Source organism: Pelophylax lessonae, assembly GCF_965119305.1.
Source record: "Pelophylax lessonae genome assembly, chromosome: 10".
NCBI classification, from domain to species: domain Eukaryota; kingdom Metazoa; phylum Chordata; class Amphibia; order Anura; family Ranidae; genus Pelophylax; species Pelophylax lessonae.
Window position 1 is genome coordinate 110,953,973 of NC_138777.1, and position 144,179 is coordinate 111,098,151.

General features: G+C 46.0%; 2 protein-coding genes across 2 annotated transcripts; one reads left to right on the forward strand and one right to left on the reverse strand.

Annotated features, from left to right (window-relative positions):
• Nucleotides 1–214: 214 nt before the first annotated feature.
• Nucleotides 215–62,467, reverse strand: CNEP1R1 (CTD nuclear envelope phosphatase 1 regulatory subunit 1). The gene is made up of 6 exons (XM_082269708.1): nucleotides 62,351–62,467; nucleotides 50,680–50,751; nucleotides 30,864–30,937; nucleotides 28,946–29,055; nucleotides 4,663–4,717; nucleotides 215–292 (listed from the first exon to the last, which is right to left on the reverse strand). The coding sequence occupies exons 1-6, from the start codon at nucleotides 62,373–62,375 to the stop codon at nucleotides 251–253; spliced, it is 378 nt and encodes a 125-aa protein (XP_082125834.1). The 5' UTR covers nucleotides 62,376–62,467; the 3' UTR covers nucleotides 215–250.
• Nucleotides 62,468–62,560: 93 nt separating this feature from the next.
• On the forward strand, nucleotides 62,561–116,736 carry TIPRL (TOR signaling pathway regulator). Its single transcript, XM_082269767.1, has 2 exons — nucleotides 62,561–62,684; nucleotides 115,865–116,736. Exon 2 carries the CDS (start codon nucleotides 115,884–115,886, stop codon nucleotides 116,706–116,708), a length of 825 nt encoding a protein of 274 aa, XP_082125893.1. The 5' UTR covers nucleotides 62,561–62,684; nucleotides 115,865–115,883; the 3' UTR covers nucleotides 116,709–116,736.
• The last annotated feature ends 27,443 nt before the right edge of the window (nucleotides 116,737–144,179 follow it).

Here is a 144,179-nt window from a genome sequence, read left to right on the forward strand (position 1 = left end):
TTGGTACACTTGGGATGTTTTCACAAAAAAAAAAAAAAGTGAAATGATTACATGAAATGATGAACTAGAATTGCAGTCTTTAAGTAAAAAAACATTCAACATCTTCGCAGTAAATATTCCAAGAGTTTCTGTTTCCATGTCTTGATGTTCCTTTTCAGTAGTAGCTTGTCTTACACAAGACCCGATTAATGAAAAACTGAAAATATTGTCCATGAATCCACTACTACCTTGAAATATTGCAAGAAAAATGTCACTGGACATGCGGTCTTGGTTTAAGAATTAATTTCCCCGTCTGCAAAGACAGAACAAACATAAATATAAGTACAAGTGTAATATGTGTTAACTACTTCTGGATTGGAAGATTTTACCCCCTTAATGACCAGGCCATTTTTTTCAATCGGCACTGTTACTTTCACTGATTGCGCAGTTGTGACACTGTACCCAAATACAATTGATTGATTTTTCTCCCCACAAATAGAGCTTTCTTTTGGTGGTATTTGATCACCTGTGCGATTTTTATTTTTTGCGCTATAAACAAAAAAAGGGCGACAATTCTGAAAAAAAAAAAAAATATATTTTTCACTTTCTGCTATAGAACATTCCCAATAAAAAAAAAAAAAAAAAAAGTAATAATCTAATTTTTTCATCGTCTTAGGCCAATTGTATACATATTTTTAGTAAAAAAAGAAAAAAAAAATCCCAATAAGCGGATTTTGATTGGTTTGCACAAAAGTTATCGCGTCTACAAACTAGGGAAAAGATTTGTCATTTGTCGGCGATCAGCGATTTTTAGCGGGGCTGCAACATTGCGGGGGACAGATCGGACCCCTAATTGACATTTTTTAGGGACCAGTGACATTACTACAATAATCAATGCTAAAAATATGAATTGTTACTGTAATAATGACACTGGCAGGGAAGGGGTTAACTCATGGGCAATCAAAGGGTTAAATGCATGACTAGGGGGTGTTTTCTAACTGTGAGGGGGATGGGTTTGTGGAATCAACACAGAGACCTGCGATCCTAAATAGGAGGATCACAAGTGCTCTGTACTGACCTCTGAGAGAACAATGGTCTGCTGTGTTTACAACAGCAGACCGCTGTTCTCTCTCCACGGGGAGTGATCGTGGGTGCCCTGCAGTATTTATGCAGCGGGCAGTCAGCAAGCGGTTAAAGTTGTTCTAAAGCTTTATTCTATGCATTAAAGTGTTACTAAACCCACAAAAGCAAAATTAGTCTGTATATGCTTGTGTGGAACCTAAGAGGTTAATCCTTTGCATTGTGTAAAAAGGCTGTTTGATCCTGTATTCTCTGATCCTCCCCTTCTTTTACTGTCATCAATCCATCTGCTGATAGAACAGAGCCTTGGGGGCACTCTGCACATGCTCAGCTTGGTGTGTATTCCTAGAGATTTTTTTTTAGGGGAGGGTGCATGTGATTAGCACAGGACCAATCAGAACTGTCCAGACAGTTTAAAGGACAGTCAGAAGAGAATGAAAACTCCTCCTACAAGCTTTAACCATTGCTCAGCCGGACACTGATAGAAGTCACAAGACTGCTATATACTGCTGTTTAGGAAAGGTATTTAGCAGTTTAAATTTTCCAAAATAATTGCATTCCCGTGTACTGTGGGAGACCAGATATAGTGAATGCAGGGTCCTAGGTTTAGAAACGCCTTAAGGTAAAAAACCTTGCAATCCCAACACCCATTGTCCACTCATAATTTCTCGCCAATTACACCACTGTGGCTCAACCCCTCTCTCAAACAATTCTTTTTGGCCCCTGGACCCAAATATATGGGTATCTCAAGGGATAAAATACCTTAGCCAAATTTGTACAGGGGGTGTTCTTCTGACTTTTGATTCCCTTAAAGAGAGCTACTCTCTTCCTAACTCATACCTTTTCCGTTACCTCCAGCATTTCAGTTGCAATTTTGCAATCAACCAATATCTTTTACATTATCAGGGATTGAGTCCCTACTGAGAGAGGAAACCCTAGAAAAACACAAAGGTCTTGATAAGCTTCTGTCCTGTTGGCACCTGGAGATCCCGGAGCTGGACTCAGAGGACTGGGAGGATATTTGGGAATATCCCATGCAGCAACTGGTTTTCGGCCAGGGACAGGTTAATTAAATTTAAAATTCTTCACAGATTCTGCCTTACTCATCAAAGATTACATAGATTTTCCCCTTACACTCATCTACATGTTGGCGCGTTCAGAAGACCCTGCCATGTTTTACATTAATTTAGATTAGTAACATACACTGTTAACCTGAATACAGGTGCATAAAAAGATTGCAATGCTCAACCGCAGCAAACTGAAGACGCACTAGCAGCGCTAGAATAAAGTGCAACCCAAATCACTGGGGAATACAGTCAATAAAAGTTCATGCACAGTGCCCGAATGACCTCCAGAAATGGCAGTCCAAAGCAAGCAGGTATCCTTAGACGTTCACCACACAGGACCCTTCACCTTAAGGTAATAAACTCACCAGATACCAGGTCAAAGAAAGCCCAACACACATGCCGATCGCCAGCTGAGAAAGGACCATCCGACCTCCACTGTAAAAAGGGAACCGACCTCCACCAGACAAGCTCCTGACTGGTCTCGGATATAGCCGTATGTGTGGTGATCTCAAATACGTCCCAAACGGTCAAAGGAGGTGCATGTGGAAATAACAATTTGGGGAAATAAAGAGGTTTCGGCCAAACAATACTGCTCTATGAGACCTTGTTATATCCACATGCACCTCCTTTGACCGTTTGGGACGTATTTGAGATCACCACACATACGGCTATATCCGAGACCAGTCAGGAGCTTGTCTGGTGGAGGTCGGTTCCCTTTTTACAGTGGAGGTCGGATGGTCCTTTCTCAGCTGGCGATCGGCATGTGTGTTGGACTTTCTTTGACCTGGTATCTGGTGAGTTTATTACCTTAAGGGTGAACACCGTGGTGAGGTGAAGGGTCCTGTGTGGTGAACGTCTAAGGATACCTGCTTGCTTTGGACTGCCATTTCTGGAGGTCATTCGGGCACTGTGCATGAACTTTTATTGACTGTATTCCCCAGTGATTTGGGTTGCACTTTATTCTAGCGCTGCTAGTGCGTCTTCAGTTTGCTGCGGTTGAGCATTGCAATCTTTTTATGTGTTGATATAGGTTTTTATATTGTCATTTTAAAACATTTACTCAAGCGCCGGGTGAGCAGGTTTTTTAGTCCCCCGGTTTTATCCATACTTGCTCCTCTTTATATACACTGTTAACCACTTAAGCCCCGGAAGATTTTACCCCCTTCCTGACCAGGGTTTTTTTTGCGATTTTTTACTGCGTGACTTTAACGGACAATTGCGTGGTCGTGCGACGATGTACCTAAACGAATTTTACATCCTTTTTTTCCCACAAACAGAGCTTTCTTTTGGTGGTATTTGATCACCTGTGCGATTTTTACTTTTTGTGCTATAAACAAAAAAAGAGCGTAAATTTTGCAAAAATAACAATATTTTTCACATTTTTTTATATGAAATTCCCCCCCAAAAAAATGTAAAAATCAAAATTTTTTAATATTTTTGGCCAATTTGTTTTCTGCTACATATGTTTGGTAAAAAAAAAATAGCAAAAAGCGTATTTTGATTGGTTTGCGCAAAAGTTATTGCGTTTACTAACTAAGGGAAAGATTTCGGTCATTTTTGGTGTTTTTTTTTTTTTAACGCGTAATGGCGGCGATCTGCGATTTTTTTGCGGTACTGCGACATTGCGGTGGACAGATCGGACCCTTGACTGACATTTTTGACACTTTTGGGGTTACCAGTGACATTACTGCAGTAATCAGTGCTATACATATGCACTGTTACTGCAAAATGACACTGGCAGGGAAGGGGTTAACTTTATTGGGGAGGGAGGGGTTAAGTGTGTCCCTAGGGGCGTGCTTTTTACTGTGATTGGCTGTGGCTACTAGTGTAGGAACAGTGATCAACGGTCCTACATAGTAGAACCGTATGATCACTGTTTCTACACAGGGGAGAATGACAGGCGGCTTGTTTACATCAGCCGCCTGACTTTCTCCCTCTGCACCGACGATTGGCGAGTGACCGGCGGACATCGGGTCCGCCGGTCACACGCACTGTCTTCCCTGTGAACGAGCCGCTATTGGCTCACAAGGAAGTGACAGGCAAGTGACGTAGATCTACGTCACTTTGCCTGGCCGGGGCTGACCGCCGCAGTAAATAGTCGTGCGGCGGTCGGCTACCGGTTAAAGGAATTTCTCAACCTCAGTTTCCATAAGCTTCTGTACTGCTTTCAACACATAAAATAGTAACCCAGAGGGGTTCTCACATAACCCACACTTGTAAGCAAAATATAGCGGAGAACAGCAGAAGGATCTGAGCACTTCTAGCTTTCTCGTTTTAAGCATAACTGAACAAGTGAAACTAGAAGCCAGTTCGTTGACTGGTTGAAAGACAGAAGCCATGTACAGAGCCAGATTCTGGCTGCTCTAGTTTTCATAAATTTCCCTCCTTGTATGTGAATAATTGTATGCTGTTAAACATGCTGGTATAAAATGCAAGCAGTTAAAAGCCAAAAGTCTCTTCTAGAGACAAAAAGGCTTCTTTAAGGATAAATAAAATACTACTAACTAAAATAATAGGCAAAGCATGTAATACTTACATCGTCACATGACATGTTATACTCGGCTAGCACAGTTCGACATCTTGCTGCTATTCTGAACCACTGGGTTAAGAAAAATCTGAAATGTAAATAATGGGATTTTTGACTTACCGTAAAATCCATTTCTCCTATGTTCATTGACGGACACAGCTCCTGATCTTCTTAACCATTGGGACGTCCCAAAGCAGTGTTAAACATGAGGAGTGGGAACAGCGAAAAATTAATTTCCAAGGCTAACTATAGCCAACCAGGTAAACAGGGGCTCAACCAAAACAACAATACACCCTTAAAGGGGACCAGATCCTCTAAACAGCAGCCTGTAAAAACCTTGCGGCCAAAGGAAGCATCCGCAGATGCCAACACATTCACTTTATAGAACTTTGTGAAAGTGTGCACCGACAACCAGGTGGCCGCCTTGCAAACCTGTGTTACTGACGCCTGATGATGGAAGGCCCAGGAGGCACTGAGTGGCCGAGTAGAGTGCGCCATAGCAGGGAAAGGAGGAACCTGACCCATGATGGAATAGGCGTGGATCACCGTCTGTCTAAACAATCTAGTAATGGTCGCAGAAGAAGCGGACAACCCTTTCCAAGGCCCATTCGGGAGCACAAATAGTGAGTCAGACTTCCTAAAAGACTCCGTAGCTGCCAGGTACACCCTAGTTGCCCAGACCACATCCAAGGCATGCAAGGCAATTTCCTTAAGATGATAATCAAAAAACAGCACTCGCAAAAAATGGCACATAATTTATCCTTCAAGGAAGAAAAATGATATAGAAAGGGGTCTTAAAACAATTTGAGAAAAGGAAAGACATCGTCATCAGGTCAGCTGATAAGGGGGGGAACTTGTTGTTTTAAATAAAAATTATTATTTGGAAGAACTTGATAGATTGGTCGGTGACAAAGATACCTATGAAGAACTAAAAAGGCAATCCCACTAAAGTATAAGGCCAAACTCACCAGATTGATAAAATGGGCATCAAGAAGAAATATTAAATAAAAAGAAAGTAGGTATTTATTAACTGATGCACCTAGGGTCCTGGTAATTTATCAGTTGCCCAAAATTCATAAAGATAAAAATAAGCCCCCTGGGAGACCCAAAATCAGTGGGTGGACTCATTATTTTCAAGATTGGGTGAGTACTTGGTTTGTTTCTTACAGCCTTTGGTTCAACAAGGACCTTCCTACCTCAAAGGTAACAAACATCTTATGGAGATATTAAATGAGGTAGATGCTAATGATGATGATATCCTGGTCGGTATAGACATTAATGATGAGATCCTGGTCGGTATCTCTCTACACTAATATTCAACATCATGCCCTGGAGGCAGCAAAATGGGCCCTGGACAGTACTGAAATCAAACAAAAAACTAAGATTTCCTCCTATAGGCACTAGACTTAGCCATGAGCCACAACTTTTTTTGGCATGAAAAAAAGTTCTTTAGACAAAAAAAAAAGGGAGTGGCGATGGGAGCCAAATATGCTCCATCAAGTGCCAACATTTTTATGAATAAATGGGAGGATGAAGCAATTATTTCCAATAGACCTTCTGAACTTATGATAAACAGAAGGTATATAGACAGACTACATTTTTATCGTCTGGAGGGGCTCCCAAGATTCCTTATTAGGGTTTTTGACCGGGATTGGTAATAACCAATATGGGATCTCCTTCTCAGAAACCTTTGGGTCACAGTCCTTAAATTTTCTGGACCGGATGATATTTAAGCACAATAGTAAACTACTCACCCACACGTATTTCAAGGATGTGGATAGAAATGGCTACATCCCTCTTGGGAGTTGCCATCATCCCAGATGGTTGAGTTCTGTACCCAAAAGTCAAATGCTTAGTAAGAAGTAAGAAGGAACTGTAATTTGGATTAGGATTATGACCAACAGGCCAACATGCTGAAGAAAAATGTTACAAAACTAGAGGAGTTACTGACCATAAAGGATTTGATCAGAGAGGTGGATAGAAAGAGTTTGTTTAGAGGTAAAACAAATGGTAACACCAATGATTATGGCATGGCGTTCATGACAGGTTTCACACACCAATATAAACAATTTGAGAAGATCATTAGAAAACATTGGTCCCTGCTTTTAAAAGATGAGGTTTTAAATACCATTTTACCTGCCAAACCCAAATGTATTTATACTAAGCCAAGAACACTGCGAACGAGGTTGGCATATGTCAGCAATCCCCCTGTTAAGACATGTACTTTTTTAGACCAAGTTGGTTTTTTTAGTTGCGGGAAATGTATTATGTGTAGAATGTCAAAATATAGGATGAGGAAAACGAGTGAATTTAGCTCACACTCTCAAGGTGGGTCATACACCATAAACAAGTTTATCACATGTGGGTCCACACATGTGACATATCTGCTCTGGTGCCCGTGTGGGCTCCAATATGTTGGGAAGACCACAAAGGAGTTGAGAATCAGGTTAAGAGAGCATGTGAACAATATCAGAAAAGGGTTTCGATATCACAGCTTGTCCAACCACTTTCGTTTGTTCCATAACCGTGACCCAAGTGGTTTGACCTTCTGTATCAAAAAAGTAGAAGCCCACTGGAGGGGAGGGAATCTGAAAAAATCCATCTCCCAAAACGAAACAAAGTGGACATCCTTTAGATATCAACATTGATTTAGATTTAAATTTTTTTCTCTCCAACTGGTAGTTTTAGTAAATTTTAGGTCAATATTTTATCCACTTGCACTTATCTACATTTTATATCTTTTTCATATACATTTATATCTCTTTATTTTTTCATCCTTTTTGTTTCTCATTTTCATTTTTATTTTCATTTGATTTTTATTTATTTTTTACATTATTTCTATTTATTTTTTTTAAGTTTTTATACATTATTTTTATATACATTTTTATTTTTTCATATTTATTTATTTCTATTTTTCATTATTATTTTTTTTCATTATTATTTATTTCATTATCATTTATTTTTAGTTCATACATCATTTCATGTCACATTAATATATATAACAATAATTTTCCACTCATATTCATTTTGATTTCCATTTGTTAAATATCAAAAATAGGTTTTAGTGATTTTAAATAAGGTGGTTTATGCCGTTTTTAAAGATATTCAATTTGTAAGGTGTTTGTATGCCAATATCCTTGTCATATGTCTATTCAGATTGTAAACAGGAAATGAGGCATTTTTGTCAATGCAATTAAGGCTAGTTTCTGCTATTGGAGCTCCGAATTAGGGGTTGTTCCCAGGAGCAGTATAAAAACATCAGGTCTGATGCGGAAGTGATGTCTGATGACGCCTGAGTAGGCGGACAAAACGCGTCGACGCACTCCCGGTCAAGACTAACCAACAATGTCACTTCCTGTATCCGTGGAACGCACGCCGGCTACGTTCCAGGAGGCTGTTCTACATGGATCTGAAGACTGCTTTCTTTTATGCATGCGTTTATAAATCTTTACTGTGTAAGTACATCACTTAATAACTAATATATTGCTTATAAACGGACCTCACTATGTCAGCTATTCTGTCCTTTTGAGCTGCTTAGAGGAAGCCATACATAAGAATTTCATGGGGATCGTTTGGAGGAGTCCTAGGTCAGAGATTTTTTACTAAAGCTCTTCTGACCTGTTAAGGTCCATCGTTTCTGGTGAGTGTGGTCCCAGAGGGGATCTGGAAACCTTTTGCACCTGATTGCGGATGGACTTTAACACCTGCACATATCAGCACTTCAGCACTTTTTTTGCACATCCTATTGGACTATTTTTTAGCACTTTATACACATTTTTGCACAGTTTATTGTTTTATCTGTATATAACATGAGATTTCTTAACACAATTGTTTTTGTGTACAGGTGCACACATTATCATTGCACTTTATCACCATTGCACTTTGTTTATGTGTCTATATATGTTTTAATACCGGTATACATATATATTTCAATACTGGTGTGTATATATATATATTTTTTTTGAGAGTTTTTATCGGTTACATTTTCTGCAAGCGCTGTTTTTTGATCATCATCTTTTCTGAGTTTTTACTTAGTGAACAGCAGCTGCAAGAATCTTTTCACTTTACCATTTTTCATAGTAATCACTTTATAATCACTCTCACTTTAGTGCAGGTTTAATTATTCAGTCATCAATTTCCTTTAGATGTTTTGGCCTGGGATACAGGGAAGGCAACACAATGTCTTAATTCAAATGAAAATTAGACACAAGCTTTGGAAGGAATGATAGACAAGGAAGAAGAACCAACTTATCTCTGTGAACCAAGTAGGGTGAGCGACAGGATAACGCCGCCTATTCCAACACCCTGCGCACACAGGCAATAGCCACCAAGAAGGCCACCTTCTAGGATAGCATAAGTAGGGGAATCTCCCGAAGATTTTTAAAAAGGAGGTTTCTGGAGGACAGAGCACCAAATTCAGGGTCCCAAGACGGCAACGGAGACTGCACTGGAGGGGCCAAGTGCCAACCTCCCTCAAGAAAAGGAAGTATGCACAAGAAGTATGTGGCCAAGGACCGTTGAAACAAGACCACTAAGGCCGACACCAGACCCTTAACAGTACTCAAGGCCAGTTTCTGCTCAACTCCCTGTTGAAGGAAGGTCAAAATCCGAGACACTGAGAAAGCGCAAGGATGAACCTCAAGAGACTCACACCACGCAATGTACGACTTCCACGTATGATGGTAGAGCTTCCTAGAAGTAGATTTCCTAACTTTTACAGCGTTGGAATCACTGACTCTGACAAACATCTATCCATCAGCACCTGGCGTTCAACAGCCAAACCTTCGGACAGCAGATCCTCCCTGAGAGGAAGCTTTCATGGAACGTCAGCGACCAGCCGCACCAGATCGGCCTACTAAGCCTGGTAAGGCCAGTTCGTAGCCACTAAAGATGATTAGAATTCCTTCTGCCTAGATCCTGCGTAGAAGTCTTGGCAGAGGCTTGAGAGGAAGAAAGGCATAAATCAGATGACACTGACCCCGCGGGGCCACCGGCGCATCTGTGGCGTTGGCCAGAGGATCCCGTGACTGTGCCACAAACCACTGACCCTTTATGTTGAGCCGAGACGCCAACAGATCCACCTCGGGGATGCCCCACCGAAAGACACAACTGACGAAACCGCTCCAGATGAAGGGACCACACCCCTTGGTCCAACACCTGCCGACTGAGGTAATCCGCATGCCAGTTTTCCTCCCCGGGAAGGTGTACGGCAGGGAGGGCTGGAACAAACTGTTCTGCCCATCTTACAGTGCTGGCTACCTCCAGAGCTGCCAGGACACTTCTTGTGCCCCCCTGGTGATTGACGTAAGCCACGGCCGTGGCATTGTCAGATTGAATGCGCACTGGACATCCCTTAAGACGATCCGCCCAATGGTCCAGGCACAGTCTGATTGCTCAGAGTTCCAAGACATTGATCAGTAGTCTGGACTCTTCAGTGTCCAGATACCCTGAGCAGAATTTTTGCAGAGGACACCTCCCCAGCCGGACAGGCTGGCATACGTGGTGACCACTGTCCAATACAAGGGGAGGAAGATTTGCCCATCCCAAGCGCCAGAAAACGAAGCCACCACTTCAGGGACTCCTTTGTTCCCCGGCTCAGCTGGGTCTGATTGTCCAGAGACTGCAGAGTCTTGTCCCATTTGGCCAGTATCTCCCTTTGCAGGAACCTCATATGGAACTGTGCAAACGGAACTGCCTCATAAAACGGTAGACACCATTAGACACGCCGAAGGACCACTGCCAAAACCGAGCCGAGCAACTAGGGGAGCCGCATCCAAAAAAGAGGCATCACAGATAAATTGCAGCCCCTGAACCAGCTGGTTCGCCAGCTCAGCAAAGGCAGGGGGGAGCTGTTCTCCCTCTAGGTCATGGCGTAAAAGCTTAGCCCACTCAGTCAGAGTTGGCAACACCAGGGCAATGGTGAATACCGGCCTTAAAGGACAGGTCCAGGCAGGATGGGGGGCCCTGGCAGGAGCCCCCACCAGGTACAACCCCCTCCCCCCCACACAGCCGATTGTCCAGTTGCCCGCGGCACACTCCCCCACCCCCATCTCCAGCATAGCGCCCTGCCCCCTCCCCAGGAGGTGGACCAGACCACCCACACAGCGCCAGCATAAGTGGAGAGGGGGGGATGGGGGGACAGATGAAGGTGGGTGCCTGATGGGAAGGAGGAGAACCCAGGGGGCCGACCGTCTCAAGGAGGGGCCCAAGTCCAACCCAAAACCCTCCAGGGGGAGAGAGGGGACAGCTGCTCACCATACCAGGAACCAGGCGGGCACCGCTCCAGACAGAACCCCTCGCCATTGAAATGGGGGGGCTGTTGGCCAGGAGGAATGCTGCGACTCGAGCCAAGACCCAGTCGTATACAACCTTGCGAGGTGTTTAACTTGCCTACCAGCCCTGTCTGGTAGGGCTATGTCCCGGCCTACCTAGCCCAGAGATGAGGTCTGCGCACGTTCGCTGGCCAGACTAGGGTAACCACTGGATCTAGATTATCCAGCCCGTCGCCCAGTCTGGCAGTTGACTGTAGATCTCACAGGAAAAAAATTTCTATCTAAAAAGAAAAAAATGCCAAGACCAGAGATCCCAGCAAGAAACTAGGTCATTACTCCTCACTAGGCAGAGTACCTATAGCAGAGAGAGGGAGTATATCCCCTGGGACTGCCCATAGGCGTAGCCAGACTTTTTCTGCCTAGTGTCCTGCTGTAGGAGGCAGTATAACCCAATGGTTAAGAAGATCAGGAGCTGTGTCCATCAATGAACGAAAGAGAAAAGGCTTTTTATTATTGCATTTTGGGATTTCTCAAAACCTGCACTGTGACTTATATGTGAAGAAATTTAGATGGCGGTTGGGATTTGGTTTATGTCTTTATCAATAATGGCCATACACAATCCCAGTTATTTTTCATGGAAAAGAAAAAAAAAAAATGTACATAGTTTTCCATAGCTGTATTTTTCAGGGAAAAGGAACAGTGTGATGGACTTTTTTCACATGGCCCTTCAACCTGAGAAAATCCAGCCAGTAGCACATTTACTTCCCTAGGGTGACAATGCTCACTGAACTGTATCTAAGGGGAGCAGCACTGTCACCCTAGCACAGGTAGTGTTAACCCCACAGAAAACCTCCCCTTCTTTTCATGTTTTGTAGTGAACAGCGGTGAACTGGGAAGGACTACATTGCTTGAGAGGGCACTACAGAATGCACAGGACAGCACTGGATTTCTGCCAAGACCAACAATCAGTTTTTTTAATCTATCAAACATATTTAACATAACGCTTTCAATGGTCTATTTAATAGGACAGAAGGGAGCAAGAAAAGTTAACTCAGAAGCTATACTAAATGAGGTTAGTTAACTGCTGATAACTTAAAGCAGTGTTCCAGCAGAGGAAAAAACAATTAAAAGTCAGCAACTGAAAATACTGTAGCGGCTTACTTTTAATATATAGACACCTACCTGTCCAGGGAGCCCGCGATGACGGCACCCCAGCTGATTTTTGGATAGGCTGCCATCATTCACTGTAAGGGAAACCGGCAGTGAAGCCTTTAGGTTTGGTTCCCTATTACGCATGTGCGAAGTGCGCTGCACTTTCTAATTGGCCCGGTGGCGGGGGAAGGAGGAGGGGGCAGAACTCTTGAGGGAAGCCACCGCCTCCTGGAAGTGGGGAAGTGTACCTGTCAAAAACAGGTACCCGTTCCCCCCTGAAAGGTGCCAAATGTGGCACCGGAGGGGGGAGGAAGAATTAGATCAGCAGAAGCTTTGGTTGAAATTCTGCTATAAACTGGAACTGTAGTAAGAAAACTAAGTCCTGCTAGATCACTTCAGGCTGGCCCCTTTTGTACACCATTAAAAATAAGTGTCTATACTGTTTAAAATCCAGTAATACACTGTCTCACCCTGCTCTGCAAATGCTGTTGTTCTCGGTTTTTAGGCACTGCTGAGGTTTTAAAAGCCAATCTGCTGACAGTCATAAAGTGGAATTTAACCCTCCTATCCTTTACAGCCAAGGAGGCTGCTTCTATTTGATCTGCAACTGCCATGGTGCTGCACGCGAGATTATTTTTTGATAGTATTGAGGACACAGTCAAATGTGACAGTTATCAATCCCGGATTCCAGGAATGCAACTTTTTTTTTTTTAAACCATTAAATCGATGGGTTTAGTTCTGCTTTATGATTTACTGCTGTTCAGGGGCTCAGGGCTTCAGCAAAATGGCAGCCTCTGGCAAGAAGAAACAGAAACAATGTTGGAGGCCATTTACAGCACACACCAATTTTGGTAGCATAGTTATGAATGTGGAATGTATGTTCCCTGATAAAGAACATTAGTTTGTATCAAGTTGTTAAAGGTAAAGTTTCACTTTATGGATCTGGCTGCATCTAGCATAGGTCGGTAATTATTAGCTTCAAAAGAAAAAAGGCAGAGGCTCAGCTCTACACAGATCAATTTCCAAATGACCTGCCAGGAGAAGCGAGACCATCCTTACCTATATTGAGAGGGATGTAACCCTGTTACAATGCTAAACCAGTATGGCAGCCATTCTGAAAAGGGCAAACAAATAGCAGCATACCATATTATCAGACACTTTATAACTGAAGTATGAACCAGAAAATAATTCGAATAATGTGTGAATTACTATAAGCTGGATACTAGCTCAGTGTACAATATGGTTGGTTTCCTGGCTCAGTGTCATGCCATCCCACCGCGGGTCAACTCCGCCCCCTTGACCCCTCATAGGAAATTCCTGAATAGCAGTATAAAAAGGCAGGCAAGGCAGTACCTGGTGCAGGTGTTCTAATTTTGTCCTCGCTCCGAAAATGTTCCTGATTTTTGTTTGTAGATGTCCCTGCCGGTGGTCCCGCGGAATATCCTATGGTTGGGGGTAAATCCCCCTGAAATCGGACACTCCTGGTGCCGGAGTATGGCAGTGGCATAAATTGCTGTAAACTGTTTTTTCCTACCCTCTATGGTGGCGATCCTGGCCTCTAGCTCTCTCTCCCTGCTTTATATTTTCTTGGATATTGCTGCTTTCACCTGCTAAGAGCCATACTGCACCCTCATCCCAGATTGTGTGGTGTTGTGTCCTTCCCCAATTTTCCTTCCTAAAGTCTCGTCCGATTTCCATTTTACTTGGGAATCAGTCCTCCTAGCTTTCTCACCTTCTCCACCGGGCTTGGAGGAGCCTGAATGGTCCCCAGTCTACACATGAAGTCTTTCCTTCAAATGTAGACAGAGCTGTTCCGGAAGATGGATGCTCTCTTTGTATTCCCAATGGGGCCTCGGATGGGCATGCCGCCCCCCCCCCCCCCCCCAAGTGTCATCTCTTCATGGATAGTAAAGTCCATCCAAACCACATATTCCCTTAAAGGCCCCCCCCCCCCCTCAGGAGATCCGAGCACACTCCGCAAGGGCAGTCTCATTGTTGTGGGCAGCTTGGTCCAAGGTGCCGGCAGACGTGGTCTATAAAGCAGCAAGTTGAAAGTCGCCTAATACCTTCATAAAGCACTATAAGCTGGACGTGGTCTCATCCTGATACGCTCAGATGGGAGCTTCAGTATTGTCTACGGCTCTGTCAAGTTATTAAAAATGTTGTTTTTGAAGAAGAACCTGGTGTCTTTGGCTTTGCTTTTTTGTCCCTCCCTGAGTTTGATGCTGAGCCAGAAAATTGGAAAAAATTGTTGCCAATACTTAGCGTAATTTTCCTTTCCTGGCTCTGCGTCATGCCAGCACATTGCCCTCCCTGGTCGTCGCGAGCTCTTTAACCACTTGCCGACCGCTCACGTTGAGCCTACTGCGGCAAAGTGGCGACGTAGACCTACGTCGCTGGACTCCTCCCCTTGTGGGCGGCGCGTGCGTGCCGCCGGAGGTTCGCTCCCGCTGTATTCAGTCACAGCGGGAGTCGGGCCAGGGGAGGAACGGCGGTGATCACCGCCGCTCTTCCCCGATCGTCGGTGATCGAGTGTGGAGATCCGCCCGCTTGTGTAAACAAAGCGGGCGGATCTCCTAAGTGACAGGCAGGGACAGATTGCAGGATTCAGGATAACTGAACCTGCGATCTGTGCCTGTGTCACACAGTCCCCTCCCCCCACATACGTCAGTAAGCACCAGGCATACATTAACCCCTTGATCACCAATAAAAGTTAACCCCTTCCCTGCCAGTGTCATTTTTACATTAACAGTGCATATTTATAGCACTGATTACTGTAGTAATGTCACTGGTACCCCCAAAAGTGTAAAAAATGTCAGTCAAGGGTCCGATCTGTCCACCGCAATGTCGCAGTCCCGCAAAAAAAAAAAAAAAATCAATCAATCAAAATACGCTTATTGTGATTTTTTTACGAAAAATATGTAGCAGAAAACAAATTGGCCTAAAATGTTAAAAAATTTTGATTTTTACATTATTTTTTGGGGGAATTTCATATAAAAAAAATGTAAAAAATATTGTTATTTTTTCAAAATGGTCGCTCTTTTTTGTTTAAAACGCAGAAAGTAAAAATCGCACAGGTGATCAAATACCACTAAAAGAAAGCTCTGTTTGTGGGGTATTAATTTGGGTACATCATCGCACGACCGCGCAATTGTCCATTAAAGTAACGCAGTGCCGAATCGCAAAATATGGCCTGGTCAAGAATGGGGTAAAATCTTCTGGTCTTAAAGGGGTTAAAAATACGCTCATTGAGAATTTTTTTGTCAGACATGTAGCTAAATACATTATGGCCTAAATATATGACAAAAATTGAATATATTGGATATTTAACTGTCAAAGTAGAAAAATATTGTTATTTTTTAAAAATTGTTGCATTTTTTTATTAATATCGCAAAAAATGAAAAGCGCAGAGGTGATCAAATACCACCAAAAGAAAGCTCTGTTTGTGGGAAAAAAAGGACGTAAATTTAGTTTGGGTACGGCGTTACATGACCGCGCAATTGTCAGTTAAAGTTGCACAGTGCCGAATCGCAAAAAGTGGCCTGGACGTAAAGCAGGAAAATCCTCCGGTGGTAAAGTGGTTAAAGAAAACATGCACCAGGTACTGCCTGCCTTTTATACTGCTATTCAGAAATGTCCTATGGGGTGGTCGAGGGGGCAGAGTTGACCTGCGGTGGGATGGCATGACGTAAAGACAAAAAAGGAAAATTACGGTAAGTATTGGCAACAATTTTCCATTATTTGCTCCTCCATCCTGCAGCTGATTGCCTTAGGGGGCTCACAATTTGGCCACCTATTCTTGAAAGTTCTGCTTAGATATTTTTATTCCATGCAGTGGAAAGGATCCTAAAACAATGTTTGCACAGCCTGCACTTGCACTGGGAGCACTTTGAACGTTGCAGCAGATTATTACTTACCGTTTCTAAGAGAAAAATAAATAAATCAAGCCAAATTATGACTTACCTACAGTATATTTTGCTGCAGTTTCACAAAATGATTACTATACACATGCCTCCGTCACTGTAACTTGAAGTATAGCTAACCTCCCCCCTCCCCCCAAAAGAAATATATTGCAACTTGCCAGTTCTCAAATGAGATGGCACATTTAATCTTTAAGGATAGTTTACAGACAGGTATGGTGCCAGCTGATTGGAAAAAAGCCAACGTGGTACCAATATTTAAAAAGGGGCCGAGATATATCCCGGGTAACTATAGGCCGGTCAGCCTAACATCAGTAGTCTGCAAAATTTTGGAGGGGATGATAAGGGACCACATACAAGACTTTAGTAATGAAAACGGTATTATAAGTAGTAATCAGCATGGATTCATGAAAAATCGTTCATGCCAAACCAATCTATTAACCTTCTACGATGAAGTGAGCTGCCACTTAGATAAAGGTAAGCCTGTGGATGTGGTGTATCTGGACTTTGCAAAGGCCTTTGACACCGTTCCCCACAAACGCTTACTGTACAAACTAAGGAAGGTAGGTATGGATCATAAGGTGAGTACCTGGATTAGGCTTGTGACGGTATCAGATTCTCATGCTGCGATTAATTGATTAAGGTTTTGCCACGGTATACGGTATTATCACGGTATTCTATTATTAAATTTAAATTATTAAATTTCCACCTCACTTCAATTTCATTGCTGAATTTAGGGGCTTTGGTTCACTTATGCACATTATTATATAGTCAGTCAGTACAGACTCTGTGAACCAGGCCTAAAATAGGTCATCAAGCAGTGTCTGGCCTAACTGGTGATAACTGGTCCTGGCGCTCGGCTCCGATCCGATGGCCTGGTCATTAAGAGGGCAAATCCTTGTGGTCAAGAAGTGGTTAAACCTGAAGAAGGTGTTGTTTATAAATTACTTTACTATTGCTTTAGGCCTGGTTCACATGTATGCGGGTTGGCGGTTCACATGTATTCGGGTTGGCGGTTCACATGTATGCGGGTTGGCGGCCCACATTTGCACAGGCATAGCAGGCCATTGATTTGAACGGGCTGCTATGCCCTCATTTTCGGCAGAAAAAAGGTGCATGCAGCATTTTTTTAACCACTTTACAACCGGAGGATTTTGCTGTCTTACGTCCAGACCACTTTTTGTGCTTCGGCACTGTGCGACTTTAACTGACAATTGTGCGGTCATGCAATGTGGTACCCAAACAAAATTTACGTCCTTTTTTTCCCACAAACAGAGCTTTCTTTTGGTGGTATTTGATCACCTCTGCGCTTTTTATTTTTTGCGATATTAATAAAAAAAGAGCGAAAATTTTGCAAAAAAATGAAATTTTCAACTTTGTCTTTTAAAAAATATCCAATATACTCAATTTATGTCATATTTTTTGGCCAAAATATATTTAGCTACATGTCTTTGACAAAAAAAAATTCAATGAGCGTATTTTTATTGGTTTGCGCAAAAGTTATAGCGTCTACAAACTATGGTGTAAATACTGAAATTTTACGCAGCTTTAATTTCTGACTGCCTATCTCAATTCATGAAGTGCTAAAATGGCAGGGCAGTACAAGACCCCCCCAAATTACCACTTTTTGGAAAGTAGACATCCTAAGGAATGTTCTGAGATGCATGTTGAGCTCATTGAATATTTAATTTTTTTGTCACAGGTGTTTGAAAAATGAATAAAAAAAAAAAAATTTTTTTTTTTAACACAAAGTTGTCACTAAAAGATAAATTTCTCACACATGCCATGGGTATATGTGTAATTACACCCCAAAATATATTCTGCTGCTTCTCCTGAGTACAGGGATACCACATATGTGAGACTTTTTGGGAGCCTAGCTGTGTACGGGACCCCGAAAATCAATCTCCATCTTTAGGTTTTCTAATGGCGTAAATTGCTGATTTTACTCCTCACTACCCATCACAGTTTCGGAGGCCCTGAAATTTCAAGATAGCACAAAACCCCCCAAATGACCCCATTTTGCAAAGTAGACACCCCAAGCTATTTGCTGAGAGGCATGGTGAGTCCATGGAATATTTTATATTTTGCCACAAGTTTTGGGAAAATTACAATTTTTTTTTTTTTTTTAACACAAAGTTGTCACTAAAAGATAAATTTCTCACACATGACATGGGTATATGTGGAATGACACCCCAAAATACATTCTGCCGCTTCTCCTCAGTATGGGGATACCCCATGTGTGAGACTTTTTGGGAGCCTAGCTGTGTACGGGACCCCGAAAATGAATCTCCATCTTTAGGTTTTCTAATGGCGTAAATTGTTGATTTCACTCCTGACTACCCATCACAGTTTCGGAGGCCCTGAAATTTCAACATAGCACAAAACCCCCCCAAATGACCCCATTTTGCAAAGTAGACACCCCAAGCTATTTGCTGAGAGGCATGGTGAGTCCATGGAATATTTTATATTTTGCCACAAGTTCCGGGAAATATATTATTATTATTTTTTTTTTGTTTTTTTACACAAAGTTGTCACTAAATGATATATTGCTCACACATGCCATGGGTATATGTGAAATGACACCCCAAAATACATTCTGCTGCTTCTCCTGAGTACAGGGATACCACATGTGTGAGACTTTTTTGCAGTCTAGCCGAGTACAGGTCCTCGAAAGCCAACCCCCACTTTCAGGCTTTCCAAGGGCGTAAATTGTTGATTTCACTCCTGACTACCTATCACAGTTTCGGAGGCCATGAAATGCCAAGACAGCACAACCCCCCTCCAAATGACCCCTTTTCGGAAAGTAGACACCCTAAGCTATTTGCAGAGAGGCATGTTGGGTGTTTTGCAGATCTCACTTTTTGTCACAAAGTTTTGGAATTTGAAAAAAGAGGAAAAAAAATGCATTTTCCTGTTTTTTCTTCATTTTCCAAAAAAAATGAGAGATGCAAAATACTCACCATGCCTCTCAGCAAATAGATTAGAGTGTCTACTTTGCAAAATGAGGTCATTTTGGGGGGTTTTGTGCCATCTTGGCGTTTCATGGCCTTCAAAAGTGTGATAGGTAGTAAGGAGTGAGATCAACAATTTACGCCCTTAGAAAGCCTGAAGGTGGGGAGTGGTTTTCCGGGTCCTGTACGCGGCTAGACTGCAAAAAAGTCTCACACATGGGGTATCCTTGTACTCAGGAGAAGCAGCAGAATGTATTTTGGGGTGTCATTTCACATATACCCATGGCATGTGTGAGCATTATATCATTTACTGACAACTTTGTGTAAAAAAAAAAAAAAAAAAAAAAAATAATAATTTTCCTGAAACTTGTGGCAAAATATAAAATATTCCATGGACTCATCATGCCTCTCATCTAATAGCTTGGAGTGTCTACTTTGCAAAATGGGGTCATTTGGGGGGGTTTTGTGCCATTTTGGCATTTCATGGCCTTCAAAAGTGTGATAGGTAGTAAGGAGTGAGATCAACAATTTACGCCCTTAGAAAGCCTGAAGGTGGGGAGTGGTTTTCCGGGTCCTGTACGCGGCTAGACTGCAAAAAAGTCTCACACATGGGGTATCCTTGTACTCAGGAGAAGCAGCAGAATGTATTTTGGGGTGTCATTTCACATATACCCATGGCTTGTGTGAGCATTATATCATTTACTGACAACTTTGTGTAAAAAAAAAAAAAAAAAAAAAAATAATAATTTTCCTGAAACTTGTGGCAAAATATAACATATTCCATGGACTCATCATGCCTCTCATCTAATAGCTTGGAGTGTCTACTTTGCAAAATGGGGTCATTTGGGGGGGTTTTGTGCCATTTTGGCATTTCATGGCCTTCAAAAGTGTGATAGGTAGTAAGGAGTGAGATCAACAATTTACGCCCTTAGAAAGCCAGAAGGTGCGGATTGGTTTTCCGGGTCCTGTATGCGGCTAGACTGACAAAAAGTCTCACACATGGGGTATCCCTGTACTCCGGAGAAGCAGCAGAATGTATTTTGGGGTGTCATTTCACATATACCCATGGCATGCGTGAGCAATATATTATTTAGTGACAACTTTGTGTAAAAAAAAACAAAAAAAAAAACAAATTGTCATTTTCCTGAAACTTAGGGCAAAATATAAAATACTCCATGGACTCAATATGCCTCTCAGCAAATAGCTTTGGGTGTCTACTTTCCAAAAAGGGGTAATTTGGGGGGTGTTTGAACAGTCCTGGCATTTTATGCTCAATTTTAGCAACACATCACCCACTCTTCTAACCACTTGAAAACCAAGCCTTTTCTGTGAGTTTTTGTTTACATGAAAAAATATTTTTTTTTCACAAGAAAATTACTTTGAACCCCCAAACATTATATATTTTTTTAAAGCAGAGGCCCTACAGAACAAAATGGTGGATGTTGCAATTTTTTTTGTTACACGGTATTTGCGCACACATTTTCCAAACGCAATTTTTGCGTAAAAAAACACTTTTTTTATTTTTAATGCAGAAATACACTATATAATTCCAAATTGTTTGGTAAAATTTAAAAGATGATCTTATGCCGAGTTCATAGACGCCTAACATGACATGCTTTAAAAATTGCGCACGCCCGTGCCGCGGCAACAAACTACGTACGGTTTTAAAAGCCTTTAAAAGTCTTTACAGGTTACCACTTTGGACTTACAGAGGAGGTCTACCACAACAATTACTGCCCTCGACCTGGCGTTCACGGCGATACCTCACATGCATGCTGAAATTGCGGTTTACATATGACACTAGACCAACGCTTGTGCGCGCATTTGCGCGCAAGCACGGGGGGACAGGGGGGCTTGATTTTTTTTTTTGTTTTTTTTTTTTTTTAATTTGCTTTCTTATGTTATTTTGACACCTTTTCTTTCATTTTTTTTTCTTTAATCATTTTTATTGTTATCACGGTGAATTTAAATTTCCTCTATGATAGCAATCTGTAGTGACAGGTACTCTTTTTAAAAAAAATTGGGGTCTTTTATACTCTAGATCTTTCCTCTGACCTTAACGCATCTGACCATACCAAAATTGGTGTGATAAAATACTTTCCCAATTTCCCAATGGCGCTGTTTATTTCTGGCGAAACAGAAGTTATGAAATGCTCGTAGCCTCCGGCATCTTAGGCCATAGAGATGATTGGAGCCATTCTCATCTCCAATCAGCTCTATGGTTAGATAATTGAACCACCGGCTGCACTCTCGGGTTAACCGGTGGGACAGGAGAGCCCGAGAAAAACCGTGGAAGGCAGCGGAAGGCGGCAGGAGGGGGGGGGGGGGAGTCCCCTCCCACTGCATGTAAAAGCAGTCTAGCGGCCAATTATCCGCTAGGATTGCTTTTACATGTAAGCCGACCGCTTGCTGTAAAAAACGATACCAAGATGATGCCTAAATCTGCAGGCATCATCCTGGTATAACCACTCAAAGTCCAGCAACGTACCAGTACATTGCTGGTCTTTGTTTGGCATATAGGTTTTTTTTTTTTCATGCAGCCTGTGGGCTGAACGAAAAAAAAGAGAACCTATCAGAAATCAGCACAGGAATAATGCGTAGTATTACTCATCATTAACCGCCCAAACAACCACCCACTGAATTTAATGATGGGTATACACGGCGCTATCCACGTATACCAAAATAGGATTTTAACTGCAGTGCTGAAATCAGAAAATCACCACAGCTGCTATCAGCAAAGGTATCCATGTATGCTGAGCGCAAACACTGTTTGTGTCAGAATATATGAAATCAATGCGTGGTAGCCGACGAGTACCTGCAAGAGAAACAGGTCACAAAAGAATGAAAAACAAACAAAGTACATTAAAAGTACATAGGAAGTGTAGAAGAACATAAAAAATGACTGAGACGACAACTATTTTTGGCTTTTATGTATTTTTTTTTTTTTCTTCAAACGTCGAGTTCCAGGTTCCAGGTTCGGGTCTCTCAAAATGACGATAGCCATCGAACATCTTTTGAGACCCTGTGTAAATGTGCCCTAAACTGTGCCGTGCTGTACCCTATGCTAATAATCCACTAGTGTGTGGTAGCGACGGAAACAGTCACCGTGGCAAAGACCAGGTCGGTCAGGACAGTCGGGACAATAATTCCGGGTGTCACGCCTAAATCCGCGCTTGCTGCAGACACGGCATCTTTTTTGGGGGTATCGTTTGGTATGGGTACTCGGGAGGTATTGCGGAAAATGCCTCTCATGCAGCCGCCTCACTGCATCTGGTTGGGGAAGTTGGGCAGGAGCACCAGCTGAATACACAAGGGCTCTGATTATCTCTTCTTGGAATTGAAAGAAGGATAATGTTCCAGCAGAAGCTTTGTATAAGACAAAAGCGTTGTAAACAGCCAATTGAAATAGGTATACAGACACTTTTTTGTACCAGCGTCTGGCCTTACGGGCAATTAAGTACGGTCCCATCATCTGGTCGTTGAAGTCCACCCCTCCCATTTTACGGTTATAGTCGTGGACACAGAGGGGTTTCTCAACAACAACACCGGTGACCGTAGTAATTTGGACTGCCGTGTCTGGGTGAATGGAGGACAGCACGTAAACGTTTCGTTTGTCCCTCCACTTCACTGCAAGCAATTCCTCGCACCTCAAGCAGGCTCTCTCCCCCGAGCTCAGTGGGGCATTCACTAGCCGTTGGGGGAAGCCCCGGCGATTAGATCGCACGGTGCCACAAGCGCCAATTTGCAATTGATAGAGGTGTCTAAAAAGTGGCACGCTTGAATAGAAATTGTCCACGTACAAGTGGTACCCCTTTCCGAATAAGGGTGACACCAAGTCCCAAACTATCTTGCCGCTGCTCCCTATGTAGCCTGGGTAGTCGGGGGGCTCCACAGTGCTATCTTTTCCCTCATAGACACGGAAATTAACTGTATAGCCTGTGGCCCTGTCACAAAGCTTATACAACTTGACCCCGTATCTGGCACGCTTGCTGGGGAGGTACTGTTTGATAGCAAGGCGACCAGTAAACTTAATCAGGGACTCGTCAACGCAGACATCTTGTTGGGGGGTAAACAAGGCTGCGAACCGCTGATTGAAGTGGTCTATGAGGGGCCGAATTTTGTGGAGCCGATCATATTCAGGGTCTCCCCGAGGACGACAGAGTTCATTGTCGTTGAAATGCATGAACCGAAATATTTGTTGGTATCGAGCCCTGGACATAGCAGCAGAGAACACGTACATTTGATGAATTGGGTCAGTGGACCAATATAACCGCAATTCATTCTTTCTTGTAATGCCCGTGTTGAAGGAAAGGCCCAGAAAGGTTTTAAACTCCTGAATCGTAATAGGATTCCAGGCGAATGGTCTGGCAAGGGGTGAATTTGGGTTGGCGGCGATGAATTGTTGAGTGTACAAATTTGATTGGTCCACAATAGATCTGAAAAGATCTTCAGTGAAAAACAGCTCAAAAAAGTTTATGGGATTAAAACCAGCTGTTTCCACTTGGATTCTGGGTTGGGCGGTGAATGGGGGAAGTACTGGCGCTGTGGAATCTGTGGGCTGCCAATTAGGATATGCCAGCGCTTCAGGGAGGACACTATGGGCTCTACGGGCCTGTCTTCGGATACGCGGTGGCTGCGGGCCACTACTCGTGCTAGCCACCGCACCAGCTTCAACTGCACTCAGGTGACTCGCCACGTCACCAGGTGATACTGCAGTGCTGGTTGAAGGTCCAGGGTGTACTAGGCCGCTCGTGCTTGCCAGTTCACGAGAAGTGTGAGCGGCACTAGTACTGGCACTCTGCTGCATACCAGAAACCTCCAGTTCTTGCAAGTCAACAACTCCAGAATGGGGTCGGGTACGCCTGACCCTAGCAGGGACCCCTCTGTCGGAGCTATCTGTCAGGGAGCCGCTGCTGTCATCTGGTTCGTATATTGACCCTGATTCTGACAGTGAGGCTTCCCCATCGCTCTCACTTGACATGGCCATTATACTGTATATAGCATCATCACTGAACGAACGTTTTGTCATTTTGGTAGCTAAATTTACTCGTACAGTGATGCGACTACTAGGTAATAAAAGCACCTGGTTGTCGAGGACTATTTGGTCGCTACAAAGAAAAACTGCTAGTGCTAACAGAGATCAGGCCTGACTCTGCTAACGCAGCGGTTTTGTGTGATTTGTGTTTTTTGGAAGTGTCAGTAATCTATTGATTACTACACTTGCCTGGGTAAGGTGGGCTGGGCAGGGGGGCTAAACGCAGGTGCTAGCAGGAATCAGTGCTGATTGTGCAAACACTGCGTTTGGGGAACACTAAATTATGAGGACGCTAGTATAGTTCTGATCAGATCAGATATTGATCTGTTCAAACACTATACTAGTAACGGTGGTGTGTGTGTGTTAGTGTACTTGACTCTAACTGACGCTAAGTAACGGTGGTGTAGTGGGACCCTGACGCTAACTAGCTAGCCTAAGTTGTGTCACCCGTGACGCTAATACAGTGATCGGTAATCACTGTATATAGTGAACACTGTGACAGGGAAGTGAAGGGGTTAAACTGGGGGAGATCAAGGGGTTAAACCTTTATAGAGGATAGATGGCGGGTGGCCTAAACCTATTCGGGCCTAGCGCAAGCGCAAATTAGGGTCACCAGTGACACTAAATACAGTGATCAGTAGTTATCTGATATACTGTATATATTAGTGCACTGATTTATATGGAGTGAAGGGGTTAACTGGGGAAGATCAAGCGGTTAAAAGTTTATTAGGGAATAGGTGGCGGGTGCCCTAACCCTATATGGGCTTAGCGCAAGCGCAAATTAGGGTCACTAGTGACACTAAATACAGTGATCAGTATTTACCTATATACTGTATTTAGTGCACAGAGTAATAGGTAGTGAAGGGGTTAACTGGGGCTGATCAAGGGGTAAAAACTTTATTAGGGGATAGGTGGCGGGTACCCTAACCCTATTTGGGCCTAACGCAGGCGCAAACTACGCTCACAAGTGACACTTATACAGTGATCAGTAAAATATCTGTATACCACTGTATATAGTGTTCACTGTGAGGGGTTTTGGGGGTGATCAGGGGGTGATCAGAGGTGATGAAGGGGTTAAATGTACCTATGTGAGGTGTGTCAGTGTAGTGTTGGTGGAACTCACGTTTTTGGTGTGTCTCTGTCTCTCTCCTGGAACCGAAAGGACTCCAGGAAGGACAGTGACATCACTTCCCCTGTCTGTGTTTACATTACACAGACAGGGGACAGATTGCCATTGGTGGGGACCGATCTACAGACACTGACCAAAAATCATTGGTCAGTATCTGATGACTGATCGGTTCCCTACCGAATGACATCGGGATCGGGACCCGCGGCGCGCGGGAGCGCGCTCTGGAGCCGTGATCGCGCATCACGTTAATACTACGTGGCTGAGCGGTATCGTGCCGCTCTGCCGCAGTAGTATTACCGTGAGCGGTATTAAAGTGGTTAAAATTCAGTGGCCTTGAAATCCATCCTGCTTTTGCACCATGCGACTAACTTGCAGTTCCTGCTCTGGCAAGCTTTCTGCATTTTTTGTATACGTGGGCACGGCATTTAAAAACAGTTTGCGTGTGCAGCAACGGCAGGTAAGTCGCATGGTGCAAAAGAAGGATGGGTTTCATGGCCACTGCATTTTTTTAAATTCTGCATGCACCTTTTTTCAGCTGAAAACGCAGGCATAGCAGCTCAAGCCCATTCACATCAATTGGCTGCTATGCCTGTGCAAATGTGGGCCCCCAACCCGCATACATGTGAACCAGGCCTAAAGCAATAGTAAAGTCATTAATTGGTTAAACCTGCAGGAGGACCGGTGTTTTTATCTATTAATGACTTTACTATTGCTTTAGGCCTGGTTCACATGTATGCGGGTTGGGGGCCCACATGGGCTGCTATGCCTGTGAAAATGTGGGCCCCCAACCCGCATACATGTGAACCAGGCCTAAAGCAATAGTAAAGTCATTAATAGATAAAAACACCGGTCCTCCTGCAGGTTTAACCAATTAATGACTTTACTATTGCTTTAGGCCTGGTTCACATGTATGCGGGTTGGGGGCCCACATTTGCACAGGCATAGCAGCCCATTGATGTGAATGGGCTTGAGCTGCTATGCCTGCGTTTTCAGCTGAAAAAAGGTGCATGCAGAATTTAAAAAAATGCAGTGGCCATGAAATCCATCCTTCTTTTGCACCATGCGACTTACCTGCCGTTGCTGCACACGCAAACTGTTTTTAAATGCCGTGCCCACATATACAAAAAATGCAGAAAGCTTGCCAGAGCAGGAACTGCAGGTTAGTCGCATGGTGCAAAAGCAGGATGGATTTCAAGGCCACTGAATTTAAAAAAAAATGCTGCATGCACCTTTTTTCTGCGGAAAATGAGGGCTTAGCAGCCCGTTCAAATCAATGGGCTGCTATGCCTGTGCAAATGTGGGCCGCCAACCCGCATACATGTGAACCGCCAACCCGCATACATGTGAACCAGGCCTAAAGCAATAGTAAAGTCATTAATAGATAAAAACACCGGTCCTCCTGCAGGTTTAACCACTTCTGGATCGCAAGGATTTGCCCCTTTAAAGACCAGGCCATCGGATCAGAGCGCCAGGACCAGTCATCACCAGGTAGGCCAGACACTGCTTGATGGCTATATAATAATGTAATGTGGGCTGCTATGCGTGTGTGTGTATATGTATGTATATGTGTATATATATATATATATATATATATATATATATATATATATATTAGAGCTGCACGATTCTGGCCAAAATGAGAATCACGATTTTTTAGCTTGGAATAAAGATCACGATTCTCTCACGATTCTCTGTGTAACAAAAAAAAAAAAAATTGGGATAACTTTACTGTTACGTTTTTTTTTTTTTTTTATTCATTAAAGTCTATTAATTGCGTTTGAAAGACTGCTGCGCAAATACAGTGTGACATAAAATATTACAACAATCGCCATTTTTTTCTGTAGGGTCTCTGCTAAAAAAATATATAAAATGTTTGGGGGTTCTAAGTACTTTTCTAGCAAAAAAAAAAAAAACTGATTTTAACTTGCAAGCAACAAGTGTCAGAAAAAGATCCAGTCTTTAAGAGGTTAAACTTCCTTTCTCCCTGGCAGAGGGAAGGAAAAGATACAAATGTAATCATTTTTGTTTATAGTTACTGGGAGATGCTGAAAGGCTTAGCTGTGTGAGTGAATGAGTCATCCAGCTCACTATAATGTATCAATTCACAAGTCAGACCCAGGAGCAGAGAAACTCGGTATTTTAAAAATGCCACAATAACAATACCGTGGCTATGCAATACCGCGATATATCGAATTACCGAAAACCGGCATATGTCTAACCTGGATAGAGAACTGGCTCCAGGGGAGAGTCCAGAGGGTGGTGATTAATGGGGAGTACTCTGATTGGGCGGGTGTGGAAAGTGGGGTCCCCCAGGGTTCTGTCCTGGGACCAATCCTGTTTAATTTATTCATAAATGATCTAGAGGAGGGGATATCGAGTACAATCTCAGTATTTGCAGATGATACTAAATTAGGCATGCCAATATCTTCTATGCAGGATGTGGAAATCTTGCAAGCAGACCTGAACAAAATAACGGGGTGGGCAACTACATGGCAGATGAGATTTAATGTAGAAAAATGTAAAGTAATGCACTTGGGGGCCAGTAACCAGAAAGCAAGCTACTCACTTGGGGGGGAACCTCTGGGTGAGTCTAGGATGGAAAGGGACCTGGGGGTACTGGTAGACAACAGGCTTGGAAGTGGCATGCAATGCCAAGCCGCTGCAAGCAAAGCCAACAGAATACTGGGTTGTATAAAAAAGGGGATTCACTCAAGAAATAAAGAGATTATTCTTCCACTCTACAAAACTCTGGTCCGGCCACATCTGGAGTATGCTGTCCAGTTCTGGGCACCGGTCCTCAGGAAGGATGTGCTGGAACTGGAGAAAGTCCAGAGAAGGGCAACAAAAATAATTAGGGGAATGGAGGACATCAGCTATGAGGAAAGACTACAAGCACTGAACTTATTCTCTCTGGAGAAGAGACGATTGAGGGGGGATATGATATCAATGTACAAATACTGTACTGGTGACCCGAGCATAAGGAACAAACTATTCAGAGTAAGGGAATACAATAAGACACGTGGCCACTCACTAAAACTTGAGGAAAGGCGGTTTAACCTTAAAGTGCGTAAGGGGTTCTTCACTGTAAGAGCGGTAAGGATGTGGAATTCTCTTCCGCAAGCAGTCGTATCAGCGGGGAGCCTTGATAGTTTCAAAAAACTATTGGATGGACACCTTAAAGACCACAACATACAGGGGTATACAATGTACGGTTAAAAGCAAACACACACACACATCATAGGTTGAACTGGATGGACTTGTGTCTTTTTTCAGCCTCACTAACTATGTAACTATGTAACATTTTTTGCAGGCTTCTCCCCTTTATTTTCACTTAGTAATACTGTGAATAACACACTTCCTGTCCATGGATAGCTACGCTTTCTCCTCTATTGTATTTATGTAGGGAACCATGGCTGCCACCCAGAGCAGACTTCAAACATGTCAGTCTTTGCTGGTCTTCATTACATGGATCCTCCTGGGACAAGTAATATTTAAGAAACAAGAATATTCTTTTTGCTGTCTGCGTAGCTCACAGTAAGTAAAAAGGACACTATTTCTGGCAAGATCAACAGGTCTTTTCTCTAGAACAGCTAAGAAATAGGGAGAGGGTGCCATGTCCAACAAAGGTATTTTCTTTACTTGCAGATTATGTTCTTAGCCTGAAAAATGTAAACAAATGCATCCACCGCATCTATGGATGGGAAAACTTCAGTTTGGGTTTAGTTATCCTTTAATAATGCTAGTGAATGTCATTTATCTTTCATTATTTGCAATAGCAGTTTGCCAAGCAAAATATTTTAAGGACAGTGGCAAACAGATTAATAAAAGGATACATTGATGGTGCCACAACTCTCTTGTGGATCCCAGCGAAAAAGAGTCCTATTAAAGTTATGCAGCTAATTGTAAAGAAGGGGTGGTTCCACAGCGATGTGAAGAATGACACCTGTTAAGGATACAGCAGTAAGAATAAACAAGAAAGATTACAAATAATGTTATGGGTAATGCTTTCATCAATGTATCAGTACTCTTAAAATTTTACCACATTCCAGCCAATGACATTTTGTCACGCTATGCCGATTTAATTATGATTGTTATATAGTGGTTTGCCCAGGGGTGCATTTCTACACACTGCAAACAAGCTTTCCAAATACACTACTGCCAACAATCTGTGCCAAGGGTAGAGAATACATATCCATTCTAGTGTTTCAAAATAAAACAAATAAGACATTTTGAGCTTCCGCAGAAAAGAGTTACCAAATTTTATATTAAAATATGAAAAAAAATTCACATATAGTAAAAATATGGGGCATTTAAAACCACATTTGGTTCAAACAACTTGTATGAAGCCAGCGGCAAAGTCAGGATTTTCAGCCATATCAAGCTACCCACATGCTTTAACAAGACATTCTAGCCTAAAGTCAAGCTACTGTATATTTTGTATATACTTTATACATTGAGGGTTTGGGTGACTGATATAGATTAGGCATGGTGTCCTCCAATACATTTCCTAAAGTATCTGAATGTTAGAGGAGAGCAGGGAAAGCTCCCATGTCTGTTTGCACTTATATACAGTGTTGGATGAAAACTCTAAAAAAATGCTTTCTGGTCTGTAAGAACTGTAGAGTAGAATCCTGGTACTCAATACAGGCGGTCCCCGGGTTACAAACATCCAACTTACAAAGGACTCCTACTTACAAACGGAAGGAGACAACAGGAAGTGAGGGTAAATCTACCCCTAGGAAGGGAAATTCACTCCTGTAAGAGTCACCATGGGAAAAAGGTGCCTCCACTGAAGCTTTATCACCAACCCTGGTTTCCACAACAACCCAAAATGTTCAAAATCCAATAGTCATAGGGGGGAGAAAGTGAGGTGAAATCTTCTGAACAGGGGCGCAGACAGCAAAAAAAAAAAAAAGTTACAGGAGTGTTAACCCTTCCCTATGCTATCCAAAAAATGTAAACATTTTTTGGCTGGAGCTACACTTAAACAATTTACATGTTTCGACTTACAAACAAATTCAACTTAAGAACAAGCCTACAGTTCCTATCTTGTTTGTAACCTGGGGACCGCTTGTATTGTGTTGAATTAACCAGGGAACTGTGAAGGAGTGGGAGCAGCTGGCTCAGGCTCTCATCTGTGAGCTGAGAGGTTGAACCAGCTGCCTGCAGACCCTGGATCGGCTCTGTGAAGTCAGCGACAGTGGGCTTAAGCCCACTGTTGACAATGTGTGTCATAGAAGTGCAGAAATAAGTGAACACCTGTGATCCAAATGAGAAGTACACAAAAGCTTTGGCCATACTTCTCTTTACAATCTCTAGCAAAATTTGCATTACCTAAATATAAGGATTACACATTTTTGATTAACAAGTACCTGCTTCCACTTCCTCAATTCTGGCCTAGGCGAGGATGACATCAGTTTAGCCCTCCCTCCCCTGGGCCTTTAGCCTCCTGGGACACGTCACACGTCACAGAAGGTTGCAGGAACAGTCTCAGAGCACCACGCAATCTCACAAATGCGCAGTGGGCAGCAGGCTGTGAGACATCAGATAGTCCCAACTGGCTCTCGCATTCAAAATGGCCGCACCGGGAGTCCAAAGCCTGGTGAAGAATGTGCTCCAGTGAAGACAGCGTCTGGATTCCATGGCCTGGTAAAGTACCCATTTGTAGCTGCTGACTTTTATTTTTTAGGAACACAAGTGAAGTTCCAGTGCAAAAAATACAAATAGCATTTTAGAAGAAAAAAGCAATACCTTCTGTGTTTCTGGGTCTATTAACCAATTCCATGCGCCGGTTGCAGTACAAACAGAAACCACAATAAGAATCACTAAAAAAGGAAAAAAGTTAAGTTATTAATACCAAAACTTACATTCCAGAAACAGACATGACAGTACAAACCTATGTCTAGGTCATCTGGATAGGCAAATAGATGAACTTTTAAGTATATCGGTTGTTAAGACAATAGTATATAAACCAACATAACATTAGTAGAAAAAAGCACTGGTGTAATGCCCTTCTGTTGTCAATCTACAGCATCCAGATACAAACAGAGACCCTAAAACCAAAACAGTTTTTGAGAAGGTTGAGAAGGGATGGCATCTCATATATGGTGGCAGTGTCCTAAGGGGCGGTGTTTTAGGATTAGAGCGTATAGGTTTATTTATACCCTCACCAAAGTTAAAAGAGTTTGTAAACCTCCGATTTTTTTTTTTTTTAAAACGAACACCTGAAAGAAAAACACATAATGAGCTAGTATGCATTGCATACTAGCTCATTATGAAATACTTACCTAAGAACGAAGCCCAAGCAGTGCCGACCACTTACCTGTCCATGGGCAACATGTTCTGTTGCCCTTCTTCCGGGTTTGCGGCCTTCGGCCATCTGATTGGCTGGAGCCGCGATGACGTTACGCCGACAGTAACGGCACGGGGCTCTGAAGGAACGGCACGAGCGGCCGTTCCTTCAGAGCGCATGCGCCAGTGATGTCACTGGCTGCATGCAAAGTAAATATCTCCTAAACGGTGCATGTTTAGGAGATATTTACAGTACCTATAGGTAAGCCTTAATATAGGCTTACCTATAGGTACAAGTTGTAGAGGAGGGTTTACTTCCTCTTTAATCTCACAAAGTCATGCTTTTCTGGGATACAAGGTGGAGACAACCTCGAGGAATGAGAGGTGTCTCAGCACCTTTATGTTTGTATATGCAAAAATAACTATTGCTAGGTTTTGGAAGTTGGCTATCCTACCTTTGGAACAGCTCAAGCTTAAAGTGTTTGTTACCCCAACGTTTCCCATTCCTGATATGTGTCTGCTGTACTATGTACATATACAGTGGGGATCGAAAGTTTGGGTTCCCCAGGTAAAAATTTGTTTTAATGTGCATAAAGCAGCCAAGGAAAGATGGAAAAAATCTCCAAAAGGCATCAAATTACAGATTAGACATTCTTATAATATGTTAACAAAAGTTAGATTTTATTTCCATCATTGACACTTTCAAAATTACAGAAAACAAAAAAATGGCGTCTGCAAAAGTTTGGGCTCCCTGCAGAATTTATAGCATGCACTGCCCCCTTTGCAAGGCTGAGACCTGCCAGTGTCATGGATTGTTCTCAATCATCGTCTGGGAAGACCAGGTGATGTCAATCTCAAAGGTTTTAAATGCCCAGACTCATCTGACCTTGCCCCAACAATCAGCACCATGGGATCTTCTAAGCAGTTGTCTAGAAAACTGAAACTAAAAATTGTTGACGCTCACAAAGCTGGAGAAGGCTATAAGAAGATAGCAAAGCGTTTTCAGATGTCAATATCCTCTGTTCGTAATGGAATTAAGAAATGGCAGTCATCAGGAACAGTGGAAGTTAAAGCAAGATCTGGAAGACCAGAAAAATATCAGAGAACAGCTCGCAGGATTGTGAGAAAAACAATTCAAAACCCACGTTTGACTGCACGATCCCTCCAGAAAGATCTGGCCAGACACTGGAGTTGTGGTACACTATTCCACTATAAAGAGATACTTGTACAAATATGGTCTTCATGGAAGAGTCATCAGAAGAAAACCTCTTCTATGTCCTCACCACAAAAATCAGCGTTTGAACTTTGCAAATGAACATATAGACAAGCCTGATGCATTTTGGAAACAAGATCTGTGGACCGATGAGGTTAAAATTTAACTTTTTGGCCGGAATGAGCAAAGGTACGTTTGGAGAAGAAGGGGCACAGAATTTAATGAAAAGAACCTCTGTCCAACTGTTAAGCATGGGGGTGGATCAATCATGCTTTGGGGTTGTATTGCAGCCAGTGGCACAGGGAACATCTGACGAGTAGAAGGAAAAATGGATTCAATAAAATTTCAGCAAATTTTGGATGGTAACTTGATGCCATATGTGAAAAAGCTTCTACGAATGGATAATGATCCTAAACACACCTCAAAATCCACGGGGGATTACATCAAGAGGCGTAAACTGAAGGTTTTGCCATGGCCCTCACAATCTCCTGACCTCAACATAATTGAAAATCTATGGATAGACCTTAACCACTTTACCACCGGAGGATTTTGCTGTCTTCCGTCCAGGCCACTTTTTGTGATTCGGCGCTGTGCGACTTCAACTGACAATTGCGCGGTCGTGCGACGCCGTACCCAAACGAAATTTACGTCCTTTTTTTCCCACAAACAGAGCTTTCTTTTGGTGGTATTTGATCACCTGTGCGATTTTTACTTTTTGCGCTATAAACAAAAAAAGAGCGTTTATTTTGAAAAAATAACAATATTTTTAACATTTTTTTATATGAAATTCCCCCCAAAAAAGATGTAAAAACCAATTTTTTTTTTAAATTTTTGGCCAATTTGTTTTGTGCTACATATGTTTGGTAAAAAAAATCGCAATAAGCGTATTTTGATTGGTTTGCGCAAAAGTTATTGCGTTTACTAACAAAGGGAAAGATTTCTGTCATTTTTGGTGTTTTTTTTTTAACGCGTAATGGCGGCGATCTGCGATTTTTTTTGCGGGACTGCGACATTGTGGCGGACAGATCGGACCCTTGACTGACATTTTTGACACTTTTGGGGGTACCAGTGACATTACTACAGTAATCAGTGCTATAAATATGCACTGTTACTGTAAAATTACACTGGCAGGGAAGGGGTTAATTTTATTGGAGAGGGAGGGGTTAATGTATGCCTGGTGCTTACTGACGTGTAGGGGGGGAGGTGACTGAGTGACACAGGGACAGATCGGATGTCCAGCTATGCTGAACAGTCCGATCTGTCACTCCCTGTCACTATGGAGATCCGCCCGCTTTGTTTACACACAGCGGGCGGATCTCCAGACTCGATCCCCGACGATCGGGTAAGAGCAGCGGCGATCGCCGCTGCTCCTCCCCTGGCCCGACTCCCGCTGTGAATGAAAACAGCGGGAGCGAGCCTCCGGCGGCGCGCAAGCGCCGCCCAGAAGGGGGAGTGTCTGACGACGTAGTACTACGTCGTCAGACGATAACGAGCCACTCTGCCGCAGTAATATTACTGTGAGCAGAGGTAAAGTGGTTAAAAGAGCAGTGCATGACAGACAGCCCAGAAATCTCAAAGAACTGGAAGACTTTAGTAAGGAAGAATGGGATACCTCAAACAAGAATTGAAAGACTCTTGGCTGGCTACAAAAAGCGTTTACAAGCTGTGATACTTGCCAAAGGGGGCAGTACAAGATATTAACTCTGCAGGGTGCACAAACTTTTGCAGACGCCATTGTTTTGTTTTCTGTTATTTTGAAAGTGTAAATGATGGTAATAAAATCTTACTTTTGTTGACATATAAGAATGTCTAATCTGTAATTTGATGCCTTTTGGAGATTTTTCCATCTTTCCTTGGCTTCTTTATGCACATTAATACAAATTTTTACCTGTGGTGCCCAAACTTTCGATCCCCACTGTACATATATGGAAAAGTATTCTGTTCTCTTTGTATTGCTTCCTTTGTGTAAAATCCCTGGTGTTTCTGCCAGTCTGCTTTCCTATTAAAACCTGAAATTAAGCAGGAAAGCACACCGTTGTCAGTTCTCTAGCTGTGCTGGGTGCTCAGCCTGCTCTCCTCCAATGATCAGACTTGTCTTGACACATGCATCCTACAAGGTTTAGGAGCGTGTCTATGAGAATATTTGACCATGCTTTCAGAAGCACATTTGTGAGGCCAGGCACTGATGTGGACGAGAAGGCCTGGATCGCAGTCCCTACTCTAATTCATCCTAAAGGTGTTCTATCGGTTGGAGGTCAGGACTCTGTGCAGTCCAGTCAAGTTCCTCCACCCCAAACTCGCTCATCTATGTCTTCATGGACCTTGCTTTGTGCACTGGTCCAAATCATTTGTTGGAGGGGGGATTATGGTGTGGGGTTGTTTTTCAGGGGTTGGGCTTGGCCCCTTAGTTCCAGTGAAGGGAACTCTTAAGGCGTCACCATACCAAAACATTTTCGACAATTTCATGCTCCCAACTTTGCGGGAACAATTTTGGGATGCCCCTTACTGTTCCAGCATAACAAGGTCCATAAAGACACGGATGAGCAAGTTTGGGGTGGAAGAACTTAACTGGCCTGCACAGAGACCTGACCTCAACCCGACAGAACACCTTTGGAATGAATTAGAGCGGAGACTGGAAGCCAGGCCTTATCTTTTCACATCAGTGCCTAACCTCACAAATGCCCTTCTGGAAGAATGGTCAAACATTCCCACAGACACACTCCTAAACCTTGTGGACAGCCTTCCCAGATAAATTGAAGCTGTTATAGCCGCAAAAGGTGGGCCAACTCAATATTGAACCCTACAGACTAAGATTGGGATGCCATTAAAGTTCATTTGTGTGTGGGGGGGGCGTGGCCTGATGGCGGACGAAGCAGCACACTAGTCTCTGAGCTCCTCGCTTCCTCTTCCAATCCTGTTGCCAATCCTGCACTATTTGGCCTCTCATCGCCTCCATTTGACTCCTCGGGACCCCGGGACTGTGCTGCCCACCTAATATGGTGAAGATCGGCCTTCACAAAGTGGCTAAGTCATCCAGTGCGATGGACCTGTCCCTCCTCGGCCGGTGCGGCCCCTCTGCCTTCACCTAGCTTGCAGGAAAAAAATTTTCTCCTCCACAGCCCCAGGACTCCCTGACCACCCTCGCTCGCCTGCCTGCGAGGAGGACACTTTATTGCAGCTGGATGGACAAGGTGAGCCTGCCATATCTCATGCTGAACCCACGCTGGGTCAGATCATGTCAGCTATTTTTTCCATGCTTTTCATAATTTCTACTCTAGGGGGGTCTCAGTCCTCATTGCCAAGTCTCTCCCGGCGGAGGTGCTTCGCTTGCGGACGGATTTGTCCTTATGTCTATACAGATTAGACTCTTTGTCCTCAATTTAATTAACTTATACGTTTCCCCACTCCGTTTTCAGCTGACATTCTTAATAGAGTCACCTCATATGTCCCTGATTTCCCAGTGGGCCCCGTCCTCTATGTGGGTGACTATAATGTAGTTATTGACCCTGCTATGGACCGCTTGCGGGGAGAGGGGCGAGTTTTCCAGTCCTTTTTGGATTGAATCCAAGTGTACGATCTGGTTGATGTGTGGCGTTGGAAGCATCCCAATATTGACAATATATGTATCATTCTGATTCTTTTAAAGTTATGTCTCGCATTGATATGATTTTTGCTCCCCCCACTACACTCCCGCTCATCACTGGGGCATCTATCCTTCCATGAGGGGTTTCGGATCATGCCCCAACGATGGTTGAACTGTCTTTACTTCCAGCTTCTGGCCCCTAGCTGAGGCGCCTTAATGCCCATTGGTTGAATGACCCCACGGTCCTCGGTGCCTGTACCAAGGGTGTCTCAGAGTATTGGGCTACTAGCCTACACACTGCGGACTCCCTTATCACTTGGGAGGCGTTCAAGCCCTCTGCCCGAGATACCTTTATGTCCATTACAGGCATCCTTAGGAAGAATAATAAGGTTGAGACTGCCTTGCTTCGGGCTGAAGCTGCCTATACTGATCGACCTTCTCCGCATACTCATACTCAATGGCTCCATGCCCGCAGGAGTTATGAACTTCAACTGTTGCATCTTACGCAGAAACGTATGTTATACACTTCCCAATAGTTATTATATGCTGGCCTACCTGGCGCGCCCGGAGCACTCCCCCACCTCTTTTCCGAGAATTTGCCTTTCTCCGACCGAGGTGTTGGACGCTCCTCAGGCTATTATGGATGCTTTTATCTCTTTTTTTGCTGACCTCTATACATCCACTGCCCACTATGATGATGACTCCTTGTCTGCATATCTGACTGATATTACTCTCCCTTCCCTGACTGGACAGTATAGTGAGGAACTGGACGCCCCCCTTATGATGGAGGAAATAGAATTTGCCATTGGACAGATGCCACAACGCAAGACCCCTAGCCCGGACGGGTTTCCTTCAGAGTGGTATCATTCCTTTAAACACATCCTCAGCCCCCACCTCCTGCACACCTTTGAGGCAGCTCTGGAGGCGGGCGTGCTCCCCCCCTCTATGCGGGAGGCCCTAATTGTTCTCCTCCTTAAACCCCGTAAGGATCCCCTAGAGTGTGACTCCTATGGGCCCATCTCCTTGATTAATGTAGATATGAAGATACTTGCTAAAGTGCTTGCCAACGGCATAAATAAGATCATCCCCTCTCTGGTCCAGGACGACCAGGGCGGATTTATCCCGGGCCGCTCAACTCGCATAAATACCTGTAGAATCTTCCAAAATTTGCAATATCCCCATCCCAACTCTTCTCACCCGAGTGATTGTTTCCCTGGACACCTGTAAAGCATTTGATAGCGTAGAGTGTCCTTATTTGTTTTGAGAACTGCAGTTGTTTGGGTTTGGTCCCCGGCTGATCGCCTGGATTTGGCTCCTGTACACCGACCCTGTTGCTAGGGTCAGGGTGAATGCCTCGGTCTCTCCGAAGTTCTCCATCTCCAGGGGTACAAGGCAGGGAATCTCTTTATCCCCGCTTTTGTTTGCATTGGCCATTGACCATACGTATTAGATCTGCCTTGGATATCCATAGCCTGGTTGTTGGTACTATAGAAGAAAGGATATCCCTCTATACTGAAGGGAGAAAACGCTGCTCCAGGTGTGTGATGGTAGCTTAGAGGTGGAATATCCCATAGAGTGCTAGCCCTGGCCCGCCTCCTTGGAAAACTTGTAAGGAAAGAAACGGCTACACATCCAGGAATTCCAATTGCCTTTCATTTCCAAAGTGATGACACCAAAGACACCAACATAGTGTCACGTAGATGTGTTTCACACATACATCTTGTGCTTAATCATTACCAATTATTATTACTAATGATGAAGTACAAGATATATGTGTGAAACGCGTCTACGTGACCCTATGTTGGTGTCTTCGGTGTCATCACTTTGGAAATTAAAGGCAATTGGAATTCTTGGATGTGCGGCCGTTTCTTTTCTTACAAGGATATCCCTCTATGCTGACGATACACTCTTCTATTTGGCAGATTCCTCTGGCTCCTTGCGCACCCTTCTAAGGGAGATGGAGGATTTCGGCAGATTCTCAGGCTTTCGTATTAATTGGTCAAAATCTAACCTTTTTCCACTGAACTACGGGGCTGAACAGGTGATCTACCCAGGTTCCCAGCTTCAAGTAGCACGCTCCTTCGGCTATCTGGGTTTCATTGTTCAATTACCTCTACACTCCTATGTGACTAATAACCTATGTACCCTTATTCAGCTTCTCCAGCAACGCACTACTCAATGGATGGATCTTCCATTGAACCTGGTGGGTCGGGTCAATATGATCAAAATGATTTTCCTCCCAAAACTTCTGTATGTCTTGGCCAATGCTCCCTACGAGGTCCTTAAGTCCCTGTTCAGGCGAATTAACTTGCTCCTACTGTCGTTTTTGTGGCATAAAAGATCTCCCAGAATAACAGTGGAAACCTTAAAGTTACCCACCCAATGGGCCGGCCTAGCCTTTCCTAGTTTCTATCATTACTACCTAGCATGTCAGTTGGTGGTGGTTCATGATTGGCTGCAACCCTCCACGCACAACGCCTGCACTACAACAGAGGCAGCCATTGTGACCTCTCTTGAATCCCTTTACAACATTGTCTATTGTAGACAGGTCCCACCTGGCCCAGACGCCTTCATGCTCCAGACTACTTTATCCCTCTTTAGATTAGTGGTCCGGTTCTTCTCCACAGGCACCTGGACCACTTGCCCTAACAGTCCTCTTTGGTGCAACCCTGAGCTCCCTGAATTTCCCACATTCCCAGTTTTGGATTGATAGGGGTGTTAAGTACCTCAACCATTTATATACTGCCCAGGGATTTAAATCTTTCCAGCAACTCCAAGGGGAATTCAGACTTCCCTCTTCATCCTGGTTCTACTATCTCCAGGTCAGGCATGCCTTGTGGGCTCAATTTGCCTCCCTTTGGACTCCTCTGTGTATGACTGCCTTGGAGAAACTGCTCAGGGACCCTGGCACTACTAAATACATTTCCCAATACTACTCCTTTCTGATGGTGGACTCTAAACCCAGATTTGCGAAGGCGCAGGCACGCTGGACAGACTTGGGCATTGACCTTAGTGAGGATGATTGGACAGAATTTTCTACTACTTACACTAAGGCCGTTCTGGCCTCACTGACCGCCTGATTCAGCTCAAGGTGTTTCATCACAGTCATCTCACCCCTAGCCGGCAGCATAAGTTGGGCTTGCGTCCCACCCAGTGGTGTATTTAGGTTTTGTGCTGCCCTAGGCCTGACTAAACTTGTGCACCCCCTAATTTACATATGACCCACCCATTCCTGTAAAGGCCACGCCCTTTACTGTTTACGACCCGCTCTGTCATCTGTGAACCACAGACCACAAGTCTATCAGTGCCCATCAGCGTAGCCTCATCAGTTCCCACACGTTCAGCCTCATTACTGCCCATCAGTGCAGCCTCTTCACTGACCACTTTATGGGGGTGCCAGACCGATTTGCCAGAGACTCTGCCCTCTGGCCCAATTCACCCCAGAAGACTTGCACTATATTAAAAGTGTAGCGCAAGCCGGCGGAGACCCTTTTCGTGTGGGAACCGGGAGGAGGCTGTTTTTTTTTTTGTGCAGGGTGCAGCTTTTTTGCTGCCCCCCTGCAAAGTGCCGCCCTAGGCCTGGGCCTTGTTGGCCTAGGCCAAGATACAGCACTGGTCCCACCCCTGAATGTTTTCGGGTTGTGGGATGACGGACAATTTTTTACACTGTTTCTGGTCCTGTCCATTGGTTTCTAAGTTTTGGTCTGATGTTGATTCCTTTATATCCACAGTTCTTGGTATCCCTAACAGCCTTCATCCTAAAAATTGCTTTCTGGGCGTGTTTGGAAACCTGTTGGTTTCCAGACACACAAAACGACTACTTTGCATCCTGTATTTTTATGCTAGGAAGGCAATACTCCTGAGTTGGCCTACTGTTGCCACTTGGCTTCAGTTGATTAATGGCTGTCTTCCTCTCTATAAAGTTACCTTTGATCTGAGAGGACGTCCGCTTTTATTTGAGAAAATTTGGAGTGGCTGGATTTCCAGTCCCCTCACTTTGACACCTCTGAGTTTGGAGGAACAGGGTTCTGAGCTTCTCCTGATTGCCTCTGATACTCCCCACTAAAGTGATAGTGATGGTTATTATGCTGTATATGACTGCTTGTGGTACTTTGCCTATGATTAGTCCTTTCTATGCCGTACTGATGTCCTTTCTCCTGTACAGGATGTGACGGGGGACAGGGTGACCTGGGAGCTCCAGCGCTGGTGATTGTATTGTTTAGTCGCTTGTGACTGTGTTTTTGCTGTTTTGTATTGTTGGCGTTTTTGTTTGCAAAACCTAATAAAAGTATCTTTAAAAACAATAAATAAATAAAAGTAAATTTGTGTGTAAAGGCAGGTGTCCCAATACTTTTGGTAATATAGTGTATAGTGGGGCATGCTCTACTAAGTTGTTAAAAACCCTCAGGCAAAACACATAATCCACCACCTAGCCAAAGTGGTCTGTTTTTGAATGCAGTGTTAGAAAGAAAGAATTGTGTTCCACAAAGTTTGAGGGCTTGTATCAACAAATTAAGTATGTCTAATACTGTCTTGCTTTTAAGTGCTTTACAGAAAAAAAAATGCATATGCGCAAATTCTCAGTCACCTTTAGTAAAAAATATCACTAAATTTTAAGCTGACCAAATTATACACAAGTCTCACCTTTTCCAGTAAAGATGAAGCCCCTCTAACTACCAGTTCACAAGCCTCACTATAGATCAATACGGCTTACGATCACCATTTAGTACCAAATAAGAGGTTATCAAGGTGGGAAAAAGTAAAATCCTTATTAAAGGCATTAAGGTTCTAAAGGGCTGCCTTTGTCCCCTCTGGAACTTCCTTTTGTTTTCCCAGCTAGAGGCCAAAATTAATAAAAATACCTAAATGAATCAGTGGGGGACATGTGCAATATGAAAAACGAGATGAGCAGGACCATGTCAGAGGAAGGATAACTGGATTGGCCAGGAAGTTCAGTATTATCGCAGGTGGGCTGAACACAGGAGGAGTGGGAGGATTTTTTGAAATGACAACTTCTCTAACGGAGTGCTTTCATACTAAAGCCCCATACACACACGCAGATCGTCGTCATACAAATGTTCGTTTTTTTCTCCCCGGGATGTCGGTGTCTGTTGAAAAGTGCAAAGACAGCACAAGGACAGCACAAGAATTTTGTCCGCAGACTTCAGCTGACTGCAGAAGTGATGTCATGTAATGGTTAACTTTCCCTGTGTTTTTTATTTTCTGAGCATGCCCAGTCTTGCAAATCTGCGGTCTGTCGGCTGATTTCTGTACTGACAGGCGAACAATCGTCCGTTCTGGTGTCTGCAGACAAAAATTTTCATGTTTGCAAGAAAGACTCTTGTCCGCGGATTGTGTGCAGACATCTGTCGGAGGCACCATACTAACACGCGTACAATCGGCAGATCTTTCGTCCGCCGACGTTTGTATGACGACGATCTGCGTGTGTGTACGGGGCTTTAAAGCTGAAGTTGTCCTTCAAGCCCTTGTCTACCAAGGTACAACTCTAAGGCCTCATGCACATGGGGCATTAGAAAAAACGTGCTGCAAAGCTAGTTCTGACTCCGGGGAAAAAGCATCTGTAAAAACGTGCTTTTAGTAGCTTTTTCCATTTGCGTTATTGCACGTTCGGCCACGTTGCTTTTAGCAGCGTTTTTTCTGTCTCCATTTAAAATCAATGGTTCCCTATGGGAGCCTATTGATTTAAATGGAAGGCGCATCGCTGATCCGACTTGCGGTGCGACTTGCGGTCTGAGAATCTTGAAGGGGAACTCCACGCCAAAATGGGAAAAAAAAAACACTGCATGCCGTTCCCCCCATATCCACACCAGATCCTTATCAGAGCATGCAGCCCGGTAGGGCAGGAAGGGGGAGGGGACGAGCGAGTGGCCCCACCCCCCCACCATACCAGGCCACATGCCCTCAACATGGGGGGTGTTGGTGCTTTGGGGCAGGGGGAGCTCTGGACCCCACCCCAAAGCACCTTGCCCCCATGTTGATGAGGACAAGGGCCTCATCCCCCACAACCCTGGCCGGTGGTTGTGAGGGTCTGCGGGCAGGGTGCTTATCGGTATCTGGAAGCCCCCTTTAACAAGGGAGGCCCCCCCAGATCCCGAACCCCCTCCCTATGTGAATGGGTAGGGGTACACTGTACCCCTACCCATTTATCCCATAAAAGGCAGTGTATGTAAATAACGACAGGAGACATTTTGGAAAGTTTATTAAACATCTTCATCCGGTCTTCTCCCCCTCGGCTCTTCTGGTCTTCTGCCCTCGGCTCTTCTGGTCTTCTGCCCTCGGCTCTTCTGGTCTTCTGCCCTCGGCTCTTCTTTTTTCTCCGGTCCTCCTCCGACGATTTCTCCAGTGATTATGCCGGTCTCTGCAGCTTGTTATATAGCCAGTGTGGGCGTGGCCGCCCGGTGACGTCATCAGGAGACCCCGCTCCTTGATGGGACAGATTACGTCATCTGTGACGTCATCTGTGCATCAAGGGGCGGGGTCTCCTGATGACGTCACCGGGCGACCACACCCACAATGGCTATATAACAAGCTGCAGAGACCGGCATAATCACCGGAGACATCGTCAGAGGAGGACCAGAGAAAGAAGAAGAGCCGAGGGCAAAAGAGCAGAAGAGCGGACAGCAAAAGAGCAGAAGACCAGAAGAGCGGAGGGGGAGAAGACCAGAAGAGCGGAGGGGAGAAGACCAGAGTGGAGAAGACCGGATGAAGATGTTTTGAAAAGTTTATTAAACATCTTCATCCGGTCTTCTCATCTTCTCCCCCTCCGCTCTTCTGCCCTCAGCTCTTCTTCTTTCTCCGGTGATTATGCCGGTCTCTGCAGCTTGTTATATAGCCATTGTGGGCGTGGCCACCTGGTGACGTCATCAGGAGACCCTGCCCTTTGATAGCACAGATGACTTCATCTGTGCCATCAAGGAGCGGGGTCTCCTGATGACGTCACCGGACGGCCACGCCCACAATGGCTATATAACAAGCTGCAGAGACCGGAGACCGGCATAATCACCAGAGACATCGTCGGAGGACCGGAGAAAAAAGAATAGCCGAGGGCAAAAGAGCAGAAGAGCGGACAGCAAAAGAGCAGAAGACCAGAAGAGCGGAGGGGGAGAAGACCAGAGTGGAGAAGACCGGATGAAGAGGTTTAATAAACTTTCCAAAACGTCTCCTGTCGTTATTTACATACACTGCCTTTTATGGGGTGAATGGGTAGGGGTACAGTGTACCCCATACCCATTCACATAGGGAGGGGGTTCGGGATCTTGGGGGCCCCCCTTGTTAAAGGGGGCTTCCAGATACCGATAAGCCCCCTGCCCGCAGAACCCCACAACCACCGGCCAGGGTTGTGGGGATGTGGCCCTTGTCCTCATCAACATGGGGGTAAGGTGCTTTGGGGTGGGGGGTGCAGAGCTCCCCCTGCCCCAAAGCACCAACACCCCCCATGTTGAGGGCATGTGGCCTGGTATGGTTGGGGGGTGGGTCGCTCGCTCGTCCCCTCCCCCTTCCTGCCCTGCCGGGCTGCATGCTCGGATAAGGATCTGGTGTGGACTTGGGGGAAACCCCACGCAGGTTTTTCTCTGGTGTGGGGCTACCCTCTAAATCCACACCAGACTCGAAGGGCCTGGCTTGGAACCTGGGGGGGGGCCACGCGGTTTTTTTCCCCATTTTGGCGTTCCCCCTCAAGATTCTCAGACCGCAAGTCGGATCATCCTGATCCGACTTGCGATGCGCCTTCCATTCAAATCAATAGGCTCCCATAGGGAACCATTGATTTGAACATAAAAAAAAAAAAAAAACGGCCTAACGCTGTTTAAGCAACGTTATTCAGCCTTTAGTAGTGTCAGACGTTTTTGCAGCTGTAACGCTGGTCCTCAGAACGCGCAGGCCGTTGGTTCTTCTTGCAGCTTAAAAACGCCTATGCCACTTACAGCTCAAAAACGTCTGGGTGTGCATGAGGCCATAGAATAACATGAAGGGGCGATTTTAAGCTGCAAAAAAAAAAAAAAACGCCTGACGCTCCTAACAGCAGCTGTAAAAAGGCCCTGTGTGCATGAGGCCTAAATGCCCTGGTATTCAAGAGGTTAAACTATATGTGAGCCCTCACCTTGTAAAACAATCCATTTAGTTTAAAATATAAATTAAAAGCAAAACGTGTGTGCGTGTAGATCACTACACACACTATTTCACAAAAGTGAGTACACCCCTCACATCACATTTTTGTAAATATTTTATTATATCTTTTCACGTGACAACACTGAGTGCCGGTTCACATTTGTGCGATGCGGGAACGCTGAGAATATACAGCGTGATCCCGCATCGCATCCACACCTCTGGCAGTTCAAACTGCCATATGCAATACGCAGGGGGTGTCAATAAAAAGTTAACGACACCCCCAGTTGCGATTGCATATCGCAGTGCGATCTGCAAGTTCGCACAGAATCGGATCGCACTAGTGTGAACCACTATGCTATGCGATCCGATTCTGCTGCGGATACAAAAAGCCTCATGTGCGAGTTTATTGCTGATGCGATGCAAATTCAGCCATACAAAGTGTATGGCTGAAATTTGCACCGCACATGAGATCGCATGTAATTTAGGAGCAGTGCAGTCCGAATTACATGCGATCTCCGTGATCGCACTAATGTGAACCGGGGGCTGAAGAAATGACACTTTGCTACAATGTAAAGTAGTGAGTGTACAGCTTGTATAAGTGTAAAATTTGCTGTCCCATCAAAATAACTCAACACACAGCCATTAATGTCTGAACCGCAGGCAAGAAAAGTGAGTACACCCCTAAGTGAAAATGTCCAAATTGGGCCCAATTAGCTATTTTCCCTTCCCGGTGTCATTTGACTCGTTAGTGTTACAAGGTCTCCGGTGTAAATGAGGAGCAGGTGCGTTAAATTTGACGTTATTGCTCTCACTCTCTCATACTGGTCACTGTAAGTTCAACATGGCACCTCATGGCAGAGAAATCTGAGGATCTGAAAAAAAGAATTGTTGCTCTACATGAAGATGGCCTAGGCTGTAACAAGATTGCCAAGAACCTAAAACTGAACAGCAGCACGGTGGCCAAGACCATACAGCGGTTTAACAAGACAGGTTCCACTCAGAACAGGCCTCGCCATGGTCAACCAAAGAAGTTGAGTGCACGTGCTCAGCGTCATATCCAGAGGTTGTCTTTTGGAAAAGGACATAGGAGTGCTGCCAGCATTGCTGCAGAGGTTTAAGGGGTGGGGTGGGGGGGTCAGCCTGTCAGTGCTCAGACCATACGCCACACACTGCACCAAATTGGTCTGCATGGCTGCCGTCCCAGAAGGAAGCCTCTTCTAAAGAAGATGCACAAGAAAGCCCGCAATCAGTTTGCTAAAGACAAGCAGACTAAGAATATGGATTACTGAACCATGTCCTGTGGTTTCATGAGACCAAGATAAACTTTTTTGGTTCAGATGGTGTCAAGCGTGTGTGGTGACAACAAGGTGAGGAGTACAAAGACAAGTGTGTCTTGCCTATAGTGAAGCATGGTGGTGGGAGTGTCATGGTCTGGGGCTGCATGAGTGCTGCCGGAACTGGGGAGCTACAGTTCATTGAGGGAGCCATGAATGCCAACATGTACTGTGACATACTGAAGCAGAGCATGATCCCCTCCCTTTGGAGACTGGGCCACAGGGCAAAATTCCAACATGATAACGACCCCAAACACACCTCCAAGACAACCACTGCCTTGCTAAAGAAGCTGAGGGTAAAGGTGATGGACTGCCCAAGCATGTCTCCAGACCTAAACCCTATTGATCATCTGTGGGGCATCCTCAAATGGAAGGTGGAGGAGAGCAAGGTCTCTAACATCCACCAGCTCTGTGATGTCGTCATGGAGGAGTGGAAGAGGACACCAGTGGCAACCTGTTAAGCTCTGGTGAACTCCATGCCCAAGAGGGTGAAGGCAGTGCTGGAAAAATAATGGTAGCCACACAAAATTTGGACACTTTGGGCCCAATTTGGATATTTTCACTTAGGGGTGTACTCACTTTTGTTGCCAGCAGTTTTGGACATTAATGGCTGTGTGTTGAGTTATTTTGAGGGGACAGCAAATTTACACTGTTATACAAGTTGTACACTCACTACTTTACATTGTAGCAAAGTGTCATTTCTTCAGTGTTGTCACACGAAAACATATAATAAAATATTTACAAAAGTGTGAGGGGTGTAATCACTTTTGTGGGATACTGTGTGTGTGTATACATATATATAAATATATAAACACATACAAAACACATTATAGATGCCTTTTCCCCCCCTGTTTTACAGCTGCAAGAAAAAGTATATGAACCCTTTGGAATGCTATGGATTTCTGCACAAATTAGTCATAAAATGTAATCTGATCATCATCTAAGTCACCACAATAGACAATCACAGTCTGTTTAAACTAATAACACACAAATAATGAAATGTTGCCATGTTTTTATTGAACACACCATGCAAACATTCACAGTGCAGGTGGAAAAAGTATGTGAACCCCTAGACTAATGACTTCTCTAAGAGCTAATTGGAGTGAGACGTCAGCCAACTGGAGTCCAATCAATGAGATGAGATTGAAGGTGTTGGTTACAGCTGCCCTGCCCTATAAAAAAACACACACCAGTTCTGGGTTTGCTTTTCACAAGAAGCATTGCCTGATGTGAATGATGCCTCGCACAAAAGAGCTCTCAGAAGAACTACGATTAAGAATTGTTGACTTGCATAAAGCTGGAAAGGGTTATAAAAGTATCTCCAAAAGCCTTGCTGTTCATCAGTCCACAGTAAGACAAAATTGTCTATAAATGGAGAAAGTTCAGCACTGCTGCTACTCTCCCTAGGAGTGGCCGTCCTGTAAAGATGACTGCAAGAGCACAGCGCAGAATGCTCAAGAAGAATCCTAGAGTGTCAGCTAAAGACTTACAAAAGTCACTGGCAAATGCTAACATCCCTGTTAGCGAATCTACAATACGTAAAACACTAAACAAGAATGGATTTCATGGGAGGATACCACAGAGGAAGCCACTGCTGTCCAAACAAAACATTGCTGCACGTTTGCAGTTTGCACAAGAGCACCTGGATGTTCCACAGCAGTACTGGCAAAATATTCTGTGGACAGATGAAACCAAAGTTGAGTTGTTTAGAAGAAACACACAACACTATGTGTGGCAAAAAAGAGGCACAGCACACTAACATCAAAACCTCATCCCAACTGTAAAGTATGGTGGTGGGGGCATCATGGTTTGGGGCTGCTTAGCTGCGTCAGGGTCTGGACGGATTGCTATCATCGAAGGAAAAATGAATTCCCAAGTTTATCAAGACATTTTGCAGGAGAACTTAAAGCGGAGTTCCGGGCACAGAAGTCATTTTTTAATAAACATACCCCCGGGACAGTCAGGGCTAGCACATTCCACAATGGCTAGCCTCTGATCTGTCCCGGTTCGCACTTACCTTTTAGAAGAAATACTTACTTATAAAATTTCTTCCACAGCGTTTCCATCTCTCTTGTGGGCAGCTGAAGCCGGCGCGGTCCTCTTCTGTGTCTTCTTCCACGTCTTCTTGTCCCAGAATGCGCCTGCACCGGCCCCTCTCGTCACTTCCGGTGCGTCGCCCGGAAGTGACGAGCGGGGCCGGTGCCGTCGCATTGATTCCTGGGAGCGATGACGTTCAGCTCCCAGGAATCATAGCGAGACAGGAAGTGATGGGGTGAGCCGCGGCGCCGAGGGAGGAAGTACTCTGAGGTGAGTATTTACGATCTTCAATTAAAAGGTGAGTAAACAAAAAAAAAAAAAAAAAAAAAAACTATCCAATTCCTTTTCAGGTAATGTCGAACTAGCGGAGGGGCACAAAAAAAAAAATATTGTTTTTGTGCCCCGGAACTCCGCTTTAAGGCCATCTGTCTACCAGCTGAAGCTCAACAGAAGATGGGTGTTGCAACAGGATAATGACCCAAAGCATAGAAGTAAATCAACAACAGAATGGCTTAAACAGAAGAAAATACGCCTTCTGAAGTGGCCCAGTCAGAGACCTGACCTCAAGCCAATTGAGATGCTGTGGCATGACCATAAGAAAGCGATTCACACCAGACATCCCAAGAATATTGCTAAACTGAAACAGTTCTGTAAAGAGGAATGGTCAAGAATTTCTCCTGACCGTTGTGCACGTCTGATCTGCAACTACAGGAAACGTTTGGTTGAAGTTATTGCTGCCAAAGGAGGTTCAACCAGTAATTAAATCCAAGGGTTCACATACTTTTTCCACCTGCACTGTGAATGTTTACATTGTGTGTTCAATAAAAACATGGCAACATTTCATTCTTTGTGTGTTATTAGTTTAAGCAGACTGTGATTGTCTATTGTTGTGACTTAGATGATGATCAGATCACATTTTATGACCAATTGGTGCAGAAATCCATATCATTCCAAAGGGTTCACATACTTTTTCATGCAGCTGTATAAGTGAACACATACCCTCTAAGCTCCTCATGCAGCCGAGAACAGAAAGCTGGGGGGAGGAGAAGCCGCAGCACACTAAACTTCCCAGTGAATGGCTGTGCAAAGTAGGTGTGTCAGCATAAGTCTGATCATTGCAGGAGAGCACACATTCCCAGCACAGCTAGAGAACTGACCACTGTGTGTTCTCCTGCCAAGTGTGGTCAGGTTTTATTAGGAAAGCAGAGGGACTGGCAGGAACACCAGAGATTTTACACAAAGGAAAATGAAGCAATACAAAGAGAACATGATACTTTTTCATACATGATACAGCAGGCACATATCGGGAACATGACATTTTTTGCTTACATACCCTTTAAAGTAAGCTCAGGGCTGCAGCTGCAGCCATGAACTTAGTATTACTTCCTTAAAGTGGAGTTACACCAGTTTTTGGGTTAAAGTCAGCAGCTACAAAAAGTGTAGCTGCTGACTTTTAATAAACACACACTCATTTGTCCCATGGTCCAGTGATGCGGCTGGCGGGAGCCTCGGTTCTCTCCCTCTTCTCCCCACGGCGCTAGCATCAGTACTGTGAGCACCCAGCTATGACAGCTTGCGGCTTCACATCTGGGTGCGAACTGCACATGCGCAAGTCGCGCTGCGCATCCAGAGTGGACGGGCAATCTTCTGGGACCTGTGATGTGTCCAAGAAGATTGCAGGGAGGGAGGGGGACAGGAGAAGTAGGATCGGGTACCTGTCAAATCTAGGTACCCGCTCCCCCCCCCCCCAAAAATGACATGCCAACGGGGGGGGGGGGGTCAGTAGGCCTTAAAGCGGAAGTTCCACTTTTGAGTGGAATTCCGCTTTAAGCCAGCAAAGGGCTTTCAGGTAAAAGTGATCACTTTTATGGGGCTCTATTTACTGACAGAATTCCATCTTTTATATTGTACTAAACAATTGGGTACAATATTTTGTTTGTTTGTTTGCACTAAAATTCATTTCAGTGTATTTTTCCCAGAAAACAGGAGTTTGATAAATAGTTGCGCAACTATCATGCAATATACAAATTTGCAACTGCCACTATTTTATTCTCAAATGTCTCTGCTTTCAGAAAATACTTGATTGTTTGGAGGGTGTTAAATAATTTCTAGAAAATTATTTAGATTTTAACATGTGTGGGAAAAAAATGAAAAAATTGTTCCTGTAGCAAGTGGTTAACTACTTCATGACCGGCTCATAGTAAAAAATGTCATTACTTTGACGTTAAATACCAGTGGTATGACAGCAGCTGGCTTCCATAACCCCAGTTATTTTTTTCTATGGCTGATTCTATGTAAGATACAAAGTGGTCCACCAGATCTCTCAAAAAGGAGGACCTGTCTTCCTTATTCCTATTACAAGGGATGTTTACATTCCTTGTAAAAGGAATAAAAGCGATCAAAAAATAAAGGAACAGTGTTTAAAAAAAAAAAAAAAAAAAAAAGCGCCTCATCCCTCCCTGCGTTTGCGCGCAAAAGCCAATGCATACTCAAGTCGTGTAAGCATATGTAAACAGTGTTCAAAGCACATATGTGAGGAATCACTGTGAACCTTAGAGCAAGAGCAATAATTCTTGACCTCCTCTGTAACTCTAAACAGGTAACCTGTAAAAATGTTTAAAGTGTCGTCTATGGAGATTTTTAAGCACCGTAATTTGTCGCCATTCCATGAGCATGCGCAATTTTAAAGCATCTATTTACATGGCATAACATTACCTATCACATTATACAAAAAAATTGACGTAAATATTGTTTCGTTTTTGTAAAAAAAAATTGTCTGAAAGACCGCTGCGCAAATACTGCGTGAAATAAAATATTGCACTGATCGCCATTTTATTCTCTAGGGTCTCAGCTAAAAATATACATATGATGTTTGGGTGTACTAAATAATTTTCTAGCAAAAAATACTGATTTAAACAAAAAAGTTCCAGAAAAGTCCTGGTCTTCAAGGGGTAAAAATAAACAGAAAATAAAGCAGCTTACTTCTCCAGCGTCCAGTTGCTGGCTGTAAACATGAAACATATTCAGTAAGTCTTCTCTCAAAAGCTTTTAGATCTAAAAAGAAAAAAAAAATTATATTATATTAAGCATCTAAAACAGAAAAGTATACAATCTGTTTATGTTACAAAAATGGTTAACAGCAAATTAAAAAAATGGTTGTCTAAGGCTTCGTTCACATGTGGGCAATGATTTCCGGATCGCGGGCAGAATCGCAGTGATTCTGGCCGCGATCTGCTACGCCCACATGTGAACGTAGCCTAAGTTGAATGTTTACCCACTTAAGCCCGGAAGATTTTACCCCCTTCCTGACCAGGGCCTATTTTGCGATTCGACAATTGCGCGGTCGTGCGACACTGTACCTTAACGAATTGGATGTCCTTTTTTTTCCCCACCAACAGAGCTTTCTTTTGGTGGTATTTGATCGCCTGTGTGATTTTTTGATCATACGCTATAAACAAAAAAAAGATTTTGCAAAAATAACAATATTTTTCAAAAATGAAATTCCCCCCAAAAAAATGTAAAAATCTAAATTTTTTACATTTTAGGCCAATTTGTTTTATGCTACATATTTTTGGTAAAAAAATAAATAAATAAAAAATTGCAAAAAGCGTATTTTGATTGGTTTGCGCAAAAGTAATTGCGTTTACTAACTAAGGGAAAGATTTTTGTCATTTTTGTTGTTTTTTTTTTTAACGCGTAATGGCAGCGATCTGCGATTTTTTTGCGGGACTGCGACATTGCGGCGGACAGATCGGACCCTTGACTGACATTTTTGGGGTTACCAGTGACATTACTACAGTAATCAGTGCTATACATATGCACTGTTACTGTAAAAATGACACTGGCAGTGAAGGGGTTAACTTTTTTTGAGAGGGAGGGGTTGTGTGTGTCCCTAGGGGCGTGCTTCTAACTGTGATTGGTTGTGGCTTGAGGTGTAAGAACATTGATCAACGGTCCTACATAGTAGAACCGTATGATCACTATTCTTACACAGGGGAGAATGACAGGCGGCTTTGTTTACATAAGACGCCTGCCTTTCTCCCTGTGTAACGGACGATCGGGTCCGCCGGGCACACGCGCGGGGGGGGGGGGTCCATGACCGAGCGGGAGCGCGCATCCGGCTGCGCGCACGCGCTCGCTCCCCAGAGCCTCACAGGCTAGTGACGTACCCCTACGTCACTTTGCCTGTGAGGGGCTGACCGCCACAGTATATGTACTTGGGGCGACCGGCAAGTGGTTAAGGCCCCTTTCACATATGCGGATCTTTCATTTCCTCAGTTTAGTCACGTCAAAATGGATGAAGTATTCATCAGTTTTTTCATCCGTGCTCATCAGTGTTTTTTACATTCACTACCAATGCAAAAAACAGATGAAAAACTGCCCATTTGTCAGTTTACATCCGTTTTTTGTCCAATCTGTTTTTTTTTTAAACGGAAGAAAAATAGAGATTTGATCAGTTTAAAAAAAACGGATGATGACAGATGTAAATTGATGTGAATCATGATCATCCATTTACATCTATTTTTAAGAGATGTATTGAGGTCTGTTTTTTTATCCGTCAACAGATGGATAATAAAAACAGACAAACGGACAGCATGTGTGAAAGGGGCCGAAGTCTGTTAAGTCTGTTTAGGTTTGTGAACTGTTTTACCTTGAAAAATATTTATCAGTTTCGCATTTAAATGCAAGATTGTACCCATATGATAATTTTATCATTATTCTCACACAAATAGAGCTTTCCTTTGATGGTATTTATTTAGCACGGGGATTTAAAATTTTTGCTTTACAAAAATAAAAAACAGAAAATTTAAAAAAAAAAAAAAAAAACAAGGTTTTCATAAATTTAGGCCAAAATGTATTCTGCTCCATTTCTTTGGTACAAATAACCCAAATCAGTGTATATTATTTAGTCTGTAGGAAAGTTATATAGAGTCCATAAACTAGGTATGTACTGTATATCTGCAAATCTATCAGTCCTGATGTACTGACTGCCCATCTCATTTCTTGAGGCCCAAAAATGCCAGGACAGTACAAATATCCCCCAAAAGACCCCTTTTTGGAAATAGACAGTGAAAGGTATTTAGTAAGAGGCATGGTGAGTATTTTGAAGTTGTAATTTGTTTGTCACAATTTTTTTCGAAAATAAACTTTTTTAATTTTTTTTTTTACATACTGTCAGAAGTGCAGTGCAGCGTTATCATATAACTTAATAATAAATATATACATATTTCTCTTTTTTAACACTTGAACCAGAGCAATACAGTGTTACCATAGTAACAGTGTAATACTCTGGGGAAGTGATCAGGATTTTTTTTTTTTTTTTACACATATTGACTGTTTAGAACAGTAAATTTAATTGGTATAAACAACCATTTTGCTGAATGAAATTGGTTCACTTAGTATGTTTTCTTGTGATGAACAATGTACAATTTAACCAGTCTATAAATAGCAGCACTTCCTACTACTCAGTGCCCGTTTTTTGGATTATCTCCCTGGGCATGCTGTATGCTCTGTGACTCTGATGATCCTGTATGAACTTTTGCCTGAATGCTTGACTCCTCTCCAGCTTGCTGGTTCTGTACTTCACCGCCAGCTTGTGTATGACCTCTGCCTACCTGACCATTCTTTGGATTTCATTTGTATACCGCCCGGTCTGTTGCCGGCCCGACCTCCCTGACTATGTTCTCGCCTGAATCCTCAGCACTCAAGCTCCACTTCGGATCTTACCTGACAGGTACAGGCAGTAGGTCAGTACACTGACCAGTCACTGGCTGTGTCCATCGACCGATCACGCCACAGCTAGAGGCATCATCCAGGTATAACCACGCAAAGTCAGCCAACATAGATCTACGTCACTTTGCGGTAAGTGGTTAAATCTATGCCATGAAGAATGAAGGCAAAAGGGGATGCTACCCAGTACTAACAAGGCGTACCTAATAAAGTGTCCGATGAGTGTATATTATATTAACATGTTTTACTGTTTTTACATTTCTTCAGTTACTTTCTTGCCTAGGCAAATGATGTCATACATCCCAAGTGTCTTCAGAAGAGGAGGAGGGGATTTCTCAGCTAAGCACACTCTCCTGCATGCATGCTTGAGCTAAGGGCAGATGGATTGCAGGACGTACATTCTACATGAATCATATGCCCTTGCTCAAGATGGCCACGGCCAGAGATGCTGATGGGTGTTTTTCAAAGTGATTTCTCAACCAAATAAAACATGGAGACATGGGTGGATGGGGGAGTTAGCTTTGAATGTAAAAAATGCATTAAATGTTTTTTTTGGTTTGTGGTGCTCTGGTGCAGGAAAAGGTCCACTTTAAAGTGGTGCTTTAGTCAGAAAATGAAGTCCTGCTAGATCACTTCAGGCTGGTCCCTTTTGCAGGTAAAGCTTTATAAAACATTAAAAATAAGTGTAGCGGACCCCCAGAACCCCCTAGGGCCTAGTGATGACCTTCAGAGGCAGAGAGGGCTACATACCTCCTGTGGGTGTGGATTGTCAGGCATGGTGGGTAGTGATGCAGGTAAAATAAAGGTTGGGCGCCAGTCACTTTTATGCTGAAGAACAAGATAATTTATTTCTTCTCAACAGGTCAGAAATAAAATGAGGGAGAGAGGGGTAGGGTCCAGGACACCCTTTAAGAACAGTCTATTAGGCAGACTCCTATTGCAAAAGACAGGTTATTCAGACAGCGGTACAGGATAGCAGACCTTGAGAATTATTAGGTATCCATAGAACTTCAGATCGATCTGGGAGACAACTTCTCTCCACCAGATCCAATCCCTTTTTGTGGTCTGTACTGTCTGGACAGCTATCCTCCATAAGATACGAGCAGGTTACTCACACAGGTTACTGGATGTCTGTGGATGATCTTTTCCTTGTGGGTCGCTGGCTCTCCTCAGCAGAATCCCAGGTATCTGACTAGGCCTCAGGCTTCAGGCCTAGTCAGCAGCAACAGCAGCACACACCCTTCCCCAAGGGGGGTAGGGGCGGAAGAGACCGATCATTGGACCTCCCATCCTTTAAATAAGATCCCCCACAATGCCATAGTGACACTGTGATTGGCTGAGGGACACCTGGACATTAAGGCTCCATTCACACCTGGGCGTTTTCAGCTCCAAAAACGCTCAAAAGAAACACTTCCAAAACGCCCAACAAGTAAAACCCCATTCATTTAAATGGCCCCTGTTCACATCTAAGCGTTTTGCAAAACGCCTGTAGCTGAAAAAAGTACATGAGCTTCTTTTTGGGCTGATTACCAGCGTTTTTGATAGATGTCAATGAAAAACGCCTGAAAAAATCGTGGTAAAAATCGCGGTAAAAAACGCTACGCTCAAGTGTGAATGCAGCCTAACAGTTTGCTTAACTGTAATTCTCACTCTAGTGCCAGAGGCCACAGTGCCACCTACTGACGGAAGGGAGAAGCGCAGTCAAACAGATTAGAAGGGAAGTCCAATTAACCACAGAATAATTACAGCCAAGCTAAGTAAAGGCCCGTACACACGTACCGATCGTCGGCATACAAACGTCGGTGGAGAAGGATCTGCCGATTGTACGCGTGTTAGTATGGTGCCTCCGACAGATGTCTGCGCACAATCCGCGGACAAAAGTCTTTCGTGCAAACATGAAAATATTTGTATGCCGACACCAGAACGGACGATTGTTCGCCTGTCAGTACACAATTCGGCCGACAGACCGCAGATTTGCAAGACTGGGCATGCTCAGAAAATAGAAAACACAGGGAAAGTTAACCATTACATGACATCACTTCTGCAGTCGGCGGACAAAATTCTTGTGCTGTCCTTGTGCTGTCTTTGCACTTTTCAGCAGACACCGACATCCCGGGGAGAAAAGAGGAACATTTGTAAGCCGACCATCGGTACGTGTGTACGGGGCTTTTGGCTCAGCAACTAAATTTAACAGCAACCTTGCATAAAGACAAGGGTGCTACATAAGTGTTTACACTGTTTAACCACTTAAGCCCCGGAAGATTTTACCCCCATTCCGACCAGGGGGTATTTTGCGATTCGGCACTGCGTGACTTTAATGAACAATTGCGCAGTCGTGCGACGCTGTACCTAAATGAATTTGGCGTCCTTTTTTTCCCACAAACAGAGCTTTCTTTTGATGGTATTTGATCACCTGTGCGATTTTTTTGATCACGCGCTATAAACAAAAAAAGAGCGTCAATTTTGCAAAAATAGCAATATTTTTCACATTTTTTTATATGAAATTCCCCCCCAAAAAAATGTAAAAATCAAAATTTTTTAACATTTTCGGCCAATTTGTTTTATGCTACCTATGTTTGGTAAAAAAAAAAAAAAAAATCGCAAAAAGTGTATTTTGATTGGTTTGCGCAAAAGTTATCGCGTTTACTAACAAAGGGAAAGATTTTTGTCATTTTTGTTGTTTTTTTTTTTAACGCGTAATGGCGGCGATCTGCGATTTTTTTTGCGGTACTACGACATTGCGGCGGACAGATCGGACCCTTGACTGACATTTTTGACACTTTTGGGGTTACCAGTGACATTTCTACAGTAATCAGTGCTATATATATGCACTGTTACTGTAAAAATACACTGGTAGTGAAGGGGTTAACTTTATTTGGGAGGGAGGGGCTGTGTGTGTCCCTAGGGGCGTGCTTTCTACTGTGATTGGCTGTGGCTTGAGCTGTAAGGACACTGATCAACGGATCTACATAGTAGATCCACGTGATCAGTGTCTTTACAGCGAGGAGAATGACAGGTCGCTTGTTTACACAAGCTGCCTGACATTCTCCCTCTCCCCCGTCGATCGCCGAGTCGCCGGCGGACATCGGGTCCGCTTGTCACACGCGCGGGGGGGGGGGGTCCGTGACCACGCGGGAGCACGCCTCCGGCGGCGCGCGCTTGCTCCCTAGACCCTCACAAGCAAGCAACGTAGCCCTACGTTAGTTTGCCTGTGAGGGGCTGACCGCCGACGTAGATAGTCGTGCGGTGGTCGGCAAGTGGTTAACCACTTAAGGACCAAAAGGTTTTACCCCCTTCATAACCAGGCCATTTTTTGTGATTCGGCACTGCATTATTTTAACTGACAATTGCGCAGTCGTGCGATGCTGTACCCAAATAAAATTAATGTACCGTACTTTTTTTGCCACAAATAGAGATTTTTTTTGGTGGTTTTTGATTACCTCTGCAATTTTTATTTTTTGCTCTGTAAACAAAAAAAGAGCCACAATTTTGAAAAACAATATATATATTTTTTTTTTTTTACTTTCTGCTATATAACATTCCCAATAAAAAAAAAAATTTAAATTTTTTTATAATTTGAGGCCAATTTGTATTCTGCCACATATTTTTGGTAAAAAAAAATAAAAAATCACAATAAATGTATATTGATTGCTTTGCACAAAAGTTATCATGCCTACAAACTATGGGAAAGATGTATGTCATTTTTATTACATTTTTTTCTTTTTACTAGTAATGGCGGCGATCAACGATTTTTAACGTGACTGCGACATTGCAGTGAACAGATCGGACACCTAACTGACATTTTTGGGGGCACCAGTGACATTACTACAGTAATCAGTGCTAAAAATATGCTCTGCTACTGTACTGACACTGGCAGGGAAGGGGTTAACACCAGAAGCAATCAAAGGGTTAAATGTATGCCTAGGGGGTGTTTTCTAACTGTGAGGGGGAAGGGGCTTATGGAATCCACACAGGGACCTGTGTTCGTAAACAGGAGGAACACAGGAGCCCTGTATTGATTGCTGACAGAACAACTGTTATGTCTCCTCGGAAAGTGATCCCAGGTGCTCAGCGGCAATTGTGGTCGCTGGCCCCACAGATCAGCTTCCCCTCTCTCGAATCGCTGCGGGCTTGCCCCCACGATCACTCCTGAGGAGTGACGTATGGGTACGGGTATACCGAGGAGCGACATATAGGTAGTATATCTGCAGCGGGTGGTCGGCAAGAGGTTATAATCCAGTAATAAAAAAAATCAGCGCTAAATAAAAGTTATGAATATCGAAAATAAAATTAGTAAAGAAGTGAATATATATATGAATAAATCAGCATCTTGCACGGGTCAATAGATAAAACCCAACAAACTATACAACAATACATGCAGCGCTAACAGTGAAGTGATAAAATGTGTTGTAAATACAAAAGCTTGAATAAACCACAGTGATAAAGATATAAAAAATACACAGATAAAAATATAAAAAATGTGCATAAAAATCCAAGAAATTTCCTAATCATAAAAAGGTGTCCAGGCCTAATAAAGTGAAAGTCCACGCCAGTGATGAAGAAAACACTAGGGAGGAACCACAAGTCCCAGCATGCATATAGAGCCAATCTTCCCAACTCTTGATAGAAAGGAAGCACAAATAGGTGCGCCCCTGACGACGTCAAACGTATGACGAAACGCATTGGATGGGACCAGACGTGACCTCACCACGCCCCTCAGCCGATTACTGGATCGCTGCAGCTGGTTCGCTTTCAGAATTTTTTATCCATGCTCGTTTACATTTTGTATCATGTGAGTGCATCTTCTTATAATAAATAGTATCTCTTTTAACTGTATTACGCTATGGATCCCTTTTATTTATTCTCATGGCTATTGGACTTTGCATATCATCCGCAAACCCACTAAATGAATTACACTGATGATTTCCATCTAATGAGGTTTATCCTCAAAAGTGCTTTGAAGCTTATCCATTAATTTGGAAGCCATATCCATCTGGTAAGCGGCCAATGTTTGTACCACACTTATTTGTGCTTCCATTCTATCAAGAGTTGGGAAGATTGGCTCTATATGCATGCTGGGACTTGTGGTTCCTCCCTAAGGATAGTGTTTTCTTCATCACTGGAGTAGACTCTCACTTTATTCGGCATGGACATCTTTTTATAATTAGGACATTTCTTGGATTTTTATGCACGTTTTGTATATTTTTATGTGTGTATTTTTTATCTTTATCACTGTGGTTTATGCAAGAATTTGTATTTACAACACATTTTATCAATCTACTGTTACCGCTGCATGTACTGTTACAAAAAATCCAGTAATACACTGTCTCACTCTGGTCTGCACATGCTCATTTGGTCTCTATTTTTAGGCACTGCCGGGTTTGAAGGTTGATCTCCTGACAGTCAGCCTTGAAGCAGAATTAAAGTGGTTGTAAAGTCAGAAGCTTTATTAATTTTTAGCATTCTATGCATTAAATAAAAAGCCTTCTGGGTGCAGTAGCCCCCCCTCATACTTACCTGAGCCCATCTCAATCCAGCAATGTTACAGGAGTGTCTGCTGCCTGAGACTCTCCCTCCTCATTAGCTGAGATGGCAGTGTGGCACCAATGGCTCCCGCTGCTGTCAGTCAATCAAATTCAGTGAGCCCAAGAGGAAAGAGAGGGGCGGGGCTGGGCCATGGCTTTGTGTCTCAATAGACACAGGGAACTGGGACTCAGCTGCTCCCATAGAAAGCGGCTTGCTGTGCGGGCACTCAACAGGAAGGAGGGGCCAGTAGCATCAGAGAGGGACCCAAGAAGAGAAGGATCTGGGCTGCTCTGTGCAAAACTAATGCACAGAGCAGGTAAGTATAATAAGTTTATTATTTTTAACAAAAAAAAAGACTATACAATCACTTTAAGGCCTCTTTCACACTTGTAGGACTTGAAACTTAAGTGACTTTGACGCGACTTGAAACAATGGCCCACAAGTCGCATCAAAGGTAGACCAAAGTAGTACAGAGACTACTTTGAAGTCGCACAGATATGAATGGTACTCATTGGAAATCACAGGGTATGACCTGTCATGTGACTTTGAAGTCCCAAGGCACAGGACAAGTCCCTCAAGTGTGAAAGGTGTCTAAACCATCCTATCCTATACAGCCAAGGAAGCTGTTTCTGTTTGATCTGCAACTGCCATGGTGCTGCACATGTGATCAGTGAAGACACATGCCATTTGTTGGTTTAACAGTGTGGTTGAGCAAGCAAATGTGACAGTTAGCAACCCTGCCATTCCAGGAATGTAACTGTTTTTGAAACTATTAAAGAGGAAGTAAACCCTCCCCAATAAAAATGAAAAGAAAAAAAAAAACCCCTGTAAGACAAAGGGATAATGAGCTAGATGCATCACATACTAGCTCAATATGAAATACTTACCTTAGAACGAGCCCCTGCCGCGCCGCCCGCTCAGTGACAGAACATGTCGGCCGTCCTGCTTCCTGGTTCACGTCCTCCGGCTCTGATTGGCCGGAGGCGCGAACGGGTGGCCGTTCCTTCAGAGCGCATGCGCCGATAACGTCATCAAGTAAATATCTCCTAAACCGTGCAAGTTTAGGAGATATTTTCAGTACCTAGAAGTAAGCCTTATTAAAGCGGAGTTCCGGCCACAGAATCGTTTTTTTTTTTTTAAATACTTCCCAAATAGTGATCCACCGCCCTTCATACATCCGCTAATCCAGTTTTACACAGTTTAATAAGTGATTTGCAATCATAAAATCTTACTTTAGAAATCATTTGCTGAGCGCCGCCATCTTTTTTGTGGTCACCCGAAGCCGCAGTATGAAAATGTATGCCCTGCTTCCTGGGGCAGATGAATGCAGCGCAGAATCTCGCGCATGCCCAGTACTATGCGATCAGCATAGTAAGGGCTTCCATAGGGACGCCTACCATCGCGTTATTTCCTGTTTGCAAATAACGCGATGAGAGGAGCGGCCGGCCGCTTACGTCACTGCCCATTGCCTCCTGGGAGTGATGAGTAAGAGCTCCCAGAATGCATTGCAGGACAGGAAGTGACGGCGCCGGCTGCGGCCGCAGAGGGAGGAAGTGGAAGGAAGGTAAGTGTATTTTCTTCTGAAACAAGGTAAGTAAAAGAAAAAAAAAAAATCGGGAATATCCAATTGTTTTTCAGGTGACACTAAGGAAGCGGATGGCACAAAATCTATTGTGACGATTTTGCAGCCGGAACTCCGCTTTAAAGGCTTACCTATAGCTACAAGTTCAAAGAGAGGGGTTTCAACCCCTTTAACCGGTTGCCGACTGCTCACAGTATATTTACTGCGGCAGTCAGCCCCGGCCAGGCAGAGTGACGTAGGTCTACGTCGCTCGCCTGTCACTCCTTTTAGAGCCAATAGCGGGCGAGCGCGCGCCCGCTGAGGCGCGCGCCCGCCTCGGCTCGTTCACAGAGGAGTGTGGGCGTGTGACCGGCGGGCGTGTGACCGGCGGGCGTGTGACCGGCGGACCCGATGTCCACCGGTCACACTACGATCGCCGGTACAGCGTGAGAAAGACAGAGCGGCTTGTGTAAACAAGCCGCCTGTCATTCTCCCCTGTGTAAAAATGAAGATCAGACGGTTCTACTACGTAGAACCATTGATCTTTGTTTTTACACTAGGAGACCTGTCCCACTACAGTTAGAATCACGCCCCTAGGACACACTTAACCCCTCCCTGTCCAATACAGTTAACCCCTTCCCTGCCAGTGTCATTTTTGCAGTAACAGTGCATATATATAGCACTGATTACTGCAGTAATGTCACTGGTACCCCCAAAAGTGTCAAAAATGTCAGTCAAGGGTCCGATCTGTCCGCCCCAATGTCGCAGTACCGCAAAAAAAAAAAAAAAAAATCGCAGATCGCCGCCATTACTCGTTAAAAAAAAAAAAACACCAAAAATGACGAAAATCTTTCCCTTTGTTAGTAAACGCGATAACTTTTGCGCAAACCAATCAAAATACGCTTTTTGCAATTTTTTTTTTACCAAACATATGTAGCGTAAAACAATTTGGCTGAAAATGTTAAAAAATGTTGATTTTTACATTTTTTTGGGGGGTAATTTCATATAAAAAAAAGTGAAAAATATTGTTATTTTTGCAAAAATTATACTCTTTTTTTGTTTATAGCGCATGATCAAAAAATCGCACAGGTGATCAAATACCACCAAAAGAAAGCTCTGTTTGTGGGGAAAAAAAGGACGTGAAATTCGTTTAGGTACAGCGTCGCACGACCGCGCAATTGTCCGTCAAAATCACGTTGTATAAAATCGCAAAAAAAACCCTGGTCAGGAAGGGGGTAAAATCTTCCGGGGCTTAAGTGGTTAAATTGATTGGCGATTAGTTCTGCTTTATTGCTGTCCAGGGGCTCTGGGCTTCAGCAAAATGGCCGCCTCCGGGAAGAAGAAATGCTGGAGGCAATTTAAGGCACACACTAATATTAGAATTATTTATTATGTAATGTGTGTTCCTTCCTAAAGAACATTATTTCTTACCAAGTTGTTATGGGTAAAGTTACACTTTAAAAGAAAACATCATTTGCCAGTTGCAATGGTTTCTGCTGACTATGGTAACGGAATAACTTTTGATCTTCTAATCTAGAACAATGAAATACGACTTGTTGATTTTGTTTTTGTTTTTCTAAATATATTTGTCTAACCAAGACCCCCTCTCAATACGAGCTTCACAAGCCAGCCCAGGATAAGAGAAGCAAACACAAGTGCTGCTTGTTAATGATCAGAACTGTGACCATGAGCACAGAGTCAGTTCACACACGTGAGGGCAGAGTCAATGGGAAGACAAGACAATTCAGAAGAAACTACACAATGTTGTCCCATATCAGAACACAGACAATAACACCCCGTCCCGAACCGTCCCCATTCCCTTCCCCTATAGCGCACCTTCAGCCTGCTCCAGGGAATTCATCTCTACCTGTTCTGTTTACTTCACCTTACTTCCGTCTCAGCTTCCACCTCCACACGTTCCTATGTAACGCTGGCTACGATTGGCGGACAACCTACGTTTGCGCACTCTGATTCGCTGCCAAAGTCCAACCCCCTCCCAACCTGACCTCTTCATTCAATCGTAGTAAATGATGACGCTCGGGGGAACATGAATCACGTCTGCGCTGTGATTGGAGCACGTAGGAGCCAATCATCCGATGTAGCTCAGCGTTTGGTTGCTTTGTGGCTGGCGTGGGTAATGTGTCAGGAAAGGAGGACGGCGCCTTGCTTGGTGAGTATGGTGGTGGGGATGTGCAGGCCTTGTGTGAGACAGAAGGGGATAGAAGGTCGTGTATTGGTGGGCAGTGTGGAGAGCTGTAGGTAGGAAGCACTTGTATTGCTTGTAGTTGGTGATTGCTGTGCTGGAAAGGACATAGATGGGTGGATAGTGTTACACAGCTGGAGGGTGACCTGAAATTTCCCTCCTCCTTGTGTTCCCATATGTGTGTGTGATTCAGAGCTCAGTGGTGTGCACCCCAGGTCAGGGCCCATTGTTTACATGCAGCCACAAAGACCTGATCAGGACAGGAGTCTTATTATTACCACATTCACACTTCTTCACAGCGGTATCCATGCTGGTAACCCTTTTTCTGCCAGAGCCATCTTTGCAATTTTTTTTTTTTTTTACTTGTGTGTACAATATTTTAGGCCTGAAGATTACTTAAAAATAGGGATAGACCGATTATGTTTTTTTCATGACCGATACCTATATTTTGGTTAAAATGTATCGGTATCGGCCGATATTTTGTACATTTAAAGTTTTGAAAAATAAAGACAATTTTTGACACAAATCTGGTACTGAACATGTTATAATGCTTAATGGCTGGCTGGCACCCTGTCTGTGGCTGGCTGTCTGGCACCCTTTCTGTGGCTGGCTGTCTGGCAGGCACCCTGTCTGTCTGTCTGGCACCCTGTCTGTGGCTGTCTGTCTGTCTGGCACCCTGTCTGTGGCTGGCTGTCTGGCACCCTGTCTGTGGGTGGCTGTCGGTGGCTGGCTGTCTGGCACCCTGTCTGTGGGCACCCTGTCTGTGGGTGGCTGTCTGGCACCCTGTCTGTGGGTGGCTGTCTGGCACCCTGTCTGTGGGTGGCTGTCTGGCACCCTGTCTGTGGCTGGCACCCTGTCTGTGGGTGGCTGGCTGGCTGTCTGGCACCCTGTCTGTGGGTGGCTGTCTGGCACCCTGTCTGTGGCTGGCACCCTGTCTGTGGGTGGCTGGCTGGCTGTCTGGCACCCTGTCTGTGGGTGGCTGTCTGGCACCCTGTCTGTGGCTGGCACCCTGTCTGTGGGTGGCTGGCTGGCTGTCTGGCACCCTGTCTGTGGGTGGCTGTCTGGCACCCTGTCTGTGGCTGGCACCCTGTCTGTGGGTGGCTGGCTGGCTGGCTGTCTGGCACCCTGTCTGTGGGTGGCTGGCACCCTGTCTGTGGGTGGCTGGCTGGTACAGGGCCTGTGGCTGGCTCGCTGGTACAGGGCCTGTGGATGTGGGTGGGTGGCTGGCTGGCACCGGACTGCTGTGGGTAGGTGTATGGCTGTGATACACTCCTGTGAGACTAGTCCCAACTCCGGATGAGGCTGTCCATGGCGATACCGATATATCAGGGAACGTGCATATCGGCCTTGCCCTACTTAAGCCCCGGAAGATTTTACCCCCTTCCTGACCAGGGTTTTTTTTTTTTTTTTTTTTTTACTGCGTGACTTTAACGGACAATTGTGCGGTCGTGCGACGCTGTACCTAAACGAATTTCACGTCCTTTTTTTCCCACAAACAGAGCTTTCTTTTGGTGGTATTTGATCACCTGTGCGATTATTTTTTTTTTTTTTTTTTTGATCATGCGCTATAAACAACAAAGAGCGTAATTTTTGCAAAAATAACAGTATTTTTCACTTTTTTTTATATGAAATTCCCCCAAAAAAAAATGTAAAACAAAATTTTTTAACATTTTCGGCCAAATTGTTTTATGCTACATATGTTTGGTTAAAAAATCGCAAAAAACGTATTTTGATTGGTTTGCGCAAAAGTTATCGCGTTTACTAACAAAGGGAAAGATTTTTGTCATTTTTGGGTTTTTTTTTTTTTTTTTTTTTTTTGCGACATTGCGGTGGACAGATCGGACCCTTGACTGAAATTTTTGACACTTTTGGGGGTACCAGTGACATTACTGCAGTAATCAGTGCTATATATATATACAGTATATGCACTGTTACTGCAAAAATGACACTGGCAGGGAAGGGGTTAACTGTATTGGACAGGGAGGGGTTAAGTGTGTCCTAGGGGCGTGTTTTTAACTGTAGTGGGACAATGCTATTGGTGTAAAAACAAAGATCAATGGTTCTACATAGTAGAACCGTCTGATCTCCTCCATTTTTACACAGGGGAGAATGACAGGCGGCTTTGTTTACATAAGCCGCTCTGCCTTTCTCCCGCTGTACCGACGATCGGCGAGTGACCGGCGGACATCGGGTCCGCCGGTCACACGCCCGCACTCCTCCCTGAACGAGCCAAGGCGGGCGCGCGCTCGCCCGCTATTGGCTCTAATAGCAGTGACAGGCAAGCGACGTAGACCTACGTCACTCTGCCTGGCCGGGGCTGACAGTAAATATACTGTGCGCAGTCAGCAACCGGTTGAAAACCCCAAACGTTATAAATGTTATGAAAGCCAACACCCTGGAGAATCAAATAGCTCTAGTAACGCGATGGTTTCCAAAACACAACATTTTAGTTAATGCACTTAAAGCTGATCTCCAGCTTTTGCTGCAATCTACATTTTTGTTTGGGTCAAGCTGACCAAATTAACTATGTCCCTCACTAATGTGAGGACGCTGGATGTGCGGTATAAACTATGTAGCTGAGGCAGCATACCGTACTGTGTTCCATGTTTGGGCCGAGGCGAGGCCTTCCTATCTCATACTCGGAGCACATTACAGTCTACCTGATTGGCACTCAGCCATTCAGAGAAAGTTATGTATTTTAGCAATAAATACAAAGCTTCCTCAGAGTAAAACCTCGTACACACGCACCGATTGTTGGCCGACCGATCGGCCGTCTTTTGTCCAGTGTTGTTGTGTTGGTTGAAATGTGATTTGTCGGCCAACAACAACCAACTGCAGAAGTGATGTCATGTTCTGGTTTACTTTTCGTGTGTTTTTTTCTTCTCTGAGCATGCCCAGTCTTGCTCATCACATTTTTGTCTGCCGAAATCTGTACTGACTGAAGAACAATCGGCCGTTCTGGTGACGGCCAACAAAAGTTTTATAGCATGCACACCAGATTTTGTTTGTCCGAAAAGTCACAGTCGGTTGTCGGAAGCATCATACTAACAAGCTGACAATCGGCCGATCGGACGTTGGCCGAAAATTCACGGCCAACAATCGGTGTGCACGAGGCTTAAGAGGTTGTGATATCATCAGCCTGCCTCTCTGACTCAGCCAATTAGAGACAGCTTTTTATTCATTGCTAGAATACATAGCTTTTTCTGGCTGAGCGCTGATTAGTTAGACTCTTGGGTTTCGGGTATGAGATAGGAAGGTCTTGGCTCAAACCCAGAGAACTGTGCGGTATGCTGTATGTAGCCTCAGCTACATACAATTTATGCCGCACATCCAGCAGCGGCACATGTTAGTGAGGGACATTCACTATATTTTTGAAAGTATTGGGACGTCTGCCTTTACAACTATATCAACTTTTTTTTTTTTTCTTTAAAGATATGTTTAGTAATTTTATAAAACTGATTACACAAAGCAATGTGTGCAATGTACAAACAACAACACACAAAAAAAAACAACCCCGTCAAACAATTTCTCTCTCTGCTCTTCTCCCCTGCGAGGTTATCCTATGTGCAGTGTACAGTCAGTGATTACATAGAATGTACACAACTTTGCCTACAGTTTCCCCATAAGCAAGCATGCCATTTGTCAAACTGTGACGTATAGGGAGTTATGTATAAACACATTTTTATACTTGTGACAATTCAGGAGTAAGGGTCAGAGGACAGGCAATCCACCCAACCACAAATTTTGTGGAATGTTTCATTTCTTTTCCTATTCTCAAAGGTAAGCTTATACAGCAAAAGTGAGTCATTGACCAGTTTTTAACCACAGAGATCTTGTTAAAGATCTTGATCCCTTCCACACATACGTTAACTTTAATGGCATCCCAGTCTTAGTCCGTAGGGTTCAATATTGAGTTGGATCTGAAAAAAAAAGAATTGTTGCTCTACATAAAGATGGCCTAGGCCAGGGGTGTGCAAATGTAGTGACCAGCATACGTGCCCCTTACAATGTAGTGACCAGCATACGTGCACCTTTTTAATGCAGAGACCAGCGTGCATGCCCCCTTCAATGCAGTATGTGGCCCCCCCCCCCCGAGGCATCACTTCCCTTACCTCACACAGGTGCCTGGCATACTGCTGCTGACGGGAGTCTGGACGGACGTCTTCTTCCTCCTCGACTAGACCTGCAGGCGCACCCCTGCCCTCCTCTCTGACAGCGGGCAGGAAGGTGACGTTGGGTTGGGACGGTGCGTGACTAACGCACGCACCGCCCCCCCAATGCGACGTCACAGCCAGTGCAGCACCACAGTGGGGAGTGTCGGGCGCACAGTGTGCCTCCTCCCCTCGCTAGCATCCGCCCCGGAGCCGCGGCAAAGGTTCAAAAGAGCCGCATGAGGCTCCGGAGCCGTGGGTTGCCGACCTATGGCCTAGGTTAAAAGAAGATTGCTAAGATCTTGAAACTGAGCTGCAGCACGGTGGCCAAAACCATACAGCAGTTTAACAGGACAGGTTCTACTCGGAACAGGTCTCACTATGGTCAACCAAAGAAGCTGAGTGCAGATGTTCAGTGTCCTATCCAGAGGTTGTCTTTGGGAAATAGACATATGAGTGCTGCCAGCATTGCTGCAGAGGTTTAAGGGGTGGGAGGGGGGTCAGCTTGTCAGTGCTCAGACCATACGCCACACACTGCATCAAATTGGTCGGCATGGCTGTCGTCCCAGCAGAAAGCCTCTTCTAAAGATATTGCACAAGAAAGCCTGCAAACAGTTTGCTGAAGACAAGCAGACTAAGGACATGGATTACTGGAACCATGTCCTGTGGTCTGATGAGACCAAGATAAACCTATTTGGTTCAGATGGTGTCAAGCGTGTGTGGCGGCAACCAGGTGAGGAGTACAAAGACAAGTGTGTCTTGCCTACAGTCAAGCATGGTGGTGGGAGTGTCATGGTCTGGGGCTGCATGAATGCTGCCGGAACTGTGAAGCTACAGGTCATTGAGAGAACCATGAATGCCAACATGAACTGTGACTTACTTAAGCAGATCATGATCCCCTCCATCGAGACTGGGCTGCAGGGCAGTATTCCAACATAACAACCCCAAGCACCCCTCCAAGAGCACCACTGCCTTGCTAAAGAAGGTGAGGGTAAAGGTGATGGACTGGCCAAGCATGTCTCCAGACCTAAACCCTATTGAGCATTTTTGGGGCATCATCAAATGGAAGGTGGAGAAGTGCAAGGTCTCTACCATCCACCAGCTCAGTGATGTTGTCATGGAGGAGTGGAAGAGGACTTCATTGGCAACCTGTGAAGCTCTGGTGAACTCCATGCCCAAGAGGCTTAAGGCAGTGCTGGAAAATAATGTTGACACTTTGGACCCAATTTGGAAATTTCCACTTAGGGGTGTACTCACTTTTTATTGCCAGCGGTTTAGGCATTAATGGCTGTGTGTTGAGTTTTTTTGAAGGGACAGCAAATTTACATTGTTATACAAACTGTACAATCACTAATTTTATATTGTAGCAAAGTGTCCTTTCTTCAGTGTTGTCACATGAAAAGATATAATATATTTACAAAAATGTCAGAAGTGTATACGTTGTAACTTTCACACAAACCAATTAACATAGTTATAGTATTTATTTTTTTGTTTTTTTTTTACCAAGAACATGTAGCAGAATACGTTCTGGCCTATATTTATAAAGGCATTTCTTTTTATTGGATATGCTTTATAACAAAGTAGAAAATATCGTTTTTTATTTCTCCAGTCGTCTGTCCAGGACAGCACAGGAGATATAGGCTCCACCTCTGGAGACAGGAAACACAAAGGATCAGGTGAATAAAGGGGTGGACACCCACCATCTTCCCCCAGTCTTTTGTATTTCCTCCCCGGAGGAGGAGGCAGGTGTGGAGCTCTGCTGTACCTGTCTTGGTCAGAGGGCCTTAAAGGAGGTCAGCGGTGGGGGACCCCGGTGGTCAATGAGGCCGTGTCCGGCGCATCTCCTGGAGCCCGGGGAGGGCTATGTCTGATGCTGCTACGATGGGGAGTCCGGTCTTCATACCGAGGACTTCCGCATTCAGGGCAGGGAGGCGCATGCGCAGGCCTTAAGTTCCGGCGTTTGGAGTGCATCTGAGGAGGGCGGGGCTTCCGGTGCATCACTTCCGGTTCCGGCTCTCACAGCGGTGATAACGCCACAGCCATGGCGGTTTATTTGAACTGCTAAAACTGTTCCAAGTCCGCGAGGCTTCCCTGGGCAGAACGCAACGGCAGGATGCTGCAGGAGGAAGAGGCCTCTCTCATACAGACTGCAGGACACAGCTGTGGTGGCGCCATCCCAGCCCAGGTAGGTGTCGCAAGGGTAGGCTACCTACTAGGCTGGGAGAGGGGGGGTGAGTACAGGGACCCTCAGAATGCTGTGATTTCCCCTGTTTGTTTTTTACTCCCTCCCCCCCCCCCCCTTCAGAGCTGAGTCCGGGCTAAAGAGCCTAGGAGCTCTGGCTTAGCTTCTCTGGCAGGGGGAGGGGGTGGCTATTGTAGTTTATCCCCTCCTTGTTTTTTTCTGTTAAGGGTCTCACTGTTTCCTTGTTTTTTCTCCCCCTCTTCTCGTCTTCAGGCTCAGCCCAAAGACACAGAGAAACCGGCAGGGAGGAAAAGATGCCCGGCCTGTGCTGCTAAGTTTAAGGAGGGCTTGAATAATCCCCTTTGTAAACCCTGCATAGACAAATTGGTCTATAAGGAGTCAACAGGGGCATGCAAGGATTTAATCGCAGGGGTCCAGAAGGAGATGAAAGCGATTAAATTTATATTTTCCAACATAGAGACCCCCAAACAGCCAGCAGAAGCCCCCCTAGTTTCAGCCCCAGAGGAGGGTGGAGAAACAGAGGCAGAGGACTCGGATTCCCTTGAAGAGCTTAGTGAGGCACCTTCTTCCAGGGAGGTCCTTGAGTTAGGGACTAAATCGCCTAGGTTTAAGTTATCACTAGAAGAGGTTGATGCTTTACTAGGAGTGATTTATGAGACCCTAGAAATTAAAGAAGAGCAGGTCTTTTTGTCCCTACATGACAAAATGTACCAAACCCTAAAAGAAACTCAGTCTAGGGTTTTTCCGGTACATGATACTTTGTCGGACTCCATTAAAAGGAGTGGGTGGAACCTGAAAATAAGCTATTTTTCCCAAAAAGCTTAAAAAGGAGGTTCCCCTTTAACTAGGATCCCTCCTGCATATGGAACAAAGTTCCAAAACTGGATGCGGCCTTCTCACAATGCGCCAAGTTTACAGACCTGGCCTTTGAGGACATGGGTGTCCTTAACTACCTCAATACTGGGCACTTAAACCCCCTTCCTTCCCAGACCAATTTTCAGCTTTTAGTGCTGTTGCAATTTGAATGACAATTGCGCGGTCATGCAACACTGTACCTAAACCAAATTTGTGTCATTTTTTCCCCACAAATAGAGCTTTCTTTTGGTGGTATTTGATCACCGTCAGGTTTTTTCTTTTTTGGTGCACAAATAAAAAAAGACTGAAAAGTTTGAAAAAAAAAAAAAAGTTTTTTTGTTTAGGTTATAAAATTTTGTAAATAGATATGTTTTTTCCTGCACTGATGAGCACTGATGATGCCGCACTGACAGGCACTGATGAGGAGGCACTGATGGGGTGGCACTGAAATGCAGCACTGATGGGCACTGATAGGTAGCACTGATATGCAGCACTGATGGGCACTGATAGATAGCACTGATAGGCAGCGCTGATGGGCACTGATAGGCAGCGCTGATGGGCACTGATAGGCGGCGCTGATGGGCGGCAATGATCGGCACTGATGGGGGGCACTGATCGGCCCTGATGGGGGGCACTTATGGGCACTGATAGGCGGCACTGGTGGGCAGTAATGGGCACTGGTGGGCAGCACTGATAGATGGCAATAACGGCACTGGTGGGCAGCACTGATGGCATTGGTGGGCAACACTGATAGGGAGGGCACTGGGGGGCTCTCTGAGCCCTGCTTGCCATCCCTGGTGGCCATGGTGGGCATCCCTGGTGGTCATGGGTGGGCATCCCTGGTGGCTTAGTGGCACCCCTCCCCCCCCCCCCCCCCCCAAGGCTGTACTGGTAATCAATCATCTGATTACCAGCACAGACCCCCCCTGTGATCAGTGAGTAATTAGAAATACTCACTGATCACCCCAGCAGCAGCACCGATCCTCTTCTCTTCTCCTCACTGACAGGATCTGTCAGGAGGAGAAGAGATCGAAGCCGTTACAACGGCTTTATTGACATTACATGACGGCTGTGATTGGACACAGCCGTCATGTGATCAGGAGGGCCAATCACAGGGCCCTCCTGCCGAATGATGTTGCTCTGTGTCCGAGGGACACAGGCACATCGAGATCGCGCCGCTGCGCGTGCCCGCGGCGGCGCGATCTCTCTCCTTCTGAAGGACGTTCCGGAACGTCCATTCAGAAGGACGAGACTCCCACCTGGCCGTATATTTACAATGGCCTGGGTGGGAGGTGGTTAAAGAGCCCATTGACAAGAGAATAGAGATTCTCCTCAAAAGGTCATGGGAGGCAATTATGGCTAACCTAAAGCCAGCTATGGCCACAACAGTAGTGGCCAGAAATTTGGAGGTTTGGCTGGACTAACTTAAAGCCCATCTGGAAGGAGGGACTTCCCGTAAAGAGATTGATTCCCTTCCTATGCTGTCTAAAGCATCCGGGTATATGGCAGACGCTTTGGCAGAGTCGGTTAAGTTGTCGGCCAGAACTGCAGCCCTGGTGAACTCTTCTTGGAACTACTGCCAAACGGGCCAGAAACCTCAAAGATAGTCTGGTCCATTCGGAATTTGTTAGAACTAAAACACCGCGTAGCTGGCTAACCTCTCTACCTCCGGTAAAAGGGATGTTTGCATGCGGCAAATGCTCGGCATGCAAACTTGTAATAAATTCCAAGACATTTTTCAGCTGTGATAGGAGTCAGGAATTCACCATAAATAGCTTCATAAATTGTCAAACAGAAAGGGTCATCTACCAACTTATATGCCCATGTAACAAAACTTACATTGGGAAAACCAAGCGTCAATTAAAAACTAGGATCTTGGAACATCTGGCCGATATCCGTAACAAAATTGACAACAAAACGGTCCCCTTACATTTCCTGGAGTATCATGGTGCCAACCCAGATGGACTATTATTCCGGGGTATCTACGCCCTCAAACTATCTGCTAGGCGTGGAGACTTTGACACCGTGCTACTCCAGAAGGAAAAATTATGAATATACAAGATGGGCTCTTTGGCCCCTGTAGGCCTAAACGTTGAGTTCAGTCTTAAACCACTCCTGACTTCCTAATTCACTGCCAATTTTTCCCTAGTTTCAGTATCAAGGCCTTCGTTTTGTTCTATACAAATGCCGCATCTAGCTGTATGGCTCCTTTTGTTTGCTAACTAGTATGCTTAATGCTAGCTCTATAGTTAACGTACTGGTTTGTCATGACCATAAAATGGGATAATTTTTTCCCCCCCTGGGTAATACTCCGCCCCTTCTTTATACCAGCTACGGGCATCACCCTACTAGGTGATGGGATATTAGGTCATTTACACCACCTATGCTAAATGCCACTGGATCAAATGCCATATACCTGTCTAGGGTAGACCCTGGTCAATGGATGGCATCTCTCCAAGGGGATTATTTGCCCCCCCCCCATATGCCCATGTTCGCGGCAGGACATAATTAGTATCCAAAAGGAAAACACGGTGCACACAGGAAATGTGTGCCATCGGTGGTGTTACCCGTGGTCCAAATTACCAGCCCATCCCTAGGGATGTCTAAATGGAGGGAGAAGATGGTCTTGACAGGATGCAGAGGGGTCATTGATGAGAGTATTTGAAACTGGAGGGGTTGGTTGCCAAAGTACTTGGTAACCTGCACCCATTATAAACTGATCCCATCAAGTTAATTAATGAGGCTACGGCAGTACTCACGTAAGATCACTATATATTAGGGATCGGGCTCATCCTCCGGGTCCTCATGGATAACCCACTATGTATATATGCAGTTTACCCTTCAGACGGTAATGTCAATAGAGTTTAATAAATAATTCAGCCCAATATAACAGCTAATTTTTCGGTAACAGCTGCATGTATGATGGTCAAATTGACTTACACCCTGGTCATACCTGTTCACCATCTGATTTTTAAACTACCCCTGACATGCATATGGGACAGTGCATTGCACTATAGTGAAAAAGCGGCAGCATTAGCAGGTCTGTGTAAAGGTTGTACATCTATTCCAACATTTTGAGTCAAGCCAGTGAAATTCAGCCTAGCCTATGATGCAGCGCTGTTGATACTTTCATATCTTTGTATTTTGTTCTATGTAACTCTGTACTGAGTACTTGTATATACCAAATCTCAGCACTCTCTGTTCTGCTACATTGTGTGCTTTTATGCCAAATTTCAGCACTCTCTGTTTTGCTACATTGTGTGCTTATATGCCAAGTTCAAGCACCCTCTGTTTTGCTACATTGTGTGCTTACTGTTGACCCTCTAGCTTTTAACTGTTTCACCCCTGAGATAAACTGTGCTCCACCATAATGGCAATTTCTGTGCATGTATGGATGTGTTCTTCTATTTAGTAAACAGAGTAAAAATTTGCCAATTATCTTGGGGGTGCACTGTATATTATTTATTTATTGATGAACGCTCGCTCGGTGGAGCTGGATGTTCCCTTCATTATTAGTAAACTGATACACTGACATTCAGTGGCTTAACCATTCAAGTACTCTCCTAATGATCTCCCCTCAAGTGCAGACACCTGTGTCTGCACAGCTGATCGTTAATGGATGATTACTTAAGTGCACATCCAGCCCCCCAGTAACTAGCTCTGATGAAACCGATGCAAGGTCGGTGAAACTAGTCAGCGGCAGCGTCAGATGGATTTCCTCAACTGAACCCACCTCCCTGGTACACTCCAGACCCCCAAACACCGGCTCAACCTCGGCTTTCTTTGCACACTACTCGCCATACCGGACTTGACGTGGGGCCGGCATCCACGGACCCACACGTCGGTATTCTGAAGGAGGCTTGAGACACGCATTGAATGAAAGTGCCGACGGAGGACTGTAAGAGCCGGAGGGGTCATGTTACCCAGCATCGAGGTATGAACTTTGTTTTCACCTAGCCCGCACTCACCACGGTGCACGCCGCCTCTCCTGCCCAGCACGGAGGAGTACATCTTGTTACATCTTGTTACATCCCTGCATACTTCTGAGGCTCAGTATCTCATGATTCTGCGGACAGGCTGCATTACTTTTATTTTTTACAGCGGTTTTCCCTGCAAGGGAGTGCACTTTCCACGGGCCGGCTGCACCCTTAAGTAATACCATCATCAACTGTACTTTCTCCATTATTACTGGAAATTTCCTTTTATTATGTTACAATCATGCAAGCCTATTACCGGATAACCAGACAAACTTTATCTACATTCCGGAACTTTCCCCAAGTGGAGTTCATATTCCCAGGCCTGTTGATCCTGCCATTGCATTCCAGTCTCATGCCTTTTCACTCACAGGATTATTATGCGCTGTGCCATTGACCACCTCAGGACCTGAGAATTGTTCTATTGTTTACTCTACATGATAGGTTTGCTTCATGTGGTGCACCGCATGATTCCTTATATGTTCATGGTTATCCACTGTTTCATGTGTTTTTAATTGATTTTATTATGTCTTGTTTCCACTCATGTGATCTGTTCCTTCACCAGGCATAAGTGCCTAATAAACATTATTCTATTTTTTCACAAATTCTTAGTATCTCTGTCATTATCATTGCATATCTGTGGTACCTATATTTGATCACCCTTTCTTGTGAACTGGTTCAGGATCCACTTCTTTGGGTCCATCCAATTCACAACCCCTGATTTTTTCACGTAGGGCCTTGTGGTTAAAATCATGGTCAGGGGACTTGGCGTCCAAAATAAAGCTCTGTAGTATTCCCTTTGAAGGGGACCTTTTATTCGGCCCAGACCTGGAAAAGGTCTTGGACCCAATGGCCTATAAGAAGAAAGTCTTTCCGGCAAAAATCAAAAAAGCTACAGAGCGACGTTTTTTTCATCCCCAAAGGCCACAAGGGCAGGCTCCCAAGTTGCCAACCACTAAAAAACAGTGGGGGAGAAGGCAACAAAAGAAGGGTATTCTCTTTTCCTCTCCTAAAAAAAAAAAAAAAAAAAAAAAAAAAACCCTAAACCCCAGTGACCGGGTCCCAGTGGGGGGAAGGTTGGGTCAATTCCTCCCACAGTGGGAAAAAGTGACCCAAAACTGGTTCATACTGAGGATCATCAGGGAGGGTTCTCAGATTCAGTTCCAGGGCACCCCGCCTGCAAGAACATTTCTGACCTCCCCTCCCAGAGATCCCCTAAAGGTGTCGGCACTAGTCGCAAATTGGCGGCCTTATGGACCAGAGGGTTCTCGTTCCAGTGCCCCAAGAAGAAACGAATATGGGTTTCTACTCGCACGTCTTTGTAGTGAAAAAGCCGTCGGGGAACTTTCGGTTGATCCTGAACCCTAAAACCTCTGAACAGATGGGTGACCTACAAGAAATTCCGGATGGAAACCATCTTTACGGTAAAGGCGATGCTCCACCCAAATTGCTTTATGGCTTCCCTGGATCTAAGGGATGCCTATCTCCACATCCCGATTCACAAGAAGTCTCAAAGACTTTTGAGAATAGCGATAAGCTGGGGGAGTACTGTTCGCCATCTGCAGTTCAGAGCCCTGCCATTCGGGCTGACTTCTTCCCCTAGGATTTTTACCAAAGTTCTGGCAGAAGCACTGGCTCCCTTAAGACTAAGGGGGATCTCTGTCATTCCTTATCTGGACGACTTTTTATTTTTTGCCCACTTTTTTCCCCAGTTGCAGGAAGACTTACGGTAGCTACTCTATTCTTGGAGGACCTGGGTTGGTTAATCAACCAGGACAAGTCTAACCTGATCCCAACACAAGATTTGTGCTATCTGGGGTACGGGATAAATTCGATAGAGCAAAAAGTTTTTCTCACTCCAGAAAAGGGGGAAAAAGTAAAAGCGACAGTGGTCGCCCTACAAGCCAACCTGTCACTCTATCAGGACGGCCATGTCAGGCCTTGGGTTCCTAGCGGCAACGATCCCAGCCGTTCCTTGGGCAAGGGCCCACTTTCGGTGTCTCCAGGCCAACATCCTGAGAGTTTGGGACGGGAGACAACAGTCCTTGGACAAGACCATCCATTTATCCCCAAAAGCCAAGCAATCGCTCTGGTGGTGGAGGAAAGAAGAGAACCTCTGGGTGGGTCTTCAGTGGTCCTTCCCAATATCTGTCCGGATAACTACGGACGCCAGTACCTGGGGCTGGGGAGCAAGGATGGCCCAAGGAGCATGGTCCAGGATGGAATCTCTGAAATCAGCAAATTGGAGAGAGCTGCGGGCAATCTGGGAAGCCCTAAAGGTCTTTTCCAAGGACCTGAACGGCCACCATATACAAGTCCTGTCGGACAATGTGGTGGCCGTCGCTTATGTCAACAAACAAGGAGGGACAAAGTGCCTGCCCTTGATGCAGCTGACAGCGAACCTTTTTTCATGGGCGGAAGCTAACCTGAGCTCTATTTCCGCAGTCCACCTAAGGGGAGTGGACAACGAGATGGCAGATTTTTTAAGTCGCCATCGGGTGTTGGAATCGGAGTGGTCCCTAAACAGGGAAGTTTTCCAGTTAGTGACCCAGAGATGGGGCCTTCCAGACATAGATCTGTTCGCCAGCAGAACGAACAACAAAGTCCCAAGGTACTTTACCTTGCAAAAAGGCGGAGGACCCATAGGGCTGGATGCCTTTGCTCAGGAATGGACGTTTCAGCTGAGTTATGCCTTTCCTCCATTAAAGCCGATTCCTCTCGTTCTAAAGAAATTCATCCAGGAGGATACCACCTTAATCCTGGTAGTCCCGTTTTGGCCAAACAGGCAGTGGTTTTCATCCCTGTGGCGTCTAGCAGTAGGCCCTCCCCTCATGTTACCAGAGAGGGAAAACCTGCTAACCCAGGGGCCGATTCAACTGCCAAAAATTCAAAGCATGAAGTTGGTGGCCTGGTATCTGAAGAAGACCTTCAGATAAAGTGATCCACACAATTCTTTCGAGTAGAAAGAAGGTCACCCAGGCAATTTATTTTAAGTATTGGAAAATTTTTCGTTCTTGGCTAAAAACCGGTAACCGGGAGGCCGGTGTTCCAGCCATCCTTGAATTTCTGCAGGAAGGAGCAGACAAGGGACTGGCCGTTGGCACTTTAAAGGTACAAGTAGCGGCATTATCAGTGTTTCTGGAGAAGTCACTGGCTTTAGAACCTTTAGTGATGAGGTTCTTTAAGGGATTATCCAGAATGAGACCAATTCCATTTAGGGTTCTTCCTAAATGGGATTTGTCAATAGTACTACAGGGTTGGATAAAACTTTGCAGGACATAGACCTGTCGTTAATGTATATTACCCTTAAGACAGCCTTTCTGGTGGCAATTTCTACAGCCAGGCGCATTAGTGAGTTACAGGCGCTTTCAGTTAAGGAACCTTTTCTTCAAATTTTTGAAGACGGGTTGGTAGTACGTACAGATCAGGATTCCTACCTAAAGTGGCTTCCAGGTTCCACAGGGCCCAAGAAATGGTATTACCATCCTTCTGTTCCTCCCCTACCAGTCCAAAGGAAGCAGTTTCATCTTCTAGATGTCAGGGCCTGTGTGTTACACTATCTAGAGTTGTCTAAGAGCTTTAGAAAATCCAATACCTTATTTGTAGTGCATTCAGGGAAAAATAAGGGGCAGCAAGCTTCAAAGAACACTATTGCCAGGTGGATTAAGCAGGCGATAGTGAAAGCCTATAAGTTTAGACAAAGAGTGCCCTTTCTCTGTTGGCTCACTCCACGAGGGCGTTATCTGCCTCTTGGGTGGAGCGAGCTGGGGTGACACCAGAACAAATTTGCAAAGCAGCCACCTGGTCTAGCTTCTCGACATTTATCAAGCACTACAGACTGGACTTTCTCTCTGCGCAGGATCAAGCGTTTGGAAGGAAGGTCCTCCAGGCGGTAGTCCCACCCTAAATCTGGTAAGTTCTCGTTGATCTCTCCTGTGCTGTCCTGGACAGACTGGAGAAAAACCAGAGTTAGACTTACCGGTAACTCTGTTTCTAGGAGTCGTCCATGACAGTAGGGATTCCCTCCCTATATGCTGTTATAACCATGGGCGAGTGTTTTTTGTCTTGTTGCAGATGCCATGTCCGGGGAGTTCTCGGATAAAGACTGGGGAAGATGGTGGGTGTCCGCCCCTTTATTCACCTGACCCTTTCCTGTCTCCAAGCCAAGTAAAGCTGGATGTCTCCTTCACTGTCAATCCAGTTGCAGGGAACGCAGTCTGGCCACGCACGCAACTGTATTGACGGTGAAGGAGACATCCAGCGTTGCTTGGCGTGGAGTCAAGTCCCGAGTCCAACGGCTGTTCTCATTGTTTTTTCTGATGTGCGCTATATTCAAGTATTACAAGTGAGTGCAATTTTATCTTTTACTGTTTTAATAATAAAAAAGTACATACGGTTTTGCACTAGTGGAGGCTGTTATTTATCTCCCACATGTACTGGAGTCCTGTTTGCTGAGTGCTGGACAGAGAAAGTGGATGCGGTTCAGGATTTCTTTAACTTAATGTGAATCTAGCTTGTGCAATATCCCTGGCACTTTGGTGGTGGATTGTTGGGTGACCCCTTCCTTTATCACACTTATCAAGACTCCGGAACGGAAAACGCACATCATTATTGTTATTTACTTCTAACTGTGGGACTTTTGAGTTAGATTTTAGTTATTTTATCATCTTGAGATTCACACTTTTTTTTTTTATTCATGCTGTGTTTGTGGTGATTAATAATTACCATCTTTGCGCTACTGTGATTTGTATGTTGATGGCTTTATCCTTCAAGATCAAATTTCTGGTTTATATGGTTGAAGGACTGGTCGGCTGACCAGGCTTCTAAAACAGTGCTTGACTGATCTACCCTTTGTAGGTGACAGTTTTATTCGGTGCCTCTATGGAAGAGATCATTAAGGGGCTTAGGGGAGGTAAGAGTACATTACTTCCGCAGGTTGCTAGGGGCAAGAAACCTCGTCATAAACATGGTCCTTTCTTCTCTGCTCACAAGCGGCCCTTTCGTCTGTCTGGATCGCAGGAAAAAGGTTTGAGATCCACCCGTAACTTTGCGGGAGGCTCCAAGAGATCCTGGAATGGTAAGTCCAAAGCGGGCACTTCTGGTTCTGCAGACAAGCCTTCACCAGCCTAAAGGGGTGCCATCTCCCCCATCTGGGGTGGGGGGGGCGTCTTCACCTTTTTTCGGATCTGTGGACCTTGCTCGTTCAGGACAGATGGGTGCACGAGTAGATTTGGTTCGGTTAGAAGATCGAGTTTCGACCCTTGTCCCCGGCAAGGTTCTTAACCTTTCCAACTTACGCCTGTCTCACGATCGGCTACAGTGCTTTTACGGGGCAGAGCAGGACCTGTTAGCACAAGGAGTTATTGTGCCGGTTCCAGAGTTGGAATTTTCTCAAGGATTTTATTCAAATCTGTTTACAGTTCCCAGGAAGAAAGGCAAGGTTTATCCGATCTTGGATCCAGGGCTGTGGAGTCGGAGTTGGAAGAGTCGGAGGAAATTCTGGGTACCTGGAGTCGGCAAACAATGCACCGACTCCTACTAAATTTAGATTGGAATTAAAAAAAAGCAAGTTTAAATGTCCCAATTCACAAAAAGTTATAATTAATGACTTAGTATAAGGAAACTTACAATTGAGGAGGCCAAATGTAAAAAGGAAGAACTATAGAAAGTTCTGAAAGGACATTTTGTCTTCCTTAAAATGGATGCATGCACACCTCAGAGTCAATTATTTTGCTATTAATGTTAGATTTGTGGATGAAAATAACAAAACAATAACGCGGACCCTCGGATTAAAGGACACTCAGGCACATCACACCAGTGATTACCTTCAGAAGTTAGTGGAGGGTGTTCTAGAAGATTTTGAAATTACAAAGGAACAGATTTTATGTGTTGTGACAGATAACTCTCTTCTAACATGTTGAGCACAATTGAGAAGATGAACGCAGATGAAGAAGGTAACAAACAGATATTCGAGTTAGAGGAAGTTTTTAACAACCCCCTGTTTTCCCCTGGACTAAATATCAAAGCCTTCCATTGGTAGCTTAACAAGGGCCTATTTCGCATTGGACACTTCTTTAACTCCATGGGGCCCCTTTCTTTCCCACACTGTGTCAATTTCCTCAAAATGCCCCTCACTGAGAGATATCGCCACTTCAAGATATCACATTTCCTCCACTCCATATGGGACGATAAACCTGACCCTCCGCAGATCACTCTTTATGAACGCTGGCGCTTGGAAACCAGGGACCCAAGGGGAGGGATTTCCCTCATCTATTCAATACTATTCAACAGCGATGTCAAATCTGCATATGCGCTAGCCTGGGAGAGGGACCTGGACGACTGGGGTTTTCGCCTTCAACGCTCCTTTACAGGTATACTGAATGTTTCTCTCATTGAAGCTAATGTTAAATTGCTCACCAGATGGTACCTGGTCCCTACCCGCATTGCGGCCATGTTTCCAAACACCTCTCCACAGTGCTTTAGGGGCTGCGGTTTATCTGGTGACCACTTGCACACTTGGTGGGCCTGCCCCAAGATTGGGCTATTCTGGAATACATTATTCAAGATCATTCGTAAAGTACTTGATCACTCGATCGCTCAGTCCCCACAAATTGCACTTCTCAACGTCAAGGTCCCTAAACTCTCTAAACCTGCTCAGAAACTCCTCCATTTTATGCTCCTGGGAGCCAAACTCACCATAGCCAGAGCATGGAAAACACCCAGGGTGTCCATCAGGGAAACCAAACAAAAGATCTCCTGGATCATGTCACAGGAAACAATCTCTGGTATTAACAATAATAATGTGGTTAAATTTGAGACCATCTGGGAACCCTGGGCTAAATATGTACAGGTTTCTATTTGATCTGGCCGCCAGACCCTCTTTCTTTTTCCTCTTTTCTCTCCTTATTTCAGCTAACCTCTTGAGCCTCCTATGCTCTTATTCCCTTCTACTCCCTTCCAGTCTATCCTACCTTACTCCCCCCTTCTTTGCCGTCCTACCACTCTTGGTATGTGCTGGACCCATATGTCTCGCCACCCATTGGGGGCATGGTGTCCCCTCATACTTCTCCCTCCTGGAGATACCCTCCGCCTTACCTCGTTGTATATTGCCTGTGGTTTATTCTTGGGCTTTGCATCCCTCTATATGGGGACTCGACCCTCTGTATCCTTTTTCAGCTCCCATAGCGTGTTGGGGGTGGATCTTTGGACTACCCTCTTTGACCTCAACACAGTCGGTTAATGGATATGCCCCCCCCTCAAATGTTAGTACTCCTCAATTTTATATGTATAGTATTCAGGACCATGTCTAGCCTGATCATTTTACCATGTTTGTTGTATTTTGTACTTGACTTTTTCTCAATAAAAATCAATGAAAGAAAAGAGTTAGAGGAAGACAGTTCTGCAAGTATTGGAGAAAATATAGAAACTGAAGAGAATGCTGACATTTTTTTAGACAACTTTGTTGAAGAAGCATTGATGCTTGCTACTATTCATCATATGCGATGTGCTGTTCATACACTGCAACTTGCCATAAGAGATGGATTAAATGATCGCCATGCAGCTACACTAATTGGCAAATTACGGCAAGTAACTGTTGCAGCCAGGGCCCCGAAAACAGATGCAATTTTGAAAAGACGTGCAGGAAAAGGAGCCATTTTGGATCAAACAACTCGCTGGGGAAGCACTTATTTAATGGTGAAGCATTTGCTTGAGCTTAGACTTCATAGAAGAAATGGACAATGAAAATCTTGCACTAACTGAAAGCCAGTGGACACAAACAAAAGAGCTGGAGAACCTTCTTTCTCACCCCTTCACTGTCACCAAGAGGTTGCAATGTGATGATCTAACCCTGGGTAAATTCCTCTTGTAATGGAAGAGCCTGTTATATCGGCTGAACAAAAATGGAGGGTTAATAGCTAAGGGCATTGCATCTTCAATGATGAAAAGAGAGAGTCTTTTGCTGGAAAAAGAAATCTTGTTAGTTGAAGAAGCCATCCTTGTTTATCCAGAGATTGTTAGTGATGTGGCCAGAATAGTTACTGCAATGCCACCCACCCAAGTCAGCGTCGAAAGATTAATACATATTAATACAGGGGAGTCGGAAGTACAAAAAACTGCACGGTAGTAGCTTTCCTTTAATCAAGGGGAAATTTTGGCTTCTATCGATCGCAAGGAAGCTTACCTTTTTTATATTCCAATACATGTCCGGCATCAGCATTTTCTTCATTTTGCCGTGGGCGAGGAGCACTATCAATTTGTGGCATTGCCTTTTGGTCTTGCCTCAGCTCTTCGGGTGTTCCCAAAGGTTTTGGCCTTAGTTCTTGCCTTGCTACGACAAAAGGGGATCGTGGTACTGGGTTACCTGGACGACCTGCTTCTGCTTGCAGAGTCTTCCTTGGCTCTAGAAGCCGACTTGGACATTACTGTATACTAGTACTGGAGTTCGAATGGACACTATATATTTTCAGAAATCGGCACTGACTCCGTCCACCAAGCTGGGCTACTTCGGTCTGAAGCTGGACTCGGCGTCAGCCCGGGTTTTTCTTCCTCAGGTGAAACTTCTGAAGCTACAGGATGCGAGCCAGCTCCTGTTGTCCAACCATCAGGCATCGCTTGGGACTTGTGTGCAAGTGCTGGGTCTGATGGTTTCCACCTTTTTGAGACGGTTCTGTTTGCGTAGTTCATACCAGACCTCTGCAAAGGGAGATTCTGACCAAATGGAACAAGGATCCGCTGTCTTTGTAGAATTTTGATTCTGTTGAGTCGGGGTTGAAGGGAGTCTCTGCTATGGGGGGTTTGCTCACCAGCCCTTCATCTGGGGAAAATCTTTTCTTCCCCTGTATTGGACTGTGATAACCACGGATGCCAGTCTGTCCGGATGGGGAGGTGTCTTGGGAGTGTACTCGGCCAAAGGTGTTTGGACTCGAGAGGAGCCCAGTCTGCCGATCAACATCCTTGAAATTCGGGCGATCAGACTTTGTCTGTCTCAATGGACGGATCGTCTGCAGGGTCGCCTTGTGCCTGATACAATCGGACAATGCTATGGCTGTGGCATATGTCAATCATCAAGGGGGGCACAAAGAGTACCCTGTGGCCCGGGAAGTGACCAGTATCTTGAGGTGGGCAAAACTATATTCATTTATATATCCCAGTAGCAACGTCCAATTGATTCTTTTGGGGAACTGAGGAACAGATGCAGGCCCAGGCACAAAATATTCCCATCTTTCAAGTACGTACCAGGTTATGTGACCATCTTGAAACAAATGTTTCCAACTGGTCCAACATAACAAATACTCATATTACTACTTAATATATCCACAGAGATGGCTGACATAATTTCTTTGACAAAGGCTCATTGCCGAAACGCGTAGTAAACTCGAATATTCTCCCTAAAAAGATCCAACGTCGTACAAGAAGCTTGGACCAATAGAGAGATATTATTGTCACCCTACCACTATGTCACTTCTTTCATACTCTCCTTCACCCATGGGTCTATAACCCATACACTTTATGCATTATACCTGTTGTGACCCAACAAACGTATACTCACCTACCTTGTATGTTTTATACAAATAAATCCTATTTTATTTTATTATAATCAAGATATTATTCTATGTGTTAGCCTTTGAAAGTCCCACACCTTGATCTGAGGCACCAAAAACCCTCCCTTCCAAATATTTCGGGATGATGGCTAAACCAAACTAAAACCTCTTTGGGAATCGCACACCGTCAAAACTATATGTTCCAGCCCTCTCTGCTATGCACATTCCGGGGGTAGAGAATTGGCAAGCGGACTTTCTCAGTCAGCAGATGTTGGATCCGAGAGAATGTTTGTTTTTTTCACCCAGAGGGGTTTCATCAATTTGTACCTTTGGCGGGGGACCCCCCTGGCCTCCCGTATCAACAGGAAGGTGCAGAGGTTCGTGTCAAGGTCTCAGGATCCTCTGGCCGATCCCGCAGACGCCCTGGTGGCCCCTTGGGGTTAGTATCGTCTGATTTACGCCTTTCCTACAAAACAACGTTTGTCGAGACTGCCACGCAGAATCGCGTTAGAAGGAATTCCAGTCGTTCTGGTGGCACCAGACTGGACTCGCCGGACTTGGTATGCAGGCCTGGTAAGGCTGGTAGCAGACATCCCTTGGAAACTTCCTCTCAGCAACCAGGGACCAATCTTCTATCCTGCTTTACAGTCGCTGGCTTTAATGGCCTTGCTATTGAAAACCAGGTGCTGTTGGAGTCGGTGATTCCTACGCTGTTGAAAGCTAGGAAATATACTTCCAGAAAGGTTTATCATCTAATTTGGAAGGCGTACATTACTTGGCGTGAGTCTTGGGGGGGTTTCTCCCCGTTCCTTTTCTGTGTCTCGCCTGTTGGAATTTCTACAACTAGGTGTAGATCAACGTTTGGCTTTGGGCATTGTCAAAGGCCAGATATCCGCTTTGGCAATATTTTTCCTAAATCCATTGGCAGCAAAGTCCTTGGTTCACACTTTTGTGCAGGAAGTTTGCCATGTGGCTCTGCCGGTGAGATCCCTGGTGCCTCTGTGGGACCTCAATTGGGTACTGTCGGTGCTTCAAAAACCTCCCTTTAAAAATATTCAAGAAATTCCTCTGCTCACTCTGTCGCAGAAGGTGGCCTTCTTAGTCGCTATTACTTCCGCAGGTAGGGTGTCGGAGTTTGCTGCGTTGTCCTGTCGGTCACCTTACCTGGTGATTCATAGGGGAAAAGTGGTTTTGGGATCCTGTCAACCTCCTGAGGTTGTCCCGGGGTTTCATTTGAATTAAGATATTGTGTTTACCGTCCTTATTTCCTAAGCCGAAACATCCTAAAGAAATTGCTTTACCTTCCTTGGATGTTGTCAGGGCGATTCGGGTGTACCTGGCGGCGACTGAACCGATAGGAAAATCTGGTTCTTTTTGTTCTTACGGATGGACCTTGTAAGGGGCGGGCCGCATTTGCTGTGACCATTTCCAAGTGGATCAGGCCGATAGTGGTGCAGGCCTATTCCATTAAGGGACAGGTTCCTCCTTTCCCTGTTACAGCGCATTCTAAGAGGGCACTTATTGCCTCTTTGGCTTTCCGTCATCGGGCGTCTGTGGTTCAGGTGTGCAAGGCGGCTACGTGGTCGTCTGTACACACATTTACAAAGTTTTATAAGGTGGATGTACTTGCATCTTCGGATGCAGCTGCAAGGTTTTGCAGGCTGCGGTTGCAGAGGCTTCCGCTTCTTGAGAGCGTAATTTTTCCCAAAATCGTCTTTCAGGACAGGCACCTTGAGAGAACCTGGCTCCTCCCTTCTGAGGGAACACCGCCCCAATTTCTTGGATTGAAGCCCCCTGCCAGCATGCTGCCTCAGTTCTGGTGTTTCCTCCGGAGGGGAGACACCGTCCAGGAACCAAGCTGAGCAGCCAGGGGGCTGAGGCTAAACATCCAAGAGGGAGCCAGGCTCTCTAAAGGCGGCTGTAATGCAGGCTGCAGGACCGAGCTCGGATCCCACTCACCTGCAAAGGAAACCGCATAACGTTGCCCCAGGTTCGGCTCAGTGGAGTAGAGGACTGGGGGGCCTGCTCTCCACGCTCGGCGAGAGCGTTCCGGCGGAAGAAACGACCTGCCTCCCGCTTTTGCGGCAGGTTCTTGTGGAGTGACCGGGCCGGACGGCGGGTAACTTCCGCCGGCAAAGGTCGCGACTTCCGGTTCCGGGTCGCGTATAGGACAGGGGGCCGGACGAATGGCTGGTGCAGTACAGGCTGAGGGACAGCTAAAACGGACGCGGCAAGCCACCCCTGGAAGATGTCGGAGGCACAGGCCACAGCGACTGCTCCTGGGGAAGCCAGCACCAGCCTGCAAAAGGTAAGGAACCCTGGGGAGGTGTTCCCTTACTTTTTCCCTCCTAAACTCCACGGTGTTTTCCCTTTTCCTTGTGTGGCTTCAGGGAGGAAGGAGGGGCGTTAGGGGGTACACTGGGGTCCTTGGTGTTGTCCCTAGTAACACTCCCTAGGGTGGTCCTTTCCTCAGCTGGGGGTCATTGTTAATTACTATCCTTATGTATTTCAGACTAAATCCCTGGACAGCTCTAAATCATCTCATATCTCTAAAAAGAAATGCCCATCATGCAAAGTTACCATGAGAAATTCCTGGCCCAAAGCACTCTACAAAGAGTGTCTAGATAACTTGGGGAACATGAAGAAGAAAGGAATATGGACCTTGCTACCTCAATCAAAGAGCTCTCTAGCACTGTTCACTCATTTAAAGACTTGTTTTCCAAGATTCACATACCTCAGAGTTCTCCCCAGCTGGCTCAACAGAAACCGACCCCACCCCCACCAGTGGTACCCTCAACTAGCAGGGAGGCACTGGGGGGTTTGCAAACACAGGACGAATGTGATAGTACCCCCCCCCCCCCGGCTTCGCAGGGGGAGTCAGACACGGAAGGTTTGGATGGTGAATCCGTAAAACCTTCCAGATACAAATTAACCCTTGAAGAGGTGGAAAAACTCTTGGGAGCTATTCATACCACCTTTGGTATTCAGGAGGAGAAGACCCTGTCTCTTCACAACCAGATGTATCTTGGGTTAAGCGAACAAAAGAAAAAGGCTTTCCCGGTACATGAAGTGCTAATAGACCCAGTCAAAAAAGAATGGCAGGACCCGGAGAGAAAGCCTTTCTTCTCCAGGGCCCTGAAAAGGAGATATCCTTTTGACGAAGGGGAAACATCAGTTTGGAACAAATCGCCAAAACTAGATGCAGCCTTTTCAAGGGTGTCTAGGAACACGGATTTGGTCTTTGAGGACATGGGTTCCCTCCCTGACCCTATGGACAAAAGAATGGATTCCCTACTTAGAAGGCCATGGGATTCCACTCTGGGTAATCTAAAGCCTGCTATGGCCATCACAGTGGTCGCCCGCAACCTTGAGTACTGGCTAACGCAGATTGAAGCACACATCGAGGGGGACCCTCCTAAGGAGACAATTCTGTCTTCCTTTCCCGTACTACTCCAGAGCGTAGCTTATATTGCGGACGCCTCAGCAGAGTCAGTGCGGATGTCGGGAAGATGCTCAGCCTTAGCCAATTCGGGAAGATGAGCTCTCTGGCTGAAAACATGGCAGGTAGACGTTGGTTCTAAATCAAAGCTCTGTGGCATTCCTTTCACAGGGGATCTTTTGTTTGGCCCCGAGTTGGAAAGGTTTAGACCGAACAGCGGACCATAAGAAGTCCTTCCCAGTCAAGCAAGGACGTAAGGAATTTTCTAAAAAGAAATCATATTCACAAAATAATTTTTCTGTCCCCAAAAGATTTGAAGGACAAAGGAAGGCATGGGTCCAAAGGGGTAGGGGCCGAGGAGGGGCTATTTTTCACCCTCCTGAACCCCCCAAAAAATCACAGTGACACTCACCACAGTGGGAGGAAGACTGGGGACCTTCCTCACACAGTGGGAGGAGATCACCTCCAGTCAGTATATTCTACAGATTATACGAAGAGGATATCGACTGGAGTTTAACAACCCCACCTCACCGGATGTTTGTCACCAATCTTCCAAACTCCGAAAGGAAGGCCTCGGCCTTACTGTCCTCCTTAGAGGACCTGGAAAAACAGAGGGTCATATGCAGGGTACCACCAGAACAGTTGGAAAGGGAGTTCTACTCCCACATCTTTGTGGTACCCAAGCCCTCAGGAAAGTACAGACTCCTCCTAAATTTAAAGACCCTGAATCTCTCAATCGTGTACAAGAGATTCAGGATGGAGTCATTTTTTTCAGTAAAAACTATCCTTCCCCCCCCCCCCCCCCCCCCCCAGACTGCTTTATGGCTTCAATAGACCTGAGGGAGGCCTACCTTCACATTCCGATCTCAGAGGAGAGCCAGAAATTCCTCAGGTTGGCCATAAGAATGGAGGCACTTTCAGTTCCAGGCTCTTCCTTTCGGACTTTCCTCTTCCCCCCGCATATTTACAAAGGTCCTAGCAGAGGCCTTGGCATCAATACGGCTCAGAGGGATATCCATCATTGCGTACCTGGACGAACTGCTCCTGTTTGCGACCTCACAGGAACAATTGTCCAGAGACTTAGTGGAGACGAGGCAATTCCTGGAAAGCCTAGGGTGGCTATTAAACCTGGAAAGGTCCAACCTGATTCCTTCTCAGAAAGTTACATTCCTGGGATACAAATTGGACTCCACGCTACGAGTTTTTCTGTCCCTGACAAAGAGCCAGAAAATAGACGGGGCAGTCAGCCTTTTACAGGACAATCAAAAGATTTCAATAAGACGGGCCATGTCGACTCTGGGCTTACTTAACAGCCACACTCCCAGCCTTGACGGAGAAAATACTCCAATGGCTCTCTCTCTCTCTCTCTCTTCTCTCTTCTCTCTTTCTCCCTCTCTCTTTCTCTCTTTCTTCTCTTTCTCTCTTTCTCTCTCTCTCTCTCTTCTCTCTCTCTTTCTCTCTTTCTCTCTCTCTCTCTCTCTTTCTCTTTCTCTCTCTCTTTCTCTCTCTCTCTTTCTCTCTCTCTCTTTCTTTCTCTCTTTCTCTCTCTCTCTTTCTTTCTCTCTTTCTCTCTCTCTCTTTCTTTCTCTCTTTCTCTCTCTCTCTTTCTCTCTCTCTTTCTCTCTCTCTTTCTTTCTCTCTTTCTCTCTCTCTTTCTTTCTCTCTTTCTTTCTCTCTTTCTTTCTCTCTTTCTTTCTCTCTTTCTTTCTCTCTTTCTCTCTTTTTCTTTCTCTCTTTCTTTCTCTCTTTCTTTCTCTCTTTCTCTCTTTTTCTTTCTCTCTTTCTCTCTTTTTCTTTTTCTTTTTCTTTTTCTCTCTTTCTCTCTTTCTCTCTCTCTCTTTTTCTTTTTCTCTCTTTCTCTCTTTTTCTTTTTCTTTTTCTTTTTCTTTTTCTTTTTCTCTCTTTCTCTCTTTTTCTTTTTCTTTTTCTTTTTCTTTTTCTCTCTTTCTCTCTTTTTCTTTTTCTTTTTCTTTTTCTCTCTTTCTCTCTTTTTCTTTTTCTTTTTCTCTTTCTCTCTTTCTCTCTTTTTCTTTTTCTTTTTCTCTCTTTCTCTCTTTTTCTTTTTCTTTTTCTTTTTCTCTCTTTTTCTTTTTCTTTTTCTCTCTTTTTCTTTTTCTCTCTTTCTCTCTTTTTCTTTTTCTTTTTCTCTTTCTCTTTCTCTCTTTCTCTCTTTCTCTCTTTCTCTCTCTCTCTTTTTCTTTTTCTCTCTCTCTCTTTTTCTTTTTCTTTTTCTCTCTTTCTCTCTTTTTCTTTTTCTTTTTCTCTTTCTCTTTCTCTTTCTCTCTTTTTCTTTTTCTTTTTCTCTTTCTCTTTCTCTTTCTCTCTTTCTCTCTCTCTTTTTCTTTTTCTTTCTCTCTACCATCCTAATACTCATAGCACCACATTGGCCTAAAAGACCATGGTTCTCGTCCTGAAAAAGCTAGCGGTAAAACCCCCCTGGATTCTACCAGCACGGAAGGACCTTCTCTATCAGGGCCCAGTATTCTGCCCACAAGTGGAACGCTGGAACCTAGCAGCTTGGTTTCTGAGAAACAGCTACTGAAGAGCAAAGGGTTCTCAGATCAGCTGGTGGAAACGCTACTTAAATGCAGAAAGAAAGGAAAACGCAAGCCATGTATCTTAAAACTTGGAAATGTTTCAATCTCTGGTGCAAAAAGAACTCCTTGAATGAAAGTAGTCCTACCTCCGTAATGGAATTTCTTCAGGCGGGTGCGGACAAGGGCCTAGCCATCAGTACCCTAAAAAGCCAGGTTTCCGCAATAAGCGTATTCTTAGAAACGTCCTTAGCCAGTAATCCCTGGGTAATTCGTTTTTTCAAGGCCTTAAGTAGGCAGAGACCGGTAAACAATCTCCCGTTCCCTATGTGGGACTAAGTGAGGTAAAGTTTTTAACCCTCAAGACTGTTTTTTTGGTTGCAATCACTACCGCAAGGAGAGTCAGTGAGCTTGAGGCACTGTCTATTAGATCTCCTTTTTTGCAAATCTTTGCGGATCATATTATTATTTTCAAGACTGATCCTGCTTTCTTGCACAAAGTAGTCTCTAAATTTCATAGGGATCAGGAAATGGTATTGCCAACTTTTTGTTCGAATCCTGTGTGGGAACAGGAGGTTAAATTTCATAAACTAGACGTGAAAAGATGTGTTCTCCAGGACATAGCTTGTACAAAAGAATTTAGAAAATCAGATTCCCTTTTTCTTTTTTCTGGCGCTAACAGAGGTACGAGGGCATAGAGACGCTCGTTAGCAAGATGGCTTAGGTTAGCCATTAGCCAGGCCTACATTTCCTGTGGGAAGAAGGCCCCTATAGGTATTAAGGCACATTCCACTAGAGCTATGGCAACTTCTCAAGTGGAAAGAGCTGGTGCTACCCCGGAACAAATCTGTCGGGCTGCAACTTGGTCCAGTTATGGAACATTTACAAAACACTACAGACTGGACCTACTCTCCGCTAAGGATCAGGCCTTTTGGCCGGAAGGTCCTTCAGGCGGTAGTCCCACCCTAAAAGTGAGTACTCGCTGATCTCTCAAGGTGCCTGTCCTGAAAGACGATTTTGGGAAAAATAGTTACTTACTGGTAACGTCTTTTCCAGTAGTCTTTCAGGACAGCACTGCTACCCACCCGATAAGGTCTGAACATAAAACAGTCAGAGGTTGGAGGTTAGTATAATTAACTTTTATGTCTCCCCAGTGGCCGGAGGTGCTCTCTAAGAACTAAGGCAGCATGCTGGCAGGGGGCTTTAATCCAAGAAATTGGGGCGGTGTTTCCTCAGAAGGGAGGAGCCAGGTTCTCTCAAGGTGCCTGTCCTGAAAGACTACTGGAAAAGACGTTACCAGTAAGTAACTCTATTTTTTTTTTTTTTTTCCTTGTGGTGAGTTCCAGTTGTTTCTTGTTGAGCTCCTGTTTTTACCTGGTTGGCTATGTTTAGCCTTGTTGGCGCTTCTACATATTGCTATTTTTTTCTCACCCCTCATATTGATACTGCTTTGGGACATCCCAATGGTCTAGAAGACATGGAGCTTTGTCTGTCAGTGAACGAAAGAGAACTAGATTTTTGCCTTAACGTAATATCCTTTTCTCTGAGGTTCACTGACGGACATAGGGCCGCCCCTCTGTTAGGTTGAGTTAGATGTTCTTCTGACACTGCTTTGTACAAACTGGAGTCCTATAGCAGGAAGTGATGGTATACCCTCTTGGTCTGCCCCAGGGGCGTAACCAAAAAGGTTTCTGCCTTGTCCTACTCCTGAAGAGAGCAGCATAAAGCCCAATGGTCTAGAACAGGGTTTCCCAACTCCGGTCCTCAGGGCACACTAACAGGCCAGATTTTAAGTATTATCTTGGGGAGATGCAGACTAGTATACTGCCATCACTGAGCAGCAAATGATATCACCTGTAATGTATTTCAGTTTTCTTGCAAACCTGGCCTGTTAGTGTGCCCTGAGGACCGGAGTTGAACAACACTGGTCTAGAAGACATGAAGCTGTGTCCTTCAGTGAACCTCAGAGAAAAGTATTTTACGGTAAGACAAAAATCCAGTTTCTCTTACGTCCTCTGACAGTCGCCGCTCACTCATACAATCTGCACGTCTGGGTATTGGCCTTCTCCACACAGTAAGCTAGGCAGAATATTTTGTTAGAATATTCACAAAACTTTGTATAGACACACCTACAGGGTGCTGTCCCTATGGTCAATACCCCCATCTAGCTTCATTCCCAATTGAGTTTGCTGCTGCCTAGCTTAGGAGTAGGCTGGCTTTTCCTTGGCTGGGGTTGCGATCTCAGCCTTTTTTTCTTCTTTTTAATTTTTCTCTCTCTAGAAAAGTATTTTTTCTTTTAAAAGATAAAAAGCTATTTGTTCCTGCGCTTAGTTAGTCGGACTTCGGAAGACTACAGCGTTTGCGGAGCTGGGAATCGCACTGGTTATTCTAGAGCCTTACAGAATCCCAGCCTGCCATCGAGCGTTAGCAGGTTATGATACGCCCAGGCCTCGCAAACGACTATGTCCCTGACCTCAGGGCCGAGCCTGCGAAGTTGCTATCTTCGCCGGGATGTCTCAACTGCGGTACGCCCGCGTGTTGCTAGCGTCCCCTTCGGCTGACGGCACCACCACTCAGAGTGGGAGGCTTCCTGTCACAGAGCGGTACCCACGTTTTCGCTGGACCGGTGAGTACCATGATACCCCTCTGTCTCTGACATATCTGTTGGGGTGTGTATGTGGGCTAGGGTTGCGCATCTTCACTTACCTCACTATTCGATTTGATTACGATTTATTAGGGTCACGATTCGATACGATGCATCACGATTACTGCCCAATGCCCAGCCCATAGTGCACTGCAAACATATACGAGGTCTCCTCAGGGATGTGATACATGGCGGTGTATGGAGGTCACCTCAGGGATATCCGGGATGTGATATATACATGGCGGTGTATGGAGGTCTCCTCAGGGATATGCGGGATGTGATATATACATGGCAGTGTATGGAGGTCTCCTCAGGGATATCCGGGATGTGGTATATACATGGCGGTGTATGGAGGTCTCCTCAGGGATATCCGGGATGTGATATATACATGGTGGTTTATGGGGGTCTCCTCAGGGAGGGGTTACTCCACCATGTATATATCACATCCCTGAGGAGACCCCCATACACCGCCATGTATATATCACATCCCTGAGGAGACCCCCATACACCGCCATGTATATATCACATCCCTGAGGAGACCCCCATACACCGCCATGTATATATCACATCCCCGAGGAGACCCCCATACGCCGCCATGTATATATCACATCCTGGATATCCCTGTTAACCGTACATTGTATACCCCTGTATGTTGTAGTCTTTAAGGTGCCCATCTAATAGTTTTTTGAAACTATCAATGCTCCCTGCTGATACGACTGCTTGCGGAAGAGAACATCCTTACTGCTCTTACAGTGAAGAACCCCCTGCCTATTTTAAGGTTAAACCGCCTTTCCTCTAGTTTTAGTGAGTGGCCATGTGTCTTATTGTATTCCCTTTCTCTGAAAAGGTTTTTCCATATGCTAGGGTTGCCAGTACAGTATTTGTACATTATCATATCCCCTCTCAATCGTCTCTTCTCCAGAGACAATAGGTTCAGTGCTTGTAGTCTTTCCTCTAGCTGATGTCCTCCATTCCCCTAATTATTTTTGATGCCCTTCTCTGGACTTTCTCCAGTTCCAGCACATCCTTCCTGAGGACCGGTGCCCAGAACTGGACAGCATACTCCAGATGTGGCCGGACCAGAGTCTTGTAGAGTGGGAGAATAATCTCTTTATTTCTGGAGTGAATCCCCTTTTTTATACATCCCAGTATTCTGTTGGCTTTGCTTGCAGCGGCTTGGCATTGCATGCCACTGCCAAGCCTGTTGTCTACCAGTACCCCCAGGTCCTTTTCCATCCTAGACTCACCCAGAGGTTCCCCCCCCCCCCCCTAATGAGTAGCTTGCTTTCTGGTTTCTGGCACCCAAGTGCATTACTTTACATTTTTCAACATTAAACCTCATCTGCCATGTAGTTGCCCACCCCATTATTTTGTTTAGGTCCGCTTGTAAGGTTTCCACATCCTGCCCAGAAGATATTGGCATGCTTAGTTTAGTATCATCCGCAAATGCCGAGATTTTACTCGATATCCCCTCCTCTAGATCATTTATGAATAAATTAAACAGGATTGGCCCCAGGACAGAACCCTGGGGGACCCCACTTTCCACACCCGCCCAATCTGAGTACTCCCCATTAATCACCACCCTTTGCAACCTCCCCTGGAGCCAGTTCTCTATCCAGGTACTCACCTTATGGTCCATACCTACCTTCCTTAGTTTGAACAGTAAGCGTTTGTGGGGAACGGTGTCAAAGGCCTTTGCAAAGTCCAGATACACCACATCCACAGGCTTATCTTTATCTAGGTGGCAGCTGACTTCATCATAGAAGATTAATAGATTGGTCTGGCAGGAACGATTTTTCATGAATGCATGCTGATTACTACTAATAATACCGTTTTCATTACTAAAGTCTTGTATGTGGTCCCTTAACATCCCCTCAAAAATCTTGCAGACTACTGATGTTAGGCTGACCGGCCTATAGTTACCCGGGATATATCTCGGCCCCTTTTAAATATTGGTACCACGTTGGCTTTTTTCCAATCAGCTGGCACCATACCCGTCTGTAAACTATCCTTAAAGATCAAGAATAATGGTCTGGCAATCACCTGGCTGAGCTCCTTAAGAACCCTCGGGTGCAAGCCATCCGGTCCCGGTGATTTATTTATGTTAAGTTTCTCTAGTTTAGTTCTAAGTCTATCTTCTGTTAGCCATGGCAGTACTTCCTGAGGTGTGTTGTTTAGTTTGGCCTTACAAGCTGGGTTAGTGTAGCCCCCGATTCTTTTGGGAAGACTGATGACAGTCACTGCAGATTGCAGACGCCTGAGCCAAGGAGGACTGGGAGTTGAGGTCCGGGACGCTCACTCGGGGGTCTCCCTCTTCCCACAGAGGCCTGTGTGAGGAGGATAGAGGACGGAGGACAGCCGCTGGAGGACGGAGGACAGCCGCTGGAGGACGGTCAGGACAGACACTCGCTGGAGGAGGAGGACCAGCGCGCATGTGGGAGCGGGGGATGTTCGCTCCGACACTCAAGTCTCCCGCACTAGACTGAGTGTCCGAGAGTAGAGATGACAGTCCTCACGTGCCCGATCCCGCCAGGAAGCCGACACTGCACTCTGGTAATCGCAGGCAGTGAGACATTTCCCAATCTGTGCAGCTGCTGATCGGGAAGTGTCTCACTGCATGTGATTATCAGAGTGCAGTGTCGGCTTACTGGAGGGATCAGGCATGTGTAAACATGAACAGTGCACACAGTAGTCCATCTCTATCCAACAGTCAGGGACACTCGCTCCTCGTGTCTCCTCTTGCAGCGACGCCGGGCAGCTGGGGATGACGTCAGCGGGAGGCGGGAAAAGAGGGCGCGGCTAGGAATTTTAAAGGGCTATCGCTGTGCGGGGAGGGAGGGGCGGCCCTTCATGACATCATTAGGACATCAATTAAAGCCGGTCGCAGCATCGATGCAGAATCGCAGGTGGCTGAATCGCGATGCTACGATTAAATTCAACACCCCTAATGTGGGCCCTCTGTTTTATGGGGATGGCAGTTCGGTATGGGTTCTGTAATGTCCCCCTCATGTCTGTAGGTGCGGTCCCTGTGTGTCCCTTCCCGGTCCCTGCGGGGACGCTGTGGCGGTTCCACCGATGTATGGGGGGTTGCGGGGGGTCTCCTATGTCCCTGAGGTGCTTGTGCAACTATTTCGGGAACAGTACATGGTGTGTGGGGGCCGCAATCGGCGCGAAACCACGCGGCCACCATTTTAGGTGTGGGCAGGCTGTTTGGCCTCATAGTGAGGGCAGCAGCCATTTTCTACTATGCTGTTGGCGCCGATCGGGCGCCATGTTTAGTGTGGGCAAAAGGTCCTTATGTGGACAGCAGCCATTTTCCCAGAGTTTTTCCCATAGACTTGTATTGGCAACCATTTTTTTTTTTTTTTTTTTTGTGGCTCAGGGCTGTGTCTGCCTCTAGAGGCGTGAGGTCACTTCCTCTTTCTTCACCTTCAGATCGATTCAGCAGCGTGGCAAGTATAGCACACTGTGGGGGGCTTTTATTGTGTTTCCTGGCCTGCATTCCTGCTAGCATTAATTTTTTTGCAGTTTCCTGTAGCACAGGACTTGCTCTCCATTTGCGGTGGGGACCGCGGAAATCGCCAATTTAAACGGCCAGCGTAATTTTATGCCCTCTCAGTCTTCTGATTCTGAGCCAGATTTGGTTGCCACGGACAGCATACCCCCTGAGGGGTCTCAGTCGGATGTGGAGGATGATTCCTCCTCCTGATCAGCGCGGGACTGCGCTGCGGTGTCCGCGCTTATTAGCTCTGTTAAAGACACTTTAAATTTGGATGATGAGCCCCACCTGTCGGGTAATCGGTCTTCCTTTGGGACCCACAAAGCCCAAAAATCGGGTCAGGTTTTTCCTTGTCCCGCAGAGTTTCAAGAAACCGTGAAAGAACAATGGCGTCATTTGACACGTAATTTTGTGGTGCTCAAGAGATTTCAGTACCGTTATCCCTTTGCGGATCTGGTGGATTCTCGCTGGACTGCGGCTCCTAAGGTGGACCACACTGTGTCCAGGTTAAATTAGGCCACTTTAATGCCCACGGAGGATTCTCTGGTGTTTAAAGACCCGGCGGATAGGTGGGTGGAAACTCTTTCCCGCCACCATCTACCTGGTAGCGGGTTCCTTGCTGAAACCCGTGTTCGCTTCGGTAATGGTCTCTCAGGCTGTTGTGGAGTGGGCCAAGGTGCTTAAGCGCACTCTGATTGCTGACTCCGCCTCTCCTGCTGCTCTGGAGATGGTGGATCAAATGGGTCAGGCTGTTTTATACCTGTGTGACGCGACCTTAGATGAGGCCCCTTTAGTCGCACCACTTTCAGCGCTTGCAGTTGCGATTAGCCGCATCGTTTGGTTATAAAGCTGGTCGGCCGACCAATCTTCCAAGAAGACAGTGTCTGACATCCCTTATGCGGGGAGTCGTCTTTTTGGGGACTCTCTGGATGAACTGGTCAAGGGGATCACTGGGGGCAAGAGCACTCTGTTACCCCAGGTGTCCAGGGGAAAATCATTCTGCGGCAAGCGGGGTCCCTCCTTTAAACCTAACCAGGGGTCCTTTCGTGCCTTCAAGGCACAAGACAAAGGTAAGTCCTTCAAGGCCTCTAGTGGCCAGAAGAAGCCTTGGGCGGGCAAGTCAAAAGCCGCCCACACTGGCACAGCGGCTCAGTCCGCTACGACCTGAAGGGGCGCCCTCACCTGTTTCAGGGGTGGGGGGACGTCTGCGCTATTTTCGCGAACCTTGGCTGACCAAGATTGAGGACAGGTGGGTTTAAGAACTCATTCGGTCAGGGTACAAGATTGAGTTTCGATCACGCCCAGCAGACAGATTCTTTCCCTCAAATCTTCATTTAACCCCCGATCGTTTCCGAGATCTCCATCGGGCGGTTCAGGATCTCCTCGCCCAAGGGGTGGTTGTCCCGGTTCCACAGCGGGACAGATTTTGGGGTTTTTTCTCGAATCTGTTCACCGTGCCCAGAAAGGAGTGCAAGGTGCGTCCGATTCTGGACTTGAAGTTTCTAAACCGCTTTGTGTGGGTTCAGAAGTCCCTCCGGTCGGTGGTGGCATCCCTGAGTCCAGGAGATTTCCTGACTTCCATTGACCTCAAGGATGCGTATCTACACATCCCTATTTACGAGGGTCATCAGAGGTACCTCCGATTCGCAATAGCAGAGGAGCACTATCAGTTCGTGGCGTTGCCTTTCGGCCTCGCTTTGGCTCCAAGGGTTTTTACCAAAGTGTTGGCTCCTGTTCTAGCCTTGTTAAGGGTACAGGGGATTGCCATCCTCGGTTACCTGGATGATCTCCTATTAAGGTCAAGCTCCAGTGCCACTCTATTGCGCGATCTGTCGATCACGGTTCAGACGCTCCAGGAGTTCGGGTGGACCATCAATTTTCAGAAGTCGACCTTGTCCCCTTCTGCTCGTCTCACTTGGGGATAAAACTGGACTCCGCCCAGGTGAAGGTCTTTCTTCTGGAGGACAAGCTCCGGATCCTGCAGGACGAGGTCAGGTTCCTCAGGGACAACGAGTTCTCCTCGCTTCGGACCTGCATGCGGTCCCTGGACTTGATGGTGTCGGCTTTCGAAGCGATCCCATTTGCACAGTTTCACACGAGATCTCTTCAAGCAGAGGTTCTAGTCCGGTGGAACAGGCATCCTCAGTCCTTGGAAAGGATTGCTTTGAGCCCCCAAGTCAGATCGGATCCCCTGTGGTGGCTCCAGTCTCCGGCTCTGAAGGAATGCAAGTCCTTTCGTCCGTTGCTATGGACTGTGGTCACCACAGATGCCAGCCTGTAGGGCTGGGGTGGAGTTCTGGGCAAGTTGTCTGCCCAGGGCACTTGGTCGGAGGGGGAATCCTCCCTGCCAATAAATGTCTTGGAACTACGGGCAATCAGGCTCTGTTTGCTCCGTTGGTCGGATCGTCTTCGGGGCTGCCCAGTGCGTGTGCAGATGGACAACGCAACTGCGGTGGCTTACATCAATCACCAAGGGGGCACCAGGAGTGCCCCGGCGCCCAAGGAAGTGGCCAAGATTCTGTCCTGGGCCGAGACGCAGGTCCCGTGATTTCGTCAGTTCACATTCCAGGTGTGGGGAACTGGCAGGCGGACTATTGGAGTTGCCAGACCCTGGACCAAGGGGATTGGTCCCTCCACCCAGAGGTGTTTCAGATGCTGTGTGCACGGTGGGGATCCCTGGACGTGGATCTGTTCGCGTCTTGTCTCAACAACAAGGTGGGAAGGTTTGTGGCACAAACGAGCGACTCTCTGGCGCGTTGGTGGTGCCTTGGAATCGGTATCGGCTGATTTATGCCTTTCCCCCGATTCAGTTGTTGTCCAGATTCCTCCACAGGTTGGTCTCGGAACCGAGGTTGGTGATTCTGGTGGCCCCAGACTGGCCGCGTCGGTCTTGGTACGTGGACATGCAACTGGTCGTCGAGCCTCCCTGGCGGCTCCCGCTAAGAGACGATCTTCTGTCTCAAGGGCCGATCTTTCATCCTGCTTTACAGTCGCTGGCTTTGACGGCGTGGCTGTTGAAAGCCAGGTCTTGAGAGACAGAGGTCTCTCGTCAGCGGGTCATTTCTACCTTGCTCAAGGCCAGGAAGGCCTCCTCAGGCAAGATTTATTATCGTACCTGGAAGACTTTTTTCGCCTGGTGCGAGTTGCAGGGGTTCCATCCACGCTCTTTTTCGGTGGCGAGAGTGTTGGCTTTCCTGCAAACTGGTGTGGAGCAGCGTCTTGCGCTGACCACTATTAAGGGCCAGTTGTCTGCGCTGGCCATTCTTTTTCAGCGCCCTTTGGCGTCAAATTCTTTGATCTGCACCTTCGTTCAAGGGGTGCGTCATCTTGCTCCCCCTAGGAGGGCACTCTTGCCTCCTTGGGACCTGAATTTGGTTCTGTCTGTTTTGCAACGTCCTCCCTTTGAGAACATCCGGGAGATTCCTCTGCCGGTGCTGTCACGGAAAGTTGCCTTTCTGGTGGCGATCACATCTGCTCGCAGAGTGTCGGAGTTGGCGGCCCTGTCTTGCCGCTCCCCCTATCTGGTTGTTCATTGGGATAAAGTGGTCTTGCGACCTCCTCAGTCCCTTTCTTCTGAAAGTGGTCTCGGATTTCCATCTCAACGAGGACATTGTCTTCCCTTCGCTGTGTGCGAAGCCTAAGCATCCTAAGGAGTTTGCCTTGCATTCCTTGGATGTGGTACGGGGCGATCAGGGTTTACCGGTCTACTGAATCCTTCAGAAAGTCGGATTGTCTTTTTGTCCTTCCTGAGGGACCTCGGAAGGGTACGGCTGCATCTGCGGTAGGGTTGAACGATAGTCGATGTGATATCGACCATCGTGCTGCGGATGTGGGAGATGGTCACATCGCCGAAGATACGATGGTAAGGCATAGGCATTAGGCAGGGAGAAGTCGGGACTCGGGATGACTCAGTGGTTGTAGCAGAACATAGCCCGACATCCGTCCCGCACGTTCAGTCTGCCTGCCTGCAGCTAGCCTAGTTCTCCAGCTGATGGTAATGTGATCCTAGAGTGAGGAGCTCAGCTCCTCCCTGTAACCAATCAGCGGCTCCCAGCACACTGACACTGAAGAACTGGGAACAAGCTTGTATTGTAACAGTTCAGAGTGAAGAGTCGAGTCAGTTCATTGAGTAGTTCAGTACACCGTCGAACGTTGGGGACTGGACGGATGTCATGTCAGGCTGTGTTCTTCTACCTCCTGCCACAACTGCGAGTCCCGACTGTGCCTAATCCACACTGACTGTCACTGTCAGTCCCTACAATAACATTAACATTAACCCTGGCCTGCCCTGGCTGTATGGTGCAATCTGCAATTACATTTTAGAAGAAGGTTGCGCTGCTACAATACTTCCCATGATTTCCTCTCAATATCGCAATATATGTAGTGAAAAGAAAATATCGCAATGTACTTTCTTCCAATATCGTGCAGCTCTAGTCTGCGGCAACCATTTCAAAATGGATCAGGCAGAGATTGTGCAGGCCTATTCAATTAGGGATCAGGTTCCTCCTTTCCCTGTCACAGCACACTCTACCAGAGCTATTAGTGCGTCTTGGGCCTTCCGCCATCAGGCGTCGGTGACTTAGGTGTGCAAAGCGGCGACCTGGTCGTCCGTGCATACCTTTACGAAATTTTACTAACTTGATGTCTTGGCATCAACGGATGCCTCTTTTGGCCGCAAAGTTTTGAGTGTGGCAATGCCTTAGGGGAGACAGGGTAGTTTTGGCCTGTCTCCTCCTGTTGGGTTTTCACTTTTTTGGTTTAGTTTTCCTGGGCTTTCGCTCCTGTTGAGCTTTCTTGTTGCCCGGTGTTTACCTTTCTGGTTCAGAAAAGGTTCTTTTCTCTGACCTGGGTGCTGTGTTGCCTTTTTTGACGGTTACGTTTTCCCACCCCTCACATCTACACTGCTTTGGGACGTCCCAGACGTGCAAATTGTATGAGTGGGCGGCGACTGTCAGAGGACATAAGAGAAAATAGAATTTTTGTAAGAACTTACCGTAAAATTCTTTTCTCTGAGTCCTCTTGACAGTCGCCGCCCCTCGCCCCTCTTATGGGGTTTGTGGATCTCTATACTGCTTCCTACCAAACTGAATTGGGAATGAAGCTACCTGGGGGTATTGACGATAGGGACAGCCCCCTGTAGGTGTGTCTATACAAAGTTTTGTAAATATTCTAACAAAATCTTCTGCCTAGCTTACTCCTGTGGAGAAGACCTGTCAGAGGACTCAGAGAAAAGAATTTTACGGTAAGTTCTTACAAAATATATTTTTTCTCGATCGTTCATTGACAGACGCAGCTTCATATCTTCTTGACCATTGGGTTATGCTGCTCCTTACAGGAATAGGACACTAGGCAGGAAAAGGCTTTCCCCACACCTAATGGGGCTGTCCCTGCAGGCATAACCCCACACACTCTGCTACAGCCCTCAGTTTTTCTGCCTAATTTAGGAGTAGGACCTAGTTTCCTGCTGGGACTTTGGTCTTGGCTATTATTCTTTTTGGGAACCTTTTTTTTTTTTTTTTTTTTTTTTTTTTTGTACTTTATTCTTTTAAGTAAAGTTCCTGGAGCACTACAAGCAACAGCCGGCTGGGTTTCGGACTGGATATTCTAGATCCTTAAGGTCTCCCAGCCTGGCCAGCGAGCGTGAGCACAACAGAGCCCCGTTAGATAGGGACGAGCCTGTGAGTGGTCCTGGAAAGCCCTGAGTCGCAGCGTACCCCTTGACTGGCAGCACCCCCACCCCGGGTAGGAGGTAGTCTGTTCAGAGTCAAGCCCACCTGATATCGTGTTATGGTGAGTAAGTTGTGGGCCCCCTGCTCGGAATAGTCTGACCCTCGGGTATCCCTCAGTTCCCTTGGCTTCTCGGGTATACCAGGCCCCCATCCCATAGGGTGTGCAGGTTCCTGTCTCTGGGTGGCAGATATATTGCGGCCGCTGCTGCGTTTTTCTGGTGGGGTCTCCTCCTGGGGACCTTCCGATGCCTTTGTTTGCTGACCTCTCCGGGGGTCCAGGAGACCGCATGCCACGCCGTGGGAGGCTGCCATTTTGCTGTAGACTTGCTCTACATTAATGTTAAAAAAATCTTCATTGTAATGCATGGGCAGCCATTTTCTTGTAGTCCACATGCTGGACAGCACAAGCAGATCTGGATACCCTAGACATGACCCAGGTGAATTTCACTTCTGTGTCAGATGTTTTCATTCTGCTGTACAGATCATTTCTGGAAGCCTCCTGATCGGTTTGGTAATATTTTTTGGGGGGTCTCTTGCGGGTTTCGCATTTTTGCGACTTTTTTAAAGCGACCATGCATTGTTTTTACTCCAGTGTAAATGGAGTCCCAGGATAAAATTTCACCTACAGCCCTCTCAGTGCGGCTGCGGAACCCTCTGGGTCACTGCCCATATCACATTTTACAGCAGTCTTGAAAAGCCTGGTATCTAAAGTGGATTTGGTGTTGAAAAGTAATGCTAGCCGTAAACGCCCTCTGCTTTCGCCTCCTTCTGCTTTATCTTCAGTTTCTGAGTCAGATATGGCTGCCGCAGACACACCTCACCCTGGTTGCTCTGTCGTTGCATTCTGATGGTGAAGATGGCCTGTCCGCCGCGACACGGGAAATCGCATTGGTGGGCGCACTTTTAGTTTCGGTGTGTGAAACTTTAAAAATGGCAGATGAGTCTACAGTGTTAGGAACGCAGCAGATGAGTCTACAGTGTTAGGAACGCATGTGTCTTTTGGCTCCCGTAAATCCCAGAAATTGGGCAAAGTGTTTCCCTGCCCGGAACTTTTTGACAATATTGTCAATGATCAGTGGGGGGGGGGCATCAAGCACATGTTGGTGGTGCCAAAACGTTTTAAACGCTGTTCTCAATTTGCGGATAAGGTTTCCACTCGGTGTACCGTGCCACCAAAGGTGAATCACCCAGTTTCCAGACTGAATAAGTCTACTGTGGTCCTTGTGGAAGAATCCCTGGCTTTTATAGATCCTTTTAATAGAGGGATTGAGTCTCTGTCCCACCATTTACATGTGTTAGCAGACTCCATAGTAAAACCAATGTTTGTGACCACCCTGGTGTCACAGACTGTCACTAAAAGGGTGAAGTTATTAAAAGTTGTCTTGGAAACGGAACCGCTCTCCTCGGGGCTGATTGAGCTCATGGATCAAATGGCTCAAGCCCTGCTATATGTATGTATGTATGTATGTATGTATGTGATGCGTTGCTGGATGTGGCTCCCCTGGTGGCCAGAGTGTCTGCGGTGGGGATTACGATTAGACGCATGGTGTGCTTAAAGAGCTGGTCTGTGGACCAGGCTTCTAAAAAGGCTCTTTCTGACCTACCCTTTACAGGACAGGGGACAGGTTGTTTGGATCTTCCCTGGATAAGTTGATTAAAGGCATTTCTGGTGGGAAGAGTACTCCTCTCCCTCAATCCTCTAAGGGCAATGCACCACGTACTAAAAGGGGGCCTTCTTTTACTGCTCATAGGTGGCTTTTTCGTACCTCCGGATCGCATGAAAAAGGAAAGCCATTCCGGTCTTCTGGGAGTTTCAAGAAAACTTCGTCAGGTAAACCGAAGCCAGACAAATCCTGGTCTGCATGAAGGGGCGCCCTCACCCGATTCTGGGGTGGGGGGACAACTTTGCATCTTTCCGGAACCATGGACTTCCTTGTTTCCGGACAAATTGGTTCACAAACTGATCCGATCAGGGTACAAGATCGAATTCTGGTCTCGACTGTCGGACAGGTTCTTCCTGTCCAACCTGCACCTGTCTCCAGACAGTTTAAGGGATCTCAGCGGATGTACAAGATTTGCTGTCGCAAAGGGTGATTGTGCCAGTTCCCTCTCCAGGAGTTTTATTCAAATCTGTTTACTGTGCCCAGGAAGGAAGGCAAAGTACGTCCAATCCTGTACCTCAAGGCTTTGAACCGCTTTGTGTGGGTACAGAGGTTTCAAATGGAGTCCATTTGCATGGGTGGCGTCCCTGCACCAGGGAGACTTTTTGGCCTTCAAAGATATCAAGGACGCTTATCTACACATCCCTATCTACGCTGGACACCAGCATTTTTCTCTGCTTCGCTATAGGAGAGGAGCATTTATTAATTTGTGGCGTTGCCCTTTGGTCTCGCCTCTGCCCCCAGGGTTTGTACTAAGGTACTGACTCTGGTGTTGGCATTGCTGCATCAACAGGATTTTGGTGCTGGGGTACCTGGACGATCTCCTATTGAGTGCAAACTCTCACTCAGTGGGCGGGGCGAAACACGCCAAGCAGGGGAATAATGTCTGACGCCCCCTTTCGGTATTTGGAACGCACGCCGAGGTGGTGCGATACATGGAAGTTTTTTACATGCTGTATTGCCGATACTGAACTGTAAGTGTTTGATACTTATTATTGAAATAAAAAAAAAAAAAAACAGTTTACACTATGAAGATCTCTTCTTCTTCAATTTCATAACATCTCACACAAGGAGTCTCATAATTAAGGAAGTACCCCAATGTTTATCCATTGATACATGATATACATCCAGGGAAAAGGGAAAGGATACTCCTATCACCCACAGTGCTTGCATAGCACTTGATGATGTAAAGATCTCATTGTTCTGGTGCATGTGGACACGAGAGGGGAGCACAGAGTGATCCACTTTCCTCTGACTTTCAAGCACCACTAGTCTGATGCACGGAAGAATTTTTTATTAATTTTTGGAATTCACATAAATTGGTATTTTGAAGGATCTTTCACCAAGCACTTTATTTATTTTATGCACATGTCACTTTGATTCATGCATAGTTATATTATTAATTTATTGAATTGTATATGTATAGCATTTCGATATAGCAGCGCTGATATCCATATACCATTTACTCTGAAAGGAATTCATCCTTATTGGCAGCAGCAGCTAACCTTTGCCAATTTTTAATTTCACAAACACAACTTACTCCGAAGCGCAGGATACCCCTATAACATTCAGCTCTCACTCAGCCCTGTGGGGGCGACTTGACGATCACTGTTCGCAAACTGCAAAAGTTTGGTTGGAACATCAATTTAAAAAAATCTGCCCTGATACCTTCAATGAGATTGGAGTATCTGGGCCTGACTCTGGACTCCACTTTGGCGCGGGTCTTTTTTCCCCCGGGAAAAATTGCAAAAATTGCAGGGGGTGATACGGTTGTTGTTGACAATCTCTTTGCGGACTTGCATGCGGTCCTTGGGTCTGATGGTATCAACCTTCGAGGCGATTCTGTTTGCTCAGTTCCACACGAGACCTTTTACAAAATGAGATTCTTCTAAAATGGAACAATGATCCAAAATTTTTGGACAATTTCATTTGATTGAGTCGCAACACAGTCTGCTTTTCACTGGTTGATTCACTTGTCAGGCCAAGTCCTTCTTTCCGTTGTATTTGATGGTGGTAGCCATGGACACCAGCCTGTCAGGCTGGGAAGGAGTGCTGAGGAAGCTCTGCGCCCAGGGATCCTGGACGGTGGAAGAGTCCAAGCTGCCAATAAATATCTTGGAGCTCAGAACAATAAAGCTTTGCCTGAGTCATTGGGCGGCTCGTCTGCAAGGTTGGCCGGTCCGGATTCAATCGGACAATGCCATGACCATCAATCACCAAGGGGGCACCAAGAACGTCTTGGCAGCCCGGAAGGTGCCCGAGATTCTGGACTGGGCGGAGAGGTTTGTCCCAGCTCTCTGCTGTGCACATCTCAGTTGTGGAGAACTGGCAGGCGGATTCCCTGAGTCGTCAGGTCTTGGATCAGGGGGAGTGGTCCCTACACCCGGTGGTGTTCCGTCTCCTTTGTGTCCGGTAAGGGACACTTGATGTCAACCTGTTTGCCTCTCGACTCAACAAGAAGGTTCTGAGGTTTGTGGCCAGGTCGAGGGATCTTCTGGCCAACGCCACAGATGCACTGGTGACTACTTGGGGACGGTATCAGCTGATCTATACGTTTCCTCCACCTAAACTCCTGCTGAAGCTTCTGCGCAGAATAGAGGTGGAAGGCATTCGGTCATTCTAGTGCCCCAGACTGGACTCACCCGTCTTGGTATGCAGACCTAGTAAGGTTGGTCGCAGATGTTCCTTGGAGATTTCTCCTTAGGGAAGATCTGCTGTCGATCTTCCGTCCTGCTTTACAGTCGCTTGCTTTAACGGCGTGGCTGTTGAAAGTCAGGTATTTAGAGATTGAGGTATTTCTGAAACTGTGATTCCTACACTTTTGAAGGCCTGGAAGTCTACTTCCAAAAAAATCTGTCATTGTACGTGGAAATCATGTATCTCATGGTGTGAATCGCTGAAAGTGCATCCTTGCTTGTTTTCGGTAGCTAGGGTTTTGACCCTTCAAAAAGGGGTTGAACGGCGTTTGGCTTTGGGCACTATTAAAGGTCAAGTGTCGGCTTTGGCTGTATTTTTTTTTTTTTTTTTTCAACTTCCTTTAGCTACGTTTGCCCTGATTTGCACCTTTTTATTCAGGGGGTGCGCCATTTGGCACCTCCGAGGCAATTTAACTCCGTGGGATCTGAATTTGGTATTTATCTGTTCTTCCAAAACCTCCTTTTGAGAACATTAGGGAGACTCCCCTGCTTACATTATCTCATAAGTGCCTTTTTGGTGGCTATCACTTCTGCCCGTAAGGTGTCTGAGCTGACGGCGTGGTCTTGCCGTTCACCTTATCTGGTGGTCCACAGAGAAAAAGTGGTACTCCGCCCTAATCAGTAATTTCTTCCTAAGGTGGTTTCTGATTTCCATTTGAATGAAGACCTTGTGCTGCCATCAGGCATCAGTGATGCATGTTTGCAAGACAGCAACTTGGTCTTCGGTGCACACGTTCACAAAATTCTACAAGGTAGATGTGTTGGCATTTTCGGATGCCTCCTTTTGGCCGCAAGGTTTTGCAGGCTGCTGTCTCAAAGCAAAGAACTATTTTGTTACCTGGTCAGCTAGCCTTAGGATCTTCTTTGCATTTGTTTTTTACAATCCCTCTAGTGAATACTACTTTGGGACGTCCCAATGGTCGAGGATTTGAAGCTGCGTCTGTCAACGAATGATAGAGAGAACTGGATTTTTTAAATTACTGTAAAATCCTTTTTCTCTCAAGTTCATTAACAGACGCAGCATCCGCCCCTCTACTTTTGAGTGGAATGGGGTGGTTAAACACTGCTTGCAACGAAACTGTGGGGTTATGCCTGCAGGGACAGCCCCATAGGCATGATGAAAGCTTTTTCCTGCCTAGTGTCTTCTCCTGTAGGGGGCAGCATAACCCAATGGTCAAGAAGATGTGCAGCTGCGTCTGTCAATGAACTTCAGAGAAAACTGGATTTTGTATCTTACCGTAAAATCCCTAATTCATCAATAGGATGCATTTTTTTGTTGACAGGGTCTCTTCTGATACATCATAGGTCTAAAAATTACTTTATTTGACGTCCCCTAGCTTTTTTTTTTTTCCTTTTTTTTTTTCTCTATTCCCTGGCAGCAGTGGGATATTTGTTTATTATTTGTGGTCTTTGTTTTGTCTGGTGCTCATATTTTCCTGATGCCTAGAGGTATTTGTAAAATGTGTGTTTTTCTTGTTTGAGGAATGATATATTTCTGCTTTTTTTTTTTTTTTTTCCCCATTATGCTTTTGAAACTAAAGAGAACAATAAGGGCCAGTTCACACTGTTGCGATGTGGGAATCCTGCAAATTCACTGCGACTCCCAGTACCTGACTCACAGGAAGTTCACACTGACATATGCGGACTGCTGGGAGTGTCAATACGAAGTTAATGACACTCCAAATTAGTTTGCATATCGCAGTGCGAACTGTCAATTCGGACAGGATTTGGATCGTGTGGGTGTGAACAGCCATGAAATCCGATTCTGGTGCGCCATGCAATCCGATTCTGGTGCGGACCAAACAAAGGGTCCTGCAAGAGTTTGGTCCGAATGCGATGCAGATTTAGCCATACAATCTGTAGAGCTGAATTTGCATCGCACAGGCATCAGTGCTGTGCAAATCACATGGGATGGCCGGCCCTAAAGGTTCTTTCAGATGGTCGTTGGCACCATTCCTGTGTGCAGGCTGCCTTTTTTGTTTTTGTAGCACTAAAAAACAGAGAGGGCACACCAGCCTAGTGCAATACCGAAATACATAGTTTGACGAATAAAAGCAAAAAGACTTGCATACAATATAGGTAGATAAGCATATCCGACCAACATCGACTGTTTTCAGACCAGCCACACATGTCTTATCACGCAGGAAGTAAATACATATTCGCCAGCACACCAAGGATCTTGCAAAAGCAGTCCAAAAAACTTTATTCAAGATACGATCACATCAAAAAATGGTGCAACGTTTCGGAGCCGCACAGGACCCCTTCGTCAGGCATGTGATGATGAAGGGGTCCTGTGCAATTCCGAAACGTTGCACCATTTTTTGATGCAACGGGATTTTTGACTTACCGTAAAATCCATTTCTCTGATGTTCATTGATGGACACAGCACCCACCCCTCTATGGAGTTGTAATACTTCTGACACTGCTTGTAACAAAACTGAGTACCTATAGCAGAGAGGGGGAGTATACCTCCTGGGACTGCCCATAGGGGTAGTCGTTTTTTTTTTTTTTTCCTGTAGGAGGCAGTATAACCCAATGGTCAAGATCAGGAGCTGTGTCAGTCAATTAATATATCAAAGAAATGGATTTTATGTTTAGTCAAAAATCCCATTTTTTTTCTATTTAGAACACTGTTCTGAAGCCTCTAACATATGCAAAACCCTGTGTACTAAAGTAGGAGGGCAAAAGATCATTGCCCTAAGTGGCAGGTAAAAACTCAGGTCGATTAAGAGGCTGAGCTTGATGCACGTGGATGTCAGAAACGTGGTTTAAAAGTGCAGGCAAAGGCATCGTCGGTAAACAGACCAGAGTGACCAAATGTTGCTCGTTAAGTTGACTTACACAATCTGAGCAAATGCTTCCTGCGGCGGGTCCTTGCTGGTAAATCAGGGCAGTGCCCATATCTTCAATATATTTGCAGTAGGTGCTTGATTGGCTTTCTGTGGACTTTTGATAGCAGATATACGATGTATACATGGCCATATGGAAGAAATAAAATGCAACTTTTTTATACTAGAAACAGGACTTCCATTTTGATAAATATGGTTGTAGCATCTGATTGCTTAAATACTCCCCCCCCCCCCCCCCCCCATGAACTGATTATATTCGTGGGCACATTCAGGCTTTACAATGAGACCACGTATTCTGTGAAACAGCACCAAACCTTTGTATAGACACACCTACAGGGGGCTGTCCCTCTGGTCCAATACCCCCATCTAGCTGCATTCCCAATTCAGTTTGTCTCTGCCTAGCATAGGAGTAGGCTGGCTTTTCCCTGGCTGGGGCTGAAGTCTCAGCCTTTTTTCTTCTTATTTTTTTTCTCTAAGAGTGTTTTTTCTTTACAATGAAAGCTTTTTATTTGTTCCTGCGCTTAGTTAGTCGGACTTCGGAAGACTACAGCGTTTGCGGAGCTGGAAATCGCACTGTTTGCCTAGAGCCTTATGGAATCCCAGCCTGCCATCGAGCGTTAGCAGGCTATGTGTACGCCCAGGCCTCGCAAACGAACATGTCCCTGTCCTCAGGGACGAGCCTGCGAAGTGGCTACTTCGCCGGGATGTCCCAACTGCGGTACGCCACGTGTTGCTAGCGTCTCTTTCGGCTGACGGCACCACCACCCATAGTGGGAGGCTTTCTGTCACAGAGCGCTAACTATGTCTATGCTGGACCGGTGAGTACCATGCTATCCCTCTGTCTATGGCATTGTCTGTTGGGGTGTGTATGTGGGCCCTCTATTTATGGGGATGGCAGTTCGTTATGGATCTGTAATGTCCCCCTCATGTCTGTCGGGGCGATCCCTGTGTGTCCCTTCCCAGCCCCTGCAGGGGCGCTGTGGCGGTTCTACCGCTGTATGGGGGGTTATGGGGTCCCTGATGTCCCTGGGGTGCTTCCGCAACTTCTGCAACTATTTGGGTGTACAGACATGGTGTGTGGGGGCCGCAATCGGAGAAAAACTGCGCAGCCGCCATTTTAGGTGTGGGCAGGCTGTTTGGCCTCATTGTAAGGGCAGCAGCCATTTTCTGCAATACTGTTGGCGCCGAATCGGGCACCATCTTTGTTGTGGGCACTATGTCTATGTGGTCAGCGGCCATTTTCCCGGAGCTTTCTCCATAGACTTGTATTGGCAACCATTTTTTTGTGGCTCAGGGCTGTGTTCTGCCTCTAGAGGCGTGAGGTCACTTCCTTTCTTCCAACATGCAGATCGAGCTGGCAGCGTGTGGCAAGTATAGCACGCTTTTTGGGGGGATTTTATGGTGTTTCCTGGCCTGCATTCCTGCTAGCATTCATTTCCCTGCGTTTTCCTGTAGCACAGGACTTGTTCCTCATTGCAGTGCATTTGCGGTGGGAACCGCGGAAATCGCTGATTTAAAGGGCCAGTGTCATTTAAATCTTAGATTGCTATTATGGAGTCCCAGGATAGCAAATTCCCCCCAGATCTGGTGGAGGGTTCAGGTACTCCCGAATCCTCTGCTATAGTCTCACTTACTGCTGCACTTGCGACTTTAGTGTCAAAAGTGGATTTGTTGATGTCTGACCGGGCTTCTAAGAAAGGGCCTATGCCCTCTCAGTCTTCTGATTCAGAGACAGATATGGTTGCCACGGACAGCGTACCCCCTGAGGGGTCTCAGTCCTCTCAGTCGGATGTGGAGGAGGATTCCCCCTCCGGATCAGCAAGAGAATGCGCTGCAATGTCTGCGCTTATTAGCTCTGTGAAAGACACTTTAAATTTGGATGATGAGCCCCACCTGTCGGGTAATCGGTCTTCCTTTGGGACCCGCAAAGCCCAGAAGTCGGGTCAGGTTTTTCGCTGTCCCGCAGAGTTTCACGATACTGTGAATGCTCTATGGCGCAATTAAAAACATAATTTTGTGGTGCCCAAGAGATTTCAGTACCGTTATCTCTTTGCGGATCCGATGGATTCTCGCTGGACTGCGGCTCCTAAGGTGGACCACACTGTGTCCAGGTTGAATAAAGCCACTTTAATGCCCGCCGAGGATTCTCCGGTGTTTAAAGACCCGGCGGATAGGCGGGTGGAAGCTCTTACCCACCACATCTACCTGGTAGCGTGTTCCTTACTGAAACCCGTATACGCGTCCGTAATGGTCTCTCAGGCTGTTGTGGAGTGGGCCAAGGCGCTTAAGCGCACTCTAATTGCTGACTCCGCCCCTCCTGCTACTCTGGAGATGGTGGATCAAATTGGTCAGGCTGTTTTATACCTGTGAGACGCGGCCTTGGATGAGGCCCCTTTAGTCGCATGACTGTCTGCAGTCGCAGTTACGATTCGTCGGATCGTTTGGTTAAAAAACTGGTCGGCCGACCAGTCTTCTAAGAAGACGGTGTCTGACATCCCTTATGCAGGGAATCGTCTCTTTGAGGACTCTCTGGATGAACTGGTGAAGGGGATCACAGGGAGCAAGAGCACCCTGCTGCCTCAGGTGTCCCGGGGCAAGTCCTTCCGCGGTAAGCGGGGCCCTTCCTTTAAACCTAACCAGGGGTCCTTTCGTGCCTTCAAGGCACAAGACAAAGGTAAGTCCTTCAAGGCCTCTGGTGGCCAGAAGAAGCCTTGGGCGGGCAAGTCAGGACAAGTGGGTTCAAGAGCTCATTCATTCAGGGTACAAGATTGAGTTTCGATCACGCCCAGCAGACAGTTTGTTAACCTCAAATCTTCAGTTGACCCCAGATCGTTTCCGAGATCTCCATCGGGCAGTTCAGGATCTCCTCACCCAAGGGGTGGTTGGAACCGGGACAGGTTTCGGGGTTTTTACTCGAATTTGTTCACAGTGCCCAGAAAAGAGGGCAAGGTGTGTCCGATTCTGGACTAAAGTTTCTAAACCGCTTTGTGCGGGTCCAGAAATTCCGAATGGAGTCCCTCCGGTCGGTGGTGGCGATTTCCTGGCTTCCATCGACCTCAAGGATGCGTTCCATCGACCTCAAGGATGCGTATCTACACATCCCTATATACAAGGGTCATCAGAGGACCTCCGATTTGCAATAGCGGAGGAGCACTATCAGTTTGTGACGTTGCCTTTTGGCTTCGCTTCCGCTCCAAGGGTGTTTACCAAAGTCTTGGCTCCTGTTCTAGCCTTGTTGCGGGTGCAGGGGATTGCCATCCTCGGTTACCTGGACGATCTCCTATTAAGGTCGAGCCCCAGTGCCACTCTGTTGCGCGATCTGTCGATCACGGTTCAGACGCTCTAGGAGTTCGGGTGGACCATCAATTTTCAGAAGTTGACCTTGTCCCCTTCTGTTCGTCTCCCTTACCTGGGGATGATTCTAGACACCGCCCAGGCGAAGGTCTTTCTTCCGGAGGACAAACTCCGGATCCTGCAGGACGAGGTCAGGTCCCTCAGGGACGACGAGTCCTCCTCGCTTCGGACCTGCATGCGGTCTCTGGGCTTGATGGTGTCGGCTTTCGAGGTGATCCCATTTGCACAGTTTCACACGAGATCTGTTCAAGCGGAGATTCTCGCCAGGTGGGATAGATGTCCTCACTCTTTGGAAAGAAGGATTTCTTTGAGCCCCCACGTGAGATCGGATCTCCTGTGGTGGCTCCAGTCTCCGGCTCTGACGGTAGGCAAGTCCTTTCGACCTGTATATTAAATATTATATTATATATTATATTTTGCCTGTTTAAGTCCTTTCGACCGTTGCTATGGACTGTGGTCACCACAGACGCCAGCCTGTCGGGCAGGGGTGGGGTTCTGGGCAATTTTTCTGCCCAGGGCACCTTGTCGGAGGGAGAATCCTCCCTGCCGATAAATGTCTTGGAACTGCAAGCAATCGGGCTCTGTTTGCTCCGTTGGTCGGATCGTCTGCGGGGCTGCCCAGTGCGGGGGCAGACGTTTAACGCCACTGCGTTGGCTTACATCAATTACCAAGGGGGCACCAAGAGTGCCCAGGCGGCCAAAGAAGTGGCTGAGATTCTGTCCTGGGCCGAGATGCAGGTCCCGGCGATTTCGGCAGTTAACATTCCAAGTGTGGAGAACTGGCAGGCGGACTATCTGAGTCGTCAGACCCTGGACCAGGGGGAATGGTCCCTACACCCGGAGGATGTTTCAGATGCTGTGTGTGCGGTGGGGATCCCCGGATGTGGATCTGTTAACGTCTCGGCTCAACAACAAGGTGGAAAGATTCGTGGCTCGCATGCGTGACTCTCTGGCAGACGCGTTGGTGGTGCCCTGGCACCGGTATCACCTGATTTACGCATTTCCACTGATTCAGTTGTTATCCAGATTCCTTCGCAGGTTGGTCTCGGAACCGAGGTTGGTGATTCTAGTGGCACCAGACTGGCTGTGCTGGTCTTGGTACGCGGACATCATGCAACTGGTCGTCGAGCCTCCATGGCGGCCCCCACTACGAGACGATCTTCTGTCTCAGGGGCCAATTTTCCATCCTGCTTTACAGTCGTTGGCTTTGACGGCGTGGCTGTTGAAAGTCAGGTCTTGAGAGACGGAGGTCTCTCGTCGGCGGTCATTCCTACCTTGCTCAAGGCCAGGAAGGCCTCGTCTGGTAGGATTTATTGTCGTACCTGGAAGGCTTATTTCGCCTGGTGTGAATCGCAGGGGTTCCATCCCCGCTCCTTTTCGGTGGCTTTCCTGCAAACTGGTGTGGAGCAGCGTCTGGCGCTGACCACTCTTAAGGGCCAGTTATCTGCGCTGGCCATTCTTTTTTAACGCCCTCTGGCGTCAAATTTCTTTATCCGCACTTTCATTCAAGGGGTGCATCATCTGGCTCCCCCTAGGAGGGCACCCTTGCCTCCTTGGGACCTGAATTTGGTTTTGTCCGTTTTGCAACGTCCTCCCTTTGAGAACATCCGGGAGATTCCTCTGCCGGTGCTGTCACGGAAAGTTGCCTTTCTGGTGGCAGTCACATCTGCTCGCAGAGTGTTGGAGTTGGCGGGCCCTGTCTTGCCGCTCCCCCTATCTGGTTGTTCATAGGGACAAAGTGGTCTTGCGACCACATCAGTCCTTTCTTTCGAAAGTGGTTTCGGATTTCCATCTCAACGAGGACATTCTTACCTTCGCTGTGTGCGAAGCCTAAGCATCCTAAGGAGTTTGCCTTGCATTCCTTGGATGTGGTAAGGGCAATCAGGGTTTACCTGTCGTCTACTGAATCCTTAAAGTTGGATTCTCTTTTTGTCCTTCCTGAAGGACCTCGGAAGGGTATGGCTGTGTCTGCGGCAACCATTTCAAAATGGATCAGGCAGACGATTGTGCAGGCCTATTCAATTAAGGATCAGGTTTCACCTTTCCCTGTCACAGCGCACACTACCAGAGCTATTAGTGCGTCTTGGGCCTTCCGCCATCAGGCGTCGGTGACTCAGGTGTGCAAATCGGCAACCTGGTCGTCAGTGCATACCTTTACAAAATTTTACAAACTTGATGTCTTGGCATCAGCGGATGCCTCTTATGGCCGCAAAGTTCTGAGTGCGGCAGTGCCTTAGGGGGAGACATGGTGGTTTTAGCCTGTCTCCTCCTGTTGGGGTTTTTTCCCCTTGTTTATTTTGCTTTCCTGGGTTTGTTCGCTCCTGTTACCCAGTGTTTTACCTTTCTGGTTCAGAAGAGGTTCTTTTCTCTGACCTGGGTGCTGCGTTGCCTTTTTGACAGTTAAGTTTCCCACCCCTCACATCTACACTGCTTTAGGACATCCCAGAGGTGCAGATTGTATGAGTGGGCGGCGACTGTCATAGGACGTAAGAGAAAATAGAATATTTGTAAGAACTTACTGTAAAATTTTCTCTGAGTCCTCTGACAGTCGCCGCCCCCCACCCCTCTTTTGGGGTTCATGGATCTCTATACTGCTTGCTACCAAACTGAATTGGGAATGCAGCTAGATGGGTGTATTGGACCAGAGGGACGGCCCCCTGTAGGTGTGTCTATACAAAGGTTTTGTGAATGTTTTCTAACAAAATCTTCTGCCTAGCTTACTCCTGTGGCTAAGACCAATACCCAGAGGTGCAGATTGTATGAGTGGGCGGCGACTGTCACAGAACTCGGAGAAAAGAATTTTACGCTAAGTTCTTACAAAAATTCAATTTTTTTTTTATCTTTTTATCTATTTTTATCCACCCTCTAGTGTGAGATGTTGCCAATGAAACATACTGGCGATAGAAGAATTGCATTTGGAAGCAATACGTTACTCTGCAAGAAATTGGTTTGGTCCTCGATATAATGCAGCAAATCTTGTGGGGAAAAAACAAAAATAATCGAATTGAGAAAAATTGGTAGTCTTGGGCTGCACACCTGGCTGTGTGGTGAATTTGGAATTGTAGCTGACCCTAAGCTAGCAGGCAGCCATAAGGGGTTTTCCAGGACATCGGGTCGGTAGATTTGGGCCCGGTTTCTTTGGGTTTGGTGTGTTATTCCAGTGTTTGTACTGGGCTCCTCTTCCTGTGTTTTAGCTTGGTTTGTGCTGGTGCCGTTGGGGTGTATGGCGCTGCTGGTGGTAGGCAGGTCTTCTGATCTTGTCGTTCTCCTGATTCTTTTAGGAAGGACTGTTTCCTCCTCTGATTTGGTCCCCAATTTACTATTTTCTACTGATTAGAATTCCGAACTAGATTTGGATGATGGGAGCTCCCTGCTGCTTTCATCATCTGACATAGTAAGAATTGTATATGCCTCCTTTTTAGGTGTAAAAAAAATCTTTTGGACATGGCTGATACTGATGGCCTTTGACAGGTCACTGATTGCAGTACCGATGACTTGTGTTATCCGATCCATATGGGCTGTGTGACAGATCCCTGGTAATTGGTTTCAGTGTATTGGTGGGGGGGTAAGGGGGGTGATGCTGCACAGTAATGTGTACAAGTAACATTAAATAAAAATCACTCACAGATCCCTGCTATCCTCCTAACACGATCGGTGTGAGGAGAAGAATCCGGGATCTTGTAGTATTGGCTCTTCTGTTTACAGTTGTGACAGGCTGTGATTGGACACAGCCCATCATGTGGTAAACAGACAATTTTATTGGATATTTACCCTGAACGGGGATGGGCTGTGTCCAAGGGACACATGTTATCCCTGAACGCCGTGGTGCATCCTGCTGGATGTCATATGACGCTCAGTCAGGATAACTTGCAAAAAATAAGAAATTGTTTTTGTTTTGTTTTTTGCTTCTAGTCATGATAACTCGGCCATCATTCTGCAATAAGCCCGGCAGGATATGGTTAAATATAAATTATGATAATGTAGTCTACTCACCTAATATTTTTGTTCTGTTTTCAGGATTTCATTAGTACTAGCTATGATGATTCACGGCTTTAAAAGCAGTAATCAAGACTTCAACTTTGGACCATGGAAGCTCACTGCTATCAAGACTCATATTATGAAGTCAGCTGATGTGGAAAAACTGGCTGAAGAAATGCATATGCCCTGTCTTCCTGAGATGATGTTTGGAGACAATGTTCTAAGAATTCAACACTCCTCTGGCTTTGGTATAGAATTTAATGCTAAAGATGCTCTTAAAAGCGTCAATAAGAAGGAAGGCGCTCTAAAGGTAGCTTGTGCTGAAGAGTGGCAAGAGAGCAGGTCAGACAACGAGCATAGCAAAGAAATTGTAAAGCCCTATGATTGGACTTACACAACTGACTATAAAGGAACATTACTAGGTAATGACCTGAAATTCAATGTTGTCTCGACTACTGAACGAATTAACACAGAAAAGTTGAAGACAAGAGAACAAATCGTGTTTTTCGAGGAGGTTTTGTTGTTTGAAGATGAGCTCCATGATCATGGAGTATCTGGCTTGAGCGTTAAAATCAGAGTCATGCCTTCCGGTTTTTTCCTCCTTCTTAGATTCTTCCTGAGAGTAGATGGTGTCCTCATCCGAATGAATGACACACGACTTTATCATGAAAGTGACAAAACGTACATGCTGAGAGAATACACTTCCAAGGAAAGCAAAATCAGCAGCCTTAGTCATGTGCCCCCTCCTCTTTTCACAGAGCCCAATGAGATTTCTCAGTATTTACCTGTGATGGAAGCAATGTATGAAAAGTTAGAATTCCCATTGATACCGCAAGGAGACACAAGTGAATCTCCAAAATCAACAAATGCACAAGCCCCATAAATGCCTTGTAGAGTAGATCTGATCTGAAGTTACCACCAAAAAAAAAAAAAAATCATTGTGTATAGGAAGAAGTATTGATTCCATTTCATCAAAGCACAATTGTAGCACAGTTCCACAGAGATTCCAGTTGTTCGCAAGTGTTTTTGCAATACAATGCCTTAGTAGGTCTACATATGTATCATTCTAGGCCAGTGGTTCTCAACTCCAGTCCTTAGGACCCACTAACAAGCCAGATTTCAGGTATTACCTTGGGGAGATGCAGACTAGAGTACTGCAATCACTGAGCAACAAATTATATCACCTGGGATGTATTTGTTATCTTGCAAACCTGGCCTGTTAGTGGGTCCCGAGGATCGGAGTTGAGAACCACTGTTCTAGGCCATCTGTGGAGAGTTAACATACTGTAAATGTGCACAGTTTATGGGAATCAGTTGGTGATAATGGGTAAAGATGCCTGCATACTAGTGACCAAGTATTAGTCAAGTGTCCACACACCTGAATTTTTATATAAACATTTATCCTTTTTTCTTTTCCACTTTGCTGTATACAAAACTAGCCAGGCATTTATATATATTCCCGTATACAGATAAAGGTTCTCATTGAATAAGGGCAGAAATCTTCTTCTGTTTAATACAGTAAACCCCCCTCCATTGCGGGGGTTACGTTCCGGACCCAGCCGCGAAAAGTGAAAATCCGCGAAATAGAAAAACCCTATTAAAATGCATTGTAGGCATGTTTTTTTTTACTGTCACTGTACGTGTAAAAGCATTTTAAGGTCTTTAAACACACTTTTAAAACAATAGAAACTCATTTAAACACATAAAAGATACTGAGAGACATAGCAAGAGCTATGGAAAACACAAAAATATTTCATTTTAATGATTTATATAGTAAAATAACATTACAAAAAAAACGCAATATACCGGGACCACAAAAACTGAACTGCGATGGAGCGGGGGTTTACTGTATTTAGGAAACATTCTCCACCCAAAATGTACCTCTGTGTTCTTGAATTTGTTTACTACCCACTGGAATGAGATTAAACTTTTTAGCGATTTCATTTGCCATGCTATGTAAATTTGATTGCTAGTGGAATATGGAAACAATACCTTTATAAATATAACATTTAAATGTAACTGTGCTTCAACTGTTTTATTTGTATTATATTTTTAGAAAATTAAAGTGATACTTAAAGTGGACCATTCATTTTTTATTTTTTTTATGTTGCTCTCCTACCCCCCTGCCAGGGCAGTCATTCTCGCTTAGGTGAGAAGGATGTACCCAACATCTGCACAGGCATGCCATAGATCACTCTGGTATTTTTTTCTGGGGTTTCTGCTCATGCGTGTGGTCCTGCACACACTGCTTCCTGTGATTTCTATGTCCCTCATCCCAGGATCTTGTGCATGTGCAGAAACCGAGCAGAATGCTTGCCAGTTTACAGGCAGGGGTCCGAGGTGTACAGATACGCCGCAGGGTTCTGCCAGGTCCTGTAGACCTAGCAAACAAATGAATTCAAGGTGGTGGCACTATAGAAAAGCGGTATAGGGAAATCCTTTTTTATTTTTAATTTTTTGCTTTTATATCCACATTTTTATATTCCTCATAGTAAGAGAGGAGTTTGCATTACAAATGGTGTTCTAAAATCATAAGCTGCTTTATTCATTCAATGTAGTGAAATTACCTAATGATGAACAGAATCTAGTTCTTTGAACTTCATAGTGTAGTTGATAACCTAGCTTATATCCTGCAGTGTTCCTGCTGGTTGTGTACTATGTGATCTTGGCCATTTCCTTCCTTTTACTAGAATTAAGTCCTTGCTCTATAAAATATGTGCCTAGGTGCTGTAAGCAGAACTTCACCCAAAAGACAAAGTTCTGCTTTTCTCCCCCCTACCCCTCTTTAACATTTTGGGCACCTACTTCTTTTTTTTTTTTTTTCTTTTTCTTTTGGGGGAGGACTCTACAAGATGGTCCTTTCTATGGAAGAAAGGGAACTCAGGAGGCAATCCCTAGCTAGAGGTTTCAGTAGTAGCATCGATTCCTACGAAAAGCAGCATGCACCTAGTACGGTGAATAAAGAAGCTCCAGCGGTTGTGGACAGAGAAGACACTATGGTGTCCTTGTTTTATAAACTCAAACATTCCTTGGAGAAGGAAATGACGCAGTGGTGGGACATCTTACTATTAGAAAAGTACCTTGAGGTTAATAGGATTCCTAGAGGCCTCAGACTTACTAAGACTTGCTTCTGGTTAGATGAGGACCTACAAACCAATTGGCTCAATAAGTTGAGGGAGTGCAATAAAATCCTCCTCGAATCTATTGTGACACAAAGGAAGAGGAATCTGGATAATATCCGTGAGGATCTGAAAAACACACAAGAAGAACTGGCCTCCTTCGTAGATTTACCATCCTTTAGTAGTTGGGATGGCAAGGTAAATGACCAGATTGTCAATTTCGAAACAGACTTAATTAGTCGCAAATCAGGAAAATTCGAGAGGGATAGACTTGACTATCAGGAGGGGAGAGAGTTGAACTGGAGAAGGGATTCATTTGCTAGTAAGGCCCCTGTTAACGATCTCAGAGAAGGTGAAAATGTGAAGCACTTTAGGCCCAATAGATCCCAGAGGAAAAAGAAAAAGAACAAACGCCACTACCAACAGCATAATAATGTCTATAATAGGGGATATGGCTACCCTAATGATATTAGAGAAGTTGGCAGTGACAGGTCCAGTAAACAGGCCCCCCAAAGGAGCACCATGGAGAATACATCAGACCCAGCCCCTTGTGAAGATAGAGGTGTCTCTGATCGCACGATCACAGAGCCTCCCCTTGGTGGTTCGGAGGTCAATTGGGTAGACACCAGTGATAGACCCGGTCCTGTATGCCAGTCTGGCCACTTACCAGTTGGGGATCAGCAGCCAGATTCCAGTTTTTTAGGGAGAGGAGCTGTGGGGGGATTCACGCCCACAGCAGCGAAATATCAAAATTCGCTCCCTTTAAGACAGTCCCAGAGAAAGATGGAACAAAGGGAAAGAGAAAGAGAGGTACGAGGGGAGGAAAGAAGGCCCAGGGGAGGAAGAAGGTGATGGCTGGCAGGTCAACCATTAAGATCTATAACCTGTCTGCTTCGGTTTTTTCGGAGACTGAACTAGACCTGTTACGAAAGGGGCTGAACTTTGCGCCAGACAGCCAGCCTAACCTCTTCAACCTCTTTGTAGACCTGAATAGGTTTATTCGTGGACTAACAGTCCAAAGATATTACGCTATGAAAAAGGACACGGTGGAACCCTGTAGCAATGAAATGGCTAGAGCACCAACCCAGTCCCCTAAGAATTGCATGACAGATGATGAAGCTCTCATTATTCTAGAGGACCTATTTCAGGAAGGGGGGTGCGAGGATTTTATGATAGACCTTCCCACATCTGAGAGTGGTGGGGACATCATCCATACCAATTTTAGGCCCAAGTCAACGTTTTTTCCCCACTGGGCTAAGGGTAATTTCATTCCCGTCTTTTATGAGGTAGTCCTTGGGGAACTTAGACAACTATGTACTAGAAAGGACTACACCAAGTCCAATTCCAGGCGCAATATCCTGACCCAGGAAGGCCTTACTGTGGGTGATGTGATCAAAGAATTGAAGGGCAGGGATGATGTCATTATTAGGCAGGCTGACAAGGGGGGGAGCCTGGTAATACAGGATAGGTCGGCTTACTTAGCAGAAGCCTTCAGGCTATTAGGCGATGAATTAACGTATGAAAAGCTTCGAAAGGACCCTTTGTGCGACTATAAAAGGTCGCTCAAGGTCCTTCTCGACGACGCACTGTCCAAAAGCATCATCTCGAAGAGTGAATATCACTTCCTGTATGTCCCGCATCCCAGAACCCCACACTTTTACCATATTCCCAAGATACATAAAAATGAGATCAACCCCCCGGGTAGACCGATCATAGCTGGCATTGACAGCTTGACAAGTAACTTGGGTAGCTACATCGACTCCTTCCTACAAGATCTAGTGATGGCATTACCGTCATACGTCAGAGATTCAGGACACATGCTTGATATCCTGGCACCCATACAATGGCTGAGACATTATAAATGGGTATCACTAGATGTATCATCCTTGTACACGTCTATTAGACATGACTTTGGCGTCGCAGCAGTTGAGCATTATTTAAAAACCAGTAATCTTCACCCCTCCCAAGCGAAGTTTTTGGTTGACTGTATAGAATACACATTGAATCACAATTACTTCGTATATTTGGATGAATACTATAGACAAACCAGAGGCACAGCCATGGGAGCTCGATTTGCCCCAAGCTATGCCAATTTGTTTATGGGGTACTGGGAGGATCAGTATATCTGGAGTAATAACCCCTACAGAGTCCATCTGGCCTTGTATTCCAGATATATTGATGACATATTGATTATCTGGGACGGTACTAGTGAGGAGTTGGATGGGTTTATCTCACATTGCAGCAGCAATCCTTTTGAGATATCCTTCACCCACGTTGTAAGTGATAACCATCTGGTGTTCCTGGACCTTGAACTGCGAGCTACTCAGGAAGGGGGCATAATTTCTAAAACACACTTCAAACCGAGTGGAGGGAACTCCTACCTCCACGCGGAGAGCAATCATCACCCGAGGTGGATTAGAAACGTCCCTTTCGGTCAATTCTGCAGACTACAAAGAACTTGCACTTTGGTCACGGATTATGAAGAGCAGGGCCAGGTACTGAAAAATAGATTTTTGGAAAAGGGATATCAGGCTTGTCTTATTGACGAGGCCTTCAACAAATACTTACAACACTATGAGGGAGAGGGTACCAATGTCGGCGGTATCCAAGCCACGAACACATGTCGGGTGGTCAGGCCCAAGAAGCCGTGTGCTAAGTCATCAGGAACAAGGATCACCAGGTTTAGCACTATTTATAACAACAAAGCCTTTAGCATACAGCGTACTTTGAAACGTAATTGGAACATCTTGAAACAAGATCCAGTCCTGGGCTCTCTCCTCCCCCCGGCCCCAGAGGTGGTCTTTAGAAAACCTAGGGACCTTAGGAGTCAGATTGCCCCCAGTAAAGTTAGGAAAATTAAGGAGTGCGGTGGTATCATCCCGAATAACCCGTGGTTTACTGTGTTTGATCAAAAGGGCAGCTTTAGGTGTGGAGTGAGGAATTGTGGAACCTGTTCATATATGTGGCATAGAAAGAGTGAGGTCCTCGGGCTGGATGGCCGCAGTAGGAGTATCAAACAGTTTATCAATTGCGGTACCAACTATGTAGTTTACGGGATAGTCTGCCCGTGTAACCTACTCTATGTAGGCCGCACTATACGGCCCCTTAAGCCCCGTACACACGTACCGATGGTCGGCTTACAAATGTTCCTCTTTTCTCCCCGGGATGTCGGTGTCTGCTGAAAAGTGCAAAGACAGCACAAGGACAGCACAAGAATTTTGTCCGCCGACTGCAGAAGTGATGTCATGTAATGGTTAACTTTCCCTGTGTTTTCTATTTTCTGAGCATGCCCAGTCTTGCAAATCTGCGGTCTGTCGGCCGAATTGTGTACTGACAGGCGAACAATCGTCCGTTCTGGTGTCGGCATACAAATATTTTCATGTTTGCACGAAAGACTTTTGTCCGCGGATTGTGCGCAGACATCTGTCGGAGGCACCATACTAACACGCGTACAATCGGCAGATCCTTCGTCCACCGACGTTTGTATGCCGACGATCGGTACGTGTGTACGGGCCTTTAGAGTAAGGTTTGGTGAACATAAGTGCAGCATATTGAACAGGAAAACGAAGGCTGGAACAAAGGACCGCAACAGCTACTCCATACCTCGCCACTTTGAGCAGCATCATGATGGGGATCCAACGGGCCTACGGGTCTTTGGCATTGAGCTAATAGCTAAGGACCCTGATGAGGGGGCTAGATTTCAGAGGCTGTGCAGAAGGGAGTCTTATTGGATCTTCACCCTAGGGTCTATGTCCCCTGGGGGTTTGAACGAGAATCTCGAAATCCAGAGTGTACTGTAGTTTTTCGCAGTGCATTCCTGTTTTTTTCCCCCCTTCCGTATGTGTTTCTGTCCCCCCGACATTCGCTGCAGTTACCATTGTTCCTTCTATGGTTCCATCCTAGTACCACACCACTCTCTATTTTCCTTTTGGGGTCTACACGCATACGCTGGTGTATATGTTCAGGCTGACGTATGTGCATGTGTGTGCCCCTCCCCCCTCCCCGTCTCCTCAATTGTGTGGATATGTATGTGCGTAGCCAATGCACGCACATATACACACACTGCTCATTACACCATCCTCCCTTTCCTTTTTGCTTTTCCTTTTCCCTCAATTAATTTGGAAGCGTATAGTTCCTTAGTATAGGTCCCACACCTAAATTTTTATATTTGGCTTACCGAGTTTAGTTTTTCAAGCTCTCCAAGGTATGTTTATAGAGGAGGTATGGCACGCGTAAATTGGTGTCTGAAGCTCTACATGCCATATCTAACGAGTCACACTATATGTACATATATATTTAGATGGTTTTAATATGGATTTTATATAATGAATCATTATGGTTCAGCATGTATACATAGGTGTTTGTATCTGTATATACATGTATATTTATATATGTGTGTATGGTATGTATAATTTTTCATAATAATTTTTTATATATATGTATATATTTTTTATTCACAGTTATATAATCTAATTGGATATTGAATAATTTTTTATCTATTGATCCACTCTTTTATACATGTGATTCTCATTCAGGCTTAGCAAGTTACATTATTAGTACACAGGTACCCATCATTAATATTATTAATGTTAATGTTAATTTTAATTTAATTTTATTGGTTCAGGTTGTTTTATCTGATGTACAATATCTTCACTGCTATTTTAAATATATGCGACCACCTTTCTCCAATCTTGGTGGGCGCTCCAATCAACTCCCACCAGAGTCGATTCTGTATGGTGCATCTAAATTTAGTTCCCCTGGATTTGGTCCATATGGTACGGTGTATATGACACATCAGCGTGGCATACTTGTGTCCTCCCCTTTGCCGTTTCTATAGGAACAGCTTGCCGGGGACGGAAGTTGTCATTGCCTGGATGGGCGGAAGTGACGTTACGCGGTGATGCGCACGCCAGTTCCGGGACGAGCGGCGTGCGTTCCACCGCTGTCCCGCCGCCCATGTATACGGAAACCGGAAGCCGTCACGACCTGGATGGGCGGAAGTGACGCTATGCGGTGGTGCGCACGCTAGTTCCGGGATGAGCGGCGTGCGTTCCACCGCCACCCTGCTGTTACAGTATACCATCCTAAACATCCGGGTAGCCGACTTTACAGCGAACACCATTGGACCACCAGGGAATATGCCCAATATGCCCAGTATAAGATAGTGGATTATTGACCAACACGATGGTCTCAGCTCGATGCCCTACTTGGTTTAGGACCACGACATGTACAGGTCAGTTCACCATATCAGTTTTTATTCTTATTATTATTATTTTTTGTGAAATGGAGTCCACGATGAGCTGGGAAGTTTTTTGGATAGCTCACCAATGGAATAAATAGTCGCGTGGGGCTTGCTAATTAAAATGTAACTACATTTGTGACTTGCAACAGCTTTTGGGTAATTGGCTGTGTAGCTACGCCCATTTGGGCGATATCTCCTCCCACATCCCCCAGGGGTCATGTGGAGGCCTGGCCCTACATACTATATTTAAACTATGGACTTGACCATGGCCTCCAGGCTCTGAGGAAGAGGCACAGCCTCGAAACGCGTCAGCCCTCTGCTTCCAGTAAAGACGTTGATCCTCTGGTAGGAGGCAGGTGTATGGAATTGATGTGCCTGAAACTTCTTGTTTGTTTGTGAGTATTTGATTTTAAACAATTTTATCCAAATAAACTTGCTGAGGATAATGCGCTAGGCTGGTGCGCCCTTCTTTTGCTTTGTATTTTCAGCATAGAAAAGCGGTATAGGGAAATCCTTTTTTATTTTTAATTTTTTGCTTTTATATCCACATTTTTATATTCCTCATAGTAAGAGAGGAGTTTGCATTACAAATGGTGTTCTAAAATCATAAGCTGCTTTATTCATTCAATGTAGTGAAATTACCTAATGATGAACAGAATCTAGTTCTTTGAACTTCATAGTGTAGTTGATAACCTAGCTTATATCCTGCAGTGTTCCTGCTGGTTGTGTACTATGTGATCTTGGCCATTTCCTTCCTTTTACTAGAATTAAGTCCTTGCTCTATAAAATATGTGCCTAGGTGCTGTAAGCAGAACTTCACCCAAAAGACAAAGTTCTGCTTTTCTCCCCCCTACCCCTCTTTAACATTTTGGGCACCTACTTCTTTTTTTTTTTTTCTTTTTCTTTTGGGGAGCATGTACCTAGTTTTGTTAGGTCCCTGCTCCGACTTCCACTCAAATTGCCTAAGCGAGCATCACAGGTCCCAGAAGAGTGCAGGACCTTTCATAAAGCGCAGCAAACAAGCTCTCTGTGAAGCCGACTTCATACTAGATATGGCAGCGCCAGAGATCCTAAGGCCTGCAAAGAACCAGGCCAGGTGAGGACAGCATTGGACAGCTAACTGTCCTTTTATTCAAAGTCAGCAGCTACAGTATTTGTAGTTGCTGACTTTTCTTTTTAATAGCTTTTAATAAGATTTTCCAAGATGAAAGAAAAAAAAATACAAATACATTCCGTGGTAGCAAAGGACAATTACAATGCCGCTGATGCACTCCTATACAAAATACATCAACTGTAAAACAAAATAGAGAACAGGCGGTTTTCACTAGGGATGCACCGAATATTCGGCGGCCGAACATTATTCGGCCGAAAATAGAGAAAATAGCACTTTCGGCGTTCGGCCGAATAAGTCAAAAGGCCGAATAATTTTGAGCCGAACAATGTCAGCTTCCGCCCTGACCGCTCACCTTCCTCATTGCGGCTCGCGGCTCCCTTCTCACACGCCGCCGGTATCCTGTCCGGCCGCGAGTAGGGGGTGTGACGTCACGCGCGCGTCCCGCCCCCTGCTCCTGACTGCGGCTCCTTCACACTAGGTCCACGCCCCGCCCCCCTGTTCGCGGTTTTTGGCTCTGGCTGCAGTTCAGGTATGTGATGTGGAGCTGAGCACATTTGGGGGAGAATACGGTAGCTGGCAGCTGCACAAGCATTAGTGTGCAGACGGCCATATGTTGTTGCCACTTGCCATGCTCATTACATTAGAGTGCCCTATAAAGTGCCCCTTAAAAAAAAATGTGCCCAACAGAGTGCTCCCTTGACATAAAATGTGGCCATCTGCGTGCCCCTTATTTTATGCTAAGGGACATGCTGATGAGCATATTTTATGTTAAGGGGCACTCTGATGGGCATATTTTATTTTAAGGGGCACGCTAATGGGCATATTTTATGTTAAGAGCAACGCTGATTTAAATGTTTTGTTTTGCCCATCAGAGTGCCCCCTAACATAAAATGTGCCCATCAGCGTGCCCCCTAACATAAAATGTGCCCATCAGCGTGCCCCCTAAAAATTGGCAAAATAAATGGAAAAAATGTGAAACACCGCATTCGGCCTTCGGCCAAGCATTTTATTATTATTCGGCTTCGGCCAAGAATTTCATTTCGGTGCATCCCTAGTTTTCACTGGTAAACAGCTTAACACAGAGAAAGGAGGATGAGGTAACCTCTAAGCTATATATGTGCCAATTAGTGCAGTGCAGCTATTACCTTTATCCAATTTTGTAATAACAATAAACTCAAACTCCTCGGAATGTAGACCTTATCGAACCAGAGTGAAATAAAACATTGTATAGTAATCTTTAAGAGAAAGCAGCTGTGCCAGAAATGAGATAGGAGCCAAGCACCTTGGCTCACCTGTTATGCACAATGGCATACATAATGGCATACATAATCTCTTAACGAAGGGAGGATAGCCATGCAATCCAAGTAGAAAAGGCAGATGCCCCCCTAAAGCTTTTAGGGACGTTCTGCAGTAGAGACTAGGCAGGAGGAACTTAAGAAAAGGGCGAAAAGCAAGTAAAACAGGTTGCCTGCACACCAACCCCCTCCAATCTGGGTAATTGCCTAAGCTGAACTAGCTGGGGGATCATCAGTTAGAAAAAAAATAATTCAGGGGCTCCAGGATTTCTCAAACCGTTTAACCTTGTCGCTCAGAATGGCTGAAAGGCGCTCATGTATCATAATCCAAGAGAGTTTAGACTTAACCACTTGACCTCCAGGAGATTTACCCCCCTTCGTGACAGGCCATTTTTTGTGATCTGGGACTACGTTACTTTAGCAGGAGGATATAATGACTTGCGCGCTACACTGTAAAATAGGTAGGGACAAAACAAAAAAAGAAATGACACCCTATTAAAGTGACAGGATGCCAAAAAAAGGAAAGAATCGTAGACCATAGTGTCCAAAAAAAAAAAAATGTTATTATAGGGATTAAAGCAGAGATTCACCCACATGTGGAACTTCTGCTCATCAGCTTCCTCTCTCCCCTCCGCTACCACAGTTTGGCACCTTTCAGGGGGGAGGGGGGGGAAACGGGTATCTGTTTTTGACAGGTACCCTTCCCCACTTCCGGGAGGCAGTGCAGTGGCACCGTCCCTCGGAAGTTCTATCCCCCTTCTCCTTTCGCCGCCAGGCAAATTAGCGGAACACATTTCACGCACGCGTAGTAGGAAGCTGGCTGTGAAGCCGAAATGCTTCACTGCAAGTTTCCCTTAGAAAAAATGGCGGTGGTAGCACCCGGCAGCAGATCCGAAAATCGGCTGGGGTGCTGACATTGAGGGCTCCCGGACAGGTAATTATCTATATAATGAAAGTCAGCAGCTACAGTATTTGTAACAGCTGACTTATTTTTTTTTCCCCAGTTGTAACCCCTCTTTAACCACTTTAACACCGGAGGATTTGGCTGCTTAATGACCAGGCCCTATTTTGCGATTCAGCACTGCGTAACTTTAACGGACAATTGCGCGGTCGTGCAACACTGTGCCCAAATAAAATCGATGTCCTTTTTTTTTCCCCACAAATAGAGCTTTCTTTTGGTGGTATTTGGTCACCTGTGTGATTTTATTTATCTTTTTTTTTTTTTTTTTTTTTTTTTTTGCGCTTTAAACAAAAAAAGCGTCAATTTTGAAAAAATAACAATATTTTTCACATTCTTTTATATGAAATTCTCAAAAACAAAAATATTAAAAATCAAAATTTTTTAACATTTTAGGCCAATTTTCTGCTACATATTTTTGGTAAAAGAAAAAATAGTAATGGCGGTGATCTGCGATTTTTTTTTTTTTTTTTTTTTTTTTTTGTGGGACTTCGACATTGCGGCGGACAGATCGGACCCCTAACTGACATTTTTGACGCTTTTGGGGGTACCAGTGACATTACTACAGTAATATGTGCTAAAAATATGCACGGTTACTGTAAAAAATAACCCCTTCCCTGCCAGTGTCAACAGTATGTGTGATCAAGGGGTTAAATGTGTCCCTAGGGGCGTGATTCTAACTGTCAGGGGCGTGGCCTGTGAAGTCATCACAGAGACATGCGATCCTATATAGCAGGATCATATATCCTCTGTGATCACTTCAGGTAGAATGACAGACGGCTGTGTTTATATAAAAAAAAAATCTGCATAGTGTAGTAGTAAGAGCAAGTTTATTTATAAAAATGTAGAGACTTACAGTTGAGATTTTAAATGGGCATCAAGGGAATGGGACTGCGGGGTCAGAGACAAAAGGATGTTGACAAATCTGAGCTTCCAGTCTCAGCCGTGACCAGAAGTGAGGTCACACGGCTCCTCCCAATGCGTTGGGTCACTGACATTTGACTTTTCCAAGAGTTCATGGATTCACTGGATTTCGGAGGTGCTGCCCATTGGAGCTATGAACTGATTATTTCATTCTTTATTGTACATAGTATTTGCTTATTGATAATAAAAATTTCCGTGTAGTCATTTTGTTTTATTCTGATTGAGAGTTTACATATGGTGTTTCATCAAGGATAAAAATCTTTTTTTCTCTGTTGCTCATTGACAGACGTAGTCCTCCTTGATTAATATCAACTCGGGTTATACTGCCCTCTACAGGAGTAGGACTAGACAGGAAAGAAAACGTTCTGGCCACACCCTAGGGGCAGTCCCAGAGGGTATATCCTCTCACTTCCTGCTACAGCAAATCAGTTTTTTTCTGTCTAGTTAGGAGTAAGGACCTAGATTCCTTGCTAGGATCTTCGGTCCTGGCAAGATTTTTTTTTAGAAATACTTTTTTAGACAGCTTTTTTTCTCCAGTGTTCCTGTGAGATCTTCAAGCAAGTACGCTGAAACTGGGCGACGGGCTGGATGTTGAGATCCAGTGGTCACCCCAGTTCAGCCTACGAGCGCGTGCAGGCCATAGCTCCGCGCTGGGTCGGCTGCGACATAGTCCCACTGGACGGGGACTGACCCTGCGAGTTAAACGTCTCGCCTGGACGCCAATGACCAACAGAGTCACGGCGTCCGTATTGGTCGACAGCCCCCCCACCCCGGTGGAGAGGGGTTCTCTCAGTAGTTGGCGCCCGCCTGGTTCCGGTATGGTGAGTAGAATGTTCCCCCTCTCCCCCTGTCGGGTTGTTGGTGGATGCGGGCCCCTCTCTGGGATGGTCGGACACTCGGTTTTCTGGGTCTCCCCTCTATCCTATAACAGGTCACAGATCCCCCAATTTGAGTGTGATTTTTGTGAATAGAAACCAGGAGGCTTGGTTTGGGAGCTGACTATCTAAAGTCACTATATGACTGTAAGGGTGACTGAAGTCAGTGGCAGACTACTAAAAGGCATTACTATTGAGGTATAGAGGTATCCTACCTGTCTAGTGTGTACACAGGCCGATGCCTATGCCTGAGTTACTGCAGCCACAGATCGCCATCCCTCCAGAAAGCCGGTCACTTCCACAGGCCGCACAGCCTCCCGCAGGCCGAATGCACACATCCCGCAGGCCGCTGCTAGCTTGCAAGCCGCCGCTATCCTACACAGGCCGCCGCCATTTTCCTGCAGATCGCACGAGGCCGCCATATTGGCGTAGCCTCGTGTCTCCAGCATGGGGGCGGCCATGTTTGAGGTGACCAAACACCTCGTGGAGTAATTGGGAGGCGCCGGAAGGCGTGTAAAGGGGCGGAGCCGCCTCCTTGGCCCAGGGAAAGCAAGCCAAAGACTTCCTGTCTGTAACAGACACTGCTGGAAGCAGGTTGATAAGAAACTTCTGTGCATTAGGTGAGCCTTGGGGTCTCTCTCTTTCTGAGGGGTCCAAGCAGGTAGACTGAGGGGCGCTACTGCGCTGGGGGACTAAGTTTAAAAAAAAAAAAAAAAAGATGTTTTTTTCTTGCAATTAATTTTTTTGTGTTTGCTGGCAAGTGTCTTGTTACATGAACCCTGCCACTCATGTATCCCCACCTGATCCCCTCGGGGTGGCCGCAGGACCCTCCAGTACCCCACTTGTGATGATGCATTATCAGCAGTTTTGGAGTCTTTGGTATCCTGGGTGGAGGTAGCCTGTCAGGGACGGGGGTCAAGAAGAGCGACCCCCGCCTACCCCTATGTCATCTGATACTTCAGATACGGATTCTGAGCTTGTCATTGTCGGGAAACCTTGAATCTTGAGGTTACACCGGCAGAGGTAGCTGAGACTCATATTCCTTTTTTGGTACTAGCAAGCCTACCAAAATGGTGAAGGGTTTCCCTTGCCCAAATGGGGTCTTCCGTAAATGAGCCCCTGCTATTTCCAAATGCATTGCTAGGCGCTATCATTTTGAGGAATCCCTCATTACAAAGATGGACGGTACCACCAATAGTGGACTCACCGATTTCCAGACTAAATAAAGCCACTGTTATCTCGTTGGATTGACAGAATGGGCCCCACCCATCTCTAGGGTGGGGGGACGTCGTCACCGGTTTCCGGATCCAGGGCTTTCCAGAATTCCGGATAAAGGGGTTCGCAAGGTCATATGGTCGGGATACAAGATCGAGTTTCGATCACTTCCACCGGTGCGATTCTTCCCTTCCAATATTCTACATCCCCGGGTCGCTTAAAAAGCTTTGAGGGGAACAGCTTGATGCAACAAGCAGTGGTAGTTCCCATTCCTTGGAAGAGTTCTAGTCGAACCATAGGCGTGCACACAGGGTGTGCCGGGTGTGCCTGGGCACACCCTAATCACCTAGGGCACATTAGCATTATCGCTCTGTTTGCCAGTGAGGAGATGGGAAAGATCTCCCTCGGACCTGCTCTGCCATAAGAGAAGTGCCACACACTTCTATTTCACTTTGCCAGCAGAGAGAGTAATGTATCGGGGCCATGTACATGTAGGCAAACACATGCATGTATATTTAAACTTTGGGGTGCACACCCTAATGCAATAGGCTGCGCACACTTATGAGTCGAACCTGTTCACAATGCCCAGGAAAAAGGGCTAGGTGCGTCCAATTCTGGACTTGGAAGAGATGGAGTCCATCCATACAGTGGTGGCCTCCCTGCATCAGGGGGATTTCCTGGCGCCCATAGACATTTAGGATGCCTATCTTCATATCCCCATCTTTGCAGGACATCAGCGTTTTCTTTGCTTTTCCCAAAGATCATCCCTGGTTCCCACCAGGAGACTGAACTATCTGGGCCTAATTTTGGATACATCCTTGGCAAGAGTGTTTCTCCAGGCGGAGAAACTCCAGAAGATTCAGTCAATGATTCGGATGTTGCTGTCCGTCAACTGGCTGGGATTGATGGTCGCCTCCTTAGAGGCAGTACCGTTTGCCCAGTCTCATACCCAAATTCTCCAAAGAGGAGATTCTTCTCATATGAAATCGGAATCCCGATTCCCTGGACAATCGGATCCGATTGAGCGAGCAGACCAGGGAGGCTCTGGTCTGGTGGCTTCGGTCTCCGATGCTCAGCCAGGGGAAGTCATTTCTTCTGATAAATTCCAGGTTACCGATAAAGGTGTTGGAACTGAGAGCGATCAGACTTTGTCTGATTTACTGGACCGAGCAGCTCCAGGGCAGTCCGGTTCGGATCCAATCGGACTATGCCACGGTCATGACTTATGTCAATCACCAAGGGGCACCAAGAGTGCCCTGGCGGCCATAGAAGTGGCCAACATTCTTTATTGGGGAACAGTTGTTCCAGTTCTCTCCGCGATATTTATCACGGGGGTGGACAGGCAGATTATTTCAGCCGTCAGATTCTGGATCAAGAGGAATAGTCTCTTCATCCAGAGGTATTTCACCAGCTGTCCCTTCATTGGGGCACCTCGGATATGGATCTGTTGGCAGGTTGGCTCAACAGGACTCGCGCCCGCGATCCTCTAGCGGACGCAGCAGACGCGCTGAGCGCCCCGTAGGGGAAGTATCAGCTACTGTATGTCTTCCCCCCCTCTCAAGTTACTGCTGAGATTTCTCCGCAGGATAGAGGTGGAGGGAACTCCAGTTATCCTGGTAATTCCGGGCTGGCCTCGTCAAGCCGGGTACGCCGACTTGGGCAGGCTAGTCGCAGACGCTCCTTGGAGACTTCTTCTCAGGGAGGATCTGCGGTCTCAAGGACCGATCTTCCATCGTGCTTTACAGTCGCTGGTTTTAACGGCCTGGCCATTGAGACCCAGGTTCTGAAGGACAGGGGATTGTCAGCTTCAGTTATTCCTACTCTAATTAAAGCAAGGAAAGCGACTTCTAGCAAATTCTATTATCGCACATGGAAGACTTGTATTGCGTGGGGGGGAATCGTTGGGATTTCCCCCACGTACCTATTTGGTGACCCGAATTTTGGCTTTTCTGCAAAAGGGGGTTGAGCAGAAACTATCCTTGAGCACTATCAAGGGTCAGGTTTTCAGCGTTAGCAATCTTCTTTCAGAAGCCGCTGGCTACTCATTCCTTGGTGCCGAATTTCATCCAGGGGGTGTGGCACTTAGCTCCGCCAGTGCGCGTGCCCTTACCGCCCTGGGATCTTAAATTGGTTTTGTCGGTTCTGCAGAAACCTCCCTTTTAAAATATCAGGGAGATTCCCTTGCTTACATTATCCCAGAAGGTGGCCTTCTTGGTGGCTATCACTTCTGCACGTAGGGTGTCAGAACTGGCTGCATTATCATGCCATTCCCCATATCTAGTGGTTCATAGGGATAAGGTAGTTCTTCATCCGAAGCCATCCTTTCTTCCTAGGGTGGTTTCAGATTTTCATCTGAATGAAGATATTGTGCTACCTTCCTTGTGTCCTAAGCCCAATCATCCTCAGGAATGTGCGTTGCATTCCTTGGATGTAGTTCGGGCAATCAGGGTATACCTGAAGACTACGGAATCGTTCCGTTAAACGGATTCACTTTTTGGGATCACGGCTGGCCCCAGAAAGGGGTTGCCTGCGTCTGCCGCGACTATCTCCAAATGGATTAGACAGACGGTGGTACAGGCTTATTCTATGTAAGGGTCGGAATCCTCCGTTTATCCACTCTATTCGGGCGCTTAGTGTTTCCTGGGCCTTCCACCATCAGGGGTCCAGGTTTTCAAGGCGATTACTTGATCGTCGGTTCATACCTTTACAATATTTTATAAAGTTGATGTGATGGCATCGTCGGATGCCTCATTTGGCCGCAAGGTTTTGCAGGCCGCAATTTGAGGAGACTGTTGGTCTACCTCGAGGGTTTGTTGGGTTTTTTCACTTAGGTCTCATCTTTTTGCTCGATGAGTCCTTGATGCTTCTGGTTGGCTCCGGTTGGGCCTTCTGGATTTTGATTTCTGTTATCCCACCCCTCATTTGTGGCACTGCTTTGGGACGTCCCGAGTTGATATTAATCAAGGAGGACTATGTCTGTCAATGAGCCACAGAGAAAAATGGATTTTTGTAAAATCTTACCGTAAAATCCTTTTCTCTTAAGCTCATTGACAGACGTAGTACCCGCCCCTCTGTTTTTGAGTTGGGTTGGGTTAAATTCTCTAAACACTGCTTTGTGACATAACTGATTTGCTGTAGCAGGAAGTGAGAGGATATACCCTCTGGGACTGCCCCTAGGGTGTGGCCAGAACGTTTTCTTTCCTGTCTAGTCCTACTCCTGTAGAGGGCAGTATAACCCGAGTTGATATTAATCATGGAGGACTACGTCTGTCAATGAGCTTAAGAGAAAAGGATTTTACGGTAAGATTTTACAAAAATCCATTTTTTTTTTTTTTGATTTAGCGCCGCTACATTTTATGCTTAAACTACTGCATTACTTTACCTGACAATTGCGTGGTCGTACAACGCTGTACCCAAATAATATTTTTGTCCTTTTTTTTTTCCCCCGCAAATAGAGCTGACTTCTTCTGGTGGTATTTGACCATCAAAAAGCCTGACGATTTTGAAAAAAAAAATACTTTTTACTTAACGTTAAAAAAAAAAAAAAATCATATTTCTTCATCAGTTTAGGCCAATATTGTAACGGAACCTCAACCCACGCTGTACTTTTGGTCTTCCATCAGTATAGGGCTTCCTTGCAGTCATGAACATATATCCCAGATTTTCCCAGCCACCCTCACACAAAGCTAGTCAACAACGTACCGTATATACTCGAGTATAAGCCGAGTTTTTCAGCACATTTTTTTTGTGCTGAAAACGTCCCCCTCGGCTTATACTCGAGTCAAGGAAAAAAAAAAAATTTCTGTCCGCTCCGACGGGTTTAAGGTTTAAAAATGGCGCCGCCCGTCGCATACATGTCACCGCGCACGCGCCGCCGCCGCCGCTTGTGTAATTTCGGCTATTCCCGGCGCCGCTCGGGAGAGGCCGGGAATAGCCGAAAGTATACGAGCGGCAGCGATGCGTGCGCAATGACGTGTCGGCGCCGGGCGGCGCCATTTTTAAAATGAAGGCGCCTCTGGAACAGGTAAGTGAAACAGCTTCACTACCTGCCATGGGCTGCGGGCACACTACGAGGGATGCAGTGCTGCGGGCATGGTCCACATGTACCATGCCCACAGCACTGCATCTCCTGTAGTATGCCCACAACCCCGGATCCTCTTGTACCATGCCAGTACCCTGCAATCTCCTGCACCATGCCAGTACCCTGCATTCTCCTGCACCATGCCAGTACCCTGCATTCTCCTGCACCATGCCAGTACCCTGCATTCTCCTGCACCATGCCAGTCACCCTGCATTCTCCTGCACCATGCCAGTCACCCTGCATTCTCCTTTACCATGCCAGTACCCTGCATTCTCCTGCACCATGCCAGTCGCCCTGGATTCTCCTGTACCATGCCCGCCGCCCTGCATACTCCTGCACCATGCCAGTACCCTGCATTCTCCTGTACCATGCCCGCCTCCCTGCATTCTCACCCTAGGCTTATACTCGAGTCAATGATTTTTCCCATCTTTTTGTGGTAAAAGTAGGGGTCTTGGCTTATACTCGGGTCGGCTTATACTCGTATATACGGTAGCTTGTACAAGTTAAGGAACCTTCTCCTTTATTGAACAGTTTCACACTCAATTTATACAGACGAGCACATCCCCCTCCTGATCAAATTACTACACACAGGTCAGGGGTTTCCTGATTACATTATCATATGCAGATGAAATTGTATACAGAAACAGAATTAACGTGAGGTCATTAACATTTAACAATGGGACAGGCAGATTTAACACAATCCATACCCCAGCTCAATAGATAGACAATAGGACAAGACTGCCAATGACAGTCTGTCTGTCTACTACATTGAAACACATGGAATACACATCTAGGTGTCACAGTCTCCATCGCAACAGGCCACAGGTCTTACTGTGCAAAGTGGGATCAAATCTCCACATTTCTTGAGAGACACTGTTGACAAATATCACTCTCCTATCTAAAGCCATCCAAACCATTCTCTCAGTATCCCCCAAGTATCTGTCCCTCACTCCCAGTGATGGTGAATACTGTCCCATATCTTCCCCCCAAAGGTAGACTAACCAGGAAGTTCGGTTTGGGCAGGTCAGACTGGGCTTCTTGGTCACCCTGTGTCCCTATTAGACACAGGGTGACTTAGACAGAAGATGGGTCTAGGGAGCTGAGAGAGGTATTTTCCAACCTCTCTAAGGGCCCTCCCAATGTCTGCACCCACCTAGTACCCCAAACAAATTGTCTAGAAAACAGTGTTACTCACCCAGCTAACCTCTGCCTCTCTCGTAGAACATACCCGCCACTGGGGATAAGCGTGGACTGGCCCTTCTCCCAGGAGTCCTTTCAGCTGCTGGAGAGAAGACAGGGTGGTGGGGATCTGGGCCGACTGTTCAGTATCCCTGGGATATAGAGGTGAAGACCGCAGTCCCATCCACTACCACAGGAACTCCATCTTTTGTATGTTGAGGGCAGAGGCCAGCCGCACTCTGCTCTGTTGCCAGCTCCGTTAACAAATATCACTCTCGCATCTGAAGCCATCCAAACCATTCTCTCAGCATCCCCCAAGTATCTGTCCCTCACTCCCAGTGACGGTGAACACTGTCACAAATATGTATTCTGCTAACTAAATTTTTTTTTTTTTTTTTTACACAAAATATGTATGTGATCCTGCGTAGCAGAGCCACCTTGCCACCGTAAGTTATATGATCAGCAAGCGGTTAAGTAAATCAAAGGTTATGGTAGCTGACCTCCAAGATCTGGCTATTGTAATCTTTTCGGCCAAAAAAATAAAAGTAATCACTCTTTTAGAATGTCTTGATGCATTCTCCACTGGGCTGCCTAATAACACTGGTTTCAGGGACTTTTGTAAGGTAACCTGGGTGACTGATTATATTAAAGGAAATACAAAAATCCAGAAATGCCTCCCCCTAAGGCATTACCTACCACAAGATGTGAAACGCCATCCCCTTCTGACCACAGTCACGAAAACAAAGTGGAGAAGCGCCCAGGACATAAGAAGACAGTCTGACAGGGACCATATACCACCTTCATAGGCACCTTATAATTTGCTTCCATGATCGAGGTGTTAATGAGTGACCTGGAAGCATTTTGAGCTAACAAATGCCACTCATCTATTTCCAAAGATTCATTTAAGTCATATTCCCATCTCTCCATATAAGCTTGCTTCCTGGTATCAGATGTTAGGATTGTGTATATTTCTGATATATGACCCTTAAGCGTATCAAATTGACTGCATAAGTATTCGATGCGTGACAGACACATAGTACACATGCAAAGTCCAAAAGATTTAAATGTAATATAAGAAAAAAAAAAACTGCTATGGGGCACAATATACAGTCAGGTCCATAAATATTAGGACATCGACACAATTCTAATCTTTTTGGCTCTATACACCACCACAATGGATTTGTGGTGGTGTATAGATGCCCCAATATTTATGGGCCTGACTGTACATGGTGGATACCTGTTACATACCTTTGGTTTTATTAACCCCTGAAGCACCAGAAGATTATGGCAGCAGGGGTGGGGGGAATTGGAGGAGTAAGATTTCTGCAAAAGGAGGGCACAGCAGCAATGGGACTGACTGTAAATACAAACAGCAGCTAACACAATTTTCAGGCAGCAAACAAAAGCAGTATAAAGAAAGAAGTGCAGCACTCCTTAATCAAAACATAAATACAAGATATAACTCACTTTGGATACGGAATTAGCTTAAAGGGCGTGTCCAAAGGGTGGTAATAAACAGCGCATACTCAGACTGGTCTGAGGTTGTAAGCGGGGTGCCCCAGGGCTCAGTCCTGGGACCAACCTTGTTCAATTTATTCATAAACAACATTGAGGTCGGGATCAGTAGTTCGATATCAGTTTTTGCAGATGACACAAAATTGGCCAGGGCAATAGCTGCACAGCATGAAGCAGATATCCTTCAGAATGACCTGGACAAAATTACAGAGCGGGCAACGACATGGCAAATGAGGTTTAACGTGGAGAAGTGTAAGGTTTTGCACTTGGGGACTAAAAACATAAAAACACAATACACGTTAGGAGGGGAACCCTTGGGGGAATCAAAAATGGAGAAGGATCTGGGAGTCTTGGTTGATGATAGATTAGGCAACAGCATGCAATGTCAAGCGGCAGCTGCCAAAGCCAGCAGAATATTAGCATGCATAAAGAAAGTGATGTATTCCAGAGATAAGACTATAATCCTTCCACTTTATAAAACTCTGGTCCGACCGCATCTGGAGTATTCTGTCCAGTTCTGGTCGCCAGTCCTCAGGAGGGATGTGTTGGAGCTGGAGAGAGTCCAGAGAAGGGCAACTAAACTAATTAGGGGATTGGAGGACCTTGACTATGAAGAGCGTCTACAATCGCTCGATTTATTCTCCCTGGAGAAGAGACGTCTGAGGGGGGACATGATAGCAATTTATAAATATCTTAATGGGGATCCCAGCTTAGAAAAAAAGCTGTTCATTTGAAGGGATTGCATGAGGACTCGAGGGCATACAATGCGATTAGAGGAGAAGCGTTTTAACCTCAGGCAACGTGGGGGGTTCTTTACTGTTAGGGCTACAAGATTGTGGAATTCTCTACCACAAGAGGTGGTTTCTGCGGGTAGTATGGTGGCTTTCAAAAGACTCTTAGACTTACATCTCAAGGATCAGAACATTCAGGGGTATGTGAGATGAGTACAGCCACACACACCTACACAGGTTGAACTGGATGAACTATTGTCTTTATTCAACCTCACCTACTATGTAACTATGTAACTTTAGTGGGATTTCAATGTGCAAACATCAAATTAGTCCGTTCAGTCTACCTGCTGTGACCGATAAATAATAGGTGATTATATATAGGGAAAGCCAGAAAGAGATCCTCCACTGCCAGTGAGTCACAAACAGCCTCTTACCAGAAAACCTTGACCACCTAATTACAAAAAATCCAATAGTAGTCCAAAGATTTCTGACTCCACTTTCAAGGGACACGATCCACCGGCTTACACCACCAGGTGCCCTGATGATGTCTTATGATGATGAGACACGTAGAGTGGAGCATCAGCGTGTGATGTCATCATATCCTGTAGCGGATCATGGCCATTTTGCTGGCTTATCACATCATTTTTCTTTCGTTTCGTTGACGGACACAGCGCTCCATATTCATAACCATAGGGATATATTGTCCCCTACAGAAATAGGACACTAGGCAGAAAAAACAAACTTGGCTATGCCTATAGGCAGTCCTAGCTGGTATGAATCCCCCTCTCCTGTAGGCCTCCAGTTTTTTTTTTCTTTCTTCATAGTCTCAGGAGTAAGACCCTAGCTCTCTGCTGGGATCTTTTTTTTTTTTTTTTTGAAAATCTTTTTATTGTTTTAAACAAGTCAACAACATATAGACAAACACTGGTACAATAGGTCCACCAACCAGCCTCGCCACACACGGCATGCGCTGGAAACAGAAATGCATTCAGAGGGGGGCGCCCACGCAGGGGCTAAGCAATCACCGAAACAGCAGTCATAACGTAATAAAAACACGTTAAGGTACAAAAAATTATACACCAATACAGGGGACCCACCAGGCTCCAAACGAGGGGACCCCGCCGTGTCCCCCTGGCAACTAGCCATCGGCCGGGGCATCCCCACCCAGGCATTCAGCAAGGATCGGGATTGCGGAGTCCGCCAGCCACTTGGCCCAGACCCTATCGTGCTTCTTGGGGCAACCTCTGTGAGCATACATATCCTTATACAATGGTATAACTGAATCCACCAGCGCCCTCCACCGCCGAAGCGGGGGGGGGGGACCGCTGTCTCCAGTGAAGAACAACATTTTTCCTGGCGTAGAATAGAATGAGACCCAGGAGAGTGCGGTCCGCCACCCGGGGCAGCAGATCATCCAGCAGGCCCAGGAGGGCCAACCGCGGAGTGGGGTTGATCGATATCTGCAATATACCTCTGGCCGCTGCAAACACCAGCAACCAATAGTCCACCAGGGCCGGGCATGTCCAAAAGATGTGAATAAAGTCCCCAGGAGTGCTGCCACAGCGCCAGCACTCCGGGGAGTTAGAGCCATGAATCTTATGCAGGCGATGAGGGGTAAGATACGCCCGATGTGCAATCTTATATTGTACCATACGGTCCCTGAGCGAGATCAAGATCTTGAACGGGGAATCCCACATCTGCTGCCAGTCCTCCGCATCCAGCTCCGGAACATCCCGGGTCCACCGCTCCCGAAGACCCGTGAGCTCCGGAGAGAACACCCGAAGGAGGTGAGCATGCAGAACGGAAGCCGCTCGGTCAGAACAGTCAAACCGGAGAACCCGCTCCAAGTCCGACTGCACCGCCCCCCCCCCCCCTGCGGAAATTGGGCCCTGAAGGCATGGGACAACTGCAGGTAGCGAAACAAGTGGGATGAGGGCAACCCGTGAGATTCAAGGAGGCGTGAGAATGTGGGAAGGGAGAGGTCTGAGGATAGGTCCGAGACCCTTTTAATACCAAACTTGGTCCAGGCGGCCGGATCCGGCAGAGAGTAGAGGTGAGGCAAGGTAGGATTGATCCACAGTGGTGCATTGGGGGAGACTGCGGTGTCGGGGTAGGCCTCCAGGGCCAGGCCCTGGCGCCAGGCTCTAATCGTCGTCCGCATGGAGGAAGTCAAAGGATATGGAGCCCGGAGACCCCTGAAAAGCAAGTGTGTCAACGCCTCCACTGACCCCAGCACCGCAGCCTCCGTCACCACCGCGGAGTTGGAAGCGTCTGGAGACAACCACCACACCGCAGAGACCAGTTGGGAGGCCAAAAAATATTTATGGCAATCTGGGAAGGCGAGACCCCCCTGAGACTGAGGTCTCATAAGCGTGGAGAATTTGTACCTGGGAGGGCGGAAGCCCCACAAGAAGGAGGAAAAGAGCTTATTGAGATTAGCAAAAAAAGCTTTGGGGATCCACTGTGGTGAGTGGCGGAAGAGATACGTCAGTTTGGGGAGGATTTTCATTTTCACCAGGTTCACCCGCCCTAGCAGGGATAGAGGGAGGTTCTCCCATGCCTTCAGTTTAGCCCTGATATCCCGCACAACAGGGTCAAGATTCAGTGAGATAAAGGCCGTGGGATCTTTGGAAACTCTCACCCCCAAATACACAAAACTATCAACCCACTGAAGCTCGAGACCCGACGGGGCGGCAGCACGTGCAGCCCCATCGATCGCCAGCAGCTGAGACTTGGTCCAGTTCACCCGCAGGCCCGTGACCCTGGAAAAACCATCTAGGATATCCAGGGCCCCCCGGAGGGAGGGACCAGCGTCCTGCAGGAACAACAGAAGGTCATCTGCGTACAGAGCCACCCTCTCCTCCAGCCACGCCACACGCAACCCCCGAACCTCCGGAGAGGTCCGAAGTGCCTCAGCCACAGGTTCCATGGCAATGGCGAACAAGGCCGGAGAGAGCGGGCAGCCCTGCCGCGTGCCTCTGTACAGTGAAAAGGGGGCAGACAACCGGCCCCCAAGACGGATCGCCGCCCTGGGGGAACGGTATATAATTTGTAGCCACCGGATGAACAAAAGGGGGAATCCCATTCTCCTCAGCACTTCCCACAGAAAGGGCCATTCCACCGAGTCGAATGCCTTCTCTATATCTAGAGATGCCACCACCCTCGTGCCAGCGTTCAGATGCTGCGTCTGTAGATTCGTAAACAACCTGCGCAGATTAATGTCCGTAGACCTGTGGGCCATAAACCAAGTCTGGTCCTGGTCGATCACAGAGGGGAGGATAGGCCGAAGCCTGGAGGCTAGGATTTTGGTGAGGATTTTTAGATCGCAATTAAGTAAGGCGATCGGTCGGTAAGAAGCACATAATTTAGGATCTTTAGGGGCTTTGTGAATTAAGATGACATGGGCTTCTGCCATAGAGGGTGGCAAAGAGCCCATCTCCAGACAGTCATTATATAATGCTGCCAAGAGAGGGGCCAGAACCCCCACATGAGTCCCATAAAATTCAATAGGTAACCCGTCAGGGCCCGGGGCTTTGCCCCTAGGAATGGACCTAATCACCACCTCCACCTCCTCCGCCGTGACCGGCCGAACCAGACCCACACGCTCCGAGTCAGACAGCCAGCCCAGAGCCACGGGGTCCAGGAGCCCCCGCAGGACCTCCGGGCCGAGGTCAGCCGGGAGGGTAGTATCATATAACCGTGAGTAGAAAGTCCGGAACGTCTCCAGTATCCCCGTCGGAGAGGTGATCGCCTCCCCCGTAGGGGAGGTAAGTTCAGGCACCAATGTGAGGGGGGTATCATGATGAGACATGGTGGCCAGCAGCCTCCCATTTCGGTCCCCGTGCTCAAAGAACCTCTGCCTAGCATGATACATGGACAGCCTGGCGACCTCAGACAAGTGGAGATGCAGGTCCCGTTTGGCTGCCTGCAACCCCTCAAAGTTGACCGCCGAGGGGTCCCGAACGTAACGGTCGGAGGCCTCCTCAGCCGCCGACTCCAGGGTCGTCACCGTAAGTGCCTGGCGCACCTTGACAGCTTTGATGGTCGACATGTAATGACCTCTCGTAACCGCTTTGAAGGCATCCCACACCATCCCGGGAGAGGACGTATCCGCAGTGATGTCCCAATACTCACGAATCACGGACGGGGTCTGAGTCACAATATCAGGGTGCTCGACCCAATGGGCGCCGAGACGCCACATGGAGCCGTCACGATCACACCCCGTTCGCAGGACGACCTGCAGGGGACTATGGTCCGACAAGCCACTGGGGAGGTAAGAGACCCCCTCCACATCCAGCAACATCGACGGATTGGCGAAACCATAGTCAGACCAGGACGCCGTTTTGTAAGTGGCCGAAAAACAGGAGTAGGCTCGCTCCTGAGGGTACTTCCAACGCCAAACCTCCTGAAGCCCCGCGGCCTCAGCCCAACGGAGAAGGTCCCCGGAGAAGGTCTTGGGTGGCACAGGTCTATCCAGGTCCGGGGAGAGGATGGCATTGAAATCCCCCAGGAGAAGCACCTTGGCCGGACAGTACTTGGAGACTCTTTCTAGGACGGTGTAGAGGACCTCAGCTTTAAACGGCGGGGGCACATAGATACCCGCCACCACGTACCTCTGTCGCCACATCGTGAACACCAGTACCACATACCTACCAGAGGGGTCAGTATGTACCGCCTCCACCTCGCAGGGCAAGGATTTCCGAATCAGAATGGTGACCCCTCTGGCATACGTAGAATAAGAGGCATGAAAGGACTTTTGTACCCATGGCCTTTTTAGTGAGAGAAGCTTGCTGCCCACCAGATGAGTTTCCTGCAGAATCAGAATGGAGGGGCTATAACGTTGCAGGTATTGAAATAGGAGAGCCCTCTTGAATTTGGAATTAAGGCCCCTAACATTCCACGAAATCACAGAGAAAGTGGACAATTTAGAAGACGCCATCATGTAACATGTGGAATGCGAGCACCCCCGAGGGACCCCAATCAGGATAGGCACCCAGGGAGCAGCAAGGCCTAGCAGACCATGTACCAGATAAACACATACAAAACAGAAGGAAAAAAAAAGAATAAAGAAAAGACAAAAACAAGCAGTTCTCCAGGGGGGAGAACAAAACACCCCAACACAGTATCTTTACCCTACTGTACCCCAGCCCCCTCCTAACAGTGGGGGGGACAGGGGACAGTTTGAACCCCGAACAAGAAAAAAACGGTGCGAGCAGGCTCAGCCATCAACCAGCCGAGCCCCTCGTGGGAGCAGGAGCGGGAGCAGAGGCCCGGGCCAGAGTTCTGAGGGGGGTCAGTCCACGACAGTCCGCCAAGGGGACCCCCCAACAACGTCAGTTCAAAAAGATCCCAGGAGGGAAGCGGCACTCTCGGTGAGTCTTCCCGACGTCAGTCCTGGGCATGGCTCCGATCCGTATCAAGACAGGATCCCGTGCTATAGGGCAAAAAACGGCCGGCACCGACCAACAGGGGAGAGGAAGTGGGAAAGGGGGGGGGGGGACCGTGCCAGTTCAAGGAGACTTGCGGATGTAGGAGCAATCGACAACCAGTCTCAGTCCGGGACATGGGGAAGGATCAAGGGGGGGGGGGGACAGTCACAAGCCCGGGCAAACAAAAAGGAGAAAGGTGGTCACACCTGCAGGTGTAGGCATCCAGGGGATCAGGAGCACCGCGACCGGGCACAGGACCCCCGGGGGAGATCAAGCAGGGAGGTTAACGGACGTCAAGCCAGGCAGCCGCCGCCTCCGGATCCTCAAAAAAGCGCGTGCGATCTCCATCTATCACCCGCAATCGGCTAGGGTAAAGCAGGCTAAACTTGATCCCCTTCTCACGCAGCCGCCTGCGGATGTCCGTAAACATACGCCGTCTTCGCTGGACCTCCGGGGAATAGTCGGGAAACAACATGACCTTGGCATTTTCAAAGCGGAGATCCGGCTTCGTCCTGGCAGCGGAGAGGATGCGGTCTCGGTCCCGGTAATTCAGAAGTCGGAGCAGAAACGGGCGGGGGGGGGGGCTCCCAGGATCGGGGGCGCCGGGGGAACCCGATGTGCACGTTCCACCACGAACGTCGGAGGCATATCCCCCAAATCCAGCAAGGAGGTGAGAA

What these genes read in the sequence shown, in the direction of transcription:
- CNEP1R1 (XM_082269708.1), bottom strand. Translation starts at nt 62,375, where the DNA reads ATGAATTCCCTGGAGCAGGCTGAAG. An exon ending in TTCCCTGGAGCAGGCTGAAG is followed by an intron (nt 50,752 to 62,350) that starts GTGCGCTATAGG and finishes TTTTCTTTTTAG; the next exon opens with ATCTAAAAGCTTTTGAGAGA. An exon ending in AGAGTTGTGGCACCATCAAT is followed by an intron (nt 4,718 to 28,945) that starts GTATCCTTTTAT and finishes CCAGTGGTTCAG; the next exon opens with AATAGCAGCAAGATGTCGAA.
- TIPRL (XM_082269767.1), top strand. Translation starts at nt 115,884, where the DNA reads ATGATGATTCACGGCTTTAAAAGCAGTAATCAAGACTTCAACTTTGGA.